Raw genomic sequence first — 125,501 nt, forward strand, 5'->3', positions numbered from 1 at the left:
ACCAATTTGTGTTGCATCTGTGTATCAGGCAACCACTATTAGAACCCCATATCCATGTAAGGAAAAGCTGTTAAAATAAACCTGCACTAGGTCTGACATGTGAATTCAAAACACTTGTTGATTGAATTGACAATATTTAATTCAGAGCATGGAATTCTGCACTGCATTAAACCAAATTAATGAAATCAACGTTTTAAACCCTGGGAAGTAAGTCTTAACATAAACTTTCAGTAGCAGAACTATAACTAAGAGCTTTATACTGCATAAGAGACGGCAAACTGTTTCTAGCTAGATAATACAGCAAGGTTACAAAACTTAAGATGCAACATTCTTAACTATTCTACACCTAAATTAATTAATTTGTACATTTTGAATTTAGGCCTCAATCACTGACAGAAAGATATTGAAAATGGAAATTATCTAGCAACTGTTATGGTTGATTCTTTATGTATATAAAAATTGAATATATGTTAGAAGAAGAATATTGCCTTAGTTCCTTATTTTTCTGTTGGCTAGCACTGACTGACAACCTGAGGAGTGAGGGGAGAAATATAGGTTGTCCACACTTTAGGCTTCTCTGCTGCCTCGTTGGGAAGGGAAAAGCCGCAGTGAGGCAGCAGGATAATGTGGGAGGGGTCTCCTGTCAGGATGCGTGTAAACGCAGGGTTTCCTATTGCACATTTTCAAGCAGGAGGCGGTGCGCATTTTTGACCTCCATGCAGAAATACTCATTGTGAAATTGGATTAATTTCAGAGATGCCAACCAAATGTGTATTCCTTAAGCCTGGGCTATGAGATGAGCTTCCCAGCTGTTTGTTTATTTGTTTGCTTGCTATAGAAAATTTCCTAGCCTCTTACACACCAATGCAGTTTTCAGTTTTTTTTTAAACTTAATTATAATCTTCCAAGATCATCCTGTGTCCTTCAAGAAAAATCATTTTGCTTGGATGAAATCCATGCATGTATGAACTACTCAAACATCGCTGATTCACATTGTCCACAATTTCAACTCTACAAGAGAGAGTCTAGGTAACAAAATATCAGAATTCATTTCAGACTTTCAATGACCGTTTCCTTCATCCATGAATTTAAGGATTCAACAATACAAGTGAATATTAAAAATGAATTTTGTATCTTTTAAAACTCTGCAGTATAAGAGAGAAAGAGATCTACTATTATGGGTAGAAAGTCTCTCTCAAGGAAAAACAGAAAGATGTCATGTTCCTCTCTGGTTAACAAAGTTGATTTAACACATTTGACAGTATCTTTTAAACTTCAGAATTTAAGTGCATGGGAAAGTAAAATCAGTGCTTTAAAAATAAATCTAGTAATAAATTGTTCTTTGTGTAGTTAGTGACATCATTCTTAAAACATAGTAACATAATCATCTGGGAAATTTTACCTTGCAGCATATCTTAGGGAGTGACACTGAAAAATGCTTTTGCTAAAGAATCTAACAAGAGTCTATAATTTACAAGTTGGTCCTTTCCACCTTCTGACCCTCACACACATAAACACAAAATCTACTTTTCAGCTTGCAACTGAATAGGAAACCTAAGAAACCATCGTTAAGATCTTTCGAGTGCACTTACATCACCACAATTCTATTTAATCAGAACTATGCATTTATGCTTAATTAAAAATTGAGATGCTTCCAAAATTCTTCTAATCTGCATTACTGCTCAAATTGTAGAGTCCAATTATCTCTGAACTGGAAGCAGTTTATTTACTTGCTTACTTAATCTATAGTCCCCCTTTCTCACAGAGGCTCTAGTCAGAGAACAAAAAGCACGGGAATCTTCCAATGACACTTTTGTTTGTTATTTTTTATATAGCACAACATTCTGCATAATTTCTACACCTTTGCAATTTTTCCACCTTTACTGCATATATGTATTATTGAAGAAAAGAGCTGTTTTTATACCCCACTTTTCACTACCCAAAGGAGTCCCAAAGCAGCTTATAAATACCTTTCCTCCTCTCTCCACAACAGACGCCCTGCGAGATAGGTGGGACTGAGAGAGTGCTGAGAGAACTGCTCTGTGAGAATAGCCCTAAGAGAACTGTGATTGATGCAAAGCTGGCTTCATGTGGAGTAGTGGAGAATCAAACCTGGTTCTCTGGAATACAGTCTACCACTCTGAACTACTATACCATGCTGTATAGCAACAAGTTCAAAGAGATATATTTATCCAAGTTTAAATAAATGTTTCTACATTATTCCAGAACCAAAATGATGTGTTCACATTGCAATACAGATAGATATATCCATATAGTAAACATTTCCCAGAAATTTTTAGCTATATTAAAATGTATTTATTTGTTTGTCAAGGCAGCCATTTCAAAATTGCATTTTGCTTTGCTCCCCCTTTCAAATGGAGGGAAGAATAATGGAAGTTTTAAATGGCTGGTAGCTGTTTCCCCATCACAGCATTGAGGCAGTGTCCTACCATAAGACTGAAACAGCTGCAAACCATTTCAGTGACTGATTTCATTTCCTCCTGCTTCTAAGAGGGAGGGAGCTAAATGGATTGGTAAAATGGCTAGCAGCCCTTTAAAACCTTATTACGTATGGCAGGACCCTACCTTATGGTATTGCATACTGTCCCCCAACAACCAGTGGCATCCCTCAATAGTCTAGGCTTGTGTCCAAACCAGGCACTGTTAAATGTCTGCCAAGACCCTGCTGGGCCAGGGGTTGACATGACAGTTGCAGCCTGAGACAGGCATCGCTCTCCCCCCCCCCCCTCCATTGTATTGCTGATACATTGTATTGCTGACTGGCAGAACTGTGTTTGTCTAGGGGCTCCTAGGCAATCTCCTTTGTCTAACACCTATGACTCACTCTTGGCCAATAGAATCAGAGTCCAGTAGCACCTTTAAGACCAACAAAGATTTATTCAGGGCGTGAGCTTTCGAGTGCAAACACTCTTCATCAGACTAAGAACTTCTTACATGACCGTGGGAATATATAGCAAAAATTAATTCTGTTACATTAGTAAACTGTGTCACACATCCAAACTGTCTAGGAAAGTGATCCAAGGCGATCACATCACCATATGTTGCTTGCCCCATCTGTTCTCAATACTACAACATACCCAGGACTCAATAGGGACAAAGGTTTTTTTATCTCACTATTCATGCTAACTTTCAACTTGTGTATCCATATTCCTCACAACTTATTTTATTTGTGATACTGTGATAATGTGACTGTAAAGTAATGGTAATGTTATGGTATGTTGAGTTTACTCCCTGGTTTTGGGATAAGATAGTTACCGGCAATTACCTTGTAAGAATGTTTCACACTGGTATGGGAACAGCTGGGGCAAGCAACGTATGGTGATGTGATAGCCTTTGATCACTTTCCCAGACAGTTTTATTTCTCCCATGTTTGTGTGAATAACAACTGAATTTCAAGGGAATTGATTGGCTGTTTTGGCAAAGAATTATCATTGGCTGTATTTGGATGTGTGACACAGTTTACTAATGTAACAGAATTAATTTTTGCTATATATTCCCACGGTCATGTAAGGAGTTCTTAGTCTGAGGAAGAGTGTTTGCACTCGAAAAATCATGCCCTGAATAAATCTTTGTTGGTCTTAAAGGTGCTACTGGACTCTGATTGTATTGTGCTACTTCAGACCAACACGGCTACTCAGTTGAATCACTCTTGGCCAGTCTGCCAGGGGAAATTGCTCCATAGATAGACCCACCTCCATAGATAGACCCATTGACATCATGGGTCCTTTTCTATAGAACCATTAACGCCCAGCTCTGGACCTGGCTAGGCCCACTTACATCTATCTTAGCCCATTAACTTCAACGGATTTAGATGGAATTAACTCTGTTTAGGATTGCAATATTCAATGTAAATTTTTGTAGTCTGTTGAACTACGGGTTTACTTTATCACTACATACCAAGTTCAATGAATTTTCAAGTTCTTATTCTTTAAATTATTGTGCTTGGGCTGCCTGAGGCTTGAGATATTCTGATTTTTGATGTAGTAAAAGAGTATTTTGCAGTTTATTTGGACTCCAGATTTTTTTTATTGCGTCATGATAGCTTTGAGCTCTCTGTAGGTGATGAAATTTTATTAACTTCCCTCAAGCACATTAATATTTAGTTTACAAAACTAAATAATTAATAGTCGCAACTGAAAATAGGATTCAATTGGAAGAAGAGCTACTGAACCATAGGAATGAGGAAATGAAGGCAGCTCATGAGTCACTTTGCCCATTTTTCTGCTTGGCAGGATGCCGCAGGTCTGAGGCCATATAGAAATTCCTCTTCGAGATTTGTGCTGTCATTTGCTCATTTTCATTTAAAAGTTTTAAAATATTTACAGATTGAAATGAATGTCACTTCTGGTTCTTTCAGAAAGAAAATGGGAGTGATAGGTTGTCAAGGACATCCGTTAGGATTGGAGTTTAAGCATTTTGCATTACAAGAGCTTCTAAGAATAGGGATATTCCTCTCCAATGGCTTTTGTAATCTCATATTTATTTGGTAGAAGAACAGACACAGTCTTCTAACCCTATGTCGATAGGTACTTGATGCAAGCTAGATGATTACTCATCAATTGTGGATCTTAGATAACTGACCCACATTTCCCCTGTCACTTTTGATATCCTTGTCCTCATGGAAGCTTGCAAAGAAAACAGAATTCCCCCACTGAACTTTCTCTTTTCTCTCTGGCTTCCCTGAAGGTCTACAATCCCATCTTTTTCTTTGCCAATTTGGATTATTGATCTTTTCCTAGATGTCAGATGTTCTTTTGTTACTTATGGTTTTGATATTCTAGAGATGTACAAGGACTACACAAAACAGAATCATGTCTGGTAATTTTTAACTCATCCAGTTCACCAAGAACATGACCAGATTTTTAATGAGGATGGACTGAAGAAGCTGTCCATTTTGAAAGCAGATGTCCAATTCTGAACATGTCAACTTTGTCCCATGGATTTCAGTGGGATAATCTTAGCCTAAGGCTCCAGTGCTATACACATGCTGGGAACCCACTGCTGAAAAGACTCCTTGTGGCTTCCAAACACATATCATTAGGGTAAAATTATCAATGAGAATCTAATACACAATATTTAGAGCGGTAATCAACTACCTAATATCCTGATTACCATATGCTCAATACCTATCCACAGACCATCTTCCAAGACTCAATTGACCCTAATGTAGATTTTTTCTCCTATTATTCTGCCTGAAATTTTAAACAATTGCATTTCATTCCAATACTATTATTTTTATACCTTATCCCCAGTGCATTACAAATATCGGTGTGATTACACAACCTAACAGATACTCATCTTTGCCAGCTGCAGGGCCAATTTGTTCTTAACTGTTCATGGCCTGGAGCAGCTATGGTTTCCAGCCTGCCCATGTTAACATCAAGTAATGATGCCACCTGCATTAGACTTGGTGCAAATTAGCTTTTGGCACTTGATCACATGTTTCAAGGTATTATAGTCAGGTGTCAAATACAAGCTTGGCAAGCCCATGACTAACTCAGCTCATTATACTGCAAACATGCACTTGAAATTTATGGGTGCCAGAGGCTAAAATAATTATATGAAATGGATAGTAAACAGCCATTGCAATTCTCTGGCAGATGACTAGCTTTCACTTTTGCGTGTCACTGCCTATAGAAGGGAACCCAGTGACTTTACTGGAGGGTGTTGTGAAGCAGTAAGTAGGCTGCTGAGTAGGCTGCAGCCCCTGACTCATCTACTGCTACCCACTTCTTGGACAAACACTTTTTTATGGACTAGGAGTGCCAGCTCAGCACCAGATTCCCTTCTTAGGAAAGGCCAGATATGCAGATGCTATGTCAACTTAGTCAGAAGACCATACTGGAGAACAGGATGATGAGATAACTATGAGTCATTTCTTGCAGACTGATATAACTGCCTATCATAAAATATAATAAGTTCTGTTTCAGTGCTACACAACTTTTTTATGGTACATAAAATGTGTAACAAGTGTCTTTCTTTGAAATTCAAAAGGAATATACACGATACACCTGGACAAACATACAGGCTCAGGTGCAAAGATTCCTGCCACTAAACTTCTCAAATATCTGAAGCCAGCACGTTTCACCAGTCATGCTAGCAACAGGGCAATTTTGCTTGGCAAGAGGATGATATTAAACTCGTCTATGTACGCCACTGCTCAGTAACCACATCCCTTTCACAGTGCTGTATCTTGCTCCTCCATTCAGCACCATTCATAAATGAACTAACACACAGGCTGCTATAGTCAGCATGGATCAATTTTAGAATGATCAAAAAGGTACAGAAAACAACAGTTCAGTTTCTTGAAGATGTTTTAATTGTAACAATCACATACATAATAATTAGCCCCAAAGTTATTCAGATTCATGTGGGTAACAGAAAGAGGTAATATATTCACATCTGTTTTGATTGCTTCATGAATTTGAACAATGCTAACATATTCTAAGCAGACCCAAGGGAATCTCTGAATCAGTTCCTTGAAATGCAGTTAATAAAGATCAGTCTGCTCCCCTTACCTATCATATTCTTTCCCATCCTATGAAAAAAATTCTGAGTACAAATATGAGTGTTAATGTTGTTTTTCCCCCACAAGCACAGTAAGTTCAATACACCTGCTTGATGCACATTGCACATTCTTAAGTATACTAAAAAATATATTTTAGTCTTTAGATCTGCCTTCAAATTTTCTTATGATTTAACTACGAAAATATGTATTTCTCTGCTGTAATTTTTGTTTCTTTTTTTGTGGGGGGGGGGCTACCACACTTTGCTGTTTAAAAGTGCATTGCTGCCCCCAGGTGTCCAGTAGTAAAAATTATTTCTTCATGTTGAACTGATATTCTTTCCCCAAAAGGACCTTGGGCAGCAATTCTGTTAGCAGATGAACACAGAATCAGAAAGAACATCAGTATAAATTGAAACCTTAAAAGGCTGACAATGTATGTGTGTAGATTTTGGTTGAAAGTTATCATTTTGCAAAGCTGTAAAGACTGAACATAATGATTTTTGAACCCGACAAAGACTGAACATAATGATTTTTGAACCCGACAAAGACTGAACATAATGATTTCTGTGGAGTCAGAAAATTAATCCTAAATATTTACAGTGTTCAGAAATAATGAGATAATCATGAGTTTATTTCTTCAGCAAGAGTCATTTTCCCTGCATGAAAAATGGTGTGGCTCCTTTATGGTGCAAACACAGGTAAAAAAAATGGATTCTTGTGACTTTTTTTTTGGATTTTGCCCAGAATGCATGGATCAGCCCATAGACTCACATATGATGAGATTTGTAAAAAGATGTGGGACTTTTATCCATGTTTGCACCATAGATGAATCACAAAATGCTGGATCCATTGTTTTGGTGGTGCAGTCCATGTGCCTGGCTGTGCTGTGATTTAATAATGAAATTCTGGTGACTGACTATAAACATGAGGATCCACACTTTGCAACATGGCAGCACCACAAAACACTGGATCTATGTTTGTTTGATGGAGTCTGAGAATACAGATGTGATTTGATGTCAAGTATTTATGGAATTTGAAAAGAAATAATGACCTGTGCCTTGGATCCAGGGTTTTGTGATTCTGTGGCAGAATTACCAGATTCTGTGGCAGGATCTGTGTTTTATAATGAAGTTAACTGATAGGGGACCAGTTTTACAATTGATTTCGGTTGATTCCATGTAAATTCAGTGTAGAACTATGAGTATTCATTCCTCAGGTCCATGTTTTTGTAGTGCAGTGGTTGTTTGTTGAAATGCTAGATCTGTGATAGCTGTTTCTATACCTCATGAAGTTGGTGGTGGTCTGTAATTTGAAAACAGATTTTGGAAGGCTGAATGTTATGCCATGTTTGTGTCATAGGAGTGCTATGGAACACTGGAGCAATGCTGTTGCACAATATAGTCCACAATCATCTGCTACTTGATGGTGAATTGGAAATAGGGAGTGTGTTTCAAAAGGGAGAGGAGATGCATGAGGATCTGTACAGATCCAACTGTTATCATTCAGGTGCACACAGCCTTTCTCCTTAGATCTTAGAATGATATTTCACTCTCATGGCAATTCTCGGTGACTTTTATTGAGACACAGTAAATGTCAAGAGAGCAACATTCATCAGACGCACCAATGGGTGGTAAAAGGCAGAGAAATGTACTGACGTGGTACAAAAGAAATATACCTAAGGGACATGGGGGATCATACCAAAAGGTGGCCTACTGGGAAGGCCATAATGAAAGCAACAGCCTCTCTTTCTTGCTAGCTTAAGATTACTGGTTTTCATGGGTTGGTAATAGGGGTGCCACTGTTGGTAATAGGGGTCCCAGTCCCCATGTGGGACCTGCGGATCCTCTGGCATTATAGCCCATCTGCAGGTGATAGAGATAATTTCCCCTGGAGAAAATGGCTGCTTTGGAGGGTGAACTCCATAGCATTATGATTTCCAACCCCATCCCCTCCCAAGTCCTCCCAAAGTTTCCAGGGCCAACCGGGAGATGGCCACCCTAGCTGGTTCCATACGAAACCCGTGACTGACAGCCACTGTTGCAGTCATCCTCACTGCATACCCTCCCCCCCCCATTCAAATCAGTGGTCGTAATGAGGCCTGGGGGCAGAGCTCCGCGCTGCGGCCAGTTTTCCTCTGGTGTGCCTCCCTCCCCACACTCGGGAGGACAGCTTTCAAGCGGGCCCTTCCGAGCCAGGCCAGCCAGGAGAGCGTCGCTGCAGGCGCGGAAACCAGCCACGGCTCCCCGGGACTCCCTGGGGCTCCGCCTCGCCTCGCCTCCGCGCGCCCGCGACAGGCCAGGCTGGAGGAGGGGCCAGCGAAGCGAAAGAAGAGACGGGACCGTGTCCCCGTCCCCCGGCGGCTCAGAGCAGCGGCAGGCTGCGGCGCCGGCCCTCCATGAGTCTGTGGCCTTGGCTGCTCTTGTGCCTGCCCCCCGCCTTCGGGGACGGAGCCTGGCCCGGGACCCCGCGAGCAAGCCTCGGCCGCCGCCACAACTGCAGCAACAACAGCAGCGGCAGCGGCAGCAGCAGGCGCCTCGCGGGAGAGTCGGGAGCTGCGCTCTGGGTAAGGAGCGCGTCCACGGCAGGCCGAGCCTCCGAGCCGGCCTTGAGCTTCCCGGCGCCGACCCCGCCTTTGGTGCTCCGCCGCGGCTTGGCCAGAGCTCTTTCCCCACCTCTCCCCAGCAGCTGAATGTGCAGGCGTTCATGGAGTCCGCTGCTGGCCCCGGGCGCTGCTTCTTTTCAGGGAAATGCTACCTGCACTTGCGTACTGCGGAGAGCTGCTGCTTTTCACACTAGCGTTTCCAGCACAGCTTAAAGAAATGGAAAACTCTTACAACCCCCCCCCCCCTTTTTTTTTTGCCTTGAATTGAAATTCTGCCGCCGCTTCCCCCCCCCCCCCCCGACATTGTGTTATACGAAATTGACCCACGCCTTCCTGGTAAGACAAAAACTCAACCGTGGATTACGCCAGTGATTTCCAAGGGAGTACCCATGGGTATCATGGCATCTGCCACTGTTTCCTGCCACCCATTTCTGTCTTCCCCAAATAGGGTTGCCAGCTCCCATTTGGATAATACTTGGAGCAGGGGTAGTCAAACTGCGGCCCTCCAGATGTCCATGGACTGCAAATCCCATGAGCCCCTGCCAGCAAACGCTGGCAGGGGCTCATGGGAATTGTAGTCCATGGACATCTGGAGGGCCGCAGTTTGACAACCCCTGACTTAAGCTTTGGGGGTGGAGCCTGGGGGAGGGACCTCAGCAGGGTATAAAGCCATTGTGTTCACTTTCCATTTTCTCCAAGGAACCCAATGTCTGTCATTTGGAGAGCGCTTGTAGGTGATCTCCAGGTCCACCTGGATATTGGCAATCCTCTCCTCAATAAGTTTTTCTCCATTTAATCAGAGCAGGAGGTGCTTCAGAAAACCCCATGAGGTATAACCTTTTGACTGTAAGGAAAGATTCAAGTGGGTAGCCTGGTTGGTCTGAAGCAGCACAGCAAAACAACATCAGAGTCCAGTGGCACCTTTAAGACCAACAAAGATTTATCCAAGATGTGAGCTTTCGAGTGCAAGCACTCTTCCTCAGACTAAGGAAGAGTGCTTGCACTCGTAAGCTCACGCCTTGAATAAATCTTTGTTGGTCTTAAAGATTTTGTTCTTTTTTCTGTGAGGAGCACCTCTTTGGAAACAGCTGCCTCCATCACAGAAGAATGCTTGACATGAAACTTTTGAATATTTTGTGATAGGCATAAGCCAAAACTGCAGCCATTTTGCAATGGTTCTTCTCCATGTTCTAAAAATTCCAGTAGTGACCACAGGTTGTATCCATATATTAATTTTATGAATGCAGTTATTCTCTCTCCCTTCGTTTTACAGGAAAGTGTAAAAAGAATTAGGAATTTGAATTCATTATCACCAAGTGATAGCATCACTGCTTTCTATGGAATAAATCAGTTTTCCCACTTATTTCCTGAAGAATTTAGAGGTACATGGTTTTATAATGATAAATAATATGTTTTTATTGCTAATTTGCAGTAAAGTTCTGAGTCTATTCTTGCTTCTGTTGTGAACTCACAATATAATCCAGCGTTAATATTGGTTTACAAGGCTGTTGGAGGGATTGCTATGATAATGAATATGAAGTGTTTTTAACACTGAAAGTGTTATAACAAAGATTATTGTTAATAATGATAACTTTTTACTACTCTTTTTATTCATATTTACTATATACATGGGATGGGCCTGATAATTATCTTGCATAGATCGTGGATGCTCCTGTGTGTAAACTGCATGGAGCTTTTATTCCAATCCCAGATCGATTCAGTCCCTGCTGTCTACACAGAATGCGATTTCTGTTTTGATTTTGGCTGATTTAAATTTTCCTTCTTCAGCAAGAAGGAAAATCTGGAGTAACCCTACCTTTATTGTGCGATATCTTAGAGTGCTTTTAATGCTCAATATTCTGAGATTCGGATTGAGAAAGCAGGCTGTTTTGAATCTGGGCTCTGCTCTGTGGTAGAGAACCCCTGATTGGCCAAAGCTGATCATGTGACAAGCTTGCCTTAAAGGAGAAGCTCCTAATTTCTCTCAACTTCTGTCAGTCTTGGATTTTTTTCTCCCTCCTCTGCCTTCTTCTATCCTCTCTCCCTCCCCCCCTTCAAGAAAAGAAAGAGGCTCCCTGCTTGGCTCTTCTCCCACCCCCTCCCTCCGCTTCAAGAAAAGAAAGAAAGAGGCTTGGTTCTCCCCTCTCTCTTCTGAACTACCCCAACCACGTGAAGATGGGGAAGGGGGGAAGAGGAAGACCCTAGACAACATATATTTAATAGGTTAGATCCTGTAGCAAAAGGATACAGCTTGGGATTGGCACACAGAGAGCATACTAGATAAAGGTTGACTATGTCAAAAGACAAGTAATCTGTTTACTAAAAGAAAAACAGACATTTCAACAACAACAACAACAACAACAATAACAAAGCTACTAGAATGCTATAGTAGTTAAAAATGGTGGCCACTTATGTGGAGAACCACGTTTGATCACGACTCCTCCACATGCAGCCACCTGGGTGATTTTGGGCTAGTCACAATTCTCTTAGGACTATTCTTGCAGAGCAGATCTGTTAGAGCCCCACCTACCTCACAGGGTGCCTGTTGTGGAGAGAGGAAGGAAGGCAATTGCAAGCCACTTTGGGACTTCTTCAGGTAGAGAAAAGCAGGGTATAAAAACCAAGTCCTCTTCTTCTACCCACAGAAGTGTCATCTCTTGGGCTCACCAGGCAATGGTCCTGTATTATAGTTCTAGTTATATTTAGAGGATGACTGCAAAGCACAATGGCCAGCTTGCCACTCAGATTAACATCTTCAGCACTGCAATAACATGGGTATGAATTTGTGTTAACTGAAACTGAAAGAACATTAACTCTGAAACAAAATATCCGAATAAGTTATATTTGCACTGAAACCCAGCCATGTATAAGTATTTGATTTATTTTTCAGCTATTTATTTACAAAGTAGATCTTCTCCAGTTCCCAAACACATTCCAGAACCAGAGGGAACAAGAACACGCTTACCAGCAAGATTTGATTGGAGAGATAAAAATGCTGTTACATCAGTGAAAAATCAAGAAACGGTAAGTTCTGTGTTTCGTTTTTGCCTAATGTCTTTGTGCAGCCATTTGTGGATTCATTACACTTTTTTTTTGCTCTTCCTCCATCGACTTTCTTCTCCTTCCATTTAACCTTACAACTTAGTCTTTGTCCAACTGCTGCACTACCCTAGCTCTCAAGTGTTTCATTGACAACCTGAAATAATTAGATTATTTTATTTTTATTATTACTATTAATTTTATTTCTACACCATCCTTCCCCACAAGCAGGCGGTTTATAATAAAACCCAGAGATGGGGATTCTCTGGAGAGAGTCTGTTATTATTAGTGACAGTGTGTAAGAAAGAGCAGGTGTTGATAGCATTCACTTGAGTTGTATAGGGTGACTTTTCTACAGCTAGTAGCTAATGGGAAAACTGCTTCAACAGATGCCAGATTATAAAGTCACAGCAGTCTTTCTGAAAGCAACCCCAGAGTTGCCCAATAATTGGAAATATGCAGAGCAAACCCAGTCACCGTATAACATCAAATATAGTAATAAGATGTGATATTTAAATATTTTGAAAATAGGAATCTATGAGCAGGACTGCCAAGGATTTCTGATTTTCTTCCTTTTTCCTTTCTTTCCTAGTGTGGAGGCTGCTGGGCTTTTAGTGTTGTCGGCAGCATAGAGTCTGCTTATGCAATAAAAGAGAATGTTCTGGAAGAGCTCAGTGTACAACAGGTCATTGATTGTTCCTACAACAACCACGGTTGCAACGGTGGCTCTACAAACAGTGCTCTGAGTTGGCTAAATCAGGTAACTATTTCTCACAACTCCACAATCTCTGTTAATGAGGGACAGTTTTAAAAAATGGGTTTAAACTTCAAGTACAACAATATAGGCTAGATATCAGGAAAAAAAATTCACAGTCAGAGTAGTTCAGCAGTGGAATAGGCTGCCTAAGGAGGTGGTGAGCTCCCCCTCACTGGCAGTCTTCAAGCAAAGGTTGGATACACACTTTTCTTGGATGCTTTAGGATGCTTAGGGCTGATCCTGCGTTGAGCAGGGGTTGGACTAGATGGCCTGTATGGCCCCTTCCAACTCTATGGTTCTATGGTTCTATGATTCTAAAGAGCTGACAAATCTGAGAACTTTCAAAAATACTGACATGCTGAATGAAACTAAAAGTCAGTCTTCTAGTCTAGAATTTGCTCTCCAGCCATGGTTTAGGTGGGCACTTCATGGAACTTCACAAGGCTTGATGGAAACTGGCAAGGCATCTGATGGCCAGATAATTCTTCCCCCAATCCCAACTTCTGTATGAGGTGAGATCAAGATCAGTCTCAGGTTTATGAAGGCCTGTTCTGCCTCTTTCCCTTGCTGTCCAGAGAATGCCGTGCTTGAGCAGGCCAAACATGGGCTTGAAAGTGTTGATTCCATGACCCAGTCATACCAAGCCCTGCCATTTCCAAGGCAGCTTTTCCCAGTTTATTTCCATTGCATGACCTTCATGTTCTTTGAACTATTCTTTCAGACCCATGTGAAGCTAGTGAGAGATTCCACGTATTCTTTTAAAGCTCAAACAGGATTATGTCACTATTTTAGTTCCTCGGATTTTGGAGTCTCAATCACTGGGTACACTGCCTTTGACTTCAGGTAATACTAAGTCTCTTTATTCTTCTTTTCTCAAACCAGGTTATTGGTTCTAGAGACGATTATTAAAACTGACCATTGTCAGTAGCCCTTCACTTGGTCTGCATACTGTAAATTGGTCTGCTTATTGTGTTGCTATTATTGTGAAGTATACATAAACCAGTTAATCAGAACAGATGTTCTTCAGAAATGACATGTTTCTTCACAAGAGCCAGCTTGGTGCAGTGGTTAAGAGTGATGGCTTCTAATCTAGTGAGCCAGGTTTGATTCCCCACTCCTCCACATGTAGCCAGCTGAATGACCTTGGACTCATCACAGCCCTGATAGTGCTGCTCTCACAGAGCAGTAACATCTCAGCCCCACCTACCTTACAGGGTACCTGTTGTGAGGAGAGGAAGGGAAGGCGATTGTAAGCTGTTTTGAGACTCCTGGTAGAGAAAAGCAGGGTATAAAAGCCGACTCTTCTGCTACAATATATTCACAAGCTAGCCTTCAGGCATTGGTTAAGTCCTGCCTCTTTTCCACACTCATTAGTGACATTTGGAATTGCATCAATAATTCCAAAGGTTGCCAAGCTCTGGTTGGGAAATTTCTGGAGATTCGGGGAGGGGGGCTAAAGCCTGTGGAGGCAGGGTTAGGGAGGGAAGAGACCTCCACAGGGTGTGCAATGTCATGGAGTCTACCCTTCAAAGCAGCCATTTTCTCCAGGGAAACTGATCTTGATTATATAACAATTGTAATAGCAGGGAAGTTGGCACCCCTAATAGTTTCTTGTCTTCCTAGTATAGTGAATTCTGACGGCTGTACTTGCCTAGTAAATTCCATCCATTATTTTCTTGTAAAAACAGCAGAACAGAGTTGCTAACCATACTGCAAGACAGGTTTTAAAAGAACCTCCTGAAAGTGCAATGTCTTTCAAGATATGCATTACCTAGTTGTCCAAAAAAAGGAATCAGTACTGTGTGGTTTCCTCTGCCGTGTCTACATGGTTTATTTGCATGCAACTTGAGCAAACAGTGAGACTGAGTACAGTTTGTAAACGCCGCATGCTGTTCTCATTTGAGGTGCAGCAAAAATGCTTTTTAGACGGATAGAGTAGGGGGGGAAACACAAATTCCAATTGTAATTCCATGTATGCCTGCAATGATTGAGAAGAATAAGGTCATTGTATGTAACAAAAACAGTAGTGTGAGGGATTACTTTCATTTCCTGTAATTCTTGTTGCCTGTCAGATTAATGCCCTTTGAAACAATTTACAATGCAGGGAAGATTATTGTGACAGCCCGAGCTGTTGCAGGCAGTCTGACTGGGGAAACACATTTTGATGCTTGGCTGCTGGGTGGCAGGACAAACAGTGGGCGGGCTGGCAGCATCCCTCTGCAACAGATGTGGATAGCTGGATCAAAACCTCAGCTCTGCTTCACCTTCCAAGCAAGCAATCGATGCAGTTGTTGGCAATCTGGCTGGGGTTTCATGGGCACAGCTAGGTGGGAAGTTTGCATTGATCTATGCCCAACTACACAGCTGCCTCAGCCCTGCTTGCCAGGCTGAAGCTGTCAAGTCCCTATCCTGTCCTGTTGCAGCAGCTTAGAAGTAACCATTTCTTACAGCCAATTATGTAACCAGGGTTTTTATTGTCACATGGCCAAGCGATCCCTGATCTTTAACTTTCACAGAGGATTGGCTGATTAGAACCAGCTTGGCATAGTGGTTAAGAATGGTGGCTTCTAATCTGGAGGACCAGGTTTGATCCTCCACTCTTCCACAGGCAACCAGCTGGGTGACCTTGGGCTAGTCACAGTTCTCAGAGCTCTCTCAGCATCACGTACCTTGCAGGGCGTCTGTTGTGGGGAGAGAAAGGTGATTTTAACCCACCTTGAGGCTCGTTTGGGTAGCAAAAAATAGGCTATAAAACCCAACTCTTTTTCTTCTTTCACAATTCACTCCTCCTGCTAGCCTCGTCCAGAGAAGAAGAAAAGAGGAGCTGTTTTTTTATACTCAACTTTCACTACATGAAGGTGTCTCAGAGCACCTTACAACCACCTTCCCTTCCTCACTCCACAACAGACCCTGCAATGTAGCTGTGGCTGAGAGAACTTTGACAAGACTACTTTGTGAGAACAGCACTATCAGGACTGAGACTAGCCCAAGGTCACCTAGCTGGCTGCATGTGGAAGAGTGAGGAATCAAACCAAGCTCACCAGATTAGAAGCCACAGCTTTTAACTACTACACCAGCAAATAATCCTTTATTATTATTATTATTATTATTATTATTGTTATTATTATTATTATTATTATTATTATTATTATTATTATTATTATTATTATTATTATTATTATTATTATTATTATTGGGTTTCTAACCCGCCGCTCCCCTGAGGCTCGCAGCGGGTAACAACATGTTAAAACCTCATAAAACCCCTAAAAAACAATCCCCAACCCCCCCCCCCAGCCCACCCTACCTGATGGCGGCGGAACTATCCGGGAAACCAGGGGTCACTGCTGATGTAGAGCTTTACTCAGCCCAAGGAGTCGAATTCTCTCCAGGCAGCTTTGGGCTGGATTGTAGCCTAATTTGATGCTAGATGACTTTCTGATTCTTAGGGTGTGTGTCTGTTTTGCAGTGGTCTTGAAGAAGAAATGATGCAGATGCTTGTTAAACGGGGTCCTTTGGTGGCAATTGTAGATGCGCTTAGCTGGCAAGATTACTTGGGTGGCATCATACAGTACCACTGTTCCAGTAGAGAACCAAATCATGCTGTACTCATTACTGGCTTTGATACAACAGGTAACTCTCCTTCTGCTCCTCTTCAATTATTATTATTGTACATTGAAATTCAGGTCCACCTCATTTTCTCAGGGAGCAGTCCTCTTGATGTCACTGGTATTTGCTTCCATTTAATAAGTATTCTCACAAGTTAAGTTTGCACACTGATCAACTGCTTTATTACAATCCAAGATCAGAATGCAGACATCCAAAATTACATAGCTGTCATTCATACAACAAATGGTAAAACTATTAATCATATAAAACTATTAAAATATCAATATTCTACAAATCTATACATAAAAACAACAGTAAATTAACTGGGAATCAGTTTCTTCTGCCTTATTGAGCAAGCCGCTGCGCAATATTTTGCTACATTAAAGGTAATTTCGGTAGAGCTATCAGCCAGGATAAGACAAGTATATATATACTGGTTTGTTGATACCCCAAATGTATCAGTGTGGTTTTAGAAAGGCCAAGTTGATGAAATATATCTTCCATCTTTCTCACTCATCTGAATTGGTAAGTATCTGAGAAAATTAGGGGAGTTAAGCCAGAGGGGGGAAAAAAACTTTTCTTAACCCAAAGAAAGTTTGAAACAAATGGCACCTTTAAGACTAACAAAGATTTATTCAATGCATGATCTGTTTACTAATTTGCTACTAATTTACTTTCTCCTTTTATCTATACTCTTATGATCCCTGTTCCATTATCTGAGGAAGTGTGCATGCTCACAACTTGAATAAATCTTTGTTGGTCTTAAAGGTGCCATTGGACTCAAATTTTGTTGCACTACTTCAGACCAACACGGCTATCCACTTGACTCTAAGTTAAAAGTTTGGTAACAATTAGAATAGTTTTTTTATTGAGTGGATTCAGTTACCAAGCCAGAAGATTCTTCAAGTCATAGCAAAATACTGTATACACTTTCGTCTAAATTCTGAAACATAACTGTAGTTTAGGTTTCTTTGCACTGCAAGAATGAGGCTCTGATGAAGATGAAATTACTGCCTTTGTTCTTATGGCTGACATAAAGACTTATGGAGGTTATTTTACAGGTAGCATCCCCTATTGGATTGTACGGAACTCTTGGGGACATTCATGGGGAATAGATGGCTATGCTCATGTTAAAATTGGGTCCAACGTCTGTGGTAAGTTGAGCAGAAGGTATCATGATTAGTTAAACCAGCTATTGGAATAGGTGGAACTACAGATGTATTACCTGGAGGGTCCTGTTGCAAGAGCTCTTTCAGTTCTCTGGGCGTGTATGTTCTCCCTGTCCTGAGGTCAAATATTATGTAGTAACACTGAGAGCTGTTTTACATGCCTGCCTGATTATTTGCTTATATGCTAAACTATATCCCATTAAAGCTGATAGATCTGAAGTTAGCCACTTAAGGATTGCTGCCTTTGATTAATGAGTCAGGAAAAATTGATACAATGATAATAGCATTGCTTATTTTTCTAAAACTAATTGTCATTGTTTCTAGTGCAATGATTAGACTCATTCACAGTGGCAGATTTTTGTGGGGCCACTCTATAAGAAAAATCCTGAAGATCCTAATCAGTCATATTTAAGATGTTAAAAATAAGGATTAAATACTCATGCAATACAAGGGCTAGGGAATAAATGAATGCAAAAAAAATTTTCCCCCTTTTGTCAAGAGCAGAGGCTCCATTTTGGTCATGATGCAATGGTAATCTTGATTTGTTTGCCTTCTAGGTATTTCTGATGAAGTTTCTGCTGTGTTTGTGTGAAAAACAAATTGGCCTGAATGAAGGATAAGTAGCAGTTTTTCTGATCTTTACTCAGCTTGAAGGCATTTTGTTCTTAAGAAGAAGGGGCATTCTAATGAGCTTTGTAACTGTGGCAGGGCCTGGGCCGTGCGTCATCTTCCATCTTGTACTACACAGACATTCACGGCTGGAAAATAACAGCGCCATCCTAATCAGCATTACACAGGGGTCTTCAGATGGGTTAACTGTGGCACTGTAAACGGCTGTTACTGAGCAGTCCTGTATATTTTCAGTTCAGGGTACAGTTGGCACTGGTGCCGTTCTTTTACTTGTCCAAATGTTTCTAACTGAGAACTGGACCTGAATCAGGGCAACTGACTTCATCAGGTTTCTATTGTGGCCACAGGACAGTCACTCTCTTCTGCTTTAATTCCCTACCCATCAGATGGTGACAACAGTGATCCATCTCCCCCAGTCCTAAAGGCAAACTGCAACAGCTGAAGTCTGAATCGATTCGGAAAGGAAGCCAACTGCCTAAACAGAACTTTTATTCAGGTGACAACTGGAAAGCAAACTGCAAATCAAAGTAGAAATAATTAGTGTTACTCCTTCCTATGCAACTGCTGCCGGTATGGTTCCTTCCTCTGCACTTTGACCAGTTTTGTAAAATCCTGTTTATTTCCTAAGCCATCTCGTGGGGAGAAAGGTGGGACATATTTTGATCAATAAATAATGTTTGTGTATTTACGGCAGCACAATGATTTAAAGTTAGCCGGCTTGCTCAGGAGTGGGGGGCTATAAATCAAAAAAAGTAAGAAAGACTTGATGAAGGAGCCTCAATATTTGTCATAGTTTTAACAGTCTATTTTTGAGGGAAACATTTCTGTATTGTACCTGAGACATTAAGATATTTTTGTACATATTTGCTAATTTTTATAATAAAGATGGTGATTACGTAAACATTTTTTTCTTATGTTGCCATTTTTAACCTATTGGGCATTTTAAAAAAGTCACAGAAAGCAGCAGTGGAAACCCAGTAAATGCTGCTGCTTCGGTATACTTACAGTGCCATTCTAAGCAAAATTACACCCTTCTAAGTCTACTGAAATTAATGACCCCTGATAGACGTAATTTGGGGGGATAGCATTGTAAGTGCATCAGTATCCTTTTGCCATCACATGACTCTTTGGCCCAAGAAAAGATTTGGCTGAGCCTTCCTACCCCATAAAACTGTCCCCGTACAATAATAACATACAGGGAAGTGGAAGTTTGCACAGAAGAATAAGACAACATGTGTACATGGAACGGTCTCTATGTCTCTCTTATTGCCTTAGCACCTTGAATCCTCATAGTGAACAAGTTTGAGTTGTTTGTGTGTGTTTAGTTTTTCAGAGTCTGTATGAAATATATTTATGCTTCATAAGGTATATAATATTTTATATAAATAATATAAACATGTACTTTACATAATATATGCATAAGGTATTTGATTAAAGTCACTTGTCTTCAAGGATCATCCAAGGATGTTTTTTAGTCTGAATCATCACTGCTGAAATAGGAACTGTCACAATATTCTGCTGTGTAAAGAAATTTATGAACAGTTGGGTTCAGCTTTGGTATCCAGTGTCTTGGTACCAAATATGTTGAAAGATTGAACAAGTCAACAAACACTTTGTATCTGTCACTGTAAAGAAAGGAAGAAATGCATGAGCTTGCATTGAATGGATGCTTTCTTGTTTCATAGGTGCTTATTGACATGATGTATAATCCAAACTTACACAGACCATGATTTTGAACACTTTTGTCCCAAAAGCTACCAGGAAGACAACAGGTTTTACCCACATTTATTTAACTATGATATGATATGTGTATTCTGTTTCCAGGGCAAAAATTGGTACCCAAAGTGGATCAGCATTTTATATATAAAGGTGATATTGGCCACACCAGTGTAGTCCAATTGGTTTCTTAACTCCTGGCAATTAGTTTTATAGGTTAATTACACATTCCTTCCTATGTTATGACCTTGCCCCTGCCAGTTAATTTCACTGGAAGGTGTTATTTATGGAGAAACCAGTTTTTGTCTGTGTGTACTTTCAGAAATGTTCAGTGTGTCATTCCTCAGCCATATGGGAAAGCAGCATAAAAGGTAAAGGTAAAGGTATCCCCTGTGCAAGCACCGAGTCATGTCTGACCCTTGGGGTGACGCCCTCTAGCGTTTTCATGGCAGACTCAATACGGGGTGGTTTGCCAGTGCCTTCCCCAGTCATTACCGTTTACCCCCCAGCAAGCTGGGTACTCATTTTACCGACCTCGGAAGGATGGAAGGCTGAGTCAACCTTGGGAAAGCAGCATAAAAATCCAATAAATAAATAAATTTTTACTTAAAGAGTTTTCAAGCACAAATTTGACAGCAACCTACTAAAGAGCTTACACCTCCTCAGTGTCAGAAGACCAGTGAATGATTTAAGTCAAGGGACTGCATCTTTTCCTTGTGCATGTGTGTTCATATTCATCAAAGATGACAAAGTTCTGCTGGGACTCATATTGACTTACCTCACAGTAGAGCGTAGATACTGATACCCAGATGATCCTCCAGTACCCGCCTTGCTCCCAATCATTCTGTGCACCATACACACATGGTTATCTAAACGCAGGGACAGTTCTTAGCACATAATTTTGCAAAGTAAAGATTTTAGTATGCATAAATTTCAACGTTTAAACTGTCCATTGTCTACTGATTTCATTATCCACACCTTTAATTAATTAAGTTTCTGTTTAATTTCTGGGCTGCAATACTGCTGTAATGCAAATCCTTGTTTAGAGCTCTAGTAGCAAAAGGGATGACATATATTATGTTGGAGATTTTAAAATAGTTAAAACCTTTTAAAAACCCATCCCTGGGCATGGGGGGGGTTCAGGCTGGGGGCTTGATAGGGAATTAATGTGTTGACTCATAACAGTCTCCCAAAGAAAATGCATATGCACAGACATCCCCATCTTTTGTCTCAGAACCACCCCCATTACACTAGTACCAGCTGGTAGGGACTTATTTCTATCAGAAAAATGGGATGGAATGGACATTAACTTCCTTACGCCCAGCACAGTAGCTCTGATGCTAATCACACACAGATATACACATATCTAGGAGCTGCTTTTTCCAGGTTCTTTTTTTTTAAGGATAACAAAAGTTCTGATTACAGATCTCTCCACAGAAGATGTTAACACTGGATGCACCACAGGATGAACTTACATCTCCATTTGGTCATCAGCACGTCTATATCCATAAGAGAAGTGAGGAGCTGAAAAGGAATCTGAAAGCGAGGTTCTTCTCTTGGGTGGGGGTGGGGGTGGGGGGAATAAGCAGAAATCAGTATTTCATTTTGTTTGTTTGTTTTGCACTTGCTTATTTAAAATATATTAGAAGCCAAACCAAAGTTATCAACACACAACTGTTAAAATACACAAATACCGTAATTACAATTAAAATTGGTTATAATTCTCAAATGTGCAAAACAAGAACAAAGTAGCTAAACAGCATTTAAAAGGAATAAAAGCAAAGGTGGCAATCCACTACTTGTCACAACAATGTGTTTTTGTTTGTTTTAATGGTTATGTGATATTACTGTGTGTTGTATTGTTAGCTGCTGTGGCGGGCTTTACAAGGGCAGAAAGCAGGGTATAAAATATCAATCAAAATATTTGTCAATATGTCTATATCTTAAATAAAACCTAAATAGGTCTGGCTTCTGTGTTGTTTTATCATAATCTTATTGATTGATTATTTTAAAATATTGATATTGTACCACTCTATAAAACTATATACAAAGGAGTTTACAGTAGAAAGTAATAAAGTATATGGTAAATGAATAAAACAAAGTTAAATAGCCATCTATATGCGTAAAATCATGACCATACGCCCTGACAAACACTGAGGGTTTTGAAGACTCCTATTGGTGGAATCTCCCCCAATCGGGGCCAATCACTACTCTTGCTAAGGATTCTGCAACCCCCCTCCCTTTAGCCCCTGACTGAGGCAAGGAAGGCATTTCCAAGAGCAAGGCAAAGGAGTCTGTGGGCTTTCCTTTTGAAGGGGGAAGGCTTTCTCCTTCTGCCTATCGGTTGGTTGGCTGACAGGGAGGCCACAGAAAAGCCCCTTCTCACATAAAATCACCTAAAACCGCAGCCTGAAATGATACAATAAAAATACCTTCAATAAATCTAAAAGGGTTGACCAATAAAAAAGGAGCATTTGTGGGGATGGAGTTCAACAGGATAAGTGCCACTACTGACAAGGTCCCATCTCTTGTGCCCACCCATCTAGATTCAGAAGGGGAGTACGGTATGGTGGAACCTCTAATTATCTTAATTAGGAGACATATATATTTTTAAAATTTATTCTTGGATTTATACCCCCTTCCTTCTGGCTTGGGACGGTTTCCAACATAGGTTAAAACTACAATAAATAAATTATAACAATTGTTAAAATTATTAAAAGGATATTAAAAACAATAAAACATACAGCTGTATGGGCAATCAGAATAATAATAGCATCTTGGCTTTTCCAGGGGGTGGGGCAGTGTTTAGTTATGTCTCCTAGATGTTCATTGGCCCCAATGAAATGCCTGGCAGAAGAGCTCCATTTTCCAGACCCTGCAAAACTGTTTTAGTTCTGTTAGGACCCTCAACTCTTCCAGGAGCTCATTCCATCAAATTGGGGCCAGGACTGAAAAGGCCCTGGACCTGGTTGAGGCCAGACGTACCTCTCTTGAGCTAGAGATCACATTGTTAGCCACATTGGTTATTTTGTTTGTTTGTTTGTTTGTTTATTCATTTATTTAGATTTCTATACTGCCCATTTCTTTGCAGCTCTGGGCGGTTTACATTGAACATTCTATAACTTACATGGAACGTAAGTAACATCAAAGCAACTTTCAGTAAAGCATCACAATACCACATTTCTAACATAAATAACAATTAACAGTAACATTGGGAGGTTAATTATTTCAGTCATGGGGGGGCGTCTGGGGGAACCAGCAGGTGTTCTGAGCCGGTTGGCCTCAAGTGAATGCCTAGTGGAAGAGCTCCCTCTTGCAGGCCCTGCAGAACTGTGGAAGTTTGGGCAGGGCTCTGATCTCCTCAGGGAGCTTGTTCCACATGGTGAGGGCCAGGACCAAGAAGGCTCTGGCCCTTGTTGAGGCCCAACGCGCTTCTCTGGGGCCAGGGATCCGCAGCCAGTTGGAGGTGGAGCGTAAGACTCTTTTGGGGATATAGGCAGGGAGGCAGTCTCTCAAATATACTGGGCCCAAACTGCATATTCCACTGGGAATGCAAAATAAAAATCTTGCAAATAAATGCATGAATTAATGCATGCTAGACAGATAAAAGTTCATGCTGAGAGGCCCATCTCTGCAAGAACCCAGTTGCTGATCAAGAACAGATGGTATCCCTAAGCCATCTTGCACATAGCAAAATAAAGAAGTGTAGAAGCAGTTCTCATAGTTGGGCATTATGTTATAGGCAGAAAAATAGGTGAGGAAAGACTAGCCATGCTTGATAGGGGTCTCAGACTGTCACCAACGAGGTACTAAGGAAATGATTCAAGTATGGAACCTGATAATGAAAGGCAAAAGCTCAAGCTAAACAGAGAATTGCTCTCATGATTATGTTCCCTTTACTCTTTTCCCAGAAGTTCCTGAGAAGAAAATTCATATCAGATCTGGTGACACTAATCTGGAAGTTAGGCTCAAAGAATTTTATATAAACATGCATGGGATCAGGCTACACATGTGACACACCTGCCTACAATTCCTCTGAAGTACATCCAGCTAAGTGGGCTTAAGTTTTATCCTCATTGACTGCAGGTAACTACAAATATCTGAAATGCCGGGTTGTTTTTAATTCTAAAAGGCATGCAAACAAACAGTGGGGATAATTTTTAAAGATAAGCAACACTTTAAGCAAATGGAATTTTATTTAAATAAATACCAATGGAGGAGGGGTCCAAAAATTGCAACGCAAATCTATCAAAATTTATTGTTTTAAACTACCAAGAAAATAAACATTGGGAGTTTAGAACTCTATTAAACTGCATAAAACTATATTTTTTTAAATGTTGAAGATATTTCTGTCTAAAAAATCCCAAATATCCTTGCAAGACATAACAATATTTAGGAATACTTCCCTCAGAGGGAAAAGAACATTTCTGGGAGCAAAAAGGTTTATACAAATGAATGACTTTTTATAAAATACCTGTAAAAGTAGATCATTAAAGCTCCTTTCATTGCTTTATAGGACAATCTTCTTTCACCTGCAAAAATAAGATAATTTTCTTGTTTTAAGTTCCTTGTTTTGTTAGATGCTGGAAATTCCTACGCACATTAACAGGCCTAGCACAGTAAGTACTTAAGGTGAGGTATACCAAGAGTTTTTCCAGTAGGGGAAGGAGTAACCAGTCAGTTTGATCACCCATACTGATATCCTGCCCTCTCCCATACCCCTAATTCACAAAATTAATTGTCCCCAGCAGGGATAGTCAACCTGTGGTCCTCCAGATGTCCATGGACTACAATTCCCATGAGTTCGTGCCAGCGAATGCTGGCAGGGGCTCATGGGAATTGTAGTCCATGGACATCTGGAGGACCACAGGTTGACTACCCCTGGTCCCCAGGATGACTACTCTTTTTAAGTAACAGGATGCAGATACAGGCTCTCTTAATTCCATGAACATTAGCATCAGTTAACATATGTATGTTCTTCAAGAAGAGAGATATCTCACCTGAATCCTCAACAGCAAATATGTAATCTCCTGATTTACTCAAGTGCTTTGGAATCTCAAATCTATTTATGCATTACTTAAAATATTAAGTATTTTAGCTTGTTTGCAAGGAATGATTACACCTACCTTTGCTAAGAAGATGTTCATGCTGTTTTTCATCAAACAATGAAATAAGCACTTCCTTTTGTTTCTTAAGTTCTGCCATTTGATCTTCTTTTCTCTCTGTGTCTTCTTTGGCCTTTCAAACACAATATTTTTTAGAAGATTAAAACCTTTCCATTTTTTGTTTCTATAATAGATTTTTTTCCCCCTTCAGTTTTCCTTTCTTTTGTCTTAAAGATTAATGTATATCCTGTTCAACCCATCTTAGGTAAGTCATATCTTCCTGCAAGGGGCGTTACCATGACTTTAAAAACCACCTCAACAGGTAGGTAGGAACTATTGCTAGTTTCCAATTCCTACACCATTATTGGTCCATTACTGAAGTCTGTCCCAAATTACAGTCTGAAGTCTGTTCAAAAATGATATTGTTTTTTAATTATTCTGACTCAGACTGCTGTTCAAAGCAAGGTCATTCTCTTCGCAGCACTCTTGCAATTTAGTTCACTTTCTCTTTGAAACCAGATGACTGAGGTGTGCTTTATATTGGTCAGGAAGCAAACCGTCTGATTTCCATTCCTTTCAGCTGACTAGGATTATTGAAACCTACATTGTGGTTGGCCTAGATTGTTTCTGCCTGTCAAATATACTAAAACTGGTGGACTTTCTCCAACTGTTTCATAGATCTAAATCCTGGAAAGTATTTTCATATTACATTTTCATGTACAGTCACATGAAAATGTTTCTATAAAATTACATAGAAACAGCCACATGAAAATATATTTGATTCCTAAGACGCATTACAAAAATTAAGACATGAATCAAACAAACCCCCATAATGGCCATTTGTAACCAACATGATTCCAAATGTGCCATATATGAGAACTCATCACTGAGTACAAATATGCAAATGTTAACATGTGATTCCTTCTTAAAAGTCTCAGTTCACTAAATGGACAACCATTGGTCTCATGGTCCCTAACAGTGGGAATAGAGGTTCAGTGAATGAGCTAAAGATGTCCCTGTCATCAAAGAACTGCTACATATTTGTCATGAAGACATAATTTATGGGCAATCACTGATCTTGAAACCCATATCCTTTAAAAGCTAAAAACCTGATTCATATCTGCAGTCACCTGTTTCAAAAGCAGCAATGTATTTCACCAATGTCAGCATATCTATTTCTCAAGTGTGAGCAGATATAAAGGTAAAGGTAAAGGTATCCCCTGTGCAAGCACCGAGTCATGTCTGACCCTTGGGGTGACGCCCTCTAGCGTTTTCTTGGCAGACTCAATACGGGGTGGTTTGCCAGTGCCTTCCCCAGTCATCACCGTTTACCCCCCAGCAAGCTGGGTACTCATTTTACCGACCTCGGAAGGATGGAAGGCTGAGTCAACCTTGAGCCGGCTGCTGGGATTGAACTCCCAACCTCATGGGCAGACAGATTCAGACAGCATATCGCTGCCTTACCACTCTGCGCCACAAGAGGCTCTTGGCAATGTGGATATGTAAATCCACAGATCAGTCCCACATTAAGAGAAATGTTTTCTCTCCAAATTTGGAGGTCACCCCAGGTTTGAAGGAAAAGCCTAAATGTTGTAAAAAAATTATATTGGGGAAATTAACCTCTCCAACAGTAACATTATATATGCATGTGCACAGATTACATCCTTGAGCTGCCAATGCAGTGGCAGGGGGTAGTCAACCTGTGGAAATAGAGATAGCATGTAGGGGGGGAGGCAAAAGAGAGACTGTGTGTGTGATGGGCTGGGGGACAGAGAAGGAAACTGATGAGCATGGAAGAGAAAAATAACAGGAAAAAGGATGGCAGTAAGGAGAAAGTGAGAGACTGAGAGAAGTAGGGAGAAAAAGGAGCAAACAAAGGTAGGAAGAATGGAACAGCTGCTTCCACAAATTTTTTATAGGACCCAACTTGTATAAAATGTGTGGCTTCTCCAACTATGGATGAGGTCTAGTCACAAAACTGGATTACCCTGGGAAGCTACAGGATTCTGTTTCAAGTGGCCCCACTTATGGATGGCTAAATTTATTGATCAGCCATACAATACACCATGAACAACAACTTTAATTGAGTGCTACTTTGTTTAACAAAATGATCAGTACCTGCACCATTGCAAATTCTTCTTCCAGTCCTTTAAGGACATTCATTTCAAATTTCCCCCAGAAATTAAACCCTTCTGGCTCGAGTCCTGGCGTTCTTTCTAGCCATGCCTTAAAGAAAAAAAAAACAGATTAATTCTTACATTTTGATAGCCATGGTTGTCTGAAAAGAATGCCCACATTCAGAAGCACTAAAACTCCCAGAGCCAGAATGAAGCATCAGGGGAAGGCCTCAGCCTCTCTGCCCTGTTGTTGGCCCTCAGAAGGACTGGTTGGCCACTGTGTGAGACAGGATGCTGGACTAGAAGGACCACTGGTTTGATTCAGTAGGGCTCTTCTTATGTAATTACATATATTGTATATTGGGCTGTATCCAGCCAGTTCTTCCACTCATTCTTATTCTCCACTTTATTAAAGGCCTTGTCCCACATGAATACTTCCCATGCAGGTGCCATAATCTCTAGCATAGCCTTTTCAGAGGGCAAGGGAATATCCTCTTCCCTTTTTCCATTGGGGGAAAAATCTGGTTGAGTATAATTCATTGTATGGTAGCTAGCTTTGATAGTTTGTTAATTGATAGTGGCACTTTTGACCATGTTTCAAAGGAGAGCGATTTGCTTCAGATAACAAAATTAATATTCTTGAAATGTGGATCAATTTCCACGCACATCTTGGCATACAAATGATATATTAGACTAGTTCTGAAAGTATTCCTTCTATCTATGTCTAGTAAAGTTAATGTCGGTTCTTCACTGTTTCCAAAAATAGATGGCATTGTTGATGTTTGCCTTGTGTACAGTTGTAATTAAGAGAAAAGCTTTCTCATAATGTTAAGGCATTTTAATTGACCTACAGCAAACAGTGTAGATAAGAATTTAGAAATAGGCTGCAAATACCTCGTATCTTTTAGACAAAAGGGATTTAGATTTGTTCTGCTCAGCTAAGGTCTTGGCCAAAATAAAATGGATATTTGTAATTTGTAACATATTGCTAGAACTGCCCTGCAGGTGGTCATCAATTAATAGGAAGCCTTACTTCCACTAGCTGCAGCAGGGTTAGCTCTTGCTCAGATTTCAACAGTAACTCATTTTCTTTTCCTTTGAAGTTATCCCGGTAATGTCTTCTGTTGTATGGGACTCTCAGGCTCTGCGGAACACCAATCTTATTCTCCAGCAAGCGAAACTGTAAGCTCTGAAAACCTGATGCTGGACTCAAATAATCTCTTTAAAGACAGGGAAAAAGAACAGTTTTGCAATGTAAAACAGTTTTGCATTCGACTGAGGTTAATCTGACCCAACAACTTCCGTGGGTCCCCCCTCAAGACACACCCTCCCTGCGCTGAATGATTCTGACTTCCCTAGGGGCTCTGTTAAAGTTGTTGCTACTGTTATTTGTTCAACTGGACCAGTTGCAGTATTTGTTAACTTGCATCCACTGTTGAAACTGTTCATGATATATTATGTAATAACTGTTATTTATATATTTGATTTTCTATGTACCCCCATGACGTTTCATGTAAACTGCCCTGAGCCATATGGGAGGGTGGTATAAAAAAAATCTAAGAAATAAAAATAAAAATTAAAACTGCTTTTGAGGAAACCAGTTTAGTAAGCAAAATGTAGCACTAGCATGTTTCACTGCTACTTTATGAAAAGTAGCTCGGTTTTAGCTAGGAAAGTTCCTGGAGCCAAAGCATGGACTGCTGCACTGAGATGCATTCCAGAAATTATTACGAACAGCCTGCCATTTTTGAAAGGAATGGGCACTAGATCCATCTGTGCAAAAAGCTTTCAGTTACTTCCACTCTTGGCATTCAAAACAAAGCAAGAATATCTGTATAACAGGCACTTTCCTCGTCTTGATAGATTGCATGTGAGAATGGAGGAGGAAAAATGATGTTCTAAGCCATTTTGAGTCCCAACTGGGTGGGTGGGAATGGGATGTAAATTCATAAATAAATGCATGAATTTTCACTGCATTTAGGATGTCACTGTAAATCACATGTGATCCATCTAGATTGTGATCTCTGCCCTGTCTGGCAGCATCTCTTCAGGGTTTTGGGTTTTCTAGGATTGCTTGACTAGTTCCTGTTTAGAATGTTATGAGTTTCTTTTTTTCACATTTTTTGTTCTGGTTCATTTAATTTTTTAAAAAAAATTCTGAATTAACTTTTCATGACTTGCTTTTAATTTTTCCCCCTCTTGTCATTTGATTTCTATTATTTCCCCATCTCTTCTTCTTGTCTTCTGACTTAACATTGGCCACCTTGCTTTAAAATGACTAAAAATAATGTCAATTCAAAATAGTTATAATAGGGATAGTAACAGGAATATCTTTTCAGCTCATTATTTAATCAGTTAAGAACCAAGTAGACACTCTGTTTTTGTTTTGTTTTGTTCATTCAGCAAACTGAATTGGGTAGTTGCAGGTCAAATTCTCCTCTATATTTTAACACTAAATTGACAGAATTACTGAACATATACCTTTGGTGTATCCAGCTTCTATTAGCCAAAGCTTCTTTATTTGAACAATCTAATCCTGTTCACTTGAACAGTCTAAACCTATAAAGTTTAATGTTGACAAATTGCAAACTAGCCCCAGGGGGTTCCATGCCATGAGTATTGGCACCTATGAATGAATCAAAGGAAGAATTTACCTGAAATCAAAGAAGTCTAGGGCTGTCATTGTTTCAAGAACAGAAAACTGTTCCACAAGTAGCTTAAGGATCATTGCAATTCTGTGCATTCGAGCAACGACCTTCAACATATTCCGTTCATCTCTCACCTTAGTGGGAAGGAGAGAAAAGAAAAATAAATCTCAGGACTCACTGACAAGACAGAGCAGGGAATAGCGACTTTGTTTTGATCATTGCTTCTCATATAATTAAGATAGCATTTAACCCACATCTTGCTAGTTAGGTTTTATAAGCTACTAAAGGGTTACTGTATGATTTATACCTGTGTCTTCCAAGGAGAAATTTGAAGTAATTGATCAGATTTAGCACAAAGTCCACATCAACTCAGGCATTCCTAAATCCTTCTTAGGCTACAATGGCAGCCTAATCCTTTGTATATTTATTTGGAAATCAGTCCCACAGTATTTTCTGGGACTTACTCGCAACTTGGTTTCACCATACTAATTAATTGTTTCCCAACTAGTTCAGTTAAGTACCTTTGAGATCAGTGAGGCATATTCCTGAGTAAGGAAGATTGCCAATTTACAGCACAAGCCTATGAATGCTTACTCAAACATAAGTCACATCCAGGACTTATTCCCAGGAATACTTCTCAGGATAACGGCCCTCAGCAGTTAATGAAACTGTTATGTTTTATTGATTTCAATCTGGTTTGGAATTGCCTAACAGAGAACAATTTAGCACTACAAATCTTCTTAATGCACAGAAACCTCAGGAAAAAGCTGAATTTCAGATATTCAGTGTGATCAAAAGCAGCCAATAAAGGAAATATTTTTAAAACAATATATTTTCATACAACTTACGTGACCATTTTGAAATATCACTCGGACAGAATCCAGCTCCCACAGGATCTGCTTGAACCATAGTTCATAAGCTACAATTAAAGACACACACAGGGATAATTAATTTAGGCAAAATATCAGAAAGTTATACATCTAATTTCTTGTAAAATTGTCATATAAAACATCTCCTTAATGTTTTTCTGTGCTTGAACACCCTTTTACCCCAATCCTCTAAGGCAGATTAGAAGGGCAACATTCCTGAACACACTCATACCAACAGCTGCAGATGCACGTAGACTGCCAGAGTGTCACAGAGAAATGCTGGTGAGGTTGCATTTCATGGGAAAGAACTATGTCACATGAGGTATTATTATTATTATTAATTCAATTTATAGCCTGCCTTATTCCAAAGTTCAAGACAGGTTACATAAAAGCATACCCCATTAAAACTCCTCTCCTAAAACCAGCAGCCCCAATTAAAGCATCGATAGCTTTCCTTCCCTCCCCTCCCCCCACAGTCAACCATCAGAGGGAGTTTACTCAGTGACATAGCATAGCCTGAGGGGGCCCAGTGATCTTAAGAACCTGGCCTCAACCAAAGAACTGATGAAAGAACTCCATTTTACAGGCCCTATAGAATTTGACAGTTCCATCAGAGCCCTCAGCTGTCCTGGGAGCTCACTCCACCAGTTCAAGGCCAGGCCTTTTTCTCTGAGGCCAGGGACCTCTAACAGATTCGTATCCACAAAGCAAAGAGCCCTTTAGGGGTCATAAGGACACAAGTGGTCCTTCAGATTGGCAGGGCCCAAGCCGTGAATGGCCTTAATGACCTTGAACCTTGAATATAAATGAGCCAGTCATATTTGCTCAGCCTAACCTGCCCCACAAAGTAGTCACAAGGATAAAATTGGAAATGAAGAACCATGCATGTGATTTGGAAATCCCTAGGAGAAATATGATACAAATGTACTAGTGAGAAGTGAAGTTTAGCAAATACATTCATTGGGGTGTGTACATCAATACTAAATAGGAGAAATGAAAGCTATGAAAAATTGATTACAGAATTTGTTTTAGACAATTATAACCTGCTCTTGTCCCCAATGAGGACACATAGAGCTTTCAGTATAGTTCTTACTTCCTCCATTTTATCTTCACAGCAACCCCAGGCTGAGAGAGAGTCTGAGAGAGAATGGCCTAAATCACTAAGCTCTAGTGACAATGGGGATTTGAACCAGGATTTCCCAGATGATAGTCTGATACTCTAATCAGTATACCATACTAGCTTGTCCTAGTGAAGATTTTTTTCTAGTGAAGTTGAAATTCAGAAGTAGTAGAACACGGGGGAGAGGGAATGCATGCAATAATAAAAGAAAGAGGGTATTCTGACTCAAGATACTGGAGCAAGAAAATACTTCTTGGAGAGCCTGGAGCTCAAAAAGTAAAGCACAAAAGTTGGAGTCATGCAAATTGGTTAATCCAGCAAGAATTCCCTCTCAGACCAAGGCTATGAGAACAGCAGGCCCACCTGCTCTGGAGGCAACATCCAGGACTCAATTGTCAAGGCTTAACTGGGCCCAGAATCCTTCAAAGAATTACATCCTCTGTAGCAACGGTCTGTCCAAAGAGCTGAAGCATTGATTGTCCACCCACCCCCCTCAGTGGAGGAAGGGGTCTCCCATTTCCAGGCCCTGTCTGGTGGAGAGACTAACAGGAGAAAAATAAAGGCTAAGGCTAAATTGTAGGCTTCACACAGGAAGTGGTTTCATCACACCAGTGACATCTGCAAGAAGCAATGGTATTTCAGCAAAGCTTTTGCCCAATACCATAGTGTTGAAGTGACCTCACAATGTGATGACTTCACTGTACAATGCCAGCAAGTTAGCCTGGACCTTTCTCTTTCTCCTGATAAGTTCCCGGCCCTAGGGAAGCACGCCTAGCCTCAACCAGGGCCAGGGCCTTTTCGGTCCTGGCCCCCACCTGGTGGAATGAGCTCCCGGGTGAGCTGCGGTCCCTGCGGGACCCTTTAACGTTCCGCAGGGCCTGCAAGACGGAGCTCTTCCGCCAGGTCTATGGTTGAGGCTGGGGCTGCCGGGGTACATCGACTGCTCTCCCCCAGGCTTCTTGAACATCGTTGACCTCCTTCTCCTCCACCCCCCCTTTTTTTTAGGAATGGGGGTAGGAAGGGGATCTTATTATTGTGCTGCCATGTTGTGACATTTTAAAGTCTTTTAATGGGAGTTTTAATGGGTTTTTAAGACATTGTAACCCGCCGCGAGCCATTTAGGAGTGGCGGGAAATAAATCGAAATAATAATAATAATAATAATAATAATAATAATAATAATAATAATAATAATAATAATAATAATAATAATAATAATAATAAGTCCCCCATGTCCTCCACCAGTTGACAGGAGGGACCTGGCAATCCTATTAGCACAGGGTCTCCTGTTGGCTGCTTTTGCACGGGCCTTCTGTCTGCTGCTCCTGCTGGGATAGTAGAAAAATTTGATGAGTTGGTGATCCTGTATCTGTCCTGGCCACCAGACCACATTCATTCCTTCTGAATCACATGGTAGATCTCCCAGTAACAAAGTCTCAATGTCAGGCCATTAGCACATGATCTTGAGAGCTAAGGGCTCAAGGTCTTGACTGTAGGCTCTTGGAGCATGACCTGAGGACCCATGGTTTCTGGGTATGAGGGAAACTCCAAGCCTCTGGATCTGCCTCAGACAACTGTTCTTTCTCAACTTGGAACTAATCTAGGTCCTCTTTCTATGTGTCTGAGCTGGGCTCATGACAGAGGGGAATATATCTCCCCCTGCAAATTGAATTGTACCCCATTATAACCTCCATCTGTATTTTCATATCCAAGGTGCTTCTGAGAAGCCGGTAATACATATGCAAACATGTGGATATGTTTTGGATATCAATTTTAAACACATAATCGCCAAATAATAGTCATGAGCAGCTATATCTTATTTTTGCTTTTGCACTGTAAGATTACCTTGATGGGTCACAATAAACAGATGCTCATCATGGATTTTGTTTCCCTTCTTCTCACTATGAAGTTCTTGAGCATTCAGTATTTTGTCTAGCTTTAAAAGAAAGAATACAAACTTGTTCTTAAGGCAGTACAATTAATGCCAGCTAAACATCTCTTTCCATGAGTTTGCATTTAACAATCAGCAATGAACATGCAAAATTTTAAGTTCAGATTCATATTAGGCTATGGTTGTTTATTTTAAGAGTAATACCCTCGCAGCCCTAAGTGAGCCCTGCTGCAAGGTCCCTCTTCATTCCTTAACAGTAAATACCAAGACTCAAGTACTTAATCAAGATTAAATAAGAGACATACAGACGATCACTCTTAGAACAGGAGGAATGACTGGGACAAAGCCCTCGCTTTGGGCTGGGGTAATGTAGGCACAGGAACAGGATCCTCCACCCTTCCAAAGATGGTGGGAAGTCCTTTCCCATGAAAGAACTATTGATCCTAGCTAGGTGTGAAATCTAGAGACAAGCTGGCTGGGGAAGTTGGACAGATGGCCTCATCTAAGCTACACAAACACACTTGTTTACCATTTCAAAGGTGGAAGAAGAGATACGCAAATTACTTCCAGGTGGAGGGGGGCAATTAAGAAGAAAAGAATAAGGCAGCTGATACTTTGTAGATCTGTAAATAATTTAAGAGCGTGATTATTGTGATCTATGGTCTACTCTGATTAAATGAGTAATAAAAGGAACTGCATAAAGTATAAATACTGGGCTAACTTGAGAAAAAACCACCCATTGGTCTGGATACTTATTCAGATATTTAAATACTTAAGTGTCCACCTTTGTCCCAGACAACTGGGATCCAAGGCAGGTAACCAAAATAAACAATTCAGGTAATACACTGAAAATGATCAAAGTAAGTCATTAAAGACACAATAAATAGCGGCCTGCCCAGACCCCTTTGAGTCCCTACATTTCCATCAGCGTCAGGGGAATTCCAAAGGCCCTATTTAACAGTGAATTCCTACACAGTTGCAGCCCTCCTAAGCTCCTCTCAGGGGTCATTCCGAAGAACCAGTGAGGCCAGTGAACAACCTGTAAATAAACAGCAGCAGAACTCAAAGGAAGGGGGGATAAACAACAAATATTTCTGTCCAAAGTTGCCATGCATTGCCACTGAGAGAGAGAGAGAGTCCTACAGGTATGTGGTGCCCAGCATATTGAATTGGATTGAGAAGTATATTGGCAACCAAAGTAACTATTAGAAAGGGAATACTATTATTCCCATGCAATAGTAATCAGACTGCCATATTCTGTGCCACTGGTTGTTTTCACATCATTTTCAAGGCAGTCTCATATGGAGTGGTTTTCCGGGGCAGCCCCCTCCCCTTTCCTGGCTTCCTGATGCACTGCTATTGAAGGCACAAAGACGAGAGTGCTTAAATTGAGCAAGGATAGGGGATAGTCTCACTCTGTCTTGAGGTTTGGTGTATATAGTGATTTGGTTGGTCAGTGTGACCAGGCTTGGAGTAGGGTTGGACATGAATGTTTCCCCCCTTGTTCTTCAACTACTGTTATGTTGAACAGTTTTGATGCATTTATTTCTGTTGCTAGTACTGGTGATTCATTTGCTTCTTTTTATGTGTTTTTAGGTTGGTTATACGCAGTTATATTTATATATATATATATATATATATACAACATATATAATTTCTAAATAAATACAGGGAGTATGTGTAGTGCTTATTTATTGATGCACAAAGAAACGAAAATATATATACGAAGCAAAGAAACTAGAAATGATTCAAAAATGGATCAGAAGTTCAGTTTGCACAACTGGGGAAACAATGTTGAAAGAAATATATCTAGATCAATCAACAAACATATGAAGTTCATTAGAGGGAATATAGTGCATAATCAGCTATCGGTATATTTTGTGAATTTTATTTCTTCTTGTACAGTTTGGGTAACATAGGGCCCCTCACTCCATAATTACTTGAGTTTTTTATCTGCCAACTCAAGGGTGACTACACTTAGATCCCAACAGCAGCAATTATTGTGCTTTCTTTGGGAGGTTCTCTTTGACTAGAAACAGGTGATATTTCTAGAAAGAGTTGGACGTGTTATGTCCATGGCTATGCAGCCAATTGTTTTTCTGCCCTATGGCTCATCTCTTGGCAAATCTCTTGAAAAAAACTTAAAATAGTAGACTACAGATAAAGACATAACTGAATAACGTAACTGTTATTATTAATACCTTCAAGTCTTAAAAATTAAGTTTCTAGACAATAAATGATCAGGCTGGAAGAGAGATTAGCTAAATGAATACCATTATGATTGTAGAACTTTTCATATGTTCTCAGGTCTTTAGTAATGCTTGTTAAGGCAGTGGATTCATTCAGGACTTGTTACAGGTTGCAGAATGCCCAGGGCCTCCACTGAGCCCACTACCAGTCCCTTCTTCTTGCCCACCCACATGCTCCTCCTTGCTTGCTCATTGTTCTCCTATTCATATGCAGGCTTTCCTACCACATGCAATAACAGCTGTCCATACTACCTGAAACCCTTTCCCTGATGGCACTGGAGCACTACTGCTATGGCCACCAGGAATGCCAACTCTCCAGCAGCACTAGGCAGCATCTATGGCTGAGATTACAAGTCACAAAACACTCATAAGCAGGCAGGGGAAGGAAGGGTGTGAGTGCAGACAGCAGAAGGGGTCAGCAGCAGTGGGCCATGTCAGAAGCTATGGGCCCTGGAAGCTACATGTGCAGCCCTGGATTCATTTGTTACAACAGTATAGTGCATTCTGTTCTCTTCACAAACTTGAGTCTAGGCAGCTTGAACAAAATCTAAATACTGTTCTGCGTTTTCCTCACTCAAAAGCAGGTGGTATTAAAAGAATCAGGCTCACTTGTGATCTATTATCCAGGACTTATTATAAAAGCTGAGGAAATTGTTTTCCACAATCATAAATGCTTGAAAAGATCCACGTCCTACTGAGGCTCTAATCTCTCACACTGCAATATATCTGAAGTAGCATATTTTCAGAAGACTATTTTCTGTTTGCACTTACAAATGTGCACTTACCTGTAGATAATCTCCATAGATAAGACCCCCCTTGTCAGCTTTATTTTGTCCTTCTTGTGATTTATCTTCTTCGTCCGACAAAGACAGCTTGTTAAAATTAAATCTAGGAATAACATAAAAGACAATTGGGCTAAGAGATCAAACTGCCTATATCTATTCAGATATTTTGATGGGCTGAAGTATACTTTTTAAAAAGCTCATACCACAATTCTGTTTTAAACATATAGTGTGATAGAACATATTATTATTATTATTTTAAAAAACAGCTTCTTATTCTTTTTGGTAGTTAACAATCTACCCCAGTAGGCAATATTTTATCTTTCTAAATCTCCTCTTAAGGTTGGCCATCAAAATAGTGCCTATTTTAATTGCTGCCATTGTTTATTAAAAACAGAAATGTACTCACTGATATCTGTTTTCCCAAAATGGACACCCACTCATGACTCCAGAATCCAATAACACACTGAGCTACCCTTAAGCAGAGGGTAGTGTCCTTTTTATGTAAGGTGATCCTACGATTTTGACCAATCCCCTGCCTCTTTATCTGCCCATCCCTGCCATTGTGTTATAACTACAGAAGTTACTCTGAAACAGACTTCATGAAGTATTTGTTTTGTCAACTGATCAGTCAACCTAGCGAGAACTGAAGAAATGATCACAAAGGTCAAAGGTTCTTCTGACTAACCTTTTTAAATTGAGTAAAGTTGTGCAGAACAAAGTAGAAGGAAACAATGTACAAAATGACCAGTGTTTATTGTGCATTCTGAATTCTTAGTTTTCTAAGTTAAAAATATAAAAGCAATTGAGAAATTAATATGTTTATGACATGATGATAACAGCAAGGACTTTATGGAAAGGCTGTTATTAGAGAAATCAAATGCCAGTATATCCACATCAAAATGGAATGTGTTCAAAAAACCCCTATGTTAGCTAGGCTGAAAAATATTTTAACTTAAAAAATGAATTTTGAACTCTCACTACTTTCCTTGACAGTTGTGTTTGTTTGAACATTGTTACTCAACTCTTCCTAATCATTAACTAAGAACTTGTTCAACTGAATGATGCAGGCTGTCTTTTCACTGGGCCCCAATTATTTCTGAGTGTTTGGAAAGTCACCCAAAGAAATTATACCCTTTTTCACAGGTAAGCTTGTCCAGTCCAGGTATGATTTTTTATACTAAAGAGGTATGGAGTTCTGCCTAAAATAGTCCCAAATACACCATACTGAAAGCCCCAGTCTCTTTTTATTATATAATTAGAAGATTTCAGTCTAGTAACAATTTAGAGACCAACAAAATGGGGGGGGGGAGATAAGCTTTTGAAAACCTATACCTTGAAAAAGGTGCAACTGAACTCAGATCTAACCGTTCTCCTGCAGACCAACCTGGCTACCCTCTAGAATATTTGGTAATGCAATTGTTTCACAAGATGCCTAAGAAACCTCTCCTAGAATACTAGCAGTTAGACAGCAGTTATTTATACCTAATGTTCTCAAGATCAAATATAATAATATCTAGCTAGAACCCAAACGCCAACCACAGATGCATTTCAGTGACTGCACCTAGATATGATTCAGTGTTTCTAAAGCAGACCATCAGGCATTAAAAAGGTCATCCTGGACAGATAATGCATTTTTAAAAACATCTATGTATTTTTCATTTGCACAGTTGATGGAATTGGCCAGTTGATGACATTCAATGTGCTGGTACATGGTCAGATATTAGTGGATTGCTCTTCAGTTCCCAACCAGCAGTGAAAGAATGTATAAATATAACCCAGTTGGCTCATGTGAATAAATCCAGCTTTGGGAGACAGGCAGGGAGTTAAAGCTGGGAGATTAGAAGACTCATCCAGTACAAGTCCCATAGTCATGGAGGGCACAGACAAGGGTGCCACCCCTCTCCAAACATGCCCTGCCCCATAAAACAGCCTTGAGAGAGGTCACCTTATCAGTCATACCAAGGACAAAGTGATCTGCCCCAGGTGCAAATCATTAGAAGGGTTGGACTCCAAGAGTATCCGGTGCTGGTAAAGGCAATGATGGCAGCAAAACAACACAGGTGCTGGCTGGCTGGCTGGCTGGCTACAGAGAAACACAAACAGAATACCATTGAGCGAAGGCACTTGTGCAAGCAAACAAACAGGCCATGTGCATGTGCTGTTCAACATGGTTCAAGAGCAGCCTGTTCTCCCAGTTGGAAATGCTCATTCACTGTGCTTGACCTCCAGAAGCAGCTGCGCACAGCTAGGAGAATGGCAACTTACTGCAACTCCTGCCATTTTCTTAGCTCATCTAGGGGGCAGCATCCTGCCAGGTTGAAGTTCAAATGGCAAGTGACAGAAAGGGAAACAAAAACCCAACCTGAAATACAGGTGAGAACCAAAAAGGTTAGGAATAAAATCAATTTTAGAAAATGCCCTTTTATCTGAAATCTGACAGGCAAGATCACCTGAGTGAGGAGTATAATATCTAAGGATTTCTTCTAATTAGGACGTGGAAATTTCAAAAAACAACAGCAGACAAAAACAGATGATGCAGCCAGGAATGTGCTTGCCATTCAGACTGATGAAAACAAAGAGCAGTTTCAGTCCAGTGGCACCTAGCAGACTAGCAAAATTTAATTGGGGGGGGGGAAAGCTTTTGTGTGTATCCTCAGTGATTCAGAAACATCTGCAGAAGTGTGCATGCACACAAATGCTTATCCCAAGAATTAAACTTTGTTGGTCTTAAAGGTACAACTGGACTCAATCTTTGTTCTATTGTATCAGACCAACATGACTGCCACCTGAATAAAAACAAAGAATAAAACTAAACACCAATAAGAAAGGGGGGCAAAATTGATAGTGCACATCCCTAGCCTAGTCCTCTGAGTCACATGAGGCTTGGCCCCTCATGTGACATTAGATCCAACCAGCCTTCTTTTCCCCCAGCAAAAACAGAAGAATGTGTCCTTTTAAGTGCCCCCCCCCCAAAAAAGACTCAGCTCTGAACAGTGGCATTGGGTACTAAAAAACAAAAGCCACGCAGACAGGAGAGATGAGTGGTACAAAATCATGAGGGACAGCTGGATGGATGTTGCTTTGTAGTGAGTGTGCCGGGAGAGTATTTGGTTTCTCTTCCCAGCTTCCTGGCACCAGGCAAGACAGGGATGAGTTAAGCAAAGAAAAAATATATGGAATAGTGAAGATCATTAGGTTTTATTGGACAGGACAGTGGCTCACTGACTGAGCATGTGCATTGTGTAATAAAAGTCCCAAGGTTGCCTTAATATGGTTGCCAGCCTCCAGTGAGGCCTGAAGATCTCCCAATGATATCCAGACTACAGAGATCAGTTCCCACAGGGGTGGCCAGACATGAACAATTAGGAACTGTATCAGGGCTAACTGGGAAAGTAAGCATGCTGTCAGGGGCTCATGGGAATTGTAGTCCATGAACATCTGGAAAGCCACAGTTTGGCCACCATCAGAAAAACTGATGGAAGAGAAAACTCTATGGTATTACACCTTATTAAATTCTTCCCTTCCCCAAAATCTGCCCTCCCCAAGCTCCACCCTCAGTTCTCCAGGAATATCCCCATCCTTATCCCTCAGCTAGAGTATTTCAGGTATCAGGTACAGGCAAAGAGCTCATTCAGTCTCAAACTTTGGCTAGCTACTGCCTGTCTGACCTGCTGGTAGCTTTGTTTGACTATATAAATAGACAAACAATAAAACTGAGAACACTCATTTCCCTCAGTGAACAAGAAGTTGTTTGCTTCTTTAACAGCTTCAATTATAAGCACTGGCTGCAACTCGCAACAGTAAGATGGCAGACAGAAAATTCTAGCACTTTTCCTGGAAGCTTTGCACTTCTGTCCAGAAGGCCAATTTCTGGAAGTGATGGAAGTGATCAGTAACAGCTGATGGAACTGAGAATGTCATAACTAATCATGACATCAAGAGGATTTATAAGCCAAAAGAAACCTTGCTTTTTTGGGGTCAGCAAACTAGGTCATTAAGTAAAAGGTGAGGCAAATGAGACTCCTTTCAGCTAAACCAGTAGGGCAGTTGATTGCCTTCTATTGGCTGATGTGGCTGTACTTGCTTTGTCAAGAATCAAATTCTTTTTTCTCCCCCCTAGTTTGGTCACTATTTTGTGAGTTGAAAATATAAACTGATTTGGAGGAATCAGAGTTCCCCCCTCCCAAGCAGTCTTTTAATCTCCAGGAGCCTCAAGATGTGTTGTTGTAAAGTCCCCCCTCCAAAACAGCCATTTTTCCCTGGGGTGCTGATCTATGTAGTCCAATTCCAGGAGATTTCCAGGCTGCAGCTGGAGGTTGGTGACCCCTGGGTCAGGAATGTTCCTTGAGGTTTGGGGGCGGGGCCTCAAGAGTCCAAGGGAGGGCAGTAAGTCTTGCTATGTAGCCAGCCCCCAGGAAGGCCACAGTGCAGGTGTGCATCCTAGTGCCCATTATATGTCTTGGTACAACGGGCTTTGCCTCCAGTCATCCTAATAGTTGCCAGCTCACTGAATCATTTCAAGAGATGAAAAATGGTAGCAATCACTTTGTGACTCAGAAAGTAAGAGGTCAGAGACTCTCTTGGGGAACCGGAGAGAAACAAAAGAAATGTGCTCTAGAGCAGCGGTTCTCAACCTATTCTTTGCCACGACCCCAACTTCGGCGCCGAAGCCCAGAGGGGACCCAGCCAGAGGAGTTGCCAGCTTCTGACAGCCATGGCCATGAGTGACTTGGGGCTTGCCGGACGGAGTCAGGCGGGATGGGGCAACTTTGGACCCAAGGGGGAGGGGGTCACTTTCTTGCCAGCTCTAAAAGAGCTGAGCAAAGCATTTCGGTGCATTCCTCAGCAGGCGCCAGCGCAACCCTTCGGACAGGCTCGGCAGCTGCAGAAGGAGCCAGTGGAGGTCTGGAAATGCGTGTGTGCAGGTGACGTGTGCGCTCATGCACACAACAGTTGATGTGGTGTGGAAGCGGCGTGGAGGCAGCCATTGCCATGGCTCTGCTGCCTCCGCCGGCCACGGGCCATCAGCTCTGCCTGCCTCCACCCACCTCTGCCTGCCTCTGCCACTAACACATGCCGCCTGCCGTTGGTGCCTGCCGCTGCTGCGGCGAGCAACCTGGCAACCAAATGGGGTCCTGACCCCGAGGTTAAGAACCTTGGTTAATGTCCCCAAAAGGTTAAGGTCCCCAACCTTTTTATCACCGGGGACCACTCAACGCTTGACAATTATACTGAGGCCCAGTGGGGGGGGGGGGAGGTAGTTTACTCCTCTACTCTCAAGCACTGCCCTAACGCTCTCTGATCGCTATGGTAATGTTTAAACATCCCTTCAAAATAAGATACAGACACGCCACAACAATGAACATAAGGAACATTTTATTTTCATGGAAATTTTAACTCATGACAATGACAAATCAATGGGAACCCTGAGCTTGTTTCTCTGCAACGAGATAGTTCCATCTGGGAATGATGGGAGACAATGACACCCGAAGTGTGTTGTAAAGGGCCGGGGGGGGGGGAGAAGGCGTCCTTCGCGGCCCACCTCCAATTAGTCGAAAGACCACATGTGGTCCGCGGCACACAGGTTGGGGATCGCTACTCTAGAGAGTCAATTTCTTGAAGCACTGTGTATTATTTGAGATGGTGCCCAGCTCTCTCCCTTTGGACTTTATCTTCAGTGAGGACTAGGCATTCCTCTTTCTGAAGAATAAACATGCAAGTCCTTTAGTCTTAATGATCAGCTTTCCCATAAGAGCCTGCTGGGTCTAACATACAAGGGCATTGCCCTCACATTCTAGTTTATATTCATGGAGGAGGAGCTGGTGGACAAGGATCTCCTTGTGCCCATTACTGTAAAGGCATTTTACTGTTTTACAGCTTTATTTCATTGTGGCTATTAACATGGAAGTGACAATGACTTGGTGCAATTTGTACCATTCAGTTCCATTGATCAGTGGACTTCTGTGTGTCTAAAATGTTTTGTCTATTCTGTAAAAGAAATTAATATCCTTAACTACAGCCATCCCTCAGGATCTGTTCTAATCACAGAGGCTGCTTAGATATATTAATTGCCAATGAAATGTGAATAGACAGGAAGAAACTTAAATGCATCAGTATCTATATCTACTCTGCAGTTAAGCACTAATAGTTCCCTTGTTCCCTAGGTATTTTGTAATTTCCGCAGACACAGTGACCTTTACATTTAACCCCCACATCCAATTAATAGTCTGCTTTAAGTAAATGGAGATTCAGTAACTCAAGGTTAGGCAAATATGGATAACAGTTGATGCAATATTAATAACCCAATCAGATACTTATTCTCAGTGGGAGGATTAAAGTTCAAAGTTCCATAAACTACCAACTAGTTTGTAAAAACAACAGCAAAGATAAAACCAGGAAACTTTGAGAAAAATTCAACTCTTGCCTTAAAAAGAAATATGAGCTCAATTTGGGCACCTCTGCAAACCATTCATTTAAAAATAGATAACTTGCCTTAAATTGGTTTTTAAAAACTGATGACTATTGTGTGCCTTTATGTGTCCCCTTCTCTCTAGACAGGAGGAGGGACCCCTTCTGAAATTATTGGATTTTAATGTTAAATTAATAGTTTCAGGGGTTTATGTGCTATTTTTATTGTCTTATGTTATATTTATAAATTGTTGTGAGCTGTCCTGATCCTTGAGGGAAAGGCAGCATACAAATGGGGAAAAAATAAATTAAAAAGTGGAAACCTAAGTGTCATTTTTTCTTTGTCACATCTCACACAACAACTGAGACTGATCACATTTGATTCCTGATTCTTGGTTGGCTAAGGTCACCCTTGAAATGACTGCAGGACCAGTTGCTGTCAAATGAATAAACATGGTGCCAGATTTCATTGGCAGCATAAAATCATGTCTAGCCAAAAAAATATATCGCCAAAACTCTTGTTCCTTCAAAAGGAATAGGAGATTTGCATTTTGTAACGCTCATGGCGAAAGAGAGATCAAGACAGTATCAGGTTGGACACAAACCTCCCATAGTTGTCCTAATGTTCAATGGACAACCCATAGACCACTGAGTGAAGGAAAAGGTTTCTACTGGGTTTTTCCAGGTTGCAGCTAAAATAAAAATCTGAATTTAAATTCTGACTTTTTAGCAATTAACTTTTTAATTCCTTAATTGATTTCAAATCCACTGTCTTTTTATGGTAGGGCAGTGACTCAGTAGTAAAACATCAAGTTCAATCCCGAGGATCTCCAGTTGTAATTAAATGATTAGTTTGTTGGTCATATGGAACAGCTTTGCTTGAGACCCTGGGGAACTGCTGTCAGTCAGAGTAGACAAGACCTTGATAGATCACTAGTATGATTCAGTATAAAGAAACTTCAGGTGTGCCTCTCCATCTTTATCTGCCTTATGTTATGTACACTTCAGATCATTAATAGAGTTTTATCATTTATTTATTAATTAAAATGCACAGAATGTAGCAACAGGGGATTGTAAATTGCCCTTGGATGTGGTCTGTATTATAATCTCCACCCCTTCCTTCTTAATAAAAAGCAATTTACTTGCAGTGAAATACCATTGTTTGATAGTTGCATCTCCTGTGGTAAATAATATGTGTCCAATGGAGAGGCTCAGACAACTAAGTGGATTTCATGGCCAAGGTGAGTAACAGCAAGTATGAGTCTGCGTTGGCAAGTGTTTTTAACTTCTCTTGAATTTTGGTGGTAGGAAGGCTTTGATTTTAGTTATTTTCTGGAGAAACTAATAAAACTAAGATATTTATATATCTAGCGTATAGCTAGAAATAAGCATATTATAAGGAACTATATTTTAAACAACTGGAATAGGTAAACAGCCATTAGTGTCTTTTCTTTCAGCCAATAAATGTTGTCTATTAATACTGTTTAGACACAGGGAATTAAGATGATTTTCTATAATGATTATTCCACTTATTTTTGCACAATTGGTTAACAGTTGCTGTTAATTTAATGCATCCAGACATTTATTTTGAAGTCAGTGCCTTCTTTGGAGGCACATACATGATTCTTAGGCACATGTACACATACTTGGAAGAAAATCAGAACATTTGGCAGCTGTGCTTTAAGGGCTAATTGTATTAAAAGGGTGATATCTTAACTGACACCAAATGCAACTTGAATGATCCTTCTCACCTGGTTTTATGGTATACTTTTGTTTCAATCATTTTTTCTTCTTCTATCAAATGTCAAGGTCTGTTGGAAAAAGCCAAACTGTATTTGACCAGAAGACAATTGCCATCCCTGGAAGAAAGAAAAAAGTACGATTATGAATTTGCAAATTCTACTTCATTCCATGGGGTGCACAATATTGTCCGAACCCCTAGCAAGATACGTAAGGTGCTATGGATGTTAGTAGTCTTGGGCTCTGTTATCCTTGTTGCTTGGCAAATTCGTGGTCGTTTCATCAACTATTTCAGCTGGCCCACCACAACATCCGTAGTTGTTCAATATGTGGAGAATATTGAGTTTCCTGCTGTAACGTTTTGTAACTTGAACAGGTAAGTCGCCTTTGCTTCTATTTGCTTCTCAGGTTCTGAATACCATAGTGTGCATTGGTCATGTATGACCTAGTTTGTTGAATGCACTGTTAAGGCCAAATGGCTGCCCCCAATTCCTTATTCCATTGTTTGAAACAATTTTAAGAGCTGCCTCAGGATTTAACTGGAGAATTCGAGTCTCATGCAGCATTTTTGTTTTGTGCTGACAGGTACCAAACGCAAGCTGTAGCTAACCTGAGCATCATTTTCTTCCTCTGGAGTATAGTTTCGGGTGTCCTTCATTTCTTTGATACTGAGGACAAGTTTGGTCAGGAGCTTTCAGATTTTCTTCAGGGAAATCAGAATTTCAGCATCAAGGAGTTTACCAGGAATAATGGTTTTTATCTCAACAATAGCACATTGTTGGAATGTGAATTTTTTGGGAAACCTTGTTACCCTCAGGTAATATTTATGATTTTATGATATCATAAAAGGAAATGTAGACATTGTAACAAAGTTGAAGGAAAAATTCGAAGGCAGTAAGGCATTTTGTTCACTCAAATGCAGCCAGAGAAAGGAGTACACAGGATGTAACAAGTAAACACATGATTCTGTGCAGGCTAAATAAACAGCGTACAGGGGGGAAAAAACTCCTAATTAGAGAGTACCAAAGTTCAACACAATTTTCAACAATACACTATTCAACATACAGGCCCCAGTGAGTTGCCCTTGTTTCGATATACTTTGTCAGTGTATAATACAATCTCACAAATAGATGAAAAGAGATATAATTGGCAAATGCTCTCTCCATCTCTAGGAAAGTTTCCTAGAAATTCTACAACCTTGGAAACACCAGTAGGTTCCCTGTGTAACTTGCATGTTTGAACCTGTGCTTGACATTTTTCCCAAAACAATTTCCTGTAGGCATCTCCTCTGAGAGAGCATAATTCAGACCCCCCTAAACCCAATCCTCACCAAACATAGAGAACAAACAGAGTAGCATCATGGGGAGATGCATTTGGCAACTAAAAGTTCATAACAGTTTGTGGTTCATAAATGAGGCACATCATGAACGATGAACCAACCTGAGCCATATTTTTCTGGTTTACACCCATTCCTATTCCAGGTGATCCCTAGAGCTAAATGATGTAATCTGTGCAGCAGCTGACCTATTTGGCACCTAGGGTGGGTAATTTTTAACAATCCCCCCTCGATTTTTTCCCAAGTTTCAGATGACTTGCAAGGTTTTCAGAGCAAGACTTAGGAGGAGGTACTTTGCCATTGCCTGCTTTCATGTCAGCCCTACTTCACTTTTGAAATCTGATGACATCAGATTAGTCTAGGGCTATGCAGGGCAGGGCCCCTCCTCTTTACAATAAAACTATTTTCAGTAATAATCTTCTTACATAATTTACTGTGTACACTTCTGGTGACATGTTGAATGTTCCAAAGCTTTGCCTGTGAAGGTGCAGGGAGTATTTAAAGGGAACTTATTGCTCTGTTACAGCTCTGCTCATCCTGCAACAGATTTCCAAGCAAGGGAAACTGCTCCATTACCTTCTTAAAACTGGATTACTAGTTCTTAACATGGAATGGTGACTTTACCAAGATGGGAACAGCAGAAAGAGAAAGATTGTCAGCATCAAATATTATTCTGAAAGCTATGACAAGTCAGTTTAACTGCAAGAAGGTTATGGTTTGGCCTAAGGACCATGGAAGGTGCATGCCATTGACAGAGAAGGGCCTCAGAGAGATGAATAAGGTTGATTTTCCTTGTACTGGTCCCAAGTAAATCCAGATATATGGCTACAGTTTTCTACGAAAACACTAAGACTTGAAAAACTAATGCAGTTTCCCCTTTTCCTTTCTTTGTTGAAGGATTTTGAGCATGTCTTCACTGAATATGGAAACTGCTTCACTTTTAATCATGTTAATGTTCCAACCAGAAGAAGAGTGAGCATCTCTGGAAGGGGGTTGAGTTTGCTGTTTGACATCAAGCAGGTCAATTGAATATGCATTTAACTATCTGCTGAAAGTAAGAGCCTCTTGTGGCGCAGAGTGGTAAGGCAGCCGCCTGAAAGCTTTGCTCATGAGGTTGGGAGTTCGATCCCAGCAGCCGGCTCAAGGTTGACTCAGCCTTCCATCCTTCCGAGGTCGGTAAAATGAGTACCCAGCTTGCTGCTGGGGGGTAAACGGTCATGACTGGGGAAGGCACTGGCAAACCACCCCGTATTGAGTCTGCCATGAAAACGCTAGAGGGCGTCACCCCAAGGGTCAGACATGACTCGGTGCTTGCACAGGGGATACCTTTACCTTTACCTTTTATCTGCTGAAAATATTGTGAAAATGCAGTAGTGGATATTGGTGGTAAAAAGCAGGTGCTTCGGGTAACCTGAAAAGCATGGTTCTTTATCCCAGGTATTTACAATAAATAGACCCTGACTCCAGCTTCATTTACCACAAACATTAGTAATAATAATAGCACAATGCAATGAGTCAGAAGAAGAAGAAGAAGAAGAGTTGGTTCTTATATGCCGCTTTTCCCTACCCGAAGGAGGCTCAGAGCAGCTTACAGTCACCTTCCCATTCCTCTCCCCACAACAGACACCCTGTGGGGTGGGTGAGGCTGAGAGAGCCCTGATATCACTGCTCGGTCAGAACAGCTTTATCAGTGCTGTGGCGAGCTCAAGGTTACCCAGCTGGCTGCATGTGGGGGAGTGCAGAATCGAACCAGGCATGCCAGATTAGAAGTCCGCACTCCTAACCACTACACCAAACTGGTCAGCTTGCTTGTGTAAATTCTATCATTTACACATAGGAAATGAAATTATGTCATATAATGAAGAAACATCTTCCTGTTTAGTATGCTAAGAAAAAAGTGGCTGCCTCCCTTCCATTCATCAGATTTATCAGAAAAACAGGGACATTTTCAGGCCAAATAGTTTTAGAGGACTTCCCAAGTATACAGAAATACATGATTTTATAAGTTAATTACAAAGGAAAACAGTCCATACAAAAAAGATGGTCTGATAACAGTGGACTAGGCTCCAAGAGCTACAGAATGCTGAGAGCAGTGGTGTCTCAAAGGTGGTGGGGATTAACCAGATCAAGCTCTGGGTAATTTGTAGAATTTTGGAGGGGAAGATTTTTGCAAGGAGTTCTACAAAAGAGTTATTCTTTGTAATGCCCTGGATTTTAAGGTACAATGGAAGCAAGAGTCAAAAGGAATTAGCTTGGGGCTAATGTAGATGCCACAGAAAATATACACAGATTTATAATATAAATGTCTATGCAATTTTAGGATGATAAGTACAGAAAGTGGTGAGATAAAGGCCTACAGACAAATAATCTTGCAGCTCAACGGAAAGACTTTCAAATGGCAGGGACTGGTATTTCAAACAGAGTAGTCAAGGGAAAATATTATAAAACTTTGCTGATGTGGTGCTGTTGCCATATTTGTAGGGTTAGTTTAGGTAAAATTCTAACCTGGATGGACCAGGGTAGTCAGATCTCATAAGTGAAGCAGGGCAGGTCCTGGTCAGTATTTGGATGGGAGTCCATCAAGGAAGTCCAGCGTCACTATGCAGAGCCAGACAATGGCAAGCCATTGCACATCTCCTGTCTCGAAAGCCCTATGGGGTTAACATAACCCAGTGCAACTAGATGGTACTTTCCACCACTACTTTAGGCAAATGTCTGAGATACTGTGTCAAGATTGCAGGGGCGCTGCTGGTTTTTCAACCATTTGGTGCCTTTTCAAAACATAACAACGATACTGGAAACATGTTTTGAAAGTAGCAATAATATATTAGTGCTTGGACTACAGATAGGATTGTTAAACCATTTCCACAACCCTGTGAGGTAGGTGAGGCTTAGACAGCCCTGACATTACTGCTCAGTCAGAACAGCTTTATCAGTGCTATGCCGAGCCCAAGGTCACCCAGACAGCTGCATGTGGAGGAGTGGGGAGTCAAACCTGGCTTGCCAAGCTGGCTCTCTAGGTTGGCTGTTTAGGTTGCTCGGGTCAATCTAGACTTATCCTTGATTGGCTTACAGTCTAATTGTGCATGTTGAACAAGGTCTGTTCCTCTGCTAGATAGGTTCACAGAGAAATTGGTGGCATTTTTGAAGGTATTCTGGACTTCGCTGAGTAAGAGGGTGGCAAATCTCAGCAGGAATTGAGAGGTTGCAGGAGGGTTGAAAGGAAAACCTCAAATAAACTAAAACTTGATCCACCCCTAAAAGTTGGCAGAAATCCCACAAAAATGGGAGTGGTGAGGAATTTTTTTTTTTTGCCTAAGCTCTCAAAGAGCCTAAAGCAAGTTTGATATGGGACAGAAAGTCCTCAGGTGTTGTTAGTGAATCCTATTGGCCATGTGCGAGATGACTGCAAAATAACAATTGTCACCCAAATTTTTAAAAAGAGGAGGTCCTGGAAATTACAGGCCAGTTAGCTTAACACAAGTGCCAGGTAAATTACTGGAAATTGTTGGTAAACATGTTCAGGACACTCTTTACTGAGTGAGTAAATAAAGTGTGGGGTTTCATTTCAGTTGAGATAGTGATGACTACAAGTGTAGAATGCTTTAAAAGGTTAGGCAGATTCATCAATGGCTACTAGCTATGGTGTCTTGAAGAAAGCCTCCAAATATAGAAGCAGCAAAGCTCTGAATACCAATGCTGGGAGACAGCAGTAGAGGAGGTCCTTGGTCTCAGTGCCCAATTTGCTTTGAACTTCAGTGCAATTGGTTGGTTGCCATATAAAATAGTATCCTGGACTAGATGGACCAGTGTCTAATCCAGCAGGTTCTGTGTCTGTTCTTATGTTCTCTGTTTACTGCAGGAAGAATAAGATACAATCATCTACTCTTCTTCATGCCATTAACTATTTCCTGCTCCCACAGATGACTGAGCAAAAAGACAGATGAGCCCTTGTGATGGATCCAAAAGGAACTTCTTTAATGATAATGATAGGGGGGTGATGACATTGATTTTTCCTGTAGATAAAAGGGAGGATGCTGATATGTTTTATCCAATAGGAAAGACTTCTGATATTAATCTGGGTTCAAATTATGGATTCTATAAAAGTTTGCAGGTCCGTCACCCAGAGTGCAGATTTATCTGTGTTAGAATGGAAATTAATCTGGGGAAAATAAGGTAAAATGGACATGTTTGCCAAAAAAAATGTAAAATTTAAATATAGATTGTATATTAATGTTTGACTTGCTGCAGCTGTAAAGAATTATGATTAAAAATATGTATTATAGAATGGTAAGTATGTGCTCGGTGCGAGCTTAAATGGGCTCCAGGGAATGGTAGAGGACAGGAAGGCCTGGAGGATCATTGTCCATGGGGTCGCGATGGGTCGGACATGACTTCGCAACTAACAACAACAAAAGTATGTGCTATCAGGTCTCAAGCGACTCCTGGCTTTCAAGGCAAGTGAAAAGCAGAGTTGGTTTGTCATTGTTCTTTGTAGAGTATTCCCTGGTGGTTTCCCATCAAACTACTGACCCTGCTTAGCTTCTGAGTTCTGATGAGATGGGGCCATATGATGTACCTAATACTCTATAATTCTGTAGCTTACATGTTAATTGCCATTGCATGTTTCATTGGTGCAATCCCCAGGTTCATAGGAATGCATGGAATCATTTCTCTTTTGACTGTAACATTGTAAAAACATGAGGTATGCTTTGTCTATTAGGAACAGTTCACTGATGACCCCGCTTTTGGTTTTGTTGATGCTGGCATAACCTTCGCTATCCACTCACCTCAAGAGCCTCCTCGGTTTGATGGCTTGGGCATATCTACTCCAGTTGGGATGCATGCTCATGCTGCAATCCGCCAACTTAAGGTAAGAACTGGTGTAGGGTCTGAAGAAGACATGCATTTTAGTGTGATGTAATAAAAAGAGGATTGAAGTAGCACTGCAGATACCAGGATTCCAGTTGCAGCTGAACCAAAATAAATACTTTTATGCTCAGAGAGAAAGTGACAAGTCTAAGACTGAGGTTGTTGTTGCTGTTTTTGGCTCAGCAGCAATTTGAATTCCAGTTTTTGTAGTACTAGTTTAACACTTTTTAAACACTGAATCTTTGAAAATGGCCATATCTTGACAGATTAATAGATACAATCAGAGCTACTGTGAGCATAAAATTGAAAGGAACCATGTATCCTGGCCTAAGTTCCTTGGAGGAAGGGTGGTATAAGAAGGTAATAGGTAGGCTTCTAGATACTTAAAACTAAAGCACATTTGTAAGAGCTTCATTGTATCTAGATTAGTCAATATGTGCCATTTTAAAAGATTCAGTGAGTTCACATTAATCTCTAGTATGTAAAGGTCAGGGAAGGAAATAACAAGAAGAAAAACAGCTATATGAGGCAGCTGTTTTATCCAGCTTCTCCAGCTATTGGTTCTATGCACAAAACCACAAACAATGCAAAGACATGAAATGGCTTCCCCTTTCATTTTGACAAAGGGAACCGATTGTTGCTTCAATCAAAACTTAATGATGGAAAACAATACCATGTTCACTTTCCTGTCTTTCTTTCATTTTTAAAGACAGTTATCCAAGAATATCCCTGGGGAGAGTGCAAGCCAAACATCAGACTTCAGTATCACAAGATCTATAGCACCTACGGGTGTCTACAGGAATGCAAGGCATGGCACATACAACAGAAATGTGAATGCTTACCATTCATGCTACCAGGTATCTCTTTACAGAGTCTGTGTTTGTTTTAAGAGTGATTTCCAAAGAAATCCTAAGCAAAAACAGGAATCACAGTTCTGGAGTAGCAGGATAATCCTTAACACAATAACTACAAATGGATGTGGTTTTGTTTAGGAGTGTACTGCAAGAGAGAATACAAATGATCCTCAAAGTCTAATATAGTGAATAAAAATCCATAGATGTTATATATGGCCATGATAACTTCATCTTAATTATAGATCCTATAATTCCAAATGTAGGTTTTCAGTCTCTTGAGAATAAGTATTGTGAGCATAAATTTATTTGCTGCAGAGTGACAGTTTCTATATTGGTAGAAACAGGAGTATGATTTGTGTTTCTTCTACTGCGTGTAATAGGTTTTGGGCATGTGCAATGCAGATGTTACATGCCACATTCATACAGAGTAAGCATAAATAAAAGTATGACAGTGCAGTCACTTAAATGAGCTTAGAGTGGAATAATCTTCCATAGGATTGCACTGTAAGGCCTGTTATGCACGGCCGCTGAAACAGCGGCATGGAGAATGTGGAGGAGGAAGAAGCGAAGCAAACCACTTACGCACGGGACGGAACGCAACGGTGGCAAAACCCAGAGTATCTGATTATGCACGCGGCTACTCCGGAGCCGCTTCTGGTTTCGCCCTGCTCCCGGGAAGCTCCACTTTCTTCCGCATCTCGCTAACGCGGCTTTTTCAGTGGCATACGTTGACTCTGCGCCCGGTTGCCGCCTGCAGCATGCATAACTGGTGATTTTAGCCGTCGCCATTCCACCCCGAATGCGGACCTTCCACTCCGTGCATAATGGGCCTAAGAGAGCAATAGAAGTCAAATACCCGCCACGAGCCGCAAGGGAGTGGCGGGCTATAAATCTAATAATAATAATAAAAATAATAATAAATGTCTGTTTTGATACTTTTGTTTCTTTCTCAATTATTCTCTTTCCCCAATCTCTTCCATGAACTGGTTGAAAAGGAAATGGAACAGAGTGTGACTTGGAGAAGTTTTACAAGTGTGTGTCTCCTACAGTGTGTGAGTATAACCAGAAACAACCCATCCAAAGGCTGGAGTCCAGTTCATAGGTGCTACCGTGATGTAAGCACAATGGCCACATGGCCCTGTATTGCTGGTAGTGTCTGCAACTGGCAGACCAGGTGGCTCCTGGGACGAGTTATCATGGAAGTACCACTGGGGCCTTCAGAAAGGTAGAGTTTGGACTTAACACAAGCTCTATATGTCTGGTGCCAAAGCAGTATCCAATCCATAATAATACATGATTTCCAACAAAGGTTACAAGTTTGTTGAACTTGAGATGCCTGGTATAAGTACCAAAGTAGTACAAGAGTTAGTTATCTACACTTTCAATTTTCAAGTCATTTGTAGAGATTTACCAGGGGAAAGATATCTGGCATTCTCACAAGTACGGCTGAATGTGATGGGAGCTTAGGCCCTAAATCACCATTCCAGTTATGCCTTTTTCCACCTGAAAAATCATTTGATTTCATTGTAAAAAGGCCCAAAGAACATACCCTACAAACTCACATATAAGCCTAGTTTTTCAGCACCTTTTTCACACAGAAAAAGCCCGCCTCGTCTTATATGTGGGTATATGCGGTAACTGAAATAAAAGCCTGCTCCAGCCAGCCAATCATTACGTTACCCTTTGCAAACATGTACTGCAAGGTGAGCTTGCTCTGGCAGCTTGTAGGACATCAATGGTTTGACTGAGGGACTCTGAACTTTTTTTCCCTTTTGCCTTCACTTCTTCCTCTTCTTAATCACTTCTTCCAAACTATTCTTTTAGTTTCTGGAAGTGGGGTGGGGTGGTTTTTTGGGGGTGCTTTGGGATTTACTGTTTCTTTCTCCTAGTGTTTCTTTCTTCTTTTATCTGAGGGGGGCAACATTGTTTGCCTTTTCTTCTTGGGGTTGTGTTTCTTTTAAAAGTTGATTTTTACAGTTCTTTCTTTCAGTGTTCAGTTTTACACATCTTTATTTCAGTGTTTTGTTCTGGGGGAGCACTGCAGTTGTAGTTAGAGTTGTCCAGTTTGGTAACTGTTGTACTTGTTGTAGTTGCCAACTTTGGGTACTGTTGTTCTGCTCTGGTTTGCTGGCCTAGGGGACACTATTTGGTTCTCCTGCCAGAGCTGTTCTCACAGAGCAGTTCTGTCAGAGATCTCTCAGGGTGTCTGGCATCAAGAGAGGAAGGGAAGGCAATTGTTAGCCACTTTGAGACTCCTTTGGTTAGTGAAAAGCGGGGTACAAAAACCAGCAGCTATTCATCCTCTTGACTTTTCTGTATTTATTGGGGGGAGGCTAAATGGGACAGCCTGTGATGATGGAGCATTTCCCACCCTTGGCTTATATACGAATAAATAATTTTGCCCAGATTTTGTGGTAAATTTAGGTGCCTCAATTTATATGCGGGCTGGCTTATATGCAAGTATATACGGGAATGTGAATGACAGAAATATATTTCTACTGGAACCTCCATGGGAAAATATTTCAGGTTTTATACCTTTCATTATGAAAGGATGGTGGGTATATATTTAACATGTAGTTTACTCTCTAATTCCTGAATTACCCCCTGCAAATGATTTGTTTGTTTATTGTTGGATTTCTATGCTGCCAACTTTTGGACCAGCCAGCTTGTGGTAGTTTACTAAGGCATTTGTTTAAAATGAGGGACCAAATAATATTACATTAGCATTCTTTGCAAGGGACAAAAGTTAAAATGATTTTTACCATTCAGGGATGGGCAACATTTATAAATGGGCCTTCTTGCCATTTTAGATAACATAGAGCTGATGGGACTGTGTACAGCAGGAACACATAATTCTACTTGTCCAGTACCTTGTGAGGAAACAGATTACCCCGTCACTATCTCCTATTCAACTTTTGCAAGTGAAAAGGCTGTGAAATTCCTTTCTGCAAAACTAAACAAAAGCCCAGCATATATAAGGTAATTTGATTTCTAATTATGACAGAACAAGCACTGCACTTTTATGTGTCTGAATAAACTTCTTTAACTACTTGTAGCAGCTCACATCCGAAAAAAATTAACTGATGTGTTGGTCCCAAAGTATGTGAGATTCAGTATCAGGACGATAATACTTTATTGGACTAGCAGGCAGGTGTGAGGCTGCTTTGACCCTTATACCAGTCTAAGATCCTAACAAAAGACCCAGAGCACATTTCAGATCAAGATCATGGTGCTAGAGAAAGGATGATTTCACCTTCCCATGTCTGTATAGTTTTATGAATCAAAACCGACCCTCTTTCAGTCTGTTGTTTTCTCAGGAAAGGAAAACTGTAAGGAAAGTGAAATATCTTGTCCCCCCCCCCATTCATCCTGAAGAGATAGTTGGTCTAAATCAACTAAATTACATGGGGGAGAAGACTTAAGTCCCTGCTTGGATCCAAATCAGACCCTGCATGATTATAATTTTTCTGGGAAGATCCACTCATGGGTCTATCTGAGTCATGACCAGCCAGATTCTATGATCCAATCCAATTCATTTTCTCTTTTAATAATATATTAATCAGTCAAGAATTTTAGTTATATTTAAATCACAACTTTCATAATTGGTTTACTAAGCAAGGTATAAAAATTTATCCAGCAGGTAGACAAATATCTAAGAATACATGGGAAACTCTTATGTCTATAGTTATTAGCTATTTCATGAATCACTCTGAATGTAAAACTAAAATAAGATGCAAAATAATTGTCTGAGTGATTTATTCTTTTTTATTCCCAAGACTAAACATTTAAGGGACCTTTGTTCTCATTATACACACTCATATGAATATATAAAGCTACCTTATATTGAGTCATGCCAATGATGCATCTAACTTATCATTTCCAGAATGTTTATGCCTGGCAGTCTCCAAATAATCACCCAATACCATTGCAGTAGAAGAGGGGAGTAAGCTGGGCCCTTCTTCAGACAAAGCACACATTCTACTTTGAGCCGCAGCCATTATGGCACAGGCCCTTGGTTTTTGAAAAAATATTTCCTCATCATTCTATGATCCTTTGAGTTTGACCATCCTTATTGGCAATTTGATGCCTAATTTGTTGTCATGGTATTAGCTATTCCTGTAGAAAATACTTTAATGTTTGCTTTTATAACCTGCCTGCAAAAAGAGTTTCAATTACGATAATACTTTGCCGAGCTTTGTGAGAATTTCATGGCATCTTTCTTATTTAGCTTAGTTTGACAACTGTTTTATTATTCACAAACAGTGTACTATCTAGCCATTACTCAGTGAGGCACAGCAGATTACTGGGAAATGTTTCTGTTTCCATGTTTAAGGTATAGGAATCAAGCAAAAGCACACATCATAAATTCTCTAATAGCATGGTCAATTGTTTTTTCTCAAAAATATTAAAAGGGAAGGCCAGCTATTTACAGCTGTGTGCCAAAGATAGAGACCAGTCATTCCTCATTGATGTCAGAAAGCCTAAATAATGGGGTCCATTAGTGGGGCTGTTATGATGGTTAGAATGCAAAGTGTTCAGGTTAGAGATACAGAAGGGCATGACCCAGTCAATTAATCCTTCATTAATTAAAATTAATCTAAAACTTGAGCTGTTTTACATGACCTTTTATCTTGAATACCTCTGAATTTAAGGCTTGAAGGAAAAGGAATATGAAAGGAATATGAAATTCTGTTCTTGCACAACTAATTTTTGATTAAAACATTCTGGCTTGTAACCAGCCACAACCAATAGTTGTGTTGTATTTCAGTTCAACACTCTGCTACTTAATGTTTAAATTTTCTTTCATTGTCCTCTAATGGACCCCCAGTATAGAAAGCAAGTGACTACCACTCAACACTCCCTTTGCCAGTGCTCTCTCACCAGCATGTCTATGTATAGATGCCCCCTGCAAGATATTTTGCATATGTTTTCGAATCATGCAGAGATCTTGCATATCCCAAAATCTTGAACAAATAACTGGCAGTGGAGACACCTTGATAACAAAGGTTTTCCTCGCAATCTGAATGTGCTGATCCCTACAATTTCCCCCGAACAATGGAAAAGCTCTCCTAAAAAAAAAAAACCATTTTTCATAATGTGTGGAATGACGACAGGCTATTCCGCAAAGAGAGGGTCACAATATATGTGGACAGTTGTTGGCCTAGCTCATTTGCAGGGTCGCACCCACAGAAGACTCTGAAAAAATGACTGAAGCTGTCGGGTTGGAGAGGTCGTACAGCAGCTATGAGAGTTCAAGGCCATGTAGAACTTTGCATGTGATGATCATTACCTTGAACCAAACCTGGTAGTGAGGATAAAATAGGGAGAGTAGAACCAAGGAAGCTACTCTGAATCCCTCAGATAAATATGTGATGTGAGATCAAAACATATGACAATGCCTCAAGTGACATCAATGTGTAATAGAAATATTGAAATAATAACAATACCAGTATTGATCATAATGTACTGTCCCTAGGCATAACCTTGTCTATATTGACATTAAATATCATGATCTGAATTACAAGATGACCCAGCAGCAGAAGGCACTGAGCATATCTGAGCTGCTTGGTAAGTTGTGCTCAGTTAAAAGGCAATTCTTTGCATTCATTGAGATACCTATGATATACAAACATTAATTGTATTAATTTACAAACATGCTAACTTGCTGCATTTCCCTGGCCTTTGCTGTTTCCAAGTAAGAGAAAGCTGAATTCCAGTATATCATGAAATAGAATTATTTTGAGGGAATAAGGTTTAATTTGCTTTAAAATGATTTTTATCAAGGTTGACTCAGCCTCCCATCCTTCCGAGGTCGGTAAAATGAGTACCCAGCTTGCTGGGGGGTAAACAGTAATGACTGGGGAAGGCACTGGCAAACCATCTCGTATTGAGTCTGCCATGAAAACGCTGGAGGGCGTCACCCCAAGGGTCAGACATGACCTGGTGCTTGCACAGGGGATACGTTTACCTTACTAGCTTCAAAGCCCATTCCTAAGAATGGGCCTTGAAAGGGCCCCCTCCCCTGGCTCCCAGCCAGGCAGCTTAAAGGGGCTTTGGGCCGCAGCGCACAGCTAAATCAAGTGGGGTGAGCAGGGGCTGGTCAGCTCATTAGCAGGCCCAGGACAGAGCACCTTAGCAGGCAGTCAGCAGGTCAGGAGGCCTTTGTGAGCAAGCCCAGGCTAGCAGGCCAAGAGGCCCTCATTAGCAAGGCCTCCACCATGACCCTTTGCCCAGGGCCCTCTCCCCTTATCTGTTGCTGGCTCCAGGCACTGAGGTGCGTCTGAGAGCAAAGAGGCTAGAGTCCAGGGTTGGAGATGGGAGCTGCAGGGGCAGGGCCAATCACCTGATTGTCCCTATTTCCACTTGGACAGCTGGACACGCCCCACCCCCCAGGCTGTTTCACAAATATATGGAGGAACCATGGATAAGGATATTAATGCACAAACAAATATATATGTTTTCCTTTTAAGTCCTGTTGTACTGAAACCAGTCCAGTGCTGGCAATTCCAATATTCCTTGCTAGTGTATCATTCCTACACTAGTTTTCTTTGAGTCCTCTCACACTGAAGGGAACTGAACCTACTTTCATTTACTTTGTGTGGAGTTTCAGCATAAATTAAGAAACTGCCGAATTGCTATTGTTTTTTCATTGCAGCTGATGTAGGTGGGCAACTTGGATTATTTTGTGGAGCCAGCATGATCACAATCATAGAGGTCGTTGAATATATTTTCACCAATTTCTACTGGATGTGTGTCTTTCTTCTATTGAAAGCACCAGAACTTCCCAACTGGAATACTTCAGATCAGAATCAACAACCACACAAGAAGAGAATTCAAGAATGTTAAGGGCTCTCAGAAAAGGAATGAAAGGGGCTGTAGATGGCTTTTGTTTTGCTTATAATGAAGGGGAGCCTATCATGTAAATTATAAAATGTGAATGAAACGTTTTTTTGCTGTGCTCAGAATACCTTTTAAGTTTCACCTTTAGTATAAAAATGAGTATTACTGGACCAAAGGGGAATTCACACCCCTCTTCTTATTAGCTGCTGCTAAGTTAGGGTGGGGTTGTGGCTCAGAAGTCGAGTCTGTGCTTTGCATGCAGAAGCTCCCAGATTAATCCCCAGCATCTCTAATTAAAAGGATCAAGCAGCAGGAAAGCTACAGAAGATAGTATTGTCCTTGATAGATCTGTGGTCCAGCTCAGGATAAGGAAGCTTCAAGTGATGCGACTAGGTCAGTGAAATTCAAATGTTTGTATGATAAACTAGTTTCCCAGAACCTACTTCAAAAAGTCAGGCTTTTGGCAATAAGGAAGCATCATACAAATCAGGAAAGAAACATTCATAGGTTGGATCCAGCCCATTTTGGGCTCAGCTTTGCACAGTTCTTCTCAATACAGCCCCCACCCTACATGGCTTTTGTTCATGATGCCGCAGAAAGCTGCTTTGGATGGTCAGCTAAAAAGCTGGTTTGGTTATTTGAAAAGCTGCTATTATTTGAAAACCTGCAGCCTGAACTCCATCATGCACTGATGGCCAATGAGCAACCATCAACTCTTGCAAATCTAGGACAATTACCCAGTAGCGCTTGAGCTTTGGCCACCAAGATGAAACACACCAGCTTTCATTTGGAAAGACACTGACATTCCGCCCACCCCCACCCCCCTTTGCATGATATTTTTTAGCATTCCTGGTAGATACAATCAGTAGAAGGCTATTTTAAAAGACCCAGAAAAATACTGTTGCTTCTTTCTGTCTCTATGCTCCATGGTTAATTTCCTTTATAGTCATTATTTTTCATTTGTACATACTTGTACATATAGTCATTATACTTCATTTGTACATACTTTTTGTAACAGCTTTTACAAAATATGTTCACCTCATAAAGCAGGATAGAGCAGTATCAATTATAGGCACAGTTCACCTATAAAAATAGTTTATTTGCATTGTTAGACTGATTAAGTATTTTGCTAACAAGAAATAGAAAATCGCTGTTAGAAATATTTATTGATTAGTTTACTTTTGTCTGGGAACAGAGAATGCGATTCCTACGAAATTCAGTGGAAACACCTGCCAGATTTTTAATGTAAAACAATTAGCTTTAATTCCAGTATTGAAGGATCCAACTGAAAATTACAAAAGATTTGACTGATCATTTTTGTATACTCCCACTTCTTCCTATCTTGCACTGGAAAAATGGATCCTCGCTGATATCCCAGCATCATGTCAGCCACGAGGTTGAAAATGAAATGTATGTATGTAATTCTGCATGAGTATTCTCTTCACATCAGCACATGTATTTTATATTTGGATATGCATACCAATGCAAGGAACTCAGAGTTGTCAAAGCTAATAAGCTTCAACTTTTGAACTGTGAAATTTAATTGACTGTATTTCCAGTGGGATTCGAGCATACCTAATTTTCACTGCATTAGACCCAAGAGTGTTTGATTACCAAACCAACTCATGGAGAACAGTCACTTCCCCTTCCCTTATCACACTTCCCCCCCAAGAATTATTTTTAAAGCAAAAAGTGTCTAAAGAGCATAGTTTCCTTGACTTCCTTCCCATCTTTCCTAGTTTTTCATGCTTTCACAAACATGCAATTTTTATCAGCATCCTTAATCTTTGTTATCTTCATTATTTTTATTTACAGTCTGTCTTTTTCATTGGGACTCAAGGCAGATTACACAGATGTATCTTGATTCAATCAATAGAATAAAACCTCTATTAAGCAGTATAATAGGATTAGGATTACAGAAGACTAAAACAAAGCATAAAGTGCTAGACATATGCTAAACCATTCATAACACAGAAAACAATGCAGTGAGGGTAGGAAAATAACTACAGGTAGCAGGTAATACAGTCCACTATCCCTTCCTCATCCTGTTGGCTAGTGCATTTCTCAAGAGAATAAAATACATTTTCTTCCATCTTGATTGTAAATGCTAATTTCACTAATATAAATTTCAACAATTGGAAGGGAAGGGCTAGCTCTGGAGTGGGGCATCACTAATTGCACTCCATCACCAGCAGATGTCCCTCTTACCTTTTGCCTTTCCTTATAGCAAAAGATAATTTCACACAGTACACCAAAAACAATAATCTTTGTCTTTGCTATACGTGAAACCTACAAGTAGTCTTATGGATTTGCTATCATGGTCCCCATCCAACTGTGTGGGAATGCTGCAGATGAGAAAAGGTGATACCCTAGTCAGTGGGGATATAAGAATAATTTGACAATTCTCATCCTCCTGCTGAAAATCCAAAATGTGTGAATCATTGATTTTTTTAGTAGAAATGTGCAAATATACAAAATAAATTAGTGATATATATATAAATTAATAGATTAATCCCTGATGGGTCTCAAAAGTCCTACAAAGTGCTGTCCTTGGCCCTGACCCAGAAATTACATCTGGGACAGAACATAGTTGCACAGGTCCTTGCAAGGGACCCCATGGAGGGCCCATATTCGACCTGTCCTCCAGCAGATGCATTGGCTACTGGTAGAGTCCCATAATCCCCAGTATAGCCTTTTAGTGGTTAATGGATCATCCAACCCACTGAATGTTAAATACATAACTACATATTTTCTGTGAAACTTTCAAGGGAAAATGGAAGAGTTGTTTCTACTGTTGATATCCTTAAGCCTGAAAGCATAAATTAGATAACAAAAATTTGCACAAAATCTGCATGAACATTTAATGTCAATAGTACCATTGCAAACATCTCATGATGCAGTCCGCTGGTTAACTGATAAAACAGTTTTATTGTGCTTCAGTCTCTGTGACAGTAATTAGCTTTTCTTGCAGTATTGTCTCTAATGATGTACTGCAGAGTTTACTTAAAGTCTAATCAATTAAGTTTAATCAATTTTAAAAGTTTTTAATTAGTTTACAGTCCTTAATGCTATTTCATGTCTTCTTCTACTTCTAGTGACTGCATTCATTGTGCATTCTCAATAAATGACATCTCCTTGAGACAATCTTGACTCTGCGTGCAGTTTTGATCAATGCAGGGAAATATCATTTAGATAATGTTTGGAATACAAATGACAAACTTTGTTTAACTGGAAATAAACCAGATGCACAGGGAGAGATTCAGTATGCCCAGCTAATATCCAGCCACACTGTCTTTCTTGAAATCTGGGTCAAAGACCCAAACAATTCACATTTGGAGGACGTTTTCAGTATTTGCATGTCACTGATAAGCACACTGCTAATAATAGATCACCAATAAGGGACAGAAAATATACAGGTGTAGCAAGTGGATTAGATTGCTTTTTTCACTTCCTTCATAAATTGGTATCCAAACCAAGTATTCAAAGTAATGACTTTGTCCTAAGCACGTTTATGTATTGACCCTAATGGAACTTATCCCTTAATAATTGTGCTTAGGGTAGGATTATTAGCATGTCTAAAAGTTACATGAAGTCTCATTCACACAAAATTCAGGTGTTAAATCTATCCACATGGCAGGTCATAGGAATCTACCTGTGGTTTACTTCCTCAACCATTGCCTGCATAAGTAGGAAGGAGAATGAGAAAATCCAGCTATGTGCTTATACAAATTATTTTCCCTTTGTTGGTTATATGGGGCAAAGCAAAATCACCACAACTGGGAAGACTGCAGAGGCTGAAGTTTCCTTATTTAATGGAGAGGACAACAATTAAACCTACATTTGAAATGGGTGTTCTGCCATCAAGCTGTGCCCTCTCCCTATAATAATCCTTTTCTAGAATAATACTTAAAATTCAACCAGTCATTTAAGGAAAGAGTTAATGGAGAAAGAGTCAACATCTTGGGCAGAATCAGAAACACTGGTCTTATATTTCTGCTCTGCAAACAAAGGTAGAAGAAAAAACCTTGGAAATGATCAAAATTGTAAAGATCTGTATGCAAAGATTTTTCTGCTCCTGCCTAGTGGCACTAGTGATGCACACACACAAATGTCTGCTTACCGTCTTTGTTGTGAGGTGGTGAGGTCTGAATACTTTGCTTTCTTCCAAAGACTTATGTAAACAATGGGAAGATTGTTAATTCTGGAGAGTACAGTTTTCTACAAAGAAATATCTGTGAATGATTTGGTATCATCAACAAGTTTGTGTTGACAAAACAACCTGAATGTCCTTGTTTGCATTTATAGTTTGTCTGCTCATAACAGTCCTCAGAACTTTGCAGCTCAATGGTAAAATAGCCATTTGTTAATAGAAACTTGTTGCTAGAACCCACATCCAGATGCAGCTATTTAGCTTTGATAGGGACAATAGGAGGGAATGAGGGCTCGTGTTCGGTCTGGCAGGGCTCTGTGTGTCTCTTTCTGTCTCTGGCACATCTGAGAGGAACGTAGCTAGCGTCCAGGGAGGGAGGGTGGGAGCTGTAGGAGCAGGGCCAATCAGCGTGCAACCAGCATCCTGACTCGCCCTATTCCAACTCGGTCACCCGGACATGTTCTACCCCCCAGGCTGTTTTGCAAATATTTAGAGGAACCATGGATAAGGATAATATTTAGTGTCTTTTAGTAGCACTATAGGTAAAAAGGTACAGGCATCCCCTGTGCAAGCACCGAGTCATGTCTGACCCTTGGGGTGATGCCCTCTAGCGTTTTCATGGCAGACTCAATACAAGGTGGTTGGCCAGTGCCTTCCCCAGTCATTACCGTTTACCCCCCAGCAAGCAAGCTGGGTACTCATTTTACCGACCTTCGAAGGATGGAAGGCTGAGTCAACCTTGAGCCGGCTGCTGGGATTGAACTCCCAGCCTCATGGGCAGAGCTTTCAGACATTTCTGCTGCCTTACCACTCTGCGCCACAAGAGGCTCTTAGTAGCACTATAATAGTACATAAAATTCCTAATGCAAAATACTAATATTTTTAAAGAATCTTTATTGATTATTAATGTTTACTGTATGAATGTTTTGTAAGTTCTAGTGTATGTGCTAGATCCTGATCCCTTGGAGATAGGTATTGACAGAAAGTACACAGTGCCTAAATGAACTATGCAAAATGGAAATTTAGCTGTGTCTTGATGTCATTTTGTCTTTTCCTCCACATTGGTGACCTTCATGTATTTTGAACCTTAGGCACAATAGTGCCACCTTCATCCCAGGTGCAACTGGAAGATAAACACTTGACAGGCACACAGAAATAGACAAAACTATGGCACCCCTTCTAGAATTTTGCCATGATGTAAAACTCCTTGTGCTTTGAGAGTAAGAGTACAGTTTTGGGTTTTTGAAAAAGATGAATCTGCCATTACAACCTTCTCCTACATTCTTCAGTGAATTTTGACGAATATAATTCTGCTTAGGATAGCATCTCCCCCTCCTTGGTTTTTAAATTTTTTTAACCCATACATGTTTTTATCCATATCCACATTTGTTAGGAATCTTGCTAATTGTAAACAATACTTTTCCTGTCATTATATTTATCTGAACCACCTTGGGTGCCAAATATTTCCATGATTCAGATTTCACTGGAAATGTTTATAAGAGCATTAGGTAACACTTATAGGAACTCATTGTTTGAGGGAGGATGACATTTTCACTGTTTTGATTTGGATCTTAAAATATTTTACGTTCAGTTTAGAATGCCAGACTTTATCACTTTTCTCGCCAGGAGACTCACTTAAAGAGAGATCAAGGAGACAGGGAAAGGAGAAGGAGACAGGGAATGCAATATAAACCACACATATCTCTAGCAAGCAGGAAACAGATGTTTCATCTCTCTCTAAACTTATACGTGCAACATGATCCGTTGTACTGATATCACAAGCATTGGCCTACTCTCCTGTGATCAATGTTTCTAGGCTTCATCCAGAGCACAGGCAGCTACTGGATACATACTGAAACCCAGTGAGCCAGTAGTAGCCAGAGAACTCCTGGGGTTACAACTCATATCCAGGCAAGAGAGATCAGTTCACCTGGATAGAATGGTTCCTTTGGATGATGGACTCTATGGTATTATACTCCATTGAAGTCACTCCCCCCCTGAACCCCCCCCCCCATCCTCGGGCTCCAACCCCCCAAGTCTCCAGGTATTGTCCAACTTGGAGCTGGCAATGCTAAATATAAGAAGTGGATCCATCATCATCACAAGCAAAACTGACAACTCAGGCAGGCCTTCCAGACTTCAAGCGCATAAAAGCCAGAGTGACTATTCAAATATAATTGGGTTTTGAAGAACAGACTGCCTAGTGGCATTGTCCTGACACCCGGAGCGTTTGAATTATGGGATGTCTTAGAAAATATCACTCTTCTTGAGAAGTGGACATTGAACAGACAGAGAGGGTCTGGCCACGTCAGTAATTAATGCATCAATCCTCTTCATTGCTCTATATCTGCTTTCACAAAATCAGCTCCGACAGATGGTTTAATGTGGTTTTTCACAGAACAGTCTCAAGCAAAGGAAGGATATGACCTTTTCAAAACAAACTTGCAGGGGAAATGATATTAGCAGTTTGTGGTGTCAAGCTGCATTTTCTAAATATAGCCTCTTGGTATCAAAATGCAAATGATTGCTGGAGGCTTGTATATCCAGCAGTAACAGAGATGGGGAACAAGTTCCATTCCATCACATATCAACCAAGTATGGTTTCAGTGACTCCCTTAATCAACTTGTTGCAACCCTGCTTACTAGCTTCCCATTCTCCCCTCACACACAAGCATGGCACCTCAGGCTGTCAGCAGATCTCAGTCAGAACTAGTTGCTATTAATATTGTATTTAATCCTGTATGATGAAGGCTGTGAGCGTGCTCAGAAGTCTTCATCCTCCAGAGAAGCTGCTGGGTAATATTGGGGAAGTGTGGAAGGAAAACTTGGAAATGAAAGAGTTCTTCTTAAAGGTCTGTGTATAAATACTTAGGGTGATGATTACTCATATGAATGGAGAGGTGACAAGGGACATTAGGATAGATGTGCCTTTTAAGAGCACTACCAAAAGGGAACTTAGGGTCAAATTATACTTATTCAGGATTCAGTTAATCACTAATAAGACCAAATAGTAAAATTTTAAATGGATCCTCCTCTTACAGATGGAGCAGTTGGCTAAGGTATATTATGAGACAGTTGGAGACAATAAAGGTATAAGCCACTGATGAAGCTATATGCAGAAAACGGGTTGTTGTATACCTGGGATCCGTTTTGGCTTTGCCAGTTTCATTAAAATACATTCATAAGAGACTGATTTTAAAAAGCTTTATTCATTATTATGATTCTATGTTTGCACTAAGACTGATGGCATCATGCTGACCGAAAGGCTTTTGGATAATGTCTGCTCGAGCATTTCTATATCCTGACCCCAGCATTCCCTTTCTTCACTATCCACAAATTTCTGTAGTTTTGATCATTTGTTGGTAATCTACCCAACTCTCCTGCATGAGTGCAGAATTTAAGATAGCAGAATTTTGTAGGCTGTGTTGTGCTAGGTCAGTACCTTCTACCTGTGCAGCAGACTGTAGGATAAGATTGTGTTCCCTTTGTAATAAAAAGTACAATATGTGTGCATATATGCATACACACAAACACTGCAAAAGTGGAACAAAGAGTCCTGCAAAAGTGGTGATAGAAGAACCATACACCACTTTAAGTGCCTTCCCTACTACTTCTATAGAACACTGAAATACAAACTTGCAGCAAAAGGAATATGGCATATAATCTATGAGGATCCGGTTGCTTCAGTTAATGAATTATAGAGTCCCATTGCTGCAAGACCTTCAAAAACTTTAGATCTTTCTTTTCCAGCAAGTGGGAGGTCTGCATGTTTACACTGAATTTGAGATCAAGACATGGCTTGCAAAACACATAAATAAGGCAGACTCTATACATAAGATCAGGGATAATGTGTATTTATTATATCAGCTCCAATATTAAGATGTACTTTTTTCACTGAAAAAAAAAACCTTCCAGAGATCAGTAGGAAAAGCCCATAATTTAAAATCTTGCCTTGTACACAATAACATAAAACATTTATACATATATTTTGTGTTGATTATATATACATATACTAGTTGCGACAATATTTATACATAACATTTATATGTACATATATATTTATACATGTACATAGTGGTATCTTATAAAGACAAAGATTAGTCATAACAATAAACTAATAATAGACAATATTCCTACAGTTCATCTAAAAAACCCTCATTAACCTTGACAAATCTAGAGCTCAAGAGCAATAACCAGAAGTTCATAAAAATATGAACGTTGTTTATATGGCAGTTGTATTGACACAAGTCTACATGGAAGGACACAGGATGAATCGGAATAATCAAGGGTCTTAATATACTAACAGATCTCCCCCTCCCCCATTTCAAGCAATAAAACAAGCATATTTCTGAAAATTAGAACAAATCAAGTATTTCACTGGCAACTGTTTCAGGCAGCTTTGTCTGAATTCTGGAAAAGTACAAATATAGTAGAGAAGAAGGACTGAATCATGGCTTCCTACCCCTGCACATTCATCCAAAAGTTTGATCAAGGTGCCATGTGTGGTTCTGTATATACAATTTGGGAGGGGGGGGGGTGGCCCAGTCCATGCCATGATGGCTTTACCATCATATCTGTACATTATAACAATGTCTAGATTAATGGAGGACTTGTGGATTTCAACAGGCCAACCTGATTTGGGGATAAATCTGGTCAGTCTCAAGGCCCAAAAACTGTGTTTGATTCTGGCACGTGAACTAGATTTGTTTGGAACTATTCTCATAGATAAACACCACATGGTCCCTCCCCAATAATATCATCATGCATGATATTAAAAAGTTGTCTGGCAGCATCTCATGTATCAGCTACACCACTATTAAACTGTTAAGAGAAAATGGAGAGAATGGACTTAGAATAGGAATTTGCACACATTTACAAGCAGTACATAACATTACACAAGCTAACCTTCTTTTCTGTGGAAGATGCATATGTTGAATCAGCAGACAGCCAACACATAGGAAAAGAGCAACTGACAGTGCACTGAAGCTGGCTTCTAGATGAACTAAAATATTTCACAATAGTAGACAGATGGATTAGTATAGTTAGTGGAAATCAGGGAACCAAATCACTCTCTTAAAAATATCAAGGCTCTGAGCTCAGGAGTATTCTGCTTGGAATTTATTTTTGTTCACAAACCATTTTGAGTCACATTGCCATCAATATTGTGATGATTGGTCACTAGAAAAGGCAATGGGAAGCACATGGCAGTATATACTACATCAGGGGTGGCCAAATCTGGCAGGGGCACATGGTAATTGTAGTCCACAGACATCTGGAGAGCAACAGTTTGTCCACCCCTGCACTACATTAACATGTTTATCTTGAATCACATCTGAGGGAACATGACCACAGCAGAGATATTACAATATCAAAAGCTGAATGAATAACAAAAAAGCACCCAGTCAAAAAAATGTTAAAGGTTGAGAACAGAGATACAGCATGTAGCATGAGCAGCAGCATCTAATTACTACAAGCATGAGTTAGTAACAAGACCAGTGTTCCACCCTGTTCGATGTCCTCTTGGGCTTCTCTTGGCTTAGTTAACATCATGCGCCAACTCCTTGAAGGCATGCAAGAAAAGTTTTGAGAAGTGAGGGACTGGATTTGTGGAAATCATGGATAACAAGTATAACAAGTATTCTGTTGTATTACAAAACAATTGGAGCAATGCTCAGGGAGGCAGTGTTCAGAGTAAACATGAGCATGAACCACATGACAAGCCAAAATTTGTGCAGAATTCCGGATGGACTGGGGCTCAGATAACAATGTTTGACATGTACATGGTCTCCAAAGAAATTTCTGAGCTTTTGGGTGCAGCCTCAGATTGTTTGAAAAACAAAACCCACCAACTTTTAGCACAATTAAGTCAGTTATATGGGCTAAACGGTTATCAGAATTAGTGTGAGGCAAACAGTGAATTTGAATCTGAAATCTTAAGGTGCAAAGAAAAAATGTAACAGAAACTATACCAAGGGAAGGTTTTGAATGGTGGCCAGGGTTTGAAAGGCTGTAATAAGTGAACAGAAGGTGATAATACTGACCTATTCTATGCTACAGCTAACGGCAGACAATGTAAATTACCAGTTCTAATCAAGAGGGAGGGCAGAGAAGTGTGGTAAATATTTAAACACTTGGCACTTTCTCAAGGACATTTTGAAACACAAAAACCAGTTTCTTGCAAATGCCATGAACACCAGGGACAAATACCAGACATTAATCTGCTGTCAAGATAGCAAATATAATAATGCAACTTTGTTTTTTTCTTTTAAAAAATGGCTCATTACTTCACGGGAACATTAAGTTTTACAAGTAAAACAGCTCTAGTCATTTGGATCATTTGTTCATATTTATGTCTTGCATTTTTTTAAACAGATCCTTTCATTAGTCATACCTCTGTCTCTGTGCACTTTCTGGACAAAAACCAAACTTGCATTGGTTCTTTTTTTCCCTTCATTGAAACAGGTCCTCTGTGCTCCAGATGGAATTGTGGATCTGAATTTTCAGGAGTCATAAGACATCTGCAATAAACAATAATTGTTCAGGAGCAGATCTTGTTAAACCAAATAACAGTCACTATCATTCAAGAGCAGCAACTTGTTCTTGAGGAAACTGCTGAGTAATGACAAAACCTTAAAATAAATGATCCTATCACAGTTCACTAGAGAATCTGAAAATGACTATCTTCAATGCCCGCAGCAGAGATAAGCCTGAGAAGGGTGAAAGGATGACACAAAGACTCATGATGGAATTAAAACAAATCCATCTCTTTATTAAGTCCAGGTTCCCCAGATTTGACATGGACTACAGTTGACACTGACAGCCTGACTATCATGTCTATCCCATGTCCAAGTAGTCCAGCCCATTGTGGTTGGGAAAACTGGGAAATCGCTAGGAGGAAACCAAAAATCCTTGAGTCTGTATGATTCCTGGATAAACTTTCTTTCTGGTTTTGATAATTTGTTCATTACTTCCAAATCAAAGAACATAGGTGGGGAGAGCACAACAAGGTACTCCATATTGTCTAGTTCCCTAGGGCAGGTATAATATGCGAAGGAGTCTCCCCAATGAATGCAAAGCTGACTGGACAGCAGGGTAATGATGCAAAGGGCAACAGGGGTGCTGCAGGGAAGAGTCAGCAACCCAGCTTTCCCTCTGTCACCCCATCCATATCAGATACAAAAGGCTAGTGATTTGTTAGAATAATTACTCCTAGTAATGCAGCTGGTTGATCAACTTGCAGCCAAACCCCTGAATGAGTTGCCTGGCAGCTGATGCAACCCCTTGCTCTCACATATAATTTAACAGCAGTTGCACAGAAATAGGTTGCATCAATCAGTACATTTCAGTCTAGTGTCATACCTGTACGTATATTCAGAAACATTGATCTTCCCCTTTTCTCCAGTGGTTTCTGTTCGGCTTGTTAGGTTAACTGTGTTTCCGAAAAGGCAATAACGCGGCATCCTTTGACCAATGACACCAGTAACTACTTCTCCTGTATGAATGCCTATTGTTATCTTTAAATAAAATGGAAAAGAAAATAACGCCAAGTGGATTTAAAAGCAGGGCATACAATATAGAAGACTTCAGATGTTATACCCATGATAATAAATTTCAAACGTCCTTACTCGGACAATTATCAGAACGCCTAATAAGTATTCATAATTACTACTTAGGTTTGTTAAGACATATGGTTCACAATAGCGTAGAACTAGTATAAATTAGAATACTGTACTTCATAGAATCATAGAGTTGGAAGGGGCCATACAGGCCATCTAGTCCAACCCCCTGCTCTACTTCAATGACTGTATCAATTATGATGGTGGATATGCCACCACAGACACTCACTTGAAAAAAAGATGCACTTTCTGATGGTACTTAGACAGCCTACAATTACAGTTTTTTGGGGGGGGAGGGGCTACACAACAGAAAAGCCAACTAATTAATTTGGCAATGGTAGGATGTGGTATCACTGTAGAAAATTCTCTACCAAGAGGCTATTAGATTATTATTGCTCCACTTCCTGTTTGATTCATGAGAATAGGGAGACTAGGGAGGCATGTTGACAAGCCCGAATCTGCCCATACTCTGTCTCCATTTTCTTGCCAAAGCCATAAAAAATCATAATCCACCTCCCAAATAAAGATCCCTTCTGAATCCCACCACCACTACACAGACTGAACCCCAACACACGGAAAGCAGATAGTATGACTTGCTTGGTTCAATGGACCCCCAAACATATCAGGGCCCATGCTGCTGCAGCCCAGTTTGTTTCTATAGCCAGACTAGTGTAAGGTAACATTTAACCATATACCCACTGTCTAAATAGAAATTGAGCAAACAGCTACCTAAAAAGACTGGCTTTCCCTAAATTGGGAGTTTACAGGAAAATAGCCATTTTTTCTTCTTTTTATAATTCGGTGATCTTCTGGCTTGTTTTTAAAGATCTGTCCTAGAATTATAACCTATTTTGGAAGACTGGCAGATTGCCACTGGTAAGAAAATTTCTGAAAACGTAAGGGCATTTACCCTTGCAAGATGCTCCGTCTTGCCTTCAGCTCTTGTAGAGGGTCGCTATAAGAACATCCCCCTAACACTGAGACAATGTTTTTGTGGGAGTGGCGAAATTGATACAAGAGAGCATATATCGTTCCCCTGCCCTGTTTATGTAGACAATCGTAGCAACTTGATTGAACCACTCCTTAAAAGTTGCCAGAACATCATGATGTAGATCGAGCAAAGAGGCTGCTAAGTGATGAGTCCCCCCAGGTGACAACTCAGCTGGCTAAGTTTTGTGCCACCGCCATAAAAATCCGATGCTCTAAAGTAGCATAATTTTAAGTTCTATTTTATTATCTGTTTTAAACTGCATTATAACAAATGACCATATTCTTTTGGTCTTTTATGTATTAACTTTCATACAACTTGGTCTGAACGACTGTAATAAAGTTTGAACTGAACTGAAAATGTAAGGAACACACACATATGTGTGTGTGTGTATACACACACAGGCAGATTGCCACTGGTAAGAATATTTCTGAAAATATAACTAACACAAAATACAGAAAACTAACAAGATGTATGACAGTGCAGAACTAAACTACTACTACTACTACTACTACTACTACTACTACTACTACTACTACACACACACACACAAGACTGCCAGATAGAGAAAGAAGAACAAAGAATTGACATTTTGGAAATATAATACAGATCTAATAACCTGAACTTTAGAGGCATACCAAGACTTTGGGAGACCAAATTTGGAAGAGAGCTTTCATGAACTGCATCAAGATTTTACATTATCCAATGACCTTCAATGGCCAAGTGGGCATTTGGAACCTGTGGCCCTAGTCTAATGCTAAATGCAGTGGCATCAGGTGTTATGTAACTGAAAAATGTTATGTTTATCTATCTGCCTAGAATGCATTTGGAAAGTCCTGGACTGAAAAAACACACAGATAAAAATCCCTCAAGAGGTAAACTATTGTCATTTACTAACCTGCACGGACTCTCCATCAACTTGGACCTGTCCAGCAATTTCCATCATATCCAAGGCTAAGTGGCAGATTGAACGGGCATGATGAATGCATGGCTCTGGTAAGCCACTTACTGTCATGTACTTGTCTCCAACTGTCTCAACCTAACAGAATATAAAGGTGATAGTTATTCTGCTTTGTTGATTATATGGTATGCATTTGCATTATCACTTCTGATATCTGAAAAACAGCTAAGGACATTATGAAGGCAAGAAACCCTTTCCTATTACAGAGTCCAACATGACCCCTATAAATTGTTTCCTCTGAAAAAGGACCAATTCCCAATCTTCCCAATTCACCACAAGTCCCAATCTTTGGCAAGTCTACAAAACTACAGAACAATGTCTCAATGTCTCAATAATTAATCTCTAGAGTCAGCCACTAGCAGACAACCATCCAAATAAAGGAATATATAGCAGCCCTTCGAACGAAAGTGGGCGATTATTGGTGCTAAACTCTGAAAATACCCTGGGTGCTGGAATCAAACCAAAGGGCAAATCAATGTACTGGAACACCCACTTCCCACTAGAAAATTCTAAGAATTTCCAGTGTTAAGGATCGATAGAAATGTGAAAGGAAGCATCATAGAATTATGGAGTTGGAATGGACCTCCAGGATCATCTAATCTAACCCCATGCACAATGTAGGAAATTCACAACTACATCCTTCAAGTCAATCATAATAAACCAACAGTTGAACTTTAATAATCATAAAATTGAAGGACAAGAAATGATGTAGAACTTAGAAAAGGGCAGAAAAATATTCAAATTCTAAGATCCAGAATAGATCTAACTCCCTCCCCCCTCTTTAAGGACCATGGTGAACAGATTGTTACATAAACAGTACAAAATGAGGCTGGAGGGGGGGAGATGGGAGTATGCTGTCCAGGATGTTACTGTGTTTACCTGGTTCCATAATAATAGTGGTATTTAAGTCAACATTAGATCAGTTATGTATGGCATTATTATTTATAGATGGGCCTGTCAGTCAAACATGAAAATACTATGTATGGTTTACTTGACTGAACAATGTATTTTGGAGAAATGCAAAAATGGAAAATGTGCACTTACTTTATAGACAAAGGGATTCCTTCGTGAATCAGTCAGAATATCAAATCTGGTGTAAATATCATTTAAAAGGTTGACAATTTTCATGGCACCTTCTCCAGAGGCATGTTTGCTACAGAAAGCATTGAATCCCACAATGCCACTAAAAAGTATGGTTACATTATCATAACGCTTTGCTGGCACAGGTCGTTTGTGTCTCAGTTCATTGGCCACAGATGGAGGAAGTACAGAATACAGCAGCCTACACAATATGAAAAAGTAACAGCAACCAGGGAGTGGGGGTGGGAAGGAGTGAAGAAAAAGAGAAAGATGAATTTCTATGTCAGTACAATTGCCTGTACAACAGTACAACTGTTTATTTATTACATTCATTTCTACCCCAGCGTTTCCCACAATGGAGACTAAAAGCTTATGTCAATCTCCTTGCATCCATTTTATCTTCACAACAAACCCTGTGAGATAAGTTAGGCTGAGAGAGTGTGACTTGTCCAAAGTCACCCAGTGAGCTCCCATGGCATGAGTTTTGTTTCAAAACCCAGGTCTCCCAGTTACTAGTCGGACACTCTTATTCAGAATGTTAATGATTGATTTTATAATCCTCAAATAGACACTAGTTTGCTTCAGAATATTTCCTAGAGTAAACAAAGGTTTAAAGAAGTGTACCAATATTATCAAACCCTTAAGGCAAAATTTAGCATGTATAAAATGACTGATTTCATTGATGGCATTGCAAATGTGTGTAAAATGTCATTATGGAGGAGAATGGGACAAAGCAGCATAACTTTTTCTGGTTGATTTGAATTAGATAGCCAACTGCTGTCTTACAGGACTGAGAGCAGCATGTTAAAGGGACTGTTGCCTGCAAGTAAAGAGAAGCAACATTGGGAGGAACATACTTTGCAAAAAATATATATTTAAAAAAACCCTTTAACTATCTAGAATGACAATTCTATTTTCCAGCCTAGAATATAAATGATTTCAGTGAGATGTAATTTTTAAAAATCGTTACCAGCTCTATACCACAATAGAACAGATGGACAAAGTGTTGCATTCCAATGATGAAGCTTAAGGTACACCTAGACATTCAGATTTATTACAGATGTTCTAAACCAGCAGCTTTCCTATGTTTATGATGGCAAAAATTATTTGGTAATTTTGGTAATTAAACCAGATAAAATTGTGCTACTCTGAAAGGTCAAATAATAATGTTATAAAGTTGGGGGAGATAAGTTATGTGCCATTAAATCAAAATTAGCATCCAAGACTAAGCCATAAAAAGTTAATTAGATGGGGGATGGGGGGCAGAGTAAGATCAGAAATAGATATAATAATTTAAAAAGTGGGAGGGAAATTTTTCAAAGAATAGTACATGAAGTCTTCAGAATCTCATGAGTACATCAAAACATTTTACACAAACACTGTTTGGAAGTCTTCAAGTACAGGACAGCAAAACATTTCCATTCCTTTAAAACTGCCTCCCTATTAGAACTATTTTGTGATATTGCTTCTTATTAGGAGACTTACGTATCTGTCTTTTTTTTCTCATCTTCCAGTGCTCTTAATGTGTGCTGAAGCCTGTCTGTTAGTATTTCTAACTCTTGAGTCAACTTGTATTCCTCTCTGAATTGCTCCCCCAGAAGTACTAAGTCACGAGTTGCATCATGCAATGGAATATCACTCAGGTATAGCCCTCTTCTTGTTAAGTCATCCAAATTCATCACACTGCAATAAAGAGAAGTCATCAAAGGCAATATGAGAAAACTATGGAATAAACCATATATTTATTTAAAACATGCATTAAAAACTGGTTAACAGTATTTTAAAATTGGCAAAAAATAGCCATGTTTTTGTAACTCATACAGTACACAGCTGTGCTGTACTGACACAGATTACTATGTTGAATCCATACAGCTTTGTCCAAAATAATGACAGGTATTTGAGGGACCACTTAACTAACTATAACCCTCCCAAAGGACATTACGATCATCCAGTTCCAACAAACTGATGATCCCTGGCCCTAAAGAAGTACGTCTGGCCTCAAGCAGGGCCAGGGCCTTTTCAGTCCTGGCCTCGACCTTGAGGAAAGAACTCCTGGAAGAGCTGCAGGCCCTTCAAGAACTGGTTCGGTTCTTCCACCAGGCATTTGGTGGGGCCAATGAACATCATGATAACTTGAACAAAAACATTGATGGGCTCCCTCTATATGGCTGTACCCCCCTGAAACCAAAAACTGAAGGCAGTAATATCTGATGGCAAATCAGCTGGTATGTTCGATTATAAAGGTTTTAATGGTTTTATGTTTTAATTTAATGCTATTTATAGATTAACTGTACACATAGGAACCTATGTGATTTAAAAATGATGGAAGCTTGCAGGAAGGGGTCAGGTATAAATCCCAATGTAATTTTTGCAAGGTGCTATTACCAGTGAGGAGAAATGTGGGAGGAAACTGAGGTGTGAAATTATGTTTTGTGATATACTGTGCAAGATCTTACCACTCTGGGTGCAGAAGGTGTAACTCTCCTGCATTCATTGCTGCAGCTCTTTCTGACTCCTGGAGGGATAACCTGGTGGTCACATGACTCACAGCTGAGCAAGTTTGGAAGTGGGAGCAAGGAGAGATAAGGAATGGATATTGTTCCTCCTTTTTGCAATAAGCCCAGCTCCACTGAGGGGAGGAGACAAACTTCATTCCCTCATGGCTTTGCCCTGAGGCAGATCTAGCAACCCCAAGAGTGATTTTTATAGGGACTGGAGATTGCTGCAGAAAGGAAGGGGAACATGGGAAAGCACCATGTACTTTCTGCATCTGACCATAAATATTATGTTGTAGGGGTGTACATTTGTTTTGCTGTTTGCTTAATACATTTTTAGACCGCCACTCCCAAAACAACCAGCTTGCAGTGGTTTACATAAATCTAAAATTCCATAAAACAATAAACAATTCAGCTATATCCAATCAAAAACAAATAGCAAAAGAATATCTTATAAATATTTTCTGGTCATTCATTCATCCAGATATAGATAGTATTTTTTCAGCCATTGGAAATATAAGAGTCTCAAATATTTGGGATTTTTGGGACCACTAGATAGCAAAAATTAATGGGTATTTTTAAAGGGATTGAAGTCTCTTTAAACATATTCCAGGTGATCTTGTGGCTTAGAGAAGGTGTTTATAGGAACACCCTCAGAGATCACTTGCAGCTTGCAAAAGGCATTTAAAGAGACCAGGTTCCCTTTAAATGCCTTTTTCCCCAATAAAACCAATACAGGTTGGGGTACATTCCTTGGGGGCCCATAGAATTGGACTCCCTGGTCCAATCTTTTTGAAACTTGAGAAGTTTTTTGAGGAGGAAGCAAAGAGTATGGCAGTCCCTTTTTTTCTGAACTACAAGTTCCTCCCTCAATGGGCTTAAATTATTATGGCAACAAAATGACTTTCTGGTAATGTTTTAGTCCAACTATCATTATGGTCACAATGCAACTATCACATCCACATGATTTATTTGCTTACCTTGGTGAACAAAGAAAGAGGATACTATCTGCCTCAGGTAAGTAGATCATTTGACCCTTAAGACGTAAGCAGCTAATTTCTGTACCAGTTAGTTCATCTTCACATTCCAGCTTTTCCACATCCAACAGCCCTTCCTTGTAAAGAAAAAGGTCATAACTGCAACTTAAATATGGTCTTCCTATACCCACAGTCCATTTTACTATCATCTACAGTAAAATGCATTTTTTATTTCTGTTATTTCCTCCCTGAACCCCAAACAGAAATATCTCAAGAAATACTTGAAGGGTTGTCATATAGAACATGGAACAGTTTTTTTCTTTTGTCTGAGAGGGTTGGACCAGAACCAATGGGTTGAAATTAATTCAAAAGAATTTTTGGCTAAACATCTGGAAGAAGTTCATGACAGTTCCTCAGTGGAACAGGCTTCCTCGGGAGATGGTGAGTTCTCCTTCTTTGGATGTTTTTAAGCAGATGCTAGATAATCTGATAATCTGATGCTAGATAGTCTGACAGAAATGCTGAAATGCTGATTTTATGAACTTGGGCAGATTGTGAGTGGGTGGGCAGGAAGAGATGTGTCAGCATAGTGCAGGGGGTTGGACTAGGTGACCCATGAGGTACCTTCCAACTCTATTATTCTATGATTCTATCTCTTGTGGCCCTTCCTTGCATACCCAGGGAATTGCTAATTGCCGTTGTGGGCTGGTACGTGAATTTCCTCCAGGCTAGGCTGGATACTGGAGATTTTTGATGCAGGAATCACTTGGGCATGAAAGTGGAGTCACTGTGGGTGGGCAGATAATTGTGAGTTCCTGCATTGTACAGGGGGTTGGACTAGACCCCGGAGATACCTTCCAATTCTATGATTCTATGATTCTGCGTACCAAAGGAATAATTTCAGTGTCTTGTAACTACTGTTCATCCAAATACAGCATGATTACTAACTAAAAAAAATACATGTGGACTTTGTTTAGGTTACCTTGCTCCTCAATACAAAGACAGTATTGATATGCGAGAGGATTCCATGGAAACTTATATCAATGTGAGGTCGAACCAAAGAAAACACTGACAAGAGATTGCAGTATCCCGGTTGGAGCTAAAACATAAACAGATAAATTTTGCTTTAAAGGCCTAAAATTACTTCTGCTCAGTAATGCACATTTTGAATATATTTTGCTTTGCTAAAATTATTGCATTAATAGAATTCTTAAGGTGTTTCTTCGTACATTATTGGATTTCATCTTTTACAATTGTGCAACATATTTTAAAAAGGGAACTCAGAATTCAAATTTAGTACTCTCATATTTATACATTTGCTCATTTAAAGTTGCAGATTTTACAGACTTTTCAAAGTCCTGCTTCGATGGTAATTAATCCAGAGTACCAGCTCACATACATCATTCACACAGCATGGATTTGTCTCCAACAGGTCCTCCAACAGACCAACCTGGTTTCCTTCTCTGTGATGGGATAACTCAGTGGTTGTTTACCTAGATTTCAGTAAGGCCTTTCACAAGGTTCCCCATGATGTTCTCATGGGTAACCTGGAGGACTGTAGACTGGATTTTTGGATGGTTAGGTGGATGGGGAACTGGCTAGATAGCCACACCCAAAGAGTGGTTGTCACTGGTATTTTATTGGAGTGGAGGGAGGTGAGCAGCTGAGTGTTCACTACTGGGTTTAGTACTTTTCAATATTTTTTATCAATGAACTGGACAAGGTAGGGGGATTCATTAAATTTGTGGATGACATCAAATTGGAAGGAGTAGCGAACACCCCAGAAAATAGAGTTCATTGAGATCAGAACATGCTGGAAAAGTGGGTGAATTAGAACAAGATGCAAGTCAATAAGAAGTGTAAAGTTCTATAGCTGGGTCTCAAAAATGAGAAGCAAGCACACTGGTTGAGGGACTTGGGAATGTTCAGCCTGGAGAGGGGACATGATAGCTGTCTTTAAGTATTTGAAAGGCTGTCACTGAGAGAAGGGCAGAGAAAGTTTTCTGCTGGCAGCAGAGGATAGGAGCCGCAGTAATGGGTTTAAACTACGTGGAGAATGATATTGGATAGATACAGTCACAGTAGTTCAGCAGTGGAATCGACTGACTAAGGAGGTGGGGAGCTCCCCCTCACTGACAGTCTTCAAGCAGAGGCTGGGCAGATACTTATCCTGGATGCTTTAGGCTGATCCTGCATTGAGCAGGGGATTGGATTCTATGATTCCATGAACCCAGCATGGATTCTACTTGTTGAACTGTATACCAGGGCCAAACTATATGCCATGGTGTCCACAGGTCTGACCTCGGGTTGTCAAATTCCAGGAGGCATCTAGAAATATCCCACTATTACAATTAATCTCCAGCTGACCAACAACAGTTTCCCTGGAGAAACTTGCTGCTTTGGAAGTTGAACTCCATGGCATTATAACCTGCGGAAGTCCCTAAACCCTGTCCTTCCCAGCCTCTGTTCTCAACATGTTCAGGTATTTCTCAGACTGGCAACCCTAATCCAACCTTTTGATGCTACTATTACTTTACACCTCACCATGATTGGACCCAAAACATGACAGGATCCGGCACTTGTCCCCCCGCCCCTCACTTTTTCAGTGCCAAAATAGGGGATGTTTCAGCTCTTGAAAAGGCATGTGTAGAGGACACAAGATCTCCAGATCCTTCTATGCTTCAAATCCAATCATAGCATTTTAGATGAGTTATAAAGAAAAATCTAGCTTCTTATGTCTTCATTCAGACTGTGGGGGGAAAGGCTAGTAGAAGGAAAATTTGTATAGTATTTCCCAAAAGATATGTGAAAATATATAAAAGGCATTCTCATTAAATTTTGCAGAAGTAAAACCAAGTAGAACAAAAGTTTAAAAGTCATACTAAAGTAGAGGGTTGAGAGAAAAATAAAAACTGCATCTTACCTGAGGAAGGACCCTATAAATTGCATTGCCACATTGGGTGACAACAAGATCTCTATCAAATATGATATGAAAAGGAAACGCCTTGCAAAAAGTATAAGGACTGATGCGAGACTCTTGGGTACCATTCTCTTCAAATCTGTCCAGGTCTTCATAAAAATCCTCTTCTTTAGACTCCTTCTCCTCAATTAAAAACTGAATGTGATCACATTCTTCGTTCCTTTGCTGAACAACCTACGCACAATAAATAAAAGATGGACAATGATTTTTAGCCGCCTTTACTTACATTGCAGTAGTTATTTTATTGCAAGAAATAATGATGATCACAGCTACTTACACTTTTTGCCACTGGGTTTGAAATACAGAATGAGACTGAACTGAATCTGAATTGCTGGATCCCTGTACAGAGCTAGCCTCATGTAGAAACCCAAATGCTATGACATCATTTTCTATTTGCTCTTTTTCCAAAGTAAGGTTTGGGTTCCTCTCTACTCCAAGATAGCTTTCTAATCATCCTATGAAGTAGGTTAGGCTGAAAGAGTAAGAGTGAATTGGTATTGTTGTCTAGGGAACTTCATGGCAGAGTGGGGAATTGAATCCCATGTCACTCCGGTCCTGTATGACACTCTAATTACTGCACCCCATGGACTCTTTTGCCCATCACTAGTCCTAATAATGTAAGTCTTGCCTCTTTAGGTCATCTTGTGGTCAGTTATTTTAGAGAACCATTTTCAATATATTGCCTTTCAAGGAGTTTTATACAGCAGAACCAAGAAACGAGATTAAATTGCATCACATGACTCACCAACAGTACCACTTTATCATGTATACAATAATATATAAGGGGAATGATTCCCACAATATCCAGAATAAAAAGCAGTTTATGGGTTTATATGGGATGATGAAAAATGAATGTAAAGCAAACAAAAATAACTCCATAGCACATAAAAAAGAGTCCAGTAGCACCTTTAAGACCAACAAAGATTTATTCAAGGCGTGAGCTTTCAAGTGCAAGCACTCTTCGTCAGACTTGCACTCGAAAGCTCACGCCTTGAATAAATCTTTGTTGGTCTTAAAGGTGCTACTGGACTCTGATTTTATTGTGCTACTTCAGACCAACACGGCTACCCATTTGAATCTATCCACAACACATAGTCTTATCCAAGCATTCACTTATGCAAGAGGAAATACTTCGGCGTGCACTGATTTCCATCGTGGCCACAACTAACTGTGCAACATCAAAGGATCTGACGCTCTGGGAGAGCTATTTTGTGGACTCCAAGAAACTGTAGATACTAGGGGCAAAAAAATGGTGATTGCTGCCACGTATTAAAAGTTCCTACTCTTGTGCAAAAAGATTATTTTGATCCCAAGCAGTATTGTTCTTGTTGCTATGGTAATTGTACTGTTGCTTTAAATGCAAACAGTAGTCTAGGGCTCTTAGAAATTAAATAATAAACCTGCTCCAAAATTCATTAATGAATGAGTATTACCTATGCTTCACTACTGTTTAATTGAGAGATTGAGTAATGTATGTTCATGGTATTCAGTACAACCATAAACACATATTTGGAAAGATACCTCTCATCTAGCAAAGATGTAGAAAAGCACGCAAATGTTTCTAAAGTCCTTTTAAAGGCTAAAATTTCCTTATCCGGCAGACTGCATTCTAATACTGATATTCATAGGGTACCTGATGCTAAGACAGAGAACATTCTCAGTGACAAGACTTAATACAGGAATATGTGAGATCTGCAGTGACCATGATTCAGAAGCAGGTAAAGAGTATCCTGCAGGGAGCACCAGAGATGATGCGTACTTAGCATAGTTAGGTTAAAGGTAAAGGTAAAGGTATCCCCTGTGCAAGCACTGAGTCATGTCTGACCCTTGGGGTGGCGCCCTCTAGCATTTTCAGCATTATAGTTAGGTTAGGAACTTCCTAATTGATCGTTTATGCACTGGGAACTTCACTGCCCCAGCTCCCATGCAGGAGCACAAATCTGGAGCAGATGAGGTGCACCAGGCCAAATGCTCTCCTGTGTGGGTACAGGAAGAGGTGGGGCAACCTGCCACAACTAAAACTCTAGCCTACAGCCTGGCATGAAACTCCCAGTGCATAAACAGTCATTGGAAGTTCCTGCTCCTTTGAGAAACCTCCTCTCTGCTTGCCTCCTGAACAGAATGACTGCAGAGAACAGTTAAGTCAGGACTTTCTAATTGCCTCTTCCTATGCATAGTTGTTTTTCTTCTTAACAACACTATTTTATTCTTTTAAGCAGTTTGGTGCATCACTCCTTTTGCAAATTTAAACTTTGCCAACACTTAAGAGTCCATGAAAGTTTGTAAATTTAACATGATTGAAAATATTTATCTTGAACAGGCAGCATATGAATGAATTAAAATCTCTTTCCATCCTTTGACCTTCCCCCATGAAGCTACTACAGAATAATTCTGAAGCTATAAAAGGGGAAAGCTTGCCCGGTCTAAAAACCTTTGCCTAAAACAACCTAGCATCCCTCTGCCACTCAACTCATGACAAGAACAAAACATGACTTACGTTACAGCAGTCTTCACTGCCTGACAAAACCAGGGTGCTGTTCGATTCAGAGCTATGCAAGGCCCTAACCTTTACAGAATGAATACAAGTCAATAACAGCACAAAATTACAGCTACAGACCTGATGTTAATAACATGGATATCAGACTCTGCACAGTAAGGTAAATGTGATAAACCGGAAGAGCAAACGAATCAGTCAAAAAACTGACAAAGCTCAGATGAAAACATTTCTACTCTGTTCAATCTACTCTGCATCAGTACAAAAAACCTTATCTACATTGATATAAGCTACCCTATAGCAGGCACAAAGGGGGTACTAGCATAAGTCTCCTTGCCAGAATTGGATAGCATCAAGAAAATGAATCAGTAAACTAAGCTCCTTCACAGGAGCACAGGAGTCCACTTAATTCTGCAACCAATCACAGCACACAATCAGCAGTACAGATGCCCCAGCAGGCCACCCCTGTCTCAGATAGCAAGCTATGTGGTATTTAGCTGCATAATTCTAGCCTCATATTGTGCATTCTTACAACACTCAAATGGGGACTAGGGTTGGGTGATGGGAATTCTGGAGAAAGCACATTTTACTTGAATAATTAAGGCTGGCAATGAACACAAGAAGACCATATGGTCTGCTCAGAATGCTACAGATATGCTGTCTCAGGGTATAACCACTAGAAGGAAACTTCTACTGTAACTGGGGATGCAAGGACAAAGGACCCCATAAGGTAAGCAGCTTAAACACCTGCCTGGGAAGCCTAAGCATTTTCCCTGAACTCTTTTATCAAAGCTATGGAAGCTGTGTCTTCAATCTACTCTGAATTAGTACCAAAAAACACTAATTACATGCAAAATGATGTAAGAAAGTGTGTCTGTCCTTCCTGGTGCCGCCCTTGCTACCTTTTGTTTGTGCACTGAAGGCACGATGACATTACAAAGATAAGTTGTGACTGAATAGTATAGACTGGCTCCTTGATGCATTGTTGACCTGCCACTGCATGATTGATAGGTAACTGCAATAATGCCATGGACTTCAGTGGTATCGGTATGTTCTCTGCTCCTTAGGAAATCTAATACTTCTTTGCTTTCTTCCTATGGGAAAGTCGAGGCTCTAAACTAAGCCAGCTTCATGGCTGCTGGCATGCAGCAGGACCACAGGATTAGTCTAGTAAATGAAAGAGCATCAGCAGAAGCAACACAGCTGGGAATAAAGTTGGATTATTATCCCCACCCCCACTGCAGGCCTAGTGAGCAAGTGACGTCAGCCTATCATGTCTACGAACTCCTTCACCATGGTAACAGCTGTTAAAATCAAGACAAATCACCCTTCTGCTTGGCTACAGGAAAGGTCACATCAATAAGAAAGGAAAGCCAATTTTGCAAATGGCTTCATACTACATAGCAAAACACCCAATTTAGGATTTTTTATAACCAGGAGTCCTTTTAACATTCTTTCCTGCCACATTCATTTGGGCATAAAAAACTTTGCCTGTTCTATATTCAAGCTATGAGGTCTATATGTCCCCAACACAATCTTTCGCAAGGGTAGCATGAAATCACTTGCTTTCAATGAACAGCAGACATGGAAAGGAGGCAGAATTCTTTCATTCCACAGGATTCTGCAGCATAGCGTATGTGTGTGCCAAGTTCTTTTTTTTTTGGGGGGGGGGATCATCATACATGAAATAGTGGTGCTAGTTAAGGCAGACACAGGGATTTTATCTGCTAAGAGTAAAGGAATACCAATTAGATTTGCAAAGGACTTTATGCCTCTGGCTGGTACAACTGGAACAAAGCTCTTGAGCTAAATTTAGCTCAGTGTGCAATTACAGAAGTTTAGATCAATGGCAGCTTTTTTTTTAAGGCAGAGCACTAACGAAAAGCTTCATAACAATGGGTGTCCTTTGATGAAACAATGCTATGAGCACAGTAAAACTACTGTGCTCATTTGATAATTCTTAATATAGATGGGAAAGCTGAATTAAGATAACTGGACACTATGTTGATAAATTCAAGTACATTGCCGTGTTGGACACTAAGTTTTTATTAATAAAGGTGTAATAAAGGTGTATTACCAGACCTGTTGGATCAGACCAAATGTCAATATTGCACAGCAATTAGTTTCACACCAGTTACCCTTGAGGATCCAAACACAAGGCACAGAGGTCAAAGACTTCCCCTGATGCTTCCTTCTACCCTTGGGATTTAGAAGTTCTGCCTCTCTGAATATGAAGGTTCCTAATAACCACTGATGGACCTATCCTCCATGGGACTGTGGTTCAGTGGCAGAAGACTTGCCTGGCATGTAGAAGGTCCCAAATTTAATCCCTGGCATTTCCAAGTAGGAGGTGATATGAAAGACCTCAACCTGAAAGCCTGGAGAGCCCGTGCCAGTCTGAGAAGATAGGACTGATTCTGATGGACCAAGAGTATGATTTAGTATAAGGCAGTTCATGTGTTCATTCTTATCTTAACCCCCCTTTTAAAGCCATCCATGTTTGTGGTTATCACCACATCCACTGGCAGTGAATTCTGGAATTCAATTACTCAGTAAGAGTATAAAAATATCTATCCTCATCTCGGAAGCTAAGTAAAGTTGGCCCTGACAAGTATTTGGATGGAAGAGCTCCAAAGAATAACAGGGTGGTGACATGGAGGCAGGCAACAACAAACTGCCTCTGACTCTCTCATGCTTTGAAGACAGGGTTTTTTTTTTTTACTACAAAAAAAGAGAGAATTTCCTTTTGTCCTGAATTTGTCTGCACATCAATTTTACTGGGAGAGGGAGGGAAAGTTCACTTTCTCCACCCCATGCATAATTTTATAAACTTCTGTTATGTCCCCTGTCAGTTATCTTTTTTTCTTATGTCCAGTCTCAGGCTCTTTAGACTTTTTTCCTAGGAAAAGTGGTCCAATCCCTTAATCATCTTGGTTGTCCTCTTCTATACTTTCTCTAGTTCTTCAATATTCTTTTTGAGATTTGGTCACCAGAACTGCACACAGTGCTACAAATGAGTCTCACCATAGATGACTGCAAGGGAATTGTTATATTCACCATTTTATTTTCAATTCCTTTCCTAAAAATGCCCTGCATGGAGTTTGCTTTTTTCACTGCTGCCCCATGGTCTATGCAAGTGCCACCAGGCTTGTGCTTGCTTGGGTTAAATGGTGGTGCTTTGAAGAGAGGTTAGTGTTCCCATTAATCACAGAAAGCAATTTCCAGAAAGACAAACAGATTTAGTCAGTATTCAACCAGAATAGAATAGAACGTTGACTGAGCCAGTCCACCCTTTTGCTTGTTATCCATTCCTGCAGCTGCTTTTCTTCCTTCTTCCTGGAACAAAATGTGACTGAAGTCCTAAATGATCTAGGAGCTTCAGGGTCAGTGATCCTTCAGGGTCAGTGATCCTTGAACAAAAAGCAGTCATACTGAGCTGTGAATCAGTTCAGGACCACAGTATGGGAAAGGGATTTTTCCCACTTTCACTCTCCCTAACTTAAATGACTCTGCAGGGCTGCTATTTTCCACCTTTGGGTAAACCATACAGGCACACATATGCTGCCTATTTTTTTTCTCAAGGACCATTTATACACTGAGAACTTTACTGCCCCAGCTACCGTGCAGGAGCACAAATCGAAGGCAGATGAGATGCACCGGGCCAAATGCTCCCTCATGTGGGTGCGGCAAGAGGTGGGGCAACGTGCCAAGACTAAAACTCCAGCTTGCAGCCTGGCATGACATCTCCAGTGTGTAAACAGTCAAGCAGAGCAATTTCAAGGCTGTTTTAGTTCAGGACAACAGAGGAGGCGTTACCCACCTCCTGACAGTGCAAAAGTGAACTGGGCTGCTATACGGCTACACAGGAATAAGGCTTGGAACCTACAATTATGGAACTTCCACCTGAAATCCCATGGTCACATCCCATTTGGTCATGATTTCAAGATGAGTTGCAGAGGGATGATTTGGTGCTTTAAAGCTATGTTATGCAGCCACACATTTCCACGTGAAATTTCTTTCTTTGCTTGGAACTGTTTTATAATGTTCCATGAAATGTGGAGGGAAGATGTTACAGATAGCAAACTCCCTTGTGAAGGAACAGGATGGCACCCACAAGTCAAACATAGCTTTCTGAAACAGGATAACTAGGATTGTGTAAGTTCTGAGAGTGTTCATTAAAAGCTAGTTTAATTTCTCTCCTCGTTGTCCAATTTTTTCAAATAGTCCTGAGTAATAAATAAATTAATACAAGTTCAAATTACTCCAAGTTCAATGATCTGAGGGGTTTTTTACCTTTATTATAGTACATAACACAAGAGCTTGAAGTATTAAGCATATCTTGACTTCTACATAATTTGTGTATTTGTGACATGGATTTGATGTAATCCTAGGTTATCTACTGCAATATATGATCCTTCTATTATGGAAGGTTTGGATGCAATAGATCTGTCTAATTCCTCTGCTTTGGCATATCATGCCCTCCTCTTGACTTCTCTCATACACGATACACTATAATTTAGCATGACCACAGATATTATTTTACAAGTACTAATCTGTTAGGAATCACTGAGATTTTAGATACGTGCTCCTTCCTTCATTACTTTCTGCACTAGCACCTCTTTTTACCAAGAAACAAATCAATCACAGATACCTATGAGGCAATGTGTGTCCCTGTAAAGGAATGTGTTGCAAATAAACCAACACATTTCTTTAAGTAAGTAGTAATAAAATGATGGTTGAGAAGGAAAGGTTTAAAAAGCATTTTATTGTAACTGTTTTTCTTCCTTTCAATAAATGTAACACCTGCACAACTTGTATTAGCACAAACAGTACTTCTAAGGCAGAGTGGTTAGAGTAGATAGCATTCTTCAGTCAGAACAAAACTTGTCAAATACACCATTTCCCCATGATACATGAGAAGAGGGAACTATTATTCTATTTGTGATATCTGCAATAAATTATCATGTTAATTTATGTGCCAAAATCAAAATTGATTTTTTAAAATCCAGATTGTAGTCTAAATTAACCTGTTTCAGAATGGTGCCCAGTGGGATCCCTGTTGATAAGCTACCAGGCTATGTCATGTGTATTCGGGAGACAGGAGCAAACAAGAACACTATAAGTTGCAATCACAACAACATAAGACAGCCAGTGGTCCTCTTGAATAAAGAATTATACTGGTATAACACTGGCCAACACTAATATTTTAACTATAGTAAAAGAGTAATAAAGATGAAGCAACATCGTCATGCTCTTTTTTAACCAAAGGCAAAACAACACTTCCCCTCCAAGTCTCTTGTAGGAAAATGGTATTAAAGTATGATTTGATACCTGTCAAACTTGGGTGAGGATACACTAAAACTTACCTTCATGTCAATTTCTGTGCCATGGATTTGCTGAGCAACTGTTTTGATGATTCCAATGACAATGTCTTGGAGGCCTTCTCTTTCTGAATAGTAATGTAGAATGAGACCCTTTCCTTTTTCTGCATCAGTGCACCTAAAGGAAGGGGCACGCATCCCTGGGTATATCGTAGCAAGATGGTCATGCAGAGCGTCAAGGTTCTGCAAGGAGATTAAGTCAAATGTTAGAAATGAATTTTACAGTATTTCCATTATAGAACCTAAGTCTGTTTGAAGACCTGTAAGGTATCTGCTAATATATGTTTAGTTCCCCTTAGTATGGATAGATGCAGCCCAGCTGCCTAAAACTGCTAACATTATTAAATCTGGATTTGGAAAACAGGAAACAAATTTTGACTGCCAATTCATTTTTTCACACATGTCTACACATGGATACTGAAGGGGGATAATGGCAATGTAACAGCCTGTGGAGAAAAAATATCCTACCAAATTCAACTTTCCATCAATCATTACTATATTTTCCAGTATATTTCTTCTGCATTCTCTAATGCCACATGGTTATTTTTTCAGTCATTGTTTGGATATCTCTTTAAAAACATACTAAGGAACAAAGATGTTTGGAATGTGCAAGCTGTATCATGCCCCTTCACTTCGTATCTGCAGATCCTTAAAGTTTTGGAAACAGCTTGAACTTTGTTTCCTGTTAGTGATGAAAAGATTCAACAGCTGCCTCTTCTCTTGGGAGGTCTCCAAAAGAAATGGGTGTCTTGTAAATCAATTATTTAGTATGTAGTCAGCCTATAGTGTCATTCTTGGCTTGGTTAACATTTACATATTTATTGCTCGATATTTATATTCTGGTTGAGTGGACAGTTATCAAAAGCCAACATGCTAATTCTTTTCACAATCCAGGGTATATTTGGAAGACACATGATACAGCAATCGTATCCAGGTCTCGGTTTGAACTGGAAGAGAAATCTCTTGGGATCCTCTTTATGCTGCTTGAATTTCCATAATGAGAAAAGGCAGGATATAAATAATATGTTTTAATGTAACAAACTAGGAGGGCACATAATGAAGCTGCCAAATGTCTGAGACAGCAACAGAGATGGTAATGTGGCTACAAGGCAAAATGTTCTGGGTATAACTCAAAACATATGAGTGTATTTGGCTACATCCATGATGGGGTGGACAATAGAAAGATATCACTGCCACTGAGGATTACCAACACCTGTCTTAATGGTAGATGTTGAATGGGTGACTTCAGCAGGGGCAGATATATGGTAGATAAATGGTCCCTTTCCTTCAGATAACTTTTTATAATTTATTTTTATATTTACAAAATGTACACCAGATCTTTCTGCCTTCATTAGGACCACCCAGATGACAGATTAAAAATATATTGTGAGGGTTCTGGGATGCACAGGATGTATTTATTTATTTATAAATGTAAAACAGATAAAACAACACAGATGGTGATTACATAATCCCATATTATGCCCCTATCTTCAGTCATCTGTTCCTGGCTGTGGCAACTAGATGTAAAGTGGAGGCGATGGTAAGCCCCCTCCCAGAGAGTACAGAACATTCAAGAATGGGGAAGGACCTGCTCTTATCACCCAGTATTCGGCCCGGCCTCAACCAAAAGCCTAGTGGAAGAGCACCATCTTGCAGGCTGTTTGGAATCCAGAGCATTCTGACAGATCAGTACAGCCAATGGGAGTCTTCTTTCTTTGGATGGTCTCCTCTTGTCTTCCAAGGAGACCCTTTCAAAACCTCTGCTAATCCAAAGCCTTTGGCCTCCATCCCAAATTGAGTTTCTTCTATATTTTGTCCTATTTTCCAGCTTTTCTTATGTTTTCCTCTATTGTTGTCACTGATAACTTGCTGTTTCTCTTTCCCATCTCTATCTCTTCAATCTACCCCTTTGCCTCAACCTCTGCTCCTTCCATACCCTCCTTCTCAGTCTCCATTTCAGGTTGTTATCCCAAATCCACTCCAAAATTGCCTCTGTGCATTAGTTCAGGATTTCTACAGCCTATCTAGCATTGGCCAGAGGAATGAGACCGAGCTGAATGTCATCCACATATTAGTGACAACCCAACCCAAATCTTCAGATGACCTCATGTCTATAGGGAACAAGATGGAGGTTTGCAGCCCCTCTCCCACAGGCCAAGGGGCTGAGCAGCAAAACCCTGGCACTACCTTATGAAACTAACCATCCAGATAGGACAGGGACCATCAGAAAATGATGCTTCCTAGACCCAGCCCAAATAGGCAATCCAGGAGATCATTATGATACTGAACATTCCTGAGAAGTCCAGGAGAATCAATAGAGTCACACTTCCCTTGCTTAACTCCTAGTACAGATAATCCATGACAGAGACAAAGGCTGTCCATAATCAGGCCTGAAACCAGACAAGAAAGAAGAAGAGTTGGCTTTTATACCCCACTTTTCACTACCTGAAGGAGCATCAAAGCAGCATACAATCACCTTCCCTTTCTCTCCCCACAACACCCTGTGAAGTAGGTGAGGCTGAGAGAGCTCTAAGAGAACTACTCTGTGAGAACAGCTCTAACAAAATTGACTAGCCCAAGGTCACCCATCTGGCTGCACATGGAGGAAGAGTGGGGAATCAAACCTGGCTCTCCAGATTAGAAGCCTACTGCTCTGAACTGCAACATCAAGCTCGCTCTGCAAACAACAATTTACTGCCCTTCACCTCATCATCACTTACTACTGGGTTGGGGTAAAGTCCTACAGGGTAGTTTCCCATATAGCCCTCATATAGCCAGCTCAATTTAGTCCATCCTGAATTTAAACCTTCCTCTTGCTTCTTATAACTATTGCCCTCAGGTGTGTTTAGCATCAACCAGAATGGAGAATCTGGCTGGAGAATAACAACCAAGGCATATTCCCCTTGAGAAGCAGAACAATATTCATTACACAAACAGGGCTTACAGTGGTTTTAAATTCAATGGAAATAATACAGTGCTTGTTTTATTAGCAGTTATTAAAGAAAAAACTGGGAAAATATGTTCCTTCTGACACAAAATCTCTCCTGTGTATCCTTACTAAAAGCAGTGGAAGTATGCATGCAGACAGAAACAATTTTTCTGTCACCTTTACAGAACCACAGAGTTTATACTGAACCTGGAGGGAAAGCTATTCTGAAGATGTAAACTCCTCTTTAAAATTTTCCAATTTATTTCTTTACTCTCTGGGTTTAAGCTAAGTGTAGCTTTAATACTTAAGGCTGCTTGGCATGTATATGGCCCTGTTTCACATGAAACTATTTTAAGGACTATGAAATGCAAAAAAAGTATACTGTGCTATTTTTAAAATATGAGTGAAGAAATAAAACTACTCCCTAAAGTATCTTAGATTAACCACCACTTTGTGTTTGATTGATTTTCTTTTGGTGGTTTTCACATAAAAACACCCTTGGGAGTTCTCCAATTGCATTTTAGTTCCAAGCTGCCTTTCTTTCACATGCTCCTTTGTAGTGACACACACAATACTTTTATAGCTTCACATTATGCAGAAAGGAAGAATTACATCTTTTAAAAAGATTAATTATACTTGGTTCTTTTTGTTGCACCTTCAAGAGAGGAACATATATCCTTTAGATAAACCTCTTTCCAACATGTTTTTAAAACTGGAAAAAGTAAAGGCCTGCATATCCTCCCCTTTTTAAAAAGTATATTCAATTCAACTGTAGAAATTAATCTGATTACATGAATTGGAACTTTTGCATCTCCTTTTATATTTTCACACAGCCCAAGAACAGAGGACTGCAGCCAGCTCAGAGCCTTTGAACACATTTACATCATAAATAAATAAACTGATAACATGCTATAAGCTATAAAACAATAATAATTAGAGTCTTCTGTTTGGTAACAGTAAAGACAATCAAATGAGCATAAGAAGCTGGCCTCATAGTAAATCAGACCACCTAGGCCCATACTGTCTTGTTTGACTGCTAGCTGCTCTTCTTGGTCTTTTATGTGCCATATTTCAGATTCTGGGATCAAAATTGGAAACTTTTGTGTATATGTACTGTACTACTAAGGGCCTCTTGTGGCGCAGAGTGGTAAGGCAGCAGACATGCAGTCTGAAAACTTTGCCCATGAGGCTGGGAGTTCGATTCCAGCAGCTGGCTCGAGGTTGACTCAGCCTTCCATCCTTCCGAGGTCAGTAAAATGAGTACCCAGCTTGCTGGGTGTGTGTGTTGTGTGTGGGGGGGGTAAACGGTAATGACTGGGGAAGGCACTGGCAAGGCCACCCGGTATTGAGTCTGCCATGAAAACACTGGAGGGCGTCACCCCAAGGGTCAGACATGACCTGGTGCTTGCACAGGGGATACCTTTACCTTTACTGTACTACTGAATTACATTATTATATAACTGCCTGCTACTGAATCAGACTATCAAGGTCCATAAAGGTCAGTATTGTCTACTCAGACTGCCAGCATCTCTCCAAGGTCTCAAGCAGACTTGAACCTGGGACCTTCTATAACTAATGCATATGCTCTCCCACCAAGCCATGGTTCCTCCCAGTGCACTGGATTGGTTTATTAGTCTTCCATATTAAAATTACTGTGAGACTGCTTATCCAGATTTGCTGTAGATTACTCACCTGCAAAAATTCTCTAACATTTGAGCCCAAGACACGCAGGATTGTGTCATAACCAGATTCTTGACAAAATACAAAAAACATCTTTCCAAACATCTGAAGGATTTCTCCAGCATTAAGGTCTACATAAAAATGCAGAAACATACAAAAAGTTAGGCTATCCAAAAACACCCAGGCCTTTCTCCTGTGCTGAGCCAGCAAATTATGATACTTTCTAATCAAGACAAACAAGGCTTCAAGTTCACATGCCACATTGTTCAAGGATAATAAACAAACAGCTCTTCAACAGAATAAATTTATAGTCCAGTGGCACTTTTAAGACTAACAAGAGTTTTATTCAAAGTATAAGAGCTTTTGTGTGCACGCACACTTCCTCACATACAATGTTCTTCAACAGAAATCCCTTCAGAATAAAACTGCCTTACGTGTTCTTCTAAAAATGGATAGGAAAGCGATGGGTCCAACTTTAATGGCCTATCCTACAGTATCAGAACAACCACCCCAAAAGCCCTGGAATTGGTGCTCATCATCCAGACTCTTTAAAGTCTTCTAAGTTTAAATAACTATTTCAATATTAACAATCATTATCTAAAAGGAAAATGCCACATACATAATAGGTTCTCCACCCACAATCTTAAAAAAAATCCTAGACCAGATACTCAAATACTGTGCCCCAATTTTTGCCTGCAATGCAACTGCTTTGGAGGGTATTCTCTCACCACTGGACCCTCCCAACAATAGTTTTCTCTGGGTTTCTTGCAGGAAAAATTTGGGGAGTGGGAATGATTTTTCACTGCATACCAATATAAATCTGATTTTAAAACTACTTGTATTACCAGAGGGTTCCTATAATAGTGGATGACATGTTGTTGTTATGTCCAGGTATCCACCTGGATCCACCTCCAGGTTGTGGCTGGGGTTCTCCTAAAACTATAACTGTTCTCCAAGTGACAGATCAGTTTACCTGGAGAAAATGGTTGCTTTGGAAGGAGGACTCTGTGGCCTTGTAACCCACTGAAGCCCCTCCACTCCCCAAACCCTATTCTTCTCAGGCTCCACCCCCATAATTTCCAGGTATTTCCCAGCCCAGAGTTGGCAGGCCTACCTGGATGTGACGTCAACATTGGGCACAACATCATTCCCACCACTTGACCTGTCCCCAAAGCTCCTAGGGATGTCAGACTAGTTATGAATACTTAAAATGTTTAACCTCTATTATTAATTCTGAATAAACTGTCTGTCCAACAGATTCCATTACTTTGCACAAGGCACTTTGCACACCCTCACTCTATAGAACAGGCTTTCTCAACCAGGTTTTCATGAAACTCTGGGGTTTCTTGACAACCCCGGAAGGGTTTCCCAAATAGGTGAGAGTTAGTTAATGTTTATAGTTTTAAAAAAATTGTTAAATGTTTATTAAATATTATGACTATATATGGTCATGTCAACCTCCATCCCCAAAATGGCCAGTGATGGACCTGTAGGGAGTGGGAAGGAAAGGGGCCCCGGGTGGGCATGTACACAGCTATGCTTTCCCAACCATAATCTGCACAATCACATCACTTCTGGGGTTTCTCAAAGACTGAGGAATGTTTCAGTGAGGTTCTAAATGGTAAAAATTTGATAAAGGCAGCTATAGAAGATTATACAATACTTTCTGTTATTGACCCACAGTTCCCCTATCCCTCCAGTGGTTCACATAGGCCTATTATGTACGGCCGCTGAAATGGCGGCATGGAGAATTTGGAGGAGGAAGAAGCTAAGCAAACCGCTTATGCACGGGATGGAACGCAACAGCGGCAAAACCCAGAGTATCCGACTATGCATGCAGCTACTCCGGAGCCGCTTCTGGTTGCGCCCTGGTCCCAGGAAGCTCCACTTTCTTCCGCACCTTGCTAACGCGACTTTTTTGGTGGCATACGTTGACTCTGCGCCCGGTTGCCGCCTGCAGCATGCATAATTGGTGATTTTAGCCAGCGCCATTCCACCCCGAATGCGGACTTTCCACTTTGTGCATAATGGGTGATATAGAAGAAGAGCCTATTGTCCAACCTCCAAGCTCCCCAAACTTAAGATTTACACAGATTTATTTTCTGTGTAAGTGATGCATATTTGATTGCACAATTTTACATCATGTTACATCATAATGATGTAATTTTTCTATCAACAGAATTTTTCTATCAACAGAATATTTTAGTCATTTAGCACTTTAAAAACAAAGGGCAACAAACTCTGTACCAACCGTGATTCCTCCCCCCCCCCAGTCAATCGGTTCTCAAAATAACAAAATTTTATAAGTGGTTGTATAATAAACAAAGAGTGCAGGCCAATGCACACATGCCTGGAAACAAGCCACATTCAACAACTGGAACTTACTTCTAAGTAAATGTGCATAAAACTGTATTGTGTAATAAACTTCATATTTGCGTTTTCTACTTTCATAAGCATGATAAAAGAGCTATACCAGCGATTGAGGCTGAATAGTGCAGGAAGTCTTCTAAAGCCCATCCTGTGCCTTCCAAGATTTTCCAGTGTTGTTTTGCTTAATATGTAAAAAGGGACCTATTTGTACAGCACCAACATTGTTCACACATTTTAAAACCTATCTTTATTGCTTTGGCCAATCCACCCAAAAATGTGGTTCTATATCCCAGTGATCTCAGCAGAAAAGAATCGTGCTTAACTTTGGCTGGCCTCAATATTCCCAGGCTTCCGCCACAGAATATGCCTGCCGGGAGAGACTTAAATACCTGCCTTCACAACATAAATGTGTTGCTTTCTACATCTTAATTCACTAACCACTGTAAATCAAGAAAAGAATTGGCCTTTACTGTCTGATCTTTAATTTCTAACAAGTGACTTCTGCAATGAAGGAACAAACAGTTTACTTACTAAGGACTTTGCTTGCAGCAGCAACCAAATCATATGTTTTTGAATCATCATAAATTATTCTGACTAGGAACTGCCCTTCTTCATCCAGTTGTGCCTCCTTCCTGAAAAGAAAATACAAAATTAAATGTTGAACAGATAATACTATAGTTTATAATATATAATACACGCCAATCATTGTTTGTTTAATGTATTTATACCCCACCTTCATCCTCAATTGGGACCCAAAATGGCTTACATCATTCTTTTATCCTCCATTTTATCTTGACCCAGAATCACTCAGCAAGCTTCCACGGCACAAGTGAGGATTCCAAACCCGGGTCTTCCAGATACTAGTCCTTCCAAATACTTTGTCCAATACTACTCTGGACAAGAGGCTGTGAGGGCAGAATATGGAGATGTATTTGGAAGTCATCTCATTCCTAGCAGGTATGGAAAATATGTGGGGTATGTGTGGGGTGTGGACTAACTGTATTTTTCCTAGCAAAAAAAAAAAAAAAGAGGCTTGAACAGTCAGTGCTTGGAAAATACAATTTCCCTGGAACAATAGTGCTGAGTTAAGAAAAATACCTTTGCTGATCATAAAAATTATTTCAGGCATATTTACTCTGATCAGAATTCATCCTATTTTGTCCATTCTTGTATCTGTTGTTGGAAGTGCAAATGTTTAAAATGTACAGTTAATAGTTACACTAGATATCTTTGCATGCTCCACATCTGCCTCTATTGTTGCTTTTGCCAGGTAAAACAAAACGTAAGTACTATGGCACGAACAGCCATCCCTTTTTGGTGCAAACATTTGTGATAGAGAAAAATATGACAGTAACTAGGAAATTTCCAAAGAGAAATGTCAAATCATGCTCCAGAAATGCTTCCCCTTTGGCTAGGAAACTTACTAAATCTCATAATAGATTTCTCAAATTCATAAATGGTAGAACTTGAGTACCAAGGAATTCTCTTGTGTCAGGCAACCATCCGTTATTAGATGGCATACATCAAAAATAATTGCTCCAAAAAATCCTCAGACTAAAGATTGTTTTTGTTTCCCAGACTAAGCTGCCAACCTAATTAAGGCAGCAATCTTAAACATGCGGACTAAGGAAGGACTCAGTGGGGTTTGCTTCTAAGTAAGTTTAGGGCTACATTGGACTCTAAGGACTCTAAGGAGGCACATACAGCATAGAGTCCCCCCAACCTAGGTGAAGAAACACATCAAAGTTGACAATGCTGACCTCAATGAACCCGAGGCATGACTCAGTAGAAGGCAACTTTAAGTGTTCATGTAACTTCTCTTGATGCCACCAAAAATATTAACACAAACCAGGATTGCCATTGCTATTGAAAGCCTAATGCTAGTCATTGATAAACACTACAACAGTTTGATCCCAATCAGGTCTACAAGATGAGGTATTTGTGGGTCCTCTCCCACACCTTTTCAAGAACCAGAATGCTACTGACAGTGTTTGGGGACTTGAAAAGGCGCACAGGGTAGGGACTTAAAATAGCAACAGCACCCCCAGGTTGGAACTGGGGAGGCCATCACATCTACTTTGTCCTTCAGTGAGGAAAAGTTGTAAATGCACTCCCACTTGCTCTTGTCCCAGCTGCTCCTCTTAACTACATTGCCCTCCATTATTAATCCAGTAGGTGAAACAAACAGTTGCTGCAGAAAGCCACATGCTCTTAGCATTTCCCGTGATCTGTTAACATTGTAGTTTCTTTACTGGAGCCCTTCCTTGCTCTCTTGACTCTATCCAAGGAATACTGTCTTCAATCTTTAATTTGCACAATGTTTTTCCCACTCTCTGTGTTTCCCATTTGCTGCCTCCTTCTGATACTGCCTCTCCCTCACCAAGGAAGTAGTCATCCTCCTTGTCTCCACATTTTAATCTCTCCAGCTCTCCAGCTTTCACTAAAACATGTCTCCCCAATAAAGCCTTCTTTATAGATCTTTCACCTGCACCCTTTTCCTATCCAAATTCTGCCAGTTTCAGCCTCAGTAAATTCCTCCTCAAATCCCTTAGTTCCTTCTGTGCAGCTCTGCTCCCCATGGCATCTTCATGCTGCTGTCCTAATTCCCAACACCTAATCACGTTACTTTGTATGACCTTCAGTCAATTTTTCCAGTGAAAGATTGAAATCCATTCCACTTTCCATGACCCCTTTCTGTGCTCTACATTGGTACTGTCTTGGAACAGTTTTTCTGTGATCTGGCTTTTGATGCAGCCTGGCTCTCATGTCTCAACTCCTAGCACAGTAATGAAATGTTTTTTGTCAAGGAGTGTCTAACAAAACAGAGAGAAACAGACCTATCCAATGGCAATACAATAAATATATTCACAAAAGAAAGAAAAGTGTCCTTTTTTGTAGTGTCAATACAGACCGGTATCCCCATGCCTATGTGAGCCTGTGGCCAATATTATATTAAAAGGTAAAGGTATCCCCTGTGCAAGCACCAGATCATGTCTGACCCTTAGGGTGACGCCCACTAGCGTTTTCATGGCAGACTCAATACGGGGTGGTTTGCCAGTGCCTTCCCCAGTCATTACCGTTTACCCCCAGCAAGCTGGGTACTCATTTTACCGACCTCGGAAGGATGGAAGGCTGAGTCAACCTTGAGCCGGCTGCTGGGATTGAACTCCCAGCCTCATGGGCAAAGCTTTCAGATGGCTGCCTTACCACTCTGCGCCACAAGAGGCTCTTATTATGATATATAAGGTTTAAATTCTCAATACTTATAAAATAAATATACTGAAGACTCAGAGGACTTGTCACTGATGAAAGAATCTCACTGAAAACGGGTATTACCTGGATTCCATTTTGATAGAAGTCCTACAGAATAAAGTAATAAGGAAAACTACAAAAAAAGGGCACTTTTCTTTCTTTTATTAATATATTTATTGTATTGCCATTGGATAGGTCTGTTTGTCTCTGTTTGGTTTAATTATCAGATCGTCCTTCTTATACTCTTGTATGATATTTGAAGGAGTGTCTAACAACCTATTCATGTGGATTGGGAAGCAAAAGAGTCATATAAGGCCCAAAAAATGATACAAGGAGCGAGGAACACGCTGTTCCAGGTACAGGACTATGTTGTCCTCAGAATCTTGAGAAAACAAAGCCCATGGCATCAGGCAGATCTTAACTGGCTGGTACACCTGACATTAATTGTGCCTCTTTGCTGTAAATTGAAAGGCATAGTCCTAAATGCTTCTTCATGTGTTTACATTTCATTAACAAGAAGAATATCATCCTCAGGGTTTGTATTCTAAGTAACATCCAGATGTACTGTGGAGAAAATAAGGCCAAACAGCTACTGTAACTATGGAGTTAAAAATAAACATAGTTACTCAAAAGATTCCTATTGAACATGTGTTTGATCTTTTCCTCCCTGTAGAGAAAGTATAACAAGAGACTACTACATATTTCCTTCTTGAACATTGGCTGAAGACGACATATTTAAAAATAAAAAATCACCTTTCTGTGGACTATACTGTAACACGTGATATGAAGTATGAATGCAGGAGATATTCTAACAGTAGAAGTCCTGAATTCCTTGTTTGATTTTCACCCCCAATGGCCTAGATTTAGCATGTTTGCAATCATTGTCACTATCACTAAACATTATAAAATTGAAGTTGTATGCATATAACTCATTCCCTACTTGATTGGTCCTCCCTGGGGGTATGCCACAAATAGGGAGAAAACACACTGCCAATGAGGACCAAACAGTTCAAACTGTGAACTGATTGGCCCACATTGGAAGAGTGCTCTCTCCCTTTTGGCAGCACATCACCAGGGAGGGCCAATCAATTAGCAGTGCATTGTCTGCATGCAATTTGAACTGATTGGCCCTCACTGGCAGAGTGCTCTCTCCCTATTGGCAGCACAATGCCAGGGAGAGCCGGTGAACTGATTGTCCTCATTGGCAGAGTGCTCTCTCCCTATTGGTGGCACACCCCTAGGGAGGGCCAATCAAGTTGGAACTGAGTTATCTGCACCCAACTTCAACTTTATGTTTAGTGCTGATTTTTTGCAGGAAAGCAGAAAGTCTTGGTAGTTTAATCCTAAATATCACTTCTGGTCTTTGGCAAGCTGCTTTTGCTTCCTCTTCTGGAGAGCTGCTTGAACCTCTTTAGCTACAGCTTAACTTTGCATGTTCAGGAAATGTTATGTGATTTAAAAGAAGATGTTTCTGCAGGTGGGTTCAACATTAAATTGTTATCCCATTATCAAGAAGTTTGCATTATCTTTGTAGCACTTTTGAGTCAACAAAATAACAGATTTCTTTTGGTTATGGCCATTTTGATGTTTTATGCAAAGAGGAGCATGGACAGAAATAGAAACAGACTGGTATTTTTGGAATTTATTTGCACTGCCTACATTTCCCCCAGATCCTTCTGATAACTGAAAATAAACAGTTCCTAGTTGACACAGAAGTGTCTTATTTTTGTTATGCTGTTGTCACAGCACAGCAGCTGAGAAACATCTCATTGATTGGCTCCCCTTTATGCACCCAGGTATGTAAGTCCTGGGCATGCTGAGCACTGTAAGCCAAGGCAAGCACCAAAGGGCTCCTGTCTTTCAGCTCTTAACCTGAGCGTTGGGCATGGGGCTAGGCAGAAGATTAGCCAGCAGAGAAAAAATACTTGTTGAGGACCTGGCCAGAGTTCATGCAGCTCCTCTTTCCCCTTGAAAGAGAAAAATATTTGCACACCCAGCATTGTTTTTGCTGCTATTCCTTTCAGTTGCATTACTTGGGGCATTTCCACATGTGCAAAATGTAGCTGGACAGCCCCTGAATGTTGGCAACATATTCGGGCCTTTTGACATAACATCACCTACATTCAGAGTCTGCCCAGTTGGCAATTTCACCATTTTTAACTCGCAATGTGGTAAATCCAGGAAAGCGGATTTACCACACTAAAATGTGTGAACCACTAGTGAGTAGTGGGCGATAGTCACAGCAGCTTTGTCCTGCCTCACTCCTGCCCTCCCCCCTCCATGTCCTGTCCTGCAAGGGGGGTAGATTCCCACTCCTGTCAGTTCAACCTTCATTAAGATTCTCTATAGTGTTTTTTTTTTTTAGTAAGTGCCTCATTCCCTTCCTCTTCTCAATTGTCAGACCCCTGTCCATTCTGCTCCTCTCTTTTCCTCCCATCTTGCTGGTCGACTGCATGCCACTCAGCCATTCTCTTTCCCAATCACCTAGGATTCCTGCTTTCCCTTCCTTCCCAGAACACTTAACCAGGGGAACTGTCGCCATGGTGCCAGAGCTGTCTGAGCTGCCGTCACACCGTCTGAGCTGCTGCCTCTGCACCACCCAACCCGCTGCAGCGCCACACAAGTTGCCGCCTTTGGTGGCAGCAGCAGCGCAATGGTGGTTCAAGCAGCACTGAGGCAGCAGCTCGGGCAGCGCAGCAGCAGTGTGGAGTCAGACAGTGTGGAGGCAACAGCTCGAACCCCATGGGGGCAGCGTCCCTGCTTAAGAAGTGCTCAGGGAAAGGAAACCAGGAATTCTAGGCAACTGGGGAAGCATGACCCTGGCATACCTGAATAAAAGCCAAACAGAAGACCCATTCAGTAACTCAATAAATCACTGTCATTCAACTCATTTGCTTTAATAATTAGCATAATGTGAAGGATTACTTCTTTTTTTATATTCTAACAATATAAATATTTTACAAATATTTGACCAATATTAGCCAGGCTGATCAGTTGACCAAACCTTTTTTTGATCTTTCAAATGGCCAGCCCAACCCTATATACATGGTATTTCTGGCAACATTTCCTAATTAGCACAGAATGGTCAGAAAACTAGTTTCCTGCTTAAATACAGGGAGGATCATAGAATGAGTTCAGATACCAAATCCCGCCTACCACTTTCCTTCTGCTTGTTAACTTTCCATGGGAAAAGATATTTTTGTTTTAAAATTCTCTGCATGCTAGAAATTGGACAAGGCACCATGTCTGGAAAATTACTCTTGAAAACATCGTACTATTCCCACAGTTTACAATAAGATTTGTTTACTAGATTGCAAATTTGGCTAATTTAGAACATGTGCTATAGTTGTTAATACATTATTGCAGTTAGGATAGACATTTTAGAACTTGGAGAAAGTATTTTTCAGTTCTTCAGTGTGGGGAACAGGATTATAGGGGCAGATGCTGCCGCAACCTAAAAATATACTTTCTGTTGACTGGACAGCTCCTACATATGATCTGTTTGCAAATGCATTTGCCTGTGTAGACAGATTTAATATGTGTAGGTGGGGGGGGGGAGGACCTGATGTAGCAGTCTTATTCTGTCTCACTATATGTTTAGTGTCCAAATTAGTATCCATTAGTTAGTGGTCAACAGACCAGCGTTCCACCCCTTGCTTGGACATGACCTAGCCAAATTCCTCTAATTCCATTCAGTACACATTAAACAAGGAAAATTAACAGTGATATAACACAATATTGTGAGAGGACGCTTTGGTCAGAATTATTTGCTGAGAAGCAGGCCCTCAGATTGGACCCTGATGTTCCCAGACCTTGGCATCAAGGGACACAAATCTAACTGATGTCATGACCTTTATGTTACCAGGTTCAGTAGTAAATAGCTTGATAGACAGATGAAGAGAGGACAATACTGACCTTGATCTCTGATTCAGTATAAGACTCCTTCAGGGGTTCATCGTTGCTACCTATTTGGAGCTGCCTTATAATATTCTAGTATTTCAAGACAACTTTGACAATGTATTTAAATCTTTAGGGAAATTCTAGCCTCTAACTATGGAAGTATTAATACCAGGAAATGTATTGTTATTCTTAATATGGTGATTGGAATCCAGCCTGAGGCAGCAGTCCTTGAATTATTTTCATCTGCAACTCTAGTTGGTTTCTCATAAAGTTGGTGGCAGTACAGCAGAAAGGTTTTTTTCACACCTATACACAGGAGGATGTCTTTGAAAACTGGTTCCAAGTAAAACAGTTCTAAAAATGCTGTCTGCTTCATTCTTTTATCAAAACAGGATGTGATGATTAGATGAATGTATAGGAAATCGGTAGTCCTACATTGTAAGGCACAAGGCACTTATTTCTTTTTAGAAAACATTCAGTTTCTTGCAGAGTATTTCATGCAAGCTATAAGGTTGCAAAGAAATGGCAGAGGAGAATAAACATTATGAAACTGCCTTCCCCTTACCACAATTTACTTCTCCATATTGTCTCAAATGCTGGAATAGGCTAATTTCCCCCATCGTACCATGGCTTGCTTTTAACGAATTGTCAAATGCACCCAGCATCCTTGGCCATTTAAAACACACTCATTAGGCTATTTGGACAGAACATTCTACTGAGTGATTTACACATTCATATTTTATAAAATGTGATGACACAAAATCAGTGTATTATTATTTTTCATACAGTCTTTTTCATACCCTAGATATTTTAAAACTTATTATCTGTCTTTGCCACTCTGTTATGCTTTCTTCTATTTGTATAGGTAGCATTTGAAATTTAAAAAATAATTTTGGCAATACATTCATTTTGATTGTTGAGATTCTACCCAGCCACAAGTTTTTGTTTGTTTCTTTGTTTGTCTCCATCCAGATAAATCAGCTTGTATCAGTTTCCAGGTCTTCTCATAATTATTTATGAAAATATTAGTTTGTCCAGTCACATTTATCCTGATTGTAAATAGAATCTGTGGCTGCTGTGCACTCTATACTCTTTGTAATATCTTCTTCTTGTGTTAAGAATCCTGTTAATTTTATAACCTGAAAGGGATCCAAATTCTTCAATATGTTCCATTGCATACCATAACAATTTTTGTGGATTCAAAACTGATAAACCATGATGTCTGTATAACTTTTCATTTTAAATTCTATATCATCCAATTTTATTCATTTGATCCTTGTGTCTTCTCTAATACTTATAGCTAAGGTTCTTATCACTGGAATAAATAATAGAGGTGACAAGGGACAGCATGTTCACTTTTCGATCAAAATTGCCTCTGTCAGTTTTCCATTTCTTAAAATCTTAGCTCATAGGTTCAAGTATATACTTTGCATCCAGTTGCAGAATTCCAGGCTGAAGTACATTCAGTAAAAAAGGCCATGTTAGATTATCAAATGGTTTGTCTGCATCCTAATATTTTTCCATATCAATAAATTGCATCTATTATAAATCTAACTTTATCTTTCATATGCCTCTTTAGTACGAATCCTATTTAAGCAACATATATTAAATTTAGCATTTGTTTTCTTAATCTTTTTTGCCATTATTGTGGCAAAAATGTAATCTACATGCAGTAAAGAGAGGTCTGTATGACTGTGGTAGCATTGCATCACTGCCTTCTGTATATATTCATACTATATATGCCTCTTGCCACATCAGAGGTTTGTCTTTCCTTCTTGTATCTCACTCATAACTTTTTATAATAGTACCATTAAGACTCAAAATGTAATACCCTACTGTAAGCCTGTCTTTGTCTTTTTCATATTTTTTACTGTCTGAGAGATGTCTTGGATTGGCATTGTTTGATGTTCTGGTGTAAACTCTGTGATCGGGATATCGTTCAAATATTCTTATTCCATTTTCTGAAATAGTCTTCTGTTTATAGAGTCCTGAGAGAGCATTGGTAAATTGTTTTTGTATTTCTTTTTCTGCATGTATGATTTGATTTCCTTCTTTATATATATGTTATTATGCTCTTGTTTCTTTCTAAGACAGTATGTCAAATGTCAGCTCACTAGGAAGCCATTCCCACTGAAGCATTATCCCTTTCATCTGCCTGATATCCACTGCAGTCTCTTTTCTTCCAATTAAATCTGATTTTCTCCACCTCCCTCCAGATATTCTGTTTATAGATTTCTTTCTCCTCTTTTTGAATTATAAAATAATGGAAAAGAGATAGGGCACACTGACATATCTTGGGTTGCTGCAGTGAGAACCATACACACAGATATGACAACTAATCCTGCAGAGGTTTACACTGAAGACTGCTCAGTACAATAATCTGACTTATTTAGCTAAGGGATGGAGCAGCTTGCCAGCCTGTCAGGCATTACTAGTTCAAAATAGGGACCATTCAGAAAATGATAGTAATTGTTAAGCCCCACTAAAATCAATAAGAATGATTTCAACACATGATTAGTAGTGCAATCCTGATAGTTACATCCTTCTAAACCCAATGAATTCAACTCTGTTTAAAATTGCACTGTTACTCCAATACTTCAAAGAACAGGAATTAAGAACTCTTAAGGTCAATAGAATAATGTCCCATGTAGGTTATCTCAATATCAGATTTTTAGGATTTACAAATGTTATAAACAACTGTCGACAGTGAAGTTTGGCATCTTGATAAGTTTACTGAGGGGTTGAACTAACATTTCCAACTGATAAATCAAGCCAATCTGAGTTTCTGCTGGTCTTTGGTGTAGTGGTTAAGAGAGGCAGTCTGTAATCTTGAGAGCCAGGTTTGATTTCCCACTTCTCCACATGTAGCCTCTGAGGGACCTTAGGCTAGTCACAGTCCTACTAGAGTGGTTCTCACTGAGCAGTTCTATCAGAGCTTTCTCAGCTCCACTTACAGGGTGTCTGTTGTGAGGAGAGGAAGGGAAGGAAATTGTAAGCTGCTTTAAGACTCCTTCAGGTAGTAAAAAGTGATGTATAAACAATTCTTTGTTTATATACTACCCTTTATATTAAAATGTGTTAAAATGAACATTAATATGCTAGTTATGACAACTTCCTGCCATTCAGCATCAATCACAGTCAGGACAAGAGTTATTAATATTAGATGTTAAATCTTGCAACATATAACACTGACATCCGATCTGAATAATGTATTACCTATTTGCTGTGACATCCTTTACAATAAATTTTTCATTTCAAGAGGAAGATCTCATTGATAAGAATGCTCTCAGGAGAGCAATTGCAAAAGAGAATGGATACAATCTACATGTGGGAAAAGAAAGTGCTACAAATCTTCAAACACAATGTGTATTCAGGTGTCTTGGAGCATGCTATAGACCACACTATCATGAACAATTAACTATGGCTAGAAGCTACATCGTATACGTGTATTACGTGTACCACATTTAACACATAAAATATATTCCATTAAAAATATTTTTCAAGGCTGTTTCTGCACAGCAGTTATTGTTTCAGCTGGGCCTTTTGCCACTATTGTTTTAAAGCCGCCCTAAGGTTCTTAATGGATACCATCATAAATCCATTTTGAAAATAGATGATTTGACTCAGATATGTATGCTTTTCAAAACATTCTATTGCCATAACTGAAAATCTATTTGTTCTGAAAACGTGTTTGATTTAAGAAGTATAAAACCTAGGTTCTTTAAATTGGTTCTTTAAATCTAGGTTCTTTAAAACTGGATGAGTCCTACTTAATTTAGAGGGGCTGCTGAGAAATAAACTATTTAAAAACTTCAACTATGCTGAAGTCAGGAATCATCAACATTTAAACAATGAATTCTAAGAAATGTTTAAAACCTCAATTTTTATTCTATTAGATATTAAATGAGTATTCTATCATTTGTATGTCTCTTCTATTTGTCTAAAACTGTCCATTTGTTTTACATAGTTACAAGGATAGACAGGACAAGAAAAGAAACCTAAATAAGGTAGCAAGTGTCCATCTATGTTCACACCTCACTACATGGCTGATGCCCACTGTTGTCCTGATTCACTTATAGCTCCTGTGAAAAAAATCTGAGAAACATGAGTCCAACATCATTCCATTTTGTTCAGAAGTTGAGGGGATGCAAAGTTTTTCATCTCTTTGTACATGCATGATTCTACTCACCTTGCATCCCAGTTATCTGGGAGAAAGTTGGGCTTATAAATGGATTAGATATATAATTAAACTTGAATCTTACTGGGCTGAACACCTGATCTCCACCACTGACATCCTTGGGAGCAGGTGACTCAGCCACCACTGATAGGGATAGCTCAGAGCAGAGAACATTATGTACATTCACTGTATTTCTTTTTAGTCCTTGTGGTATACAATTCTCCCCCACATTCCACCCATCATAATGACAGGATTATATTAGCAACTAAACTAAATACTGAAATTGCGTACGCAGCCAAAATTCAATGTGACAGATGTCACAGTCAAAGCCATGGGCTACTCTACACAAGAAGGCTAGTGAAATTACCAGGAGCCAAAGAGGTCAGTAATATCAGTAATAATGTGTTACAGCGGAAAATGTTATAGACAACTTTTTATTACCCAGGCATAAGGTCCACTTGCCAAAATTATTTTATTTGCATACTATTTCAGTTTAAGTTCAAGTCTTTTTCCATCAGCCAAAGGAAGTAAAGGTGGAGGGAAAGGAAGCAAAGCATTTGACCAGCTTTCATCATAACATGCATACAAATGATTGATGATACAGGATTGAACAAACAGCATGGGCTGCTGAGGCATTGGCTACCAATTGAGATGTTACTTTGTGATACTTATTATTTTTTTTAAAAAGACATGCATTTGGAAGACTAGATCTGTTTTCTTTGACCAACAACATTTGAAGGAGAAATTTATTCCTAACTGACATAAGAATAGGTCATTTTTTAAAAAGAGAAAGGAAAAGAAACTAGGGAAAGAGATAATAAATTTCCCCTGGATCGCAGAATCAGAACTGGGCAGCATATATGGTTTTAGTAAATCAGCCTTTCCCAAAACAGCTGGCATCAAATTAAGCTTTAGTTGAGGATAAAAATACCTTCTAGTAGTTGAACAGATCAAGATGATCTTCTAGTCAAAGTTAGTACTTAAATATAACATATCATGGAACAGTGATATTGCTTTTCTTTAATATAATAATGTTCCTGTTCTGCTTATCTGATTGCTTCATTGGTAGGACAAATACAGGCCACAAGTGCATGACAAGCGGGGGGGGGGGTGTTGCTCATCCCATTTCAAAAGAGTCAGCAGTAAACATTTGGTTAGTGGGAAAAGCTAGCATGATAACAAAATTAAGCAAAATGGGAATCGGTCCAGGGAACTGACTTTCTGTGTAAAGTAAATACATCTATTTATAGAATTTAGAATGCATGGCTATTTTTGCCAGTTCTTTAGACTGTGGGTGAGTGTCTTCAAAAGGGTATAATCTTCTCCATCTACACTTAAGAGTATCTCATATGAAAACTGTTCATTAAGTTTCCAAATACACAGTTATTCTTTATACAAGAAGTATCAGTTGAAATAATGCTATTTGGAAAGGACACTTAATTTTATTTTGTAAAAAAGTAATACAGTCTACAGACATGGTACATTTTATCCAGTGGGATCTCAGTAAAATTTGAAAGTGGGGTACTGTAACAGAACCATTACATAAAACAGTCACAGTTCCTTTGCAAAAACTGCATTCTAACTAAAAGGTGCATATCTTTTGATGAAGTCTCATTAACCCCAAAATTTGCACAGGCTTTTGGGAAACAAGATTCAAACCATGCAAGTTAATACCAAGTCATCATAATAACTTGGAATTAATATGAAAAAAAATAACATTTACATTTCAAAAACAAACAGGAATGTCGCAGTATCTGTAAGGGACAGGTTAGATTCTGCCTCTCTCTAAGAGCAACCAGTAGGAGTTGATATAAAGAAGAATTGGAAAATGGCAGTTAAGAGAACTGTAGGAAGTTGGTGGCTAGGAAGTTGAGAAGGAAAAAATGTGTGATTGAAACTGATTCAGCACTGACAGAAAATGGCAGGCTGGCACTCATATGGATGCAGGGCTAATCTCTGCATCCACATGACATCAGCACCGGCCTGGCCCTCTCCCGGCCCTCTATTGTCCTGAGGGAAGGGAACATGGATATTTCTGCATTCTCTTTTCCCTTGCAGACATCATCAGTGGCCATGCTGGGCCAGGCCCGTGTGGATGGGGGAAAGCCAGACTTTCCAGACCCAGCTCCTTCCCACCTATGGTGTCCTGGCAGGGACAAAAGATGCCCCATTCAGCTCTGTGACACTTCACGGAACTGAATGGGGCATTTGGTTACTTGCACAAAGGTGGGATCCTTTTGTTACAGAATCCCACCTTCATGCCAATAACTCCCCCGCCACCCCCACCCCCAGGGCAGAATCTTTCTGCCCCAGTTACAATGTGGAGACACAAATCCAAGGTGGGCAGGGTCCGCTGTCAAAATCGGTTCCCCATGGAGACATGGGAAGCGGCTCGGCATGCTGCTCCACAGCAATGCACTACCAGCGGCCCACAGTGGCACCACTGGTGTGGAATCAGTATCCATTCAGCTGAGGCCAAGATCAGCTGAAAGCTAAGTGACTAAAAAAGTCAATTTGTACCAAGAGATCCAAGATACTGGAATAGGGAAATAGTTCAAAAGTTCAAGGGGAAAGAAACACTGTTACCATTACATTAATTTCTTCAGTGTTATGTTCAAACTACAAACAAAAGCTAACTTGCTGTTTTGTTTAACTCTGTGGGCTTTGTGTCTTGGGGAAGGAAATACACATGCATAATCAATTTCCCTTTCTCTCTCACTCTCTCTCTATATAGTAGGATATTACGGAAATGGTGGTAGCTTGTGACTAGAACAGCTTGAGCCTCTATCCCCAATAACTCTGTGAAATGATAGCCTCTTATTAAAATAGGAGTAGCATTTGCTGATGTCTCTGAAAGTGAGACAGAGGACCTGAGAAGTTATATGGGTGTGGCACTCTAGAGATTTTAACTGACAAGAAGGGTATATGTGGTACCTGGCCTATATGTATCCTGACCCTGAAAGAGAGAAGTACAGAGGGAGAGAGGTACTCTATATTAATGGATAAGAGATATCACAGCATCTGAAAGACTAACAATATTGTATTGCAGCATAAGCTTTCATGGACTAGAAGTGGGCTCTACTTCACAAGCTTATGATGGACTAAAATGTTGCTAATTGTTAAAATTCTTGCTTACAAAATCATTTGGAAACGATTGTTCTGATTTCTTAGAATAAAGGTGGGCATATGAATATATTCTAAATACACTAAAAAGATGCAAAAAGACAGATTCTATTAGACAAATCCCATTATAAAGCTCCTTTGCTTGCTTAGGGAGAACAAAGAAAATCCTATTCAATTTGTATTGCTATAAACCTTTCAACAAAACCAAATTGATTATACTTTATTTCCCATCAGAGAGCAGCACAATTTTTAATCAATACAAAACCACAAAAATTGGTAAAGTAAGCTAGTGACAGGTACAGTTAGATCATGTTTGCATACATCATTTGTAAAATAACTTTCTATGGGAATAGTTGCAAAAATTATTCTGCTGCGGTAGAGTAGTAAAGACCTGGGTGTAAACTGCACGGAGCTTTTATTCCAATCCCAGGTCGATTCAGTCCCTGCCCTCTACACAGAATGCGATTTCCATTTTGATTTGTGGTGATTTAAAATTTCCTTCTGCAGCAAGAAGGATTGATCTGGAATGACCCTAACTTTATTGCGTGATAGAGTGCTTTTAATCCTGAATATATTATAAAATCGCATTGTTTTGAATCGGGGCTCTCCTCCATGGTAGAAGACCCGTGATTGGCCACAGGTGGTCATGTGACGAATTTGCCTTAAAGGAGAAGCCCCTAATTTCTCTCAACTTCTGTTGGTCCTGCATTTTTTCTCCCTTCTCTGCCTTTTTCGATCTTCTCCCCCTCCCCTCCAAGAAAAGAAAGAGGCTCCCTGTTTGGCTCCTCTCCCCCCACCCTTCAAGAAAAGAAAGAAAGAGGCTTGGCTCCCCCCCCCCTTCTGAACTACCCTAACCACGTGCAAAAGACTTTCCTGTTTCAAATGGGGGGGGGGAGAGAGGAAGATCCCAGTTCAAAGCGATCTGAATTCAACAGGATTGACAATGGAATAAACAAAGTAAGTGCAGACTCTGCCCTAGTGAATCCATATAGGAAGCAGGTCCATCCTGAGACTACCTTAATAAGTTTACCTTCTAGTTTTCAGATATATGGGTCATATCCAATTGTGTTTCCCTGATGCTAATTTAATAATTAAGCTAGAGTTCAAGTGTTGGAAGTTCCATCTTGTCTTGTTTTTTTCAGTCCTTTTTAGTCCATCTCATTCACTGATGTGGTAGATATCCTTAAGGGAGAGAGAATGTGACTAAAACTCCCAGTTGTTGGGAGATGAGATCACTGAAGAATATGGAACCAAATAAATCTGTAGGGGGTATGGATACTACAAACATGGCTACTGTCTGCCTTGTCAAATAATATATGATATCCACTTTTCCCTATTTGTCACATTTGTTAGGAGATAAGTTATTCTGCCATTTCTAGAGCATCATTCTCCTATCCGCTATTCATTCTCTGGATCTCCGCTAGCCTAGGCTTTTGTCTTGCCATGGCACTTTCAGGGCATGGTCAATACATTTCACATAGAAATGAGCAGTATAAGTTGTACCCTGCTGGTTATTTCAATAAGAAATGAATTGCCATATATGAAGAGACTTAAGATATACTAATTTTCCTTAACAACAGAACAATTCTATCTGTTATGGAAAAAAGCTTTCAGGGGTAAATGGAAGATTAATCTCTTCAGAGTGAGTCCTTTGTCCATTACATATAGTCAGTACTTTCAGGGAGGAAAATTATTTGATTAGGATAAAATGGCAAATGTGGCATTGAACTGATGACTTGTTGGTAAGCAAAACAAAAGGAAGAGATTTCACAGTCATGTCCTTAATATATTTCAGGAAAATATGCTAAAGCACCCTCAGACATCTTTAGAGATTTCACCATTTATGGAAACAAACATTCCACAACCATGGAGTCGGCCCAACTGCAGGAGTCGTGTTATTTAAATCATGTAAGAATAGTAGAACGAGCTCTCTGAAGAGATCAGGGCCCTGTCTGAACTCCTAAAACTCCACAAGGCCTACAAAAGGGAGCTTCTCCACCAAGCATTTGGTTGAGGCTGACTGACCCAACAACATCCGTTGATCCCCCTCCCCCACAGAAACCACTCCCTATGACCTGAACCAAACTGACCTCCTAAGGGTTCTTGTTAAAGTTGTTGTTCAAATGAATCTGTTGTAATGTTCTGTTAATTTTTGTAACACTGTTGTGATTGCTGTTGATGTGTTTGTGCTGTGTTTGTGATATTTGCCCTCGACGTTTTATGTAAAGTGCCCAGAGCCTTATGGGAAGGTGGTATAAATATTCAAGAAAATAAATTAAAATAAATAAATAAACAGAAAGGCATATTATAATTTCAAACTCTAGACTATCTGGATAAAACTGAAATTATTATAAGAAAATGAATATTTGTGATAAACAACAATAACAATAGAACAATGCTTCAGAATCAGTCACACCTCTTGAGATGATCAGCTGTTCTTTTGAACCTCTTTCCCTGTTGACAGAGGAAAACCAATAGGAAAGGCCCAATGCCAGCAAGGAGTACAGGTTATAGTGTCAGACAAGGATCTGGAGACCCACATGCCAATCCCCTCCTCCATGGAAATTTGGTGGATAATTTTGGCTAGTCACTCTCTGTTAGCCTACCCTCACAGGGGTGTTGTGAGGGTAAAATGATGTTGTAAGAAAAAATGAGGCATAAATATCTAAATAAATAACTAGATAATGAAAATTATGAAAGCATCATTTAGGGCTATTCGGTGCCCGCTACCTTGAAAGAAAGTAAGTAGTTGTTTCTCATCTCTGGGCATTCAAGAATTAAGCTACTTTCCATTACATTTTGATTTCCATTCTAGCCATTGGTCAAAGATGGTTGTAGCTGGCATGGTGTGGAGTTTGTGTATGTTTGAGTTTGACTACAAAGAGAAATTATTCAGAGTTCTGGCACAAAGTTATCAGTACGCAAGTATCATTATTAAATTATACATGCTCTGCTTTCTTTCTTAGCTGCTCGGAGAAGTGAGTTTTGTACTTTCAATAGCATCCAGGAAAAATTCAAAATTACAGATCTTAACCTGTGCATGATAATGAGTTTGTGTGCATGACAGTGAACACTGAATTCCACCTCTTTAAATAAGGATTGCTATCTTCATGATGATTTGGCAGGCGCCAAATTCCATAGATTTATTACGGAAGACAACAACATAGAAAACATGTGATAGAAAACCTTGGGAACACAGAAAATAAAGGGAGAATTCTTGAGAACACGTCTGCCAGTTGTGCAAAATCTAGGATTAGTTTTGTTTCCCTCCCAATTTGCAGGTACTAATGTCTGGGCTTACCAGAGTTAAAGCTGAAGGCCAAGAAGACAAATATTACTACATTTCTGGCCTTATTATTTGCCAGCAAGAAAGCCCATTGCAACCAGGAATACAATGGGTGCTAGAACTCAGGGGACACCAACAGGCACAGATCTCCCCCCCCCCCCGTGCAGCAGGAGCCTTAGGAGGTTATCAGGGCTGTTTGTAGCAGGGAATGAGGGCTCCTTTGAGGGCTCCTTTGGGCAGTTCGTTCTCTCTCTCTCTCTCTCTCTCTCTCTCTCTCTCTCTCTCTCTCTCTCTCCCTCCCTCCCTCCCTCTCCCTCTCTCTCTCCCTCCCTCCCTCTCCCTCTCCCTCTCCCTCTCCCTCTCCCCCTCGCAGCAGGAGTCATAGCAGGTATTCAGGGCTGGTTTACGGTTTGACAGGGCTCTCTGTGACTCTGTCTCACATGCTGGCTCCTGCAGCATTTGAGAGCAAAGTGGGAGCATCCAGGAAGGGAGGGTGGGAGCTGTAGGTGTACGGCCAATCAGACCACACCATGATTGGCCCTATTCCAACTCGGATAGCCAGGACACTCTCCACCCCAGGGCTGTTTCACAAATATTAAGAGGAACAATGGATATTATTTATTAGATTTGTTTCCCGCCATTCATGGCATGCCATCTTGTTGCGAGTTACACAGTAAAACCCCACATAAAAACAACAATCCCCATTTTTAAAAAGCCATTAATAATTAATCAGAAAGCTTGCGGTAAAACTATCACCCCTTATGTCACAGAAAGCTATCTCTGGGATCATTTAAATCCTATTTGGACACTAAAGCAACAGGTGATGCAAATTCATCACCATTATGATTCCCATCAGGGAAAAGCATGAATGTTAGAACTTCAATTCAGAAATGTATAGTTTGCTGAAAAACCCAAATGCTTCTTCTGCAGGGACTTTGTACAACATAGTTACCAAGTGCATTCTACTAGCCAGACCATGTTCAAGGAGGCTTTAAACACTTCCTACTTTTCTAGGCAGCCTTCTACACAATGCACACATTATATTACTGATTTTAAAACTATACTGCCAAAAACACGTAAAGCACAGAGAACAGAAGTGATACACTAGGCTAACACAGTACATAAAAAGTAAGAAGGACTTACACATATGATGAAGTTGCATATCGGGGAGGAATATGAGTATAAATGAAGTACATAAATAAACAAAATTGCCAAAGGCATTACCCAAAAATATTACCCCTCTTTAACTTAGCAAGTTATGTTAATAGGTTTATTTCCCCCATGGTTTTAAGTATGCTTTTGGGTGATGCTGGAATGGTAATCTGTTGTTTGGGTTCTAAACATAATAACCAAGTAGCGCTGATCATAATTAACACAGAGAGTCCATGTCTGTTATTGTACGTGTATGGTACAATATAAACCCACCTTCATGGTGTTTCTGCCCTATGTTTTGTTAGGAGGGTAGATGTGTTACAGTACAACCCTAAATAGCATTACACCTTTCTAAAGCCACTGGTTTAGAAAAGCATTACTCTATTTAGAATCGCACTGTTATCCTGCTTAAGCCACAACAAGCAAGCCTCTTGCAGCCCCTTGAAGGCCAGTTGCACCTTTAGAAGAAAGAAGGCTGTGGGGGAAGAAAGAAGCCGGTCCGGTGCCTTGAGGGTACCACTAAACCCTGATCATTTTGACACTGACAAGAAGGGGCATCCACTCCATTCTCAGACCAGGCATTATTGCCCGAAAGCACCAGCGAAAACCCACGGCCCTTACTGTCTGGGGAGCGGAGGCAACAGGCCTGGGCTTTCGGGGAGGGAGGGGGAGTCCAACCTCCTGCTCTCTCTTCCAGGAAGCAGCCCTGGCCCGGGTCGCCTCTCCGGGGACGTCCCGCTTTCCCACCAGCAGGCCAGCTCCAGCAGGGCCTCCTCGTTTCCCACGAGCGGGGAACGCGCCGCCGCCGCGCTTGGCAACTTGGTGGGGAAGGAGGCCGGGGGCGGCATTGGCTCCGGCGCCCTCCGGGCCGGGGAAACCGGCGGCCGCTGCGTCACAGCCCCCCCCCCCGGTGCCCCCGACGGGCGACTTACTTGATGTCCTCCCAGACCTCGGGGCCGTAATTGCGGATGACCAGCAGCTCCAGGGCGTGATTGACGAAGCCGTACTGCCGAGAGAGAAAGAGAGAGGCGCCCGCCGGTGGGTCGCGGCAAGGCCAGGATGGGGCTGCCCGCCGCCTCACCTGCTCCAGGTGGGTCGCGGGGCCGGGGGGGGGGAGCGACGAGGCTCGCGGGGGCGCTTTCTTTCCCGCGGGTTGGCCACCCCTGCCCCCTCCCGGAGCCCTCCGCCGCCCCCCGCCAAGGCCACCCCCGCCTCGGCGCGCATCCTCCCCGCCGGCATCTTCTTCTGCTCCCCACCCGCCACCCGGAGCCGCCAGACCCCCGCCCGCGGGGCCCTCTCCGCCGTGGCCCTCGCGCTCACCATCGCGCCTGCCCGTGCGGTGACCCCCTTGGCAGCTCCGAGAGCAGCTGGAGAAGGACGCGCGGCAGCGGCAGCGGCACAACCTCGCGCCTGCCACCCCCGCGCTCCCCTCTGATTGTCACCGGCGCGCGGCCAATCCGAATAGCCGCCGCGAGGGCGGCCGCCAATCGGAGGCAGAGGAGGGGTTCGGGTGCCCCGGGCGGGATGCTGCCGAGCGGGGGCGGGAGCGGGGAAGCTCGGAGGGACTGGGCAGGAGAAGGCGCCGGGCGGGGGGGGGGGCGGCCGCGGGGGCTCCGGCGTGGCCGGCTTGCTCGGAGGCAGGGGGCGAAGCAACTGCGGCAGTCGCGGCGAGGGGGGGGGTGCAGGAGCAGCTCTGGCAGGTGCCCGGATTGGGCACTGCCTTACCTGGGAACTGGGAGCCTCACCTGGCCGCGCCTTAAACACAAGCCCGTTTGGCGCTTTCCCCGTGGAGCGTTGCTTGGTTGCTTGGCCAAGCCTCGTCCGATTCCGCTCAGAGGGCGACGGAGGGTTCCCCAGTGCTTCTGTGCCCTGCCCGTGCTGGGCCGTCAGTGCAGTCCCCGCACTACTGCGCCTTTCCTCAAGCCACTGGAGTGAATGGGTTGAGTTGCGGCTCCGTTTCGGGCTGCTTGCTATGCTGCTTATGCGGCCAGCTTTTGTTGGGACTAGAGGAAGCGTCACCTTCGTTTTGCCCTGCGAAGCGAGAGGCGAAAGGTTTATGAGACTCGAGGAGAAACCAGAGGAGACGTGATTGCAGCGCACTCCCATACAGCTCGCCTGAAGGGTCGTTTTATCCAAATACTGCCAGACCAACGTTCTTGTAACTGCCAAATGGCAGAACTTGACTCAATATCTTTTATGATACGAAGCAGAAAGAGAAATCTTTGGGAAAATGGATGCTGAAATAGTCATCCTTTTCTGATACTGGAAGACTAAGCCTGTTTCTGAGCAGCCTACGTCATAACTATGTTGCATATGTGATAAACTGTTTCTAGTTTTTTTTTTTTAATCCTGAATTTTTAGGTTTATGCCTTATGGGCTAGTAAATTTTGATAAACAGAATTTGTTCTGCAAAGCCTGTATGTATTCCAGCTGAGTTCTCCATCTCTCCCAACAGCCATACTTCTGCTGACCTTGCCTCCTGGTCTTCTACTCTCATTTCCCCCACCCTCACTTCTGACCCCATCAGAGTCACTTTAAAACTTTTGTAACCAATGAAAGTAAAGCTAAAATTAACTCCCATTCAAATAGCTGTGGTGTGCTTGCTGCCAGACATTGGCACTGTGTGACTGAGGCTCACAAGGAACCCTGGCAAAGGTCCTCTGCAAATGAGATGGAAAGTGGTGCCATTTTCAATTTTACTGGTTCATTAAAATGATTTTTAAAATGAATTCCAAATCCAGGAATCTTAAAAGGAGATGTCCTGGTTTGTTTTGTTTCTAAAGCCTTTTTCTTAATCTTCACATAAAGTTGTCCTTTTGGGGACATGAAAAACAGGACAATCATTAATCAAGATGGACTTTTAAGGCAAGGAATTAATTACTGTTTCCTTGCAATGCAAACTACAACCCCCCCCCCCGAGGTTTTCATGACTGGGGAAACTGAAAGCTAGATAAACACTTCTCTTGGCAGACGGTTATCAAGTGGGAAATGATTCAGCAACCGATGTCTTCTGCTATTTGAATCTAATGGGTAAAGGTAAGAAGTGACATAAGCACAATACCATGAGATTAAAATTGTGTGCTTGGAATAATAGATGCAGAGTGTAGTGGCTAACTTCAGGGGTCTATGCAGAGCTGTGTGGGCTGAAAGATATGTGTGTGTGAATTATTACATGCAGTTATGGTGATCCTGCCCTCTTCCCTCCCTTCCACACAGGATTGTCACTTTTATCTTTGTTGTTGAGCAGCCCTATTATCTGTTTTCTTATTATTATTATTTTGTTTCTATGTGCATGTGTGTATCTTTAGCCATAATAATTGTTGGTGGTGTGCAGGCAACGCACACCCTACCTAATTGGCCTCTAGTGGGGGGTATGTTCCCAGTAGGGAGCTGCCACCATCCCACTGAGGGTTAATCATGGGTCTTTCCCACCCATATTCTCCTCATCCATTACTTAGTGCCACTTTTGGACATTTGGGAGGAGGAAAAGTTGGCAACAGGTAAGCTATCCCACTCTGTCTTGGCCCTCCCACCTGCCCGTCTGTGATTGGGGAGGGGGAAGGGAATCACGCAGCAGCAAGTGCATCCTGTACACCCAGCCAAGACTGGGGTTGAGGGGGAAGGGAACCAGGCCTACTTGCCCACCCTGCAAGGGTGAGTGTGGCCTCTATGTCTGTCCAAGTCCGGGGGGGGGGGGGGAGAAAGAGAGCTGGGCAACTTGCCAGCCCTGCTGCTGCAAGCAAGCTCTCCACTGTGTCCCAGGTCTCCTGTCCCCCAGGAAGCAGGGGAAGGAGGGTCAAGCCCATTCTGGGGCACCCCAGGCAGCAGCCCTGCTCACTGGTAAGGCTGCCCTGTGGCCACCACTAACACCCATTGCATTCTCACATACAATGGGCTTTACCTATACATACACACACCTAGAGAACTAAGGGAAGAGACAAAATCCCCTTGCGTACTCTGCTTTTGAAATTACATACAAGAAGCTTTTGAAAGTTCAAAATAAAAGGTTTTAAATAACGGGGAGCAAAGGTCAGGTGAAATGAAGTATAAAATGTATAAGCTGAACAGATAATAAAACTGAGAACTTTGTATTCACATAAGCACGAGATTATTTGATGTTTGAATGAGGATCCTCCATGATCGGCGCACCCTCTCATCCTCCTTCCCAGTCCACTGTCAGTGCTTAATTGTTTCTTCTTCAACTGTCAGTTCCCAACTGTCATTCCTTAACTGACTCTTTCAGCAAAAGGTATTAACCCTGGAGAGCCTATCATAGCAGTCAAAATAATTATTGAGCCCTGTGTGAAAATATCTGCAAACATATAGGTCTGCAATTATACATCTGCAATTATCTTGCTATTTTATTTTATTTCCAGTATTTCCAATCAGCATTCACTACATTCCATGTATATATAAATATCCATTTATTTATTTCTAATTTGTATTCCATCTTTTCTCATGGGTCAGTACAGCTCACAAATCAGAACTAAAATATTACAATTTAAAACAAACTAAATAAAGCCATAGATAAACTCCACCAACAAAAGACAGAATCTTAACCCCGCCTGCGGCGCCACAGGCGCCGCGGACTAAATAAAGCTGTAAGGGCTTGGGGGGAGAAGTTAGGGCGGGCGCTGTCCGGGATGAGGAAGGGTGCCAATTGGCCCCTTCCTCCAGACAGACCATCGGCGGGGCCAATCGGCAGGCACAAAGCTCCTGCCGATTGGCCTCTCCGATTGCTGTCCCGGCGCCAAGGGAGCAACTGCGAATCGCGCTGTGTGCGGCTCGCAGTTGCTCCCTGGCCAGCGGCCTGACGCGTCGAGAGGCATGCGGGACATGGTGGTCTGCCAACTCGCTGGCCGTGCGCTGCCCTGCTAGCACCTGCTGTATTGTACATACAGCGGGCTTGCTTACTAGTATATATATATATATATATATATATATATATATATATATATATATATATATATATATATATATATATATATATATATATATATATATATATATATATATATATATATATATATATATATATATATATATATATTTGAAGTATGAGACTATATCAGAATTGAGAAATGTCAAAAGAAACTCCTCCACTATGAAAAACTGGACCCATTATGAGCTAAGCCAATCTCTCGCTGGCTCATAATTACTTTATCTGGCCATCAGCCATATCCAGATGGCCCATTTCCAGATTGCCAGTGACACAATGAAGGTTCTGAGCACATTCAAAAGACCCTCCATTTTGTCACTGGGTATGCTCTCAGTTTAAGTTCAGCCATCAACCCACTGATAGTTTTCCCTCCTGCTGGTTTCCCTCTTACTCACAAAGTAAGTTTAAGAAAGCTGCAGGGAAGATTTGGCATTTTGAAGAGATGGTGGGGCACTCCCCAAGTCTGACCTTTCCACAGTTCTAGAAAATTCTAAAATATGCTTAAGTTGCATCCAAGAATTATCTGAGAATGCTCAGAAAAAATAGAATCTGTTCCAAATCAAGATCTGAAAGGGAGTAGGGGGAGAGACTTGACTTAACTGTAGTTAAAATTCCTTCCTCTTTCTGCTTTTGCCAAATTCAACACTTAAGAACTGGCCCTGAGTGAAGGACAAGCATATTTCTCAGGTTCCTTTTCTTTGGTTTTGTGTATCACATGTTCTCTGTACAAAATCTGGAGAGAAAACATGGGAAAATGCCTAATGTATCCATTTATCTTTGAAAACATGGCAAGAAATGTTGGAAACCAGAACCTTTAGAGAAATTTGGATTCCATGACTTTTGGAAGGATGCATAGTGTCCCTGCTCCTCTGCTGGACTAAAGGATGTCATATTGCAAAATCATAAAATATGTCCCTTGGTATAAGGGCCAATGCTTTCAAGGAACTGAATGGTGTTTCCCCATTAAGAGTAAACAAGATGGCCAGATTCATCACACAATCACTGTAGTGTACCAAAATATGAGCTGCATATCTAGAACATTGAGAGAAACTTACATTTTGAAGTTACTTTATAACATTATTCATGGAAAAGCAAAGCAAATAATATTTCATTCGTTTAAATTTGTCATGGACGTCAGTGTTCTACACAATTAATTCATAACAACAAGCTCACTGTTGGTAGAAGATAGTGTTAAATTCAAATACTTATGTCACACTCTCTGACCATATGAATTTGCACTGCATTTTCATTGAGTAAGCATTGTCTAGTGGTTAGAAGTCTGGGAAAGCCAGATTTGAACCCCCACTCTGTCACAGAAGCTCCCTTATTAACCTTTGGCCAGTCACAGCCTTTCAGCATAGCCAACTTCAAAGGATTGTTGCAAGGAGAAAATGGAGGAGAAATGGCCCTTGTGGTCAGCTACCTTGAGTCCCAACTGGGGAGAATAGTGGGATATAACTAACCAAATAAAACATAGGTAACCTTTATTATGAATCCAGTTCTAATAGATAAATGGCAAAGCTTAACATCTTCTTAACAAAGGTTGGATCCTAAAGACCAGGGTGGAGTAAAGCATACCGACAGGAACTTCCTCACTTTCCTATGCAAAATTCTGTTCCGGGGGTGGAGGGGTGGGACCAGTATGTGAAGTCATGTGCAGTTGAAGGGGAACATTGGTAGAAATCATTGTCCTTGCCAACAGAAGTGCTGTTCCAGCAACTTAACTTTTGTTATGCTCTGAGAACAGCAACATTGGATGTTGGAGGAACAGCAACATTGGATGCAACCCACAATGCCTGTAGGGTATCCAGTGAATCAGATGAGAGGCCAAAATGGTTACTGTAGAAATGCTTGTGAAAACACAGTTGCCAAGTCTCTTACTCATCTAACTCAGACATCTCAACTTGGTCATGTGTACTAGATGGGAGATGAATTCATTCCAAAATAACTTCTATATGGAGAACATGCAGATGTTCAAAGACATGGAATCAAACAAAGCTCAGGTTTTAAGGATGTTTTCAAGTGTGAGGGGCCTGCGGCTGCAAATGAACAATGAAAACTTGGAACCGCAACTGGGAACAGGCTATGTGAAAGGTCGATGTGCAATTGAGCCAGAAAGACAGAAAAGAAAGCAAAAGACAGCACTGGGGAAAAATGTAATGAAGAGCCTTTATACACAATCACAAAATGCCTCCATGAGCTACTTGAATCCCCAGAAGGAAGTTTATCAGATGTTCAGCCACTGTAGGAAGGGTTTCGTTGTTGATGGAAAATGTAAATGCAGGAATAGGAGGACTGCATCCACTTGAGTAGCAGATTGTATAGGATCTATACATTGTGTAAATAGTGTTAATTGTATGGGATCTAAGGGCTGTGACGCCTAGTTTCAAAGAGTTAATTGGATAGAAGAAAATAGCACAGCATGGAGCAAGGGTCTTCAACCTTTTCAAGCCTACAGGCACATGGGAATTCTGATACAATGTAGTAGATTGCCACAAAATGGTTATTGCACAAGGTAGGGGTTAGCCACGAAAATGACTGTTGCACCTCACATGTTGAAGCTCCTTGTGGTGTGGGGACAGCTGCTGCCATTGCAACATGCTAACTAATCTGCACAGCCAGCCAAATCTCCTGTGTCCAAGCTAAAGTCTTCCTGGGCAAAAGCCCCAGCAGACCTTGCCTTCCTTCTAAAAGCACTAGGGGGACACCAGGGAAGATGTTGTGGGGACTAGTGTCCATCGGCATCACATGGGGGGTGCCTGGTTTAGGGATTTTAACAGAATAATACTCCACAGAATTTGTACCTGGAACCAGTTCTCTGGAGCAAATTACCAAATCTTTATACCCTTTCCCGATAATATGTTACTTGTCTAGTACATACTGGACAGAAATTTTTGGTAGATCTGGTGCCATACTTATGGAAGGCTTCTGCCACAGCTGCATGCCTCTGTTACTAGAAGGACTTACTCTGCCAGGTTAACAGTACAATACTAGACAGGTCTACTCAGAATTCTATCATTATCTGCTCTTGGGCTTAATCCTAAGAACATGTGGTAAGGATTGCACTGTAGCTCCAGTAACTCTGTAATCGCACTGAGTTCAGTGAATTTGGAAAGGGATAGCTTAGTTTAGAATTGTAGTGTTAGATCTGTTAAATGCTTTTGCAGTGCAGGACATCTGAATTTTTTTCTACTGGCATCAGACTTTGCAACTGCCTTGTATCAACTGTGAAAACCTGGGGGGTTTTTTATAGTAGAAAAAATGGAAATTTGGGGATAAATGTTTTCTCTTTTTAGAAGTATGTTAAATATTTTCCCCAGGTAACTATGTAATAACAACAGCTCATTCAGATATCATAATGCTGGGAAAGCTTCACTCCATGCACTGTCTGCTGGTCCAATAAATAAGAGGAAGACATCTGTGTATGTGCTTGTATGTATGAAAAGAGGGACCCAGAGAAAGCCAGGCTTCTGCCTCCTCTTCCAGTCTTAGCTAAGGACTGATAACCTTTCTGTGTAGCAGCCTCACTGAATTCTGGAACGTATTAAATTCTGAAGTAAATTTTTTACAGCCTATCCACCCACTCACTTGTTCTGCTTACAAATATTTATGCTGAACTAAAATTCTCCTTATTAAAGGCATTACTTTGGGATGTTTCATGGGGTCTTAAAGGAAACATCTTGTCGTTTTCTATCCTCTAAAAATACTTTTCATCAGAAAACATATGTAGCCCTAATAATACCCGGGTTGTGTGTGGACAATGCAACCACTAAAACACACCCCGATTGGCCCTCAATGGAGGACAGGCATCCAATAGGGAGAGGGCACTCCTCCACTGAGTGTCAACTGTGGGTCTTCCCTGCTCTCCTCCTCCTCCTCCTTCGTCTTGCTTCTGGGCACTTGGGAGGAGGAAGAGCTGGCAGAAGGTAGGCTGGAGGGCGGGGGAGGCCAGCTGCTCCCAAGCCTCCTGGCTGATGGGAAGGGGGGAGGCAGCCAGCTGTACTCTGCTGCACCACCCTGGTGGCCCAGCTACCATGCTCCCAAGTCTCCTGGTGGCTGGGGAACAGGAGAGGTGACCAGTCACACTCCAGTTCCAAGCCTTCTGCCTGCTGTCCCATTAGGAGCCTTTGATCCTAGTTTAGTAATAAATGTGAGGAGGGAGTTCCAAAGTTTTGGTGCCAAAACTGAGGAAGCCGTTACTTGGGTCACTACTCATCTAGCCTCAGACATGAGGACAACCAAAAGTAGGACCTCTGGCGATCATAAGAGTGAATGTGTAGGAAAAAGGGTGCATATAGGATATAGGTGCAAAGCGGTGAGGATAAAAGACCAGTGCAGCCATGTGGTCTCCTCACCATTTGCTGTTTGGTTGCCTGCTGCTTTCCTCCCTTGTTTTTGGCATATTTACCACATTTTTTGTATTCACTGTTTTCTATGTATGTCACAGCTGGTGGTTTGTTGGGGGGCTGGATCCTATGGGGCACAACTTGTGCCCCGGGTTGCCGCCCATTTTGGGGAGCTTCCTTAAGAAGCTGTACATGTGAGTGGGGCTGCTTCCCGGCTGGGGAGTCAGCTTCCTCACACGGTGGGGTAGCTGGGGGAAATTCCAGCAGAGGTTGTTGCCCATGGGGCTTGCTTATGGAGAGGAAAGGGAAGGTGACTGTAAGCCGCATTGAGCCTCCTTCGGGTAGGGAAAAGCGGCATATAAGAACCAACTCTTCTTCTTCTTCTTACCTTCCTGGAGTCCAGCAGGCTTGATGGTTATGGGGAGCTCAACCAGTGAGTCACTCAGTCCACATGGGTGGGCCTGCTGTTGGGGCTATGGTCCCTGTGGGGCTATGGTCAGCTAGCCATAGCAAGGGATGGGTGTTTTGCAGCCGACCCCTCATGTAAACAATAAGAAATCTGTGGCCAAAATAAATATCAATGGTTTCGACTGTTCGTTGTGCACCAGAAAATGTCCACCGGCCCCACAATACAACTCTGTAGTTCCTCTAGCAAAAGCTCACATGCACAGAAGGAATGCATGCCAATTTTGTGCTATACAAACATTTCCCTCTCAATATTAAAGCTATTGATCTTTTCCCCACTACCCTTCCCCATGCAGAAAATGAAGTTTTCCTATTTAGAGGGCTGTTTGTAGATGTAATAAGCTACTTCAGAGGGTTGTGAAGTCTCCTTCATTGGAAATTTTTAGGAAGAGACTGGATGAGCACCTGTCAGGAGTGTGTGGTTTTTAAGTTCCCGAGACGGTGGGGAGCTTTACTGGATGGTCCTTTGTGGTCTCTTCCAACTCTGTGTGATTCTGACATTCCATGAGACCATGAAGTATTTCCTAACCAAAAGGCAATAATCCCTATGCATTTAAAAATACCATTGTGTATATGGCCTTTTGCCATAATGTACATTTACAGTTTAAGTTTGTGAAGAGTGTTGAAATGAAGACTTTAGAAAACGGAGTATATTTCCACTTGCTGGCATAATTAAAAAACCTCCTTTGCTGTTTGCACCAAGCCCTCTGAAGCCCCTGGGACATATATCTTTAGAAGACTGTTTATTTTATTCCAGATTCCTGCACAGTTTATTATTTCTTTGACTCGATGTCTAACCTCATGTTCCAGCATAACTGCATATTTAACATTCAGATCCACCCTTTGTACTTGGGAGAAAATACATCTCAAAACTCTTAATTTGGATACTGTGGGGGAATCATGATTGTCTGCGTGTATATGCTTCAATGTCCTTACAAACTAATGGAAAAAAGTCCAGAGTCACATTGAAGACTAACAAAGTTTAATTCTGGTATAACCTATCTGAAGAAATGTGCATGCATATGAAAGCTTATACCCAGAATCAACCTCTGTTAGTTTAAAAAATGCCTGTTGTTTCAGACCAACATGACTATCCATCTGAATTTATCTTATCTTACAAACTACTAATAAAGTTACACAGACTAAAAGGTTTTCACATTACCATTCTAAACCAGATGTTATTTGTTGTTGGCCCAATTTTGAGTAAAGTGATACAAGTTAATAGTGAATTTTCGTCCATTAATGAACTGTTTTTGAAGTGTTATGGTCATTTGAAATAGTGCTTTTCCTCCACCAGTTTCACCATGCAATCTTTCTCAGAGGTTTTTAATGTTCTAAGTAGAGTGGTATAGTGACACCACTGAGATGCCTTAACTCCACTGAGTCTTTCTCACTATAGCCCTGAAGTGCTGTATTGGTTTAACAATATAGTGCTCAATTTAGAATATTCAAAAAAAAAAAGATTGCACAACAGGTGGGGGCAAAGTGATATTGTAGGGAGTGATGTTAATTTTAAATAGTATCCTACAGTGACTTAGCAGCTCAACAAAGGGGTAGAAAACAGAAGAAAGCAGCTTCCCTCAAAAGCTGCCCAACAACACTTTGCTAACACAAACAGGTTTGTATGAACAGGTAAGTAAATTCCACCAGCAGCCAGTTACTAAAATGGGGCTGTCTGAAATGACAGAAAAATCCAGTAGTAACCAGTTACTAAAATGAAATATAAAGACAGTTGGAAAATGGCCACTATTTCCTTCTCTAGTACAATACAAATGAAACTCACCTACTGCAACTGAAAAGTTGGGGAAATGTTTATTGTTGTTGTTAAAGTTACTATTAAATTTTAATATATAATGGGTAGCACAAGTATTATTTTACA

The 125,501-nt window shown here is 40.6% G+C and overlaps 4 protein-coding genes across 7 annotated transcripts; 2 read left to right on the top strand and 2 right to left on the bottom strand.

Moving 5' to 3' along the window:
- Positions 1–8,714: 8,714 nt before the first annotated feature.
- On the top strand, positions 8,715–19,233 carry CTSO (cathepsin O). The gene is made up of 8 exons (XM_077300031.1): positions 8,715–9,092; positions 10,405–10,513; positions 12,022–12,155; positions 12,763–12,930; positions 13,649–13,770; positions 16,394–16,557; positions 17,595–17,687; positions 18,260–19,233. The coding sequence occupies exons 1-8, from the start codon at positions 8,925–8,927 to the stop codon at positions 18,292–18,294; spliced, it is 993 nt and encodes a 330-aa protein (XP_077156146.1). The 5' UTR covers positions 8,715–8,924; the 3' UTR covers positions 18,295–19,233.
- TDO2 (tryptophan 2,3-dioxygenase) lies at positions 16,688–37,406 on the bottom strand. The gene is made up of 12 exons (XM_077300030.1): positions 37,238–37,406; positions 36,832–36,934; positions 33,752–33,842; positions 30,767–30,837; positions 29,925–30,052; positions 28,304–28,490; positions 27,272–27,379; positions 25,175–25,286; positions 24,523–24,580; positions 21,524–21,603; positions 20,827–20,917; positions 16,688–19,957 (listed from the first exon to the last, which is right to left on the bottom strand). Exons 1-12 carry the CDS (start codon positions 37,270–37,272, stop codon positions 19,804–19,806), a joined length of 1,218 nt encoding a protein of 405 aa, XP_077156145.1. The 5' UTR covers positions 37,273–37,406; the 3' UTR covers positions 16,688–19,803.
- Positions 34,442–62,025, top strand: ASIC5 (acid sensing ion channel subunit family member 5). 3 transcript variants are annotated; one of them, XM_077300027.1, is made up of 12 exons: positions 34,442–34,942; positions 37,825–37,974; positions 44,388–44,480; positions 45,049–45,355; positions 45,565–45,796; positions 47,213–47,335; positions 51,039–51,188; positions 51,897–52,044; positions 53,037–53,093; positions 54,852–55,020; positions 57,518–57,609; positions 58,697–62,025. In XM_077300027.1, exons 3-12 carry the CDS (start codon positions 44,432–44,434, stop codon positions 58,885–58,887), a joined length of 1,518 nt encoding a protein of 505 aa, XP_077156142.1. In that variant the 5' UTR covers positions 34,442–34,942; positions 37,825–37,974; positions 44,388–44,431; the 3' UTR covers positions 58,888–62,025. The 3 variants fall into 3 exon arrangements, with proteins under 3 accessions (XP_077156142.1, XP_077156144.1, XP_077156143.1); XM_077300029.1 differs by lacking the exon at positions 44,388–44,480; XM_077300028.1 differs by lacking the exons at positions 34,442–34,942; positions 37,825–37,974 and having other exon boundaries at positions 43,553–44,480.
- Positions 62,026–66,864: 4,839 nt separating this feature from the next.
- GUCY1B1 (guanylate cyclase 1 soluble subunit beta 1) lies at positions 66,865–115,735 on the bottom strand. Of its 2 annotated transcripts, none has more exons than XM_077300033.1 (14): positions 115,618–115,735; positions 114,805–114,878; positions 95,514–95,614; positions 92,625–92,743; positions 87,989–88,186; positions 80,072–80,302; positions 78,131–78,247; positions 77,152–77,285; positions 75,162–75,359; positions 73,641–73,878; positions 72,534–72,674; positions 70,391–70,545; positions 69,423–69,549; positions 66,865–68,591 (listed from the first exon to the last, which is right to left on the bottom strand). In XM_077300033.1, exons 4-14 carry the CDS (start codon positions 92,715–92,717, stop codon positions 68,568–68,570), a joined length of 1,656 nt encoding a protein of 551 aa, XP_077156148.1. In that variant the 5' UTR covers positions 92,718–92,743; positions 95,514–95,614; positions 114,805–114,878; positions 115,618–115,735; the 3' UTR covers positions 66,865–68,567. The 2 variants fall into 2 exon arrangements, with proteins under 2 accessions (XP_077156148.1, XP_077156147.1); XM_077300032.1 differs by lacking the exon at positions 115,618–115,735 and adding an exon at positions 115,193–115,336.
- Positions 115,736–125,501: the final 9,766 nt, after the last annotated feature.

This window comes from Paroedura picta, chromosome 10, assembly GCF_049243985.1.
Source record: "Paroedura picta isolate Pp20150507F chromosome 10, Ppicta_v3.0, whole genome shotgun sequence".
Classification (NCBI taxonomy): Eukaryota; Metazoa; Chordata; class Lepidosauria; order Squamata; family Gekkonidae; genus Paroedura; species Paroedura picta.

Excerpts from the sequence above, each read along its gene's own strand:
- ASIC5 (XM_077300027.1), top strand. The coding sequence starts at position 44,432 with ATGTGTCCAATGGAGAGGCTCAGACAACTAAGTGGATTTCATGGCCAA. Across the intron at positions 53,094-54,851 it reads GTGTGTGTCTCCTACAGTGT|ATAACATAGAGCTGATGGGA; the intron begins GTGAGTATAACC and ends TTGCCATTTTAG. Across the intron at positions 57,610-58,696 it reads GAGCATATCTGAGCTGCTTG|CTGATGTAGGTGGGCAACTT; the intron begins GTAAGTTGTGCT and ends TTTTCATTGCAG.
- CTSO (XM_077300031.1), top strand. The coding sequence starts at position 8,925 with ATGAGTCTGTGGCCTTGGCTGCTCTTGTGCCTGCCCCCCGCCTTCGGG. Across the intron at positions 12,156-12,762 it reads CAGTGAAAAATCAAGAAACG|TGTGGAGGCTGCTGGGCTTT; the intron begins GTAAGTTCTGTG and ends TTTCTTTCCTAG. Across the intron at positions 17,688-18,259 it reads AATTGGGTCCAACGTCTGTG|GTATTTCTGATGAAGTTTCT; the intron begins GTAAGTTGAGCA and ends TTTGCCTTCTAG.
- GUCY1B1 (XM_077300032.1), bottom strand. Across the intron at positions 73,879-75,161 it reads GAGAAAAAAAAGACAGATAC|GCTGCTGTATTCTGTACTTC; the intron begins GTAAGTCTCCTA and ends CATATTGTGTAG. Across the intron at positions 70,546-72,533 it reads TTGATGGAGAGTCCGTGCAG|ATAACAATAGGCATTCATAC; the intron begins GTTAGTAAATGA and ends TTTTATTTAAAG.
- TDO2 (XM_077300030.1), bottom strand. The coding sequence starts at position 37,272 with ATGAGTGGGTGTCCATTTTGGGAAAACAGATATCA. Across the intron at positions 36,935-37,237 it reads TTTTGGGAAAACAGATATCA|ATTTAATTTTAACAAGCTGT; the intron begins GTGAGTACATTT and ends TGTTATTCCTAG. Across the intron at positions 24,581-25,174 it reads TGAACATCTTCTTAGCAAAG|GTGAAAGAAGATTGTCCTAT; the intron begins GTAGGTGTAATC and ends TTATTTTTGCAG.